This window comes from Amblyomma mixtum, chromosome 5, assembly GCF_055824585.1.
Source record: "Amblyomma mixtum isolate Tamu chromosome 5, ASM5582458v1, whole genome shotgun sequence".
NCBI lineage: Eukaryota > Metazoa > Arthropoda > Arachnida > Ixodida > Ixodidae > Amblyomma > Amblyomma mixtum.
Window position 1 is genome coordinate 49,550,970 of NC_143016.1, and position 135,977 is coordinate 49,686,946.

Consider the following 135,977-nt stretch of genomic DNA (forward strand, 5'->3'; position numbering starts at 1 on the left):
CGGGTCAACACGCTTGCAAAGGTCAACTACATCCTCAATGTAGCTCGTGAAAGTCTCATTGGTGTGCTGAGCTCGGACACGCAGGCTTTGCTCAGCGCGTAGTTTCCGCACGGCGGGACGACCGAAAACCTCCGCGAGTGTGGTCTTTAGAACGGCCCAGGTGGGAATGTCGGCCTCGTGGTTCCGGAACCACAGGTTTGCGACGTCGCTCAGGTAGAATATCACATTTGTGAGTTTGACGCGGTCGTCCCAGTTGTTATGGAGGCTCACCCGTTCATACGACTCCAGCCAGTCTTCCACATCTTGATCGCTGTGGCCGCTGAAAACAGCGGGGTCCCGCTGGCGGACGGCACCGGAGCAGATGACTGGCTCCGGCGGAGGGGCGGCTGACCGGCCTTGGACATCGGGATGGTGCGACTGCGATGTTCCACGATGAGGGGGAACGGTGGTGACCGCAGCAACCTCCACCAAATGTAGAGCGGTTTATTGGCACCTTCAAGCGCCGGCGACGAAGACCGTGGCGCAAGAAGTCTAGGAACGAGCGAGGCGAGGGCCCGGCACACAAGCGGCAGTTCTCCAGCACGAGCCTGCTACGGGCGGCGCTAGCGCTTCGTCGTCGTTGGTGGCTGTGCTGGATCATCTTCATTCCACTAGAGATGAAACCTAGATGCTATAAACGGCCACAGTTCTGCACTAATATACATTGTTTGGAGTCCTTCCATTCAACTTGCGATATTGAGCAACACCATAACCGTTCGTCTGCGCTATATACCGTCGCAACTCACCGCTACAGTTGCTTAAATAAAATCAAAAGTGAACACTCATAATTATCCGAAGAATGTTGTGGCTTTACGTATACGCTACATTTAACGAAGTCGATTGACACTCTTTTTCTTTACTGCAGTGTTGTCTGAGAGTTTTTCTGTTCAGAACATCCGTGCAACTCCATATTAGTTATAAACAAGAACTAATTAATCACACTATATCTCAAGGTGAAACAATGCGCGAGAAGGCTGAGTTGAGACATACTTTTCGTGTCCCTTCAAACCCTTGAAAGAAAAAATGTAGGTGGCGCTTAGGGGATCCTCATTGAATTCTGTCCGTTCAACAGTGAGGCAATCGAGGTCTCCATCTTTGTCAAGGTCGTAGAAAGCGACGGCAGATGGAAAGTTCTCGAAGGCCTGCAAAAAACAAAAGTGGGAACTTATTTATCTGGCTTGCTAGGCATCTTTTCTGGTTCGAATGTTTACCACTAACTACTAACTGCAACTTTGCATTCATTACACAGTTTGTTATCATGCTAGTTATCATCTTCATCTTGAAGGCAACCACAGTGACGTTTTCCTCTACATTTTTATTTGAAAAGAGGAAATGAAATTGTCAGTTGCAATCTGAATTATGAGCGCTAGCAGCTTTTGCATTGTGGTTTTAAATACTGCCACATGCCTAGCACCGCGCGACTTTAGCGCTTAGTCAAAGACGACGAAGCGGCGGATGGCTCGAAAGGCTGCTGTGGTAGACCTGGCTCTGGGATTAAAAGGATCAACTTCATTCTTGTGCTCTCCCCTAAGCCTACCTGTACGGCTCGCCTTTGCTCGTGACAATATGTCGTGGCTTGTACTTTGCAACTGCAATGGTGAGGGCACCGCTTCCGTTGGCAGATCGGCTTGAATGTCCTGCCTCGTTCTGTTCAGCGAAGCCGTGCTTGAGAGTAATCTCACCTCTCACTGACGGTTTGATGCTCGCCACTCGTACATTGGAGACCGCCAGCGCCTTACGTTTGCTTTCTTCCCATTGCTACGAGCGTGAATGCTTAGGCAGATGCAGGGCTTTTCTCCGCTTGTGATCCCTGGCCGCCACTAACAGGCCACGTACTTCGCCTGAGGGAGAAGGCACTGGCCCGAGCTTCTGCACGCCATTGTTTCTCCGTGCGATTGACGAATGATTCACCTCACATGCCAACTGAGGGTGTGGCATCGAAACGTCAGCGTTCTCCAGCACCATGGCCGTGAAGTTTCCCAAGCGGACAGCAACGCCCTAACACGTAGCCTAGCGAGTGCAGAAAGTGACTTTGAGGCGGTCCCAGAGCCGTGTTGCGGCGCCAACGTTCTGAGCATATAGCTCTACATACGAGCATACTTGCTGTGCGGAGGATGCGTCGATTTGCCTAAAGCTAAAAAGAACGGTCAAGCTACAGGGTGTGTTTCTTCTCCACGTTATTAGCAGGAAAGAATTTGGAGGCGATCGATGGTTGGGTCTACCATCCTAGAGCACAATCTGTAACGTCCGCGATAGACACATTTAAACAAGCTGGAAGCACATAGGTCACTAACTCCCTCCGCGTACGACTATATAATGGCCAGCCTCCATTGTGATAGCTCAAGGAGTCCATCAAGGCGTAATTGTCACTTCTGGCCTTCCCGTTTTGTGACGGCACATGACATTAAGGGTTTTTGAAGGAACGAAATGGCGCAGTAATTGTCCCACATCTCGGTGGACACCTGAACTGCGCCTGAAAGGAAGGTAGGATGGGGAGAGGAAAAAAAAGCGCTGCCGTAGGAGACGGCTCCGGATTAATTTCGACCTCCCGTGAATCTTTCAGATCCACTGACATCGCAGAGCACGCGAGCGTCTTAGCGTTTCGCCGGCATCGAAAGGCGGCCGCCACGGACGCGTAGGAGAGCGAGCGAATTGCTTTTGAGGAAAGGAAACTGTTCTGTACCCGTCTAATTTCTCAGGAGACATCTCGACCACGCTGTGAGGGAAGGGACAAAGGCGAGAGTAAACTAAAATGGAGACAAAGGTGCCACAAGGCTCCGGAATAATTTTGACCACATGGTGATGTTGAGTTTGCTGAAAAATGCAATATGTGGCTGGGCCAAAATTCGGATGTGTTGTTGTTGAAAAAAGGTTTATAACCAAAGCAGAGTGTTTATCTCGACATTCCAAAGTTGTAGGGAGCGTGGTTCTGGAAACGTGATCGTGAAAGATCGTGGGAACTAATTCTCACAAAAACAAAACAAATAAAATAGGATAGATTACTATCCACCAGTTTGCGACAACGTGTTCAATGAAGGCCGGCTTTTTTTGCCATATGGTCTTAACTTTTGCGATACAGTTGTGGCCCATACTTCGTCTATGGCGTCAGCGACCGCCCGAAACAGAAGCCAGAAGAGACCTGTAAATTGATGCTATCATTCGAAACATACATACACCTATATGGTAGTAAAAGTAGAGTAAGCTGCCCTCTAGCGCGCGGTAGAAGAAAAATCTACTCCTTTTTTACTCCTTCCTGTTTAGAGTGTCGAACACGGATGGAACAGCAAATCAAACCAGTGCAGTTTTCAATTAAGTTTCGCACTCGCAGTGTTTGAAAACTTCGTGGTCTCTCTTTTTGACATATGATTTCTTACATCAGAGTGGTTGCCCTGATGCGCACTCATGTTGATTACTGCGCGTGATACCTAGATGCGCACAAGGAAGCGATTAAATTCATTGGGGTCAATTCAGTTCCTGTCACTTAGCATTCCTTAGGTGGCTCTTCTACATCGTATTTTTTTGATAACTAACAAAAGCAAGCCAGAGTCATAGTCGTTTAGAAACGTTATTTCTATTAGCTTCTTGAGAGTAATAAGCTAAAACAAATGCTACATGCTGCAGTACTGAACGCCGGTCCCATGTCCTAAAAAAATTCTCTCTGTGGATGGATGGATGAAAACAACTTTATTACACAGAAACAAAATCTTCCAGGGTGGTCCCCTACTGGTCTAGGAGTCCACGGGCTTGTGCTTCACGTAAAGCCCAATCAACCAGCCATTTCCGGCCGGCAAGCTAAGCGGTAAGAACATACGCTACTAAAATATCCTCTTTCTGTGTAGAGACGTTTACACCTGTTTTTGTACTAGTCATCTGGCTTCTAGCTGTCATGTGCGGGTTTTGTAGGACACTTCTTCTTCGAAACTGTGCGTGACAACTAGAATCCAGATGGCTCCTATAGAAACTCGTGTAACTTTTATCCACAAAGACGTGACCTTTTCAGTCAGGTAATCATTCAGGCAGGAAGATTCATGCGGATTCCCTTGAGAGAGGTCGGGCAGAGAGCCAGATTTCTTCAGTTAGCTTTAAGAGCCTTTTATACGGAAAACAAGTTTAAATAAGTACGCTCTGAACCTCTTTGCCCCCATACGCGTTAGGAAAGGACCAGCTTAGGCGAGATACATCGAATCATGTTAAGCCGGTCACGAGTGATGGGATTGACAACATAATTATTTGTGTGCTATTGGCTTCGAACACCTGGCATTGCTCCAGAAAGCATGATGCAAGTTACATTCATACATGCGCAGTAATGATTTATTATTGCAATATTTGCACCGAGTGATTTCGGTTTCTTTTTCAAAGCGGCGGGCTGCATTGTGACGACAGAAGCATGAATGGGTAGCAGATCTGCTGAAGTGGGCGCGAAAAATTCCAAAACGATGACTTCTGCGTCTTTTGTTCTTTACCGCACGCTTTACCGCATCACAGCTTCTTTCGGAACTCCGGCAAACCAAACTTGATCGGTACGGCAATAGGCTCAGAAAAGCCAAGCAAGTGAGGGCCAGCCCCGAGTTCTCAAACGAAGCAGTTAGCTTCAGAAGATCTCAGGTGGCAGTGCGCGTATGCAAACTATGTTTATATGTTGCACTTTCCTTTCCTTTATGTTGCACTTTCCGACGTCGATGCTTGGCATACATCAGTTTCGGTGGCCGTTTCAGTGGCGTAGTCAGGCGGCAGTAGACCTTTCCGCTTTTCACATTACGATGCCACGATCTCTCATCATCCCTACTGTCCAACGGCACTCGCCGCATTGACTTCCTTCGACTAGCTGCCGCGTCGCGAGACTGCCCTGGGTCCCGTGGCTGTTGATTTTATTGCGTAAGCAATATTACGTCAGGTTTCAGCCGTTCGCGTTGGGGCGGCCCGAGGCACTTTTGACCTTGAAGGGCGGCGCGAGGCGCGGCGCACTACAGCTGTAGCCGCGCCGCTGCCGAGTGGAGGCAGCCCTCGCCGCGCTCTCGCCAGCTGCGGAGTGTGGAGTGTGGAGAGAAGGCTGGAGAACGGTGGGGGGGTATAAAATGCGTTCGCTCGCTTGTCGGTGAGGTGGATAGTGGAGGTGGTGGAGAGATCGCGGTTTCGGCCGCTGATCTGTTTTTTCAGCCAGCGTCCGCTTCAGCGGACGCGGTTGTTGCTGCGACGCGCGTCTCTTCTTTCCTTTTTCTCTTTCCTCTGATCCTTTAACTCTTCTCTATCTGCACGTGGCAGCGGTGGTGGCTCGGCTGGAGCCAGTTGGCAGGCCCGTGCACTTTCCTTTTCATTCTTCTGTCAGTCACAACAACAACAACAACGGTGAGGTGGTAACGAATCGCGGCTACCTCCGTTTATCTGTTTTTTCAGCCAGCGTCCGCTTCGGCGGCCGCGGTTGTTGCTGCGACGCGCGTCTTTTCTTTTCTTTTCTTTCACTCTTTTCTCTTATCTTTTAACTCTTCTCTATCTGCAAGTGGCAGCGGTGGTGGCTCGGCTGGAGCTAGTTTGCAGGCCCGTGCAATTTCCTTTTCATCCTTCTCTCAGTCGCAACAACAACAACAACGGTGACGAAACGCGGCTACGGCCGCTTATCTTTTTTTCAGCCAGCGTCCGCTTGGGCGGACGCGGTTGTTGCTCCGACGCACGTCTTTTCTTTTTCTCCGTCCTCCGATCCTTTCACTCTCCTCTATCTGCACGTGGCAGCGGTGGTGGAGCCAGTTGGCAGGCCCGTGCAATTTCCTTTTCGTCCTTCTCTCAGTCGCAACAACAACAACAAGGGTGACGAAACGCGGCTACGGCCGCTTATTTCATTTCATTTCATTTTATTTATTTCATCCTTAAAGGCCCAAGGGCATTACATAAGGAGCGGGCTACAATTCATATAAAAGAAGCATAAAAAACACGCACAATGAACACACACAACAAACTTCAAAAGCTAAAGAGAAAAAAAAATAAAGAAAAAAGATAAAGGGTTTACATGTGCAGTGAAAGCATACAAAAGAAAAAAATTCGCTTGCGGCAGCGAGCACAGATGAAAGTCAGTGATCAACACGTGTTAAAAAATGACAAGGAATTCACTTATTCTGAAGATGACGGGCCAGTTCTGTACGAAAAGATTTTGAATCGTTGCATAAAACTATGTCGTTAGGTAGGGCATTCCAGAGTGTTATTGCATTGGGAAAAAATGAACTATTCATTGCTAATGTACGGGTCTTGATACCGGCTATGGGGTGGCTATGGCTGAGGCGACTTGAAGTTCTTATCGGGGATTTTAGAAGTGGGTGTCTTGAAGCTGGATGATGGAAGAAGTTATGAAGCAGGCAAAGACGTGAAATTATGCGGCGTGATTCAAGTGATGGGAGGGAAAGAGAGCGTTTGAGTTCAGTGATACTAACTTCTTTGGAATATTCAGAGGTGATAAACCTGACGGCGCGATTTTGGATGGCCTCGATTTCGGCGGAAAGGTATGCTTGGGATGGATGCCAGATAGATGATGCGAATTCAAGTTTGGGGCGGACGAATGTTTGATAAGCCAGTTTTTTAACGTCTGGAGATGCTGATTTCAGGTTTCGCCGGAGATAACCTAGGACACGAGAGGCATCGGAACATATCGTTTGGACGTGAGTTACCCAAGATAGTGTCGATGTCAGATGCAAACCAAGGTACTTGTAGGATGTTGTTGGAGCAATCGGAACCGTGTTAATGCTGTAAGTGTGCTGGATTACAGTGCGCTTGCGAGAGAATGACAAGAGTTGACATTTTTCAAGGTTTAAGGGCATGAGCCATCGGTTGCACCATGTAGCTATTGCATCAATGTCTTTTTGCAGGAGGTGACTGTCAGTGGGATGACGAATGGGGCTGTATATGACACAGTCGTCTGCAAATAGTCGTAGCTTGGCGTTTATGTTAACTGGAAGATCGTTTATGTAAATTAGGAATAGCAATGGTGATAAGCCTGCGCCCTGGGGGACACCTGATGTAACATTAGTGAGGGGTGAGTGGTAACCATTGCTTGAGGTAAACTGCATGCGTCCGTTAAGAAATGTCTCAATCCAGGAGATAAGATTGTCAGGAATGCCTAGGGAAGAAAGTTTTGTGAGCAGGTGTGAGTGCGGAACACGGTCGAAGGCCTTTGAAAAATCTAAAAAGATGGCGTCGATTTCAAAGTTGCCGTCCATTAAGCGAAATATGTCATGTGTGAATTCAGCCAATTGCGTTTCACAGGAGTAGTGTTTACGGAAACCGTGTTGGTGAGGATAAAAGAAGTAACTGAATCCAGATGGTTCATTAGATTCGACGCTATAACATGTTCAAGTAATTTCGAAGGAATGCTCGTTAAAGAAATAGGGCGATAGTTAGAAGGATTTGTGCGGTCACCTTTCTTAAAGATTGGTATGATTTCGGCTATCTTCCAGTCGTCGGGGATTTCTCCGGATTCTAATGATTGTGTAAACATTAGGTGCAGTATCTGGCTTGAGACTAGACTAGTGTTTTTCAGGGGTTTACTGTTTATGTGGTCACAGCCAGATGATGAAGAAGTCTTAAGAGAACTGATTAGATTTTCTATTCCTGTCGTGGTGACTGTGATTTGAGGCATGGGCATTGTTGAGGTGGGAGGGGAAATATTCGGACTGCAAGCAGCAGGGAAGAAGACTAAACAAAAATATTTATGTAGAATTGTTGCGCACTCTTTACTGTCTATTGGATCGCGATCAGCGTCTAAAAGTTCAATTCGGTTCATTCGTAATTTAGGGGAAAGAATGCGCCAGAATTTATTCGGGTTGGATTTGAGGATAGAATGTAGATCGGTAGAAAAAAAAGCCAGCGTCCGCTTGGGCGGACGCGGTTGTTGCTCCGACGCGCGTCTTTTCTTTTTCTCCGTCCTCCGATCCTTTCACTCTCCTCTATCTGCACGTGGCAGCGGTGGTGGAGCCAGTTGGCAGGCCCGTGCAATTTCCTTCTTATCCTTCCCTCAGTCGCAAAAACAACAACAACAACGGCTGCGTCGTTATGCCACCTGATAAACAGAACGGGAGGCTACGTCGGCTTGACGAAGCCAGGAAACGACAACTGGCTTCGGAGACAGATGAGGAACGCGAACAGCGCCTTGCTAAACGGCGCGCTCAAGACGCTGCTAGACGGGCGCACCGAGCCTCAATCGAAACCGATCGTCTACAACCGGTGATGATCCCGAATGGAACGGTATGGATGCTTACGCAACATACCCTGTTTAACCATGGCTAAACCCCAGCAAATTTTTTGCTCCACGTTTTCCTGCGTTCGTTGAGCAGTGTGCCCGTGTATTCGGTAAACGTGTGCTGCGAGGTAATACACGATTCAGTACTTACCACGCATGTGCGAAATCTCCCAGGAAAGCAAAGATGACGACGACTAGATGCACGAGAGAGCTGGCGTTTTTTTTACACGGTCTACAGGCAGAAACTACGCTTTCTTTTTTTTTTTTATTCGAGCTGTTTGCCATCAGGCATAATGAAAAAGGAAAAAAAAGTTATAAAAAGGAGTGCAAACAAGCCTCGCTTAAAAAGCGTCAAAAGTTCGTGATATAGCGATTATCTAGAGTCCACTTGGTATAGTCGTCTGCAACGTCCCATCGCAGGCCAACCTTTCTTAGTAAACGTCGTCTCACGGAAGCTGTAGCCGGGCAAGTCCACAGCAAGTGTTTTTCATCACACTGGTCGGGCGCAGCACCAAAATGGGGACACTTGTCTGTCACTTCGTAACGTTTGTCACGCCACCGATGACGCACAGAAGGAGTCAGAGCCGCTCCTGCCCGAATCCGGCGCACAGATACCTCCTCCTCCCGAGTGAGACTCCGGGGGAGAGGGTACGAACACGGAGGAATTAGAGCGCGTGTTCGCTGACGCAAAGACTGTTTCTCGGAAATATGGGACAGGAACGGATCTGAGGGAAGAGGGGAAGGTGGCGGGATATCGGATGTGTCAAAGTGTGTCATTGCATCCACATGGATATTATGCGGATCCTGGGCATGCCCGCGAATCCAGTGTATACGCACAGGACAGGGGTATTTTGTGCAAAGTTGGTGAATGAATTGTGTAACTTGGAATGTGCGCCGGACAGCCTTAAGCTGCTTAAGGGCGGCAAGGGAGTCGGTGTAAATGTGTACAATATCGAAAGTAGGTACGAGTGGAAGGGAAGCAATGGCATTGTGTATCGCCTGAAGCTCCAAGGCCAGGGGGGAGCAAGTATCCGTGCTATATGTAGCGCGGGAGTTGAGATGAGGATGTGAGGGACTGTAAACTGCAGTAAACTGCGCTTTCGTTCAGAATGACATGGAAGCTGCGTTCAGTTTGTGTCATATCATCGCTTCTTTTGCACCGATGCGATAACTTAGCGGTGATAAATGCTAGTACCAAAAGGGAAACGCTTGATAGCCAGGTAGCATGTCCACATCTCGTAGGACAGGCGTTTCTATGTACATTCTAAGATGTTCTAGACCATACTAGAACATGCATCCTTTAGTAGTATTTACCATATTTGGCCTCGTTTGCAACAATTATAATGGCCTAAATTTTTGTGCTCAAACGAGGCCGACGACTACGGCCGACCGGCTATAGCATTACTCGGCAGTACGGCTTGTATAGTCCCGCAGCGGTGCTTCCCGTTCTTTGTACCTGCGTTCTCAGATGAAAAAAAAATTTATATTTCGGGCCACTGTTGTCAAAACTATGCCTGGTGTCTATTTTCATTCGATTAAAATTGTGAACTGTCCCTCCTAAACCGTCGACATCGCCCACGTGAACACAATGAACTCCCTATTCATTGAAGTTGATTGAGGCTTCTGCTTCATTGATTAGATAAGAGAACTAACATAGCTGCACTCATTCGGTTAAAAACAAAGATAAAATGTTGAAATTCAATTAAATCTGGTATGCGGTCTGTTCGCCGCTTGCGGCTCAACCATCTGTGTGTCGTGACAGTGCACTATCATTTAATCTTCCATCATTCCACGTGGAGGCTTAGAAAACAGTACGGAGTTGTAGATAGAAAATTCCACCCGTTGCTTAACGTTGAAATAAACGAACTTGCTTCAGATATATAACCAAACTTCGCAGTTCAGATTGCCTTGAATAAATCTGCTCTACATAAGCAGCCAACAATCAAGTGGTAGGGAAATGTGCACAGTGTAACCAGCCACTATCAATAGCCTTCATAGATTACGAGAAAGTATCCGACTCAGCCGAAACCTCAGCTGTCATGCAGACATTATGGAATCAGAGTGTCGAAGACCTTTATGTAGAAATACCGGAAGATACCTATAACGAGTGCACAGCAACCATTCTCCTCCATAAAGACAGCAATGCAATTTCATTAAGAAAGGGTGTCAGGCCTACAGACATGATCTCTCTGATGCAATTGAACGCTCCTATATAGGAGGTATTCGAGACCTGGATTGGGGAAGTTGGAAATAACATTTAATGAAGAACGCCTTTATAATCTGCGATTCGCTGTTTCGCTGTTTTCTGGATGCTGCGCATTTTGCTTTCCTCAAAGTGAACGGTATCTGTCTCCCGAGTGTGCGAGAGGATTTCACAAAGTTGAGTGGCCGCCCATGTATGTATATTGCTGTTCTTATTGAACAACCGCCAAGATTTATTTGGAGCTCGATTCTACATTGAACCGTATTTATAGGTTGCATTCAATACTTAGTTAAATAAATATTAACTTTCAACCCTATACCCTGGAAATGGCTAGCCTCCACATACAGCTTTCGAAATACCCACATGTCCTCTTGCTAAAGTAGCCTTATGTATAAGCCTTAAGAAATCCGCATATTAACGATCATTCTCGTCATACTAGCTCGCTCGTGAAAACAGTCGGTGGCGTGGCAATGTTTGTAATGAGGTATGGCGTTTTAGGGGGCAGAACGTATGCGCCCTTACCTTTGTTTTTCGATCCGGTGCTGCCTCGCGTCCTGTTCTCATGCTCTTCAAAGCACTTTATTGTCAAAGCACTGATGAAAGTGTCTGCGAACGTCGGCTTCACTGCGAAAGTATTGGGGAATGCTAACTAACGAGCTGCTAGGCACAGCCGTACAGTTATGTCCGAGTTAGGTAATATATCTATTGTTCATCTTGCAACAACGAATCCCAGCAGCGTTATCTTTAAGGGGCGGCTGCACATTCGTCAATTTTCCCCCGGCCTTCTGCGGCACAGTATCATACAGGCCGTTCTTTCCGTTTCACTCAAGTTATTTACCATTTTCCTGGTACATGCTGTTGCAGTTCTAATCGCTATGTTATTGTGGCGTCTTTCCCGGGTGACTGATAAGTATGGCCATGGTTTGCTGTGCCACCTGCTACTGTTGCTCTCCGGAGGGGTGGAGACCAATCCTGGCCCCGGTCCTGACACACCGGAGATGGTTTTTGATAGCGGTGCTATTTTTAGTATTTACGCTGCGAAGGACAACTACAACAATTGGCCATTCGACATTCCTTCAGGAACTAGATACAGTTAAACAGCATCAGAACTCTTTGATGGTGTCTTTGCAAGTCTTTCTAGGCAGTAACAGCGTTAGAGAATGACATGTTTTACCTGAATCAGACTGAAGAGTGTGGTGTTTCAAGCGGATCATCGTATTTTGGTGACTATCAATCCTACTGCTGACATTTTATTTTGTTTGGTTTATTGGGGTTTACGTTCCAAAGTGACTAAGGCTGTGTGGGACGCCGCAGTGAAGGGCTCTGGAAATTTCGACCACCTGGGGTTCTTTAACGTGCACTGACATCGCACACTACACGGGCCTCTAGAATTTCGCCTCCATCAAAATTTGACCACCGCGGCCGGGGTCGAACCCGCGTCTTTCGCGTCAGCAGCCCAGCGCCATTACCATTGAGCCACCGCGGTGGTCTGCTGCTGACATTTACTCTTAGGTACACTCTAACAGCCTATTCCTGCCCTGGTTGTTCAAACATTAAAATACTTTCAAAAGTGTTATGAAATCCACATCACGGAATTATATCATTGCGGAATACATGAATCACTCCATTAGGTTCGAGTGCGAAGGATTACTAGTTTTTGGTTTTTAATGCTGGCCTGTAACTAGCCAAAAACTATTGTGCATCAGGATGCATCACTTGGTGAACCTCCGTCTTCGTCACGCCTTTATAATGAAGGTTATTTGGTTTAGTTATGTATTTAGTGACCGCCCTGAAAGAAAAACAAGGCTTTCAGAAAATGCGTTTCGAACCTATTCTATTAACTTCATGGTAATTTTTGTTAGTTGGACCTATACTGAAATACCAACGTAAAAGATTTGCAAGTATGCTAGGACGAAAACTTTAACACCCTGAGGGGGCAAATTTTGGCCCCTTGTTATATTTCCGACACTCTAAACATATACTGTATTCAGTGCAGCTCATAAAGGGGTCCGCAATTTAATGTCCCGCAATGTCCCGCAATTGAATTAATCGGTAGAGATAACGTTGTTACTTGATGCGACTGACGCGAGCTGCACTTGGCAACTCCGCGACTGCCAGCGAAACGTTTCCGATATGCGGTTTAACGGGAAAAATGCTTCCAAAGCCGAGAGCAGCGCCCAAACACGCACCTTAGCCACTGAAGGCGACCCCAGAGAGGTGTTGGGACGCAACTAGTCATAGCGTAGCTCGAGACACGAGCGTACTTCCTCTACAGAAGCTGTGTCCGCCTAAAGCAGCGAATTGCGCTTTTCTTTGTCAAAGGTCGTGTGACTGAAATAGTTGAACAATTAAGAGAGGGTGTTGAGGGTAGTCGGGCTATAGCAACGCAGGTGCAGCCTGCGCTATGCTCAGTAGAGAAGATGGGTGGATGGGGCAGAGAGGTCGAGAGGGACGCTGCAACTGAGAACCGTGAGGTAAGGAAGCTAGACTAATAAAAACAGCGACAGAACCTCATTTACAGGAGAAGGCAATAAATTTATCTGCTCTTTCCGAAACACATCTCAGGAATCCAGAAGACCCACTATTTATCGACACATGTGTCTGGGACGTGCGGAACAGAACAACAAAAAAGAGGAGGAAGGGTTTGGTATGCTGATTCATCAAGAATGAATTCGATAAATACTGAAATCGATTTACAATGTACATGTCAGGATGCCACGAGCGAAGGCGGGCAAAATGACATAGCTAGGTGTAGCCTATTAATGCGCAGCGGACCATAGCAGGCAAGGTAAAAAAGACCTACTAAAATGCTTCAATGTCAATAGAAAGAGTCCGGAGACTGTTGGGGATATGGTCGAAGCAGCTAGGACACGTTGTTAAATGTAATGCAAGCAGAAAAATCAAACAAGAGAATCCCAGGCGCAGGCAACAAAGAACGAATTAGATCTATTAAAGGGAAAATGTCTGCGCATATGAAATCCTTTAGGTCAAGTACAATAATTTCTATTGCATGCACGCTTGGGGTGCAAGCAATGAAATTGAAAATGCAGCTTCCGATAAATAACGTTAAGGCACTAAAGAGAACTTTTGAACGGGTTAACGATTGGTAAGCGCTAAGATAATAGGTTTCTTTTGCTTACTCAGAGTATAAACGCGAAAGGGAAGAACACAGGCTACTGTGCTGAGACTTCCTGGAGATAAACGCAGAACGCGAGACCGTGTATAGGGAGGCTTGTCGAACATACTCAAAGATTAAGGTAGTGGTCATGCGATCGTAGTATTGCTAAAGGAACTACACCAAGATAATAAAGTTGAAATTACATATGAAAGGGTAAGAAGTGGGAAAACAGCTCATGTACACAAATGGTTAAAACAGGGTTTTCTGTTATCACCGCTCCTCTTCGTGATTTTCCTAGGAAGAACAAAAAACTACATCTTGTGCCACCACGTTGGCATTGTACCATCAATCACCTTCTAGGGCAGTCCACTCCAGATTCCTCAACAGGGATCCGCTTGACAGTTAACAATCAAAGAAGTCCTCAACAATGAAGAAAGTTCTTTCTAGAGTTTTCCCAGCCTGTCCACAAAAGTTGATATTCTTTCCGCAGTATTTTAACGGATTAGAGTACAAATAAACAGGATGACTGCTCGGAGAGTACATTCGTCTAGAACGAACTTGTAGCGCTTGAACACCATTGTTGTCCACTTGAAGGTCCATGTTGCCTACGCCGTCTCTCCGTGTTTTGAAGCGCGAAAAGTTTCCTCATGACGAACCAACTCTACCGAACAGCCGCCATGACCAAGTTCATTTGTACTTGGTCGGGCTCGTTGGTAAGTGCTTCGTTCTTCATGTCTTCAAGTACTGCAAGCTTCAGCGCGCTAACCAACACCTACTTCTTTCCATGAGAAAATCGCGCACAATCGCATAAACTGGTGCCACTCTTAACTGTACCTAATTGGTCGAGATTTCCGGAGCCCTACACTAAGGCGTCCCTCATAGCCTGAGTTGCTTTGGGACGTTAAACCCCATAAACCAAACAAAACCTAACTGTACATCCTGCAATGAATTTCTTGGCAAACCTTGTGTTGCCTGAACTACGATAGTAGTTCGCCGTGCGGAATCCAATGGAGTGAACATAGACTCAGTGAAGTTCGCGGTGCTGTATTTTGTTTGCCGCATCCGGTCGCGTTAGTGGAATGCCCATTACATTCTTTTTCTTGGGCCCTCCTCAAAACCGCCGAGAAAGGGGTGCGCTCAACACAGCGGGATACGGGGGGCGCCGTTACGGGAAAGGTCAAACTCCCCTCACGGACGGAGTCGTTAGGTCGCATCCTGTGTGCACGTGTTTACGGCGAAGCGAACCCGCGTCACAGTGCGTGGCTTTTGTGCCATGTCTGCAGCGGCGTGCTTTGACATGTTGTCACGCTAGCTGCAGGCATGAGGAGCGACGTTGAGAAACAGATGGGTTGAAGTGGCTTTCCTTGAACTTGGGGCAACCGGATGTTGGGAAAGCGATTGTTCGCGAAGCTCGAAGCAGGAAAGCATAATTATCCGAGATCGTAATGGTGGAAAGTGTGCATATGTGTACGGTTTCGCGATGAGCTACCTTCTTCCCCAATCATTGATTGGTTGGGTTATTCTTTCCCCAATTGTTGATTCGTGGTGTTTTCCTTTCCCCAATAAGTTATTGGGTGGATGTTTGTACAGTACCTGAATGGTTATTCTCCCCACCGAGGGCGGGGACATAGGGTTTAAAACCAGCTGTTTTGGCAGGACCGAGGGCTGGTTTCGTCACATCGAGTGAGTCAAGTGTAAATATGTTTTCTCCTTGCTTGTATCTTCCTTTGTGCTTTTAATTGCTATAAAAAGTTAACCTCTCCAGAAGTGTCGTCTTGCAATGTAATTGAGCAATTCGAATCTGCAAGACGTCAAGAATCCTACAACAATCATCTTTAACCCAATTTCCATCTACGAGATCTTAAGAGAAGATTTCAACTGGCGCAGCCTTGATGGGACATTTCAACTGACTCCAAAAGAGGGTCGTGAAGGTAAATTACCTAAAATCGTTGGATGACGTCGAAACTGCGGTGCTGTACCGATGCCCGCGCAAGAGGCTAGATGCGTTAAACGAGCGTCGTTTTCAGAATTCATCATTTGCACGTACCAAACGTAAGGAATTTCTGGATGGTTCAAAGCTGTTTTTTGAAAGCAAAGACATAATTTTAATTACAGTGGCACACATTGTTAAAATTTACAGCCATCAACGTCGTTTTTGGCCTGAGCAGCATATCTCGTTTTCATAGGAGGTCATGTTTTTATGCCTGCGCATGTTTAGAGAGCTAGAATCTGTGGTCGTATATATTTTCGACAAAAGGTTTATGTAGGAACTAGAGTTATTTCTGTTTTCCCAGAAAATCACGTTTTTTCTCTTAATACATAGTTCCAGCTCATTTTAACAGTGACCTTTCAGACCATGATAACTATCCTTATAAACAGAGAAATGAATGAAGTTTTACTGGTGACTAGCTACCGATTCTAGACAAGATATTCCAGTTTCTTCCAGGTGCAAGCTCCTGCGCGGTTCCCAAGAGCAACTGCAAGAAAGCTGAATTCTTTCGGGAACAAACGACGTTAACAACGTTCGATGGTGTAATTTAGTTGGTTGGATCGTAATATATGCTTCACCTGCATAATTCGCTTGGCTCAATGTACAGGTCACGGCTGAAGGAAACGTGGCATAAGCCAAGGCCTTAAACCCTCACTATGGGCTTTACAAAGCTGTGTTCGAAGAAATGCTCCTTGGCGTTTTGAAGAAGATAACATGCGCTTTTGGCTTCTTATCGACATTCCATTTTTGCCTAATTACTGTGCAGCTAGGCATGATTGACGGCGACGCTGTTAATTTATCTTCTGATGATCATTTTGTTTTGTTACCTGCATTCATTTTCGATAGGTAAAAAAAATTTAAGTTGATTTGGTCCCAAAATTGAGAAGACATTTTACTACCCTGTTGAAATACTTCGAAATACATTACCTCTATGCTGATAACTACATTCTTTACCCACGTTACTACCCACGTTAAAATATTACTGTAAACTTACCTCGAAAGCATTGGGAATATCAGGTTTCAGCTGGCTCTTCGCTTTGCTGTAGGGAAGCTGAAAAAATAGCAAAGTACAGGTGACCGCTAGCGTGAATTCCAGAAAAACTGGCATGGCGCACTTAGGCTGAGACGAGCCGCACATGCAACCGTAGGCTCATGGAACGCTTCACATTTCGTTCGCTGCCTTTATGTACAACTTCTATTCTCTTCGCGCTCTTCACTTCTAAAAGCCTGTCATTTTGCTTCATTCTTCCGGTTTCCTGTGACATGTCTCATGGTGGCCTGAGTGGTAGTAATTAGCGTGGTGCAAAAACGAGGGCAGGAAAAGCAAAATATCATAACTCTAAAAGGATTTGCTTCAACTACAATGTCCGGGTGAGCTATAATTAAGGGATCTTTATGACTGACGCTATTACAAGAAGACAAAGAGCGCGCCCAGAAAGAGGTTGTTTGCGCGCCTGTACGTTGCAGGCCTATCCATGATGGTATGCCATGAAGAAATGAGCTATATTGTAACATTATATATCTCATGTGTTTGCTTTTTTAGTTTTTTTTGACCGCTAGATAAAACAGGCAGTTATAACAAGCCTTATGTGATGTGACATCCCGTGGGCCACTTCCATTTGCCACTGCTGATAGGTCCGCTGCATTTTCCCTGCTGTTAAGGCCTTACAGGCAGAGAGGAGTATATGGGTCTTAATATGTACCATCTGGCAGGCAGATAGGTCTGTACAGATTTTTTTCAAAGCTATGGGGACGACAAACATGCTTTTACAGGACCAGCGTCAGCCTGTCCGCCCTCATAAGGGTTTTGATGCGCATGACCTGTGTTCCCGCCGCTTCTCGTCCGCGTTATTCGCGCCGTTTATCCCTAAGAAATGTACCACCAAATCGCCCGTTTGGCCACAGTGTTTAAGAGGACTACCTTGAACTACTTGTACAGGTTCAAGTTAGGCCAGTTACGAAAAAAATGAAGTTCAAGTGGGCGCCAAAAGTTGTTATGCCCGGATTATAGCGTCGTCTACTGTCGTATTGACGCTGTAGATGTCAGCGTTTTCCGAAATTCTGGCAAACTTGTACGGTGCAGCAATATGTTGAGAAAAGGCAAGCAGGCTAGGATGGATGGAAACAACTTTATTACACACACACAAAAAAAAATCTTCCAGCGTGGTCCCCTACTGGTCCAGGAGTCCACGGTCTTGTGCTTCACGTAAAGCCCGATTCACCAGCCATATTAAAGCGGAAACAGATATTTTAGGACTAAATTTCCGGAACCTGAAGGCGTTGTTTTATTAATTTGCATGTCCCTAATACACACCACACATTTCATAAACAAAACACCTTGTACAGATATTTAGCCACTGTTTCATTATAACTGCATGTCTTTATTTCCCGACCGTTCCATGAGCTTGTCGCCATATCTTTCATAAAAATGCCATGTTATAATTTTGTTTGTTTCTGTATATATCTGTACATTTTGTTCTGTACATTTGTTTCTGGATTGTGTTGCTTCGTTGCTGTCAATGCCAGGGGGGACCAAGATTTTTTTTTTCAAGCCGTAAAGGAACGGCTTTTCTTCTTGGCCCCTTTCACAATGTGTTCGTCATGTTGTGAAAAACAAATAAAATGAATGAATGAATGAATGAATGAATGAATGAATGAATGAATGAATGAATGAATGAATGAATGAATGAATGAATGAATGAATGAATGAATGAATGAATGAATTTCTGGCCGGGGAGCTGAGCGGTCCGTAAAGCAGCCTCCCAGGAAGAATGAGTGGGATTGGGGTGGGGGATACTGCCTTTAGGGAAGGACATTCCCAAAGGTAGTGGAAAAGTGTGGATTTGGGCACTCCACAGGTGTTACAGTTAGGGGGAAAGGTGGGGTGAAAGCATGAGAAAAGCTGGGGTGAAATAAAGCAGCCTGTCTGTAATTGTCGCCAGGTGGCGCTGGATAGGGGCGACATTGTACTGTGGGGTGGTGGCAGCGTCATGCGGCTGAATTTGTAAAATGTGGTGATTTGGTGATATGTAGAAAGGACCGATGGGGCTTCTTGTGCAGGGTTGGGTGCCTGATCATCCGAGGTCCGGGAGGAGAGTTCTCGGGCCAGCGCATGAACGCGCTCATTACAGGGGATCGAGGCATGCCAGGGACCCACGACAGAGTAACCGTTCGGTCGAGAGAGGTGGCCATGGTAAGAGTACGGTGTGCTGCCGGCGTCGCCACGCCCTTTAGGTAGTGGCGGTATGCGGCCTGGGAATCTGTGCAAATTTCAGTTATGTTTTTGTCAATTATGGAGTGGGCCAGAGCAAGTGCGATGGTGGCTCATTTTGCCTCTGCAGGCGAATTAGTCCGGATAGTGGCGGCGGCCCCCACTGTGGCGTCTTCATAGGCTGCCACAGCCGTGAAATATCCTGCTTTAGAATTTTGTGCCGCGTCGACATGAAGGATATCGGTTCGGTTGCTTTATGTTTTGGTGTAATAGTTCGCTCGTGCCTGCTGCCTACCGTGATGGAGACTAGCACTCATATTGCGGGGTAGGGGCTTCTGACATATGTGATCCTGCGTGCACAGAGAAATCATTTAAGGTGTAGGACTTGTTGGTGTGGGAATTGGTAGATTGAGACGTAGCTGTCGCAGTAGGCATTGTCCTGTTTCCGTGCGACTCAGGCGGAATAATTGGTTGGTGCGTTGAGCCTCTATTAATTCGATCACTGTATTGTGGGTACCAGTGGCCAGGAGACGTTTCATGCTAACCGTCCGTGGAAGACGTAGGGCAGAGGTGACAGCCGTGCGTATTAGGATGTCTGCCTGTTGTCTTTGCCGCTGAGTGAGTATGTGGTAAGGAAGGTGGTATGTAATGCGGCTAATGATTAGTGCATTTGTCATATTTAGGGTCTCGCGTTCAGACAGCCCATGATTGCGTGCGGCCACCCGCCTGATAAGTGCAGCGACCTGTTTGGTCTGTATCTGCAAGATCTGAAGGGTGGCGGTTGCATCGAGTGTACTGTTAATAAGAAGGCTGAGCATCTTCACCTGAGGCACAATGGGCACTGGATTCCCGTACATGTGCAGTTCAATCGGGGAGTCACTGGGGAGGGGTTTCAGCTGCAGGATTTCCGATTTATTTGGAGAGTAACGGAGGCCTGTGTTTGCTACATGAGCGGTGGTGATGTCTATGGAAGATTGCAGGATATCCTGGGCTGTTGCAAGGGATCCTCCCGTTGTCCAGAGGGTTATATCATCTGCGTATATGGCAGTGTGGAGCCCTGGGATTACAGCAAGGGCCTTTGCCAGTGGCGCTAGAGCAATGTTAAAGAGTAAAGGTGATAGAACCGCCCCTTGTGGGGTTCTCCGGTTAGGAAGGGGGAAAGGCTGGGAGGCAATATCCCCAAGGTGGAGGTCTGCCGTGCGGCCCTGAAGGAAGGCCAGCAAACGGGCTAGCGCCCGCACCACGTTCTCAAACCAAGCGGCTCGCTTGGGCCGATCTTAGTCGGCAGACTGTGCATGCCAACGTGGTTTTTACGTTGTATTTTGTTTCTTCGTTGTACGCCGACTTCGATGTGTGGCGAACGTTTGCGTTGGTGGCCCGTAATCGAGAGCTGAGTGGTCACGCGGCAGTAGGCCGGTGGCGGCGCAGCCCAGCGGGAGTGCTCTCTATACCGTGGGCTTCGCTTTCAATTTTTGCTGCCATAATTTTTCTGCGGCTTGTTTAGGAAGCGGTCCGCATATTCCTAAATGGGTGCTTCAATGTAATATTGCAGGATTCAGAATTACAGCACGAGCGCGAATTTCCCGTCACTGCTAAATTCACCTTAGCGCTATTCTTTCTTATTTTAGTGAACTACCTCGGAAGACCTTTGCCGGGCTCCTGTGTCACGGCGAAAGAGTATATATATTTCTCTGCGGTCATGTAAACCAATTTAGTAGACTGCACTGGAGCGATACAGGCCATGGGTGTTCCATCCTCGGGGAAAGCCGCTGCTTTGGCTCAGTGGTTACGGCGCTCGGCTACTGACCCGAATGACGCTGGTTCGATCTCGGTCGCGTCGGTTGAAATTCTGTGGATGCGAAATTCTACAGGCCTGCATGCTGTGCGATGTAATTGAAAGATTACAGAACCCCTGATGGACGAAATTTCTGGAGTCTTCACAATGGCGTTCCTAATAGCCTGACTCACTTTGGGACGTTAAACCCCCATAAACCACAAAATGAACTATCATCTCGAAATAAAAACGGGGTTACTGCCCAGCACTGCAAAGCAGCAACTCCGCTTTCGCTCGGAGTGAAATACAAGTTACATTCTGGTTATTATCGCAATCCCTTCACTTCTATATCAGTGGCGCGTTTACTTGGTTGCGGTCTACGATTACTGTGCAACAAGCGGCGATTAATGCAAGGGCCAGCCAGCGCAACACCAGATTGCCGGCGTTTCTGGTTTAAATTATCAGCTTTCTCTGGTGTGGCCAATGCTTATATTTAAGCTGCTTTATCCAGAAACAGGTTCATTTCCAATGCACAAGAATTAAAAGGGTGAACTGCACCGTCGACACGAGGTGCGGACGACTGCTGCCTCGTGCCTAGAGCTGTCTCCGTAAACTGGTTAACACTGCTCATCATCATCTGTTGCGACAAATGATGACCACTGTTTTGAGTATCCTGTCACACAATTCTTACCAGATGTCGCATCAGATGATAAGCGCATGTTAGAACACCTTAAGGAATAACTGAGCGGCAATGAGTTTTGATTGGTCCAAGAATTAAACCAAGCGATGCGTCGCTGGTTGCTCAGTGCACCCTACACAATTTTTTGCGCATTTGTTCTGGCAAAATGTAAGCTTTGGAGAACGTGTATGATGCGTGTAGGTTATTTTTAGTAAAATGACGCTGGCGTGTCCCGCATTTGCGTGATAACTTATTTTTAAAACCTTTTATGCTGTTTATACTATGTTTCGCCTCTTTCTCTATCGCTGTCGATCGGACCCTTCCTGTCCCAAATACCCCTGTATCTATGCGGACCAGGCCTATTGCCTCTTCTATTGCCCGGCTGCTCAGCAGTCGGGTTCCTACCCCCAGCGTTCTCTATCCATCACTACCTGGCTCGTCTGGATGGCGCTGATGGGAGGAAGAAAAGCGACTTCTGGTTGCCGAAGCGGTCGTCATGCTCGGACTATAAATTACGGCCGAATAAAGGTCTACTACTACTACTGTTGTTTTCAACTGACCCTGAAATTTTCAGTGTGTAACATCGGGCGTTTCGACGTCACCTTTGCGTTCATGAGTTTAGGATGTGTTCCTGAGCCTCTGCCTGCGGAAGACCTGCCTCAGCATTCGAATTCTATCGTGAGTTCTTATAAATAATCATGAAATCAGAGCTATAGCATTCGACACCCTTTTTTACCTAAATTTTTGTCTACATTTAACAGAAAAAAACGTGGTAAAACATTTAACTGCGTATCCATTAGATTAACTTATGTTCGGATGTGTTAGTAGTACAATTAGACCACTTTATATGTGTAATCCGGTAATGGTGTGGTATCTTGTGTTAATGTCAAGCTTCGTAGCTTGTTCAGATTTATTACGATGCTTTGTAACAGCTCATTATGCTAAACACGTGCTATATTTTTCTGCTAATGTCTTTTTATTCGGAAGAAATTCCACGGACGTCCCTTCCTGCCGGACAGTCTTTAATAGCCGAATACGCGACCGTTCTTGAGCACCTTATACGCCACACCGGCAAAGAGATACGAAACCTAGGCTTATTACTCCAACAGTGCTCCTACTCGTTTGATATGGTTCTGGTCTTAGATATTGTGCACAGGTTTCAGTATCGAATATTTGGTTATAGGGAGCCGGAAACTATTTGCACCGCAGGCTGCACCAAAGGCGAGCAGCTACTGGTGGCCGAGGCCTATTTGCTACAGCTATGTATGACGAGTGGCTGACTACTATGCCAAGATGGCAGAGTCGTGTCGGGGTGAGGGAGTGGCTTTCCTGAGAGCAAGACAGCCTTGCTCGCGTTGTTATGCCTAGAAAGGATAGGCTTGCTGGGCATTGAAGTTGCTGGCCAGATTACGCAGCACCTGAGGTCTGAATTGTTCATTTTTTGCCGATGCTCTGCCACAATGCGCACTCGTGCAGAATGTAGACATCAGATAGAATGACGTGATCGCTAACTTCATATATTTTATGCAAACCAATATTTCTACAGCATTTGGCCACACTTCAAACTACATGTCTTTCCTCTGCTCTTTCAGGATCATTTGCTAACTTTTGATACTGAGTGAGTAAATTCTGAGGATCGGTTTTCATTGATGTCTTGGTGCGCTAGTTGACTAAAGAAGATGGAGACTTGAGAGAGACGTCGACAGATATTGTATTCAAACTGTATACACAACATATTTACATTCAGGAGCTGGATAAAGCTATCCGCGGCCACCTAAAATTAAAGCGTAGCATGCAACGCCCCAATTAAGGACTCTGGCATGGCCTGTAACTGCTCTAAAAAAATACTTGTCGCACTCGGCTCACTCGGGCACGTAAAAGTAACGAAGGGAGCCAGTAGACTAGCCCTGGGACGGAGGACGCGAAAATATTTTTACAGCCTCAGAACACTTACGAGGAAAAAAACCAAAAACGCAAACGAAGTCGTGAACCAGGACAGCAGCTTGGGCATGTTGGTTATTCATTTGTGATGGAACAGCGCAAAACACCGGGACAAGAGACAAGCGCTGACCTATAACTGGTTTTTATTTCGAAGAAACACTGCTTCTTATACCTTCTTCACCACCTCAAAAAACACATGTGTCACAACCATATCGTTCAATCGTCCAAAAAAAAACATAAGACAAATAATCACAGAGATTTATAATCACATTTTTAACATGTCAAATTCTTTCTTTGTCACAGCAACAGACGGCGTGCTGACACAATCGTCGCGCAGACTCGCTATCGAAGCTGCCTCGATTATTTCCCGGACTAACTGGTCTTTGTGATTAGCCAAGGCTTTACATTTTTGGAAAACCGGTGCACAACTAGTTGAATAGCAATCTCCGCAATGGATTCCCAGGTTCCTGCAAGCTTGCTCAAAATTATTTTTGTGTTCTAGTAGCCTTTCATTCATGCAGCTCGTGAGCCACGAAGTCTTGCTAGTGCGGTTCCACGGCCAAAGTAGCGCTATCCTTAATCTAAGAGCGCATCGCTAGCCCTCGGACTACCCAAAGCCTGTATTTCTTTCAAAATCTGTCATAGACATCTTTGACAGTGTGTACTGAAGATAGATATAAATTTTATATATATAAAATACAAATCAATAATGCCAGTTCTGGAGGTGCTCACAGACTGGACGACAAATGCAAGACTTCCGAACCAAATTTATTGTCTCTCCTGCCTGGCCTAAGTGGAAGCACCTGCCTGTGAGGTTACCTGCCTTCGCGGCAAGGCTTCTATAGGTCAAACTGTGCACAGGTTTCTTTGTCGTAGGCCATCACACCTTCACCGCAATACTCCTGGTACTGGTCGATGCAGATTTGAGGGACATCATCTTTTACTTCAGGTGATACCCACAAAGTGCATTCTGTGCAAGGAGCAAAAGGATAAAATTAATGATTTGAAGAAAAAGTGGCAGAAGCAATAGCAAACTTTACAAAGTAATAAATGCGACACTGTGGTTTTAATTCGTTCCGTGAAGAAAACGCAGCTCGCAACAAAGACGCACTGTAAGTTAAACTAAAAGAATTTGTAATTAAGCACGCAAACTTTTTTTAACAACCAGGAATGGCGAGAAAAAAATTGGCAACCGTAATGCTGCAATTTATGCGACCATCATTGAAGGGGAGCTAAAATACTTTTTATAAATGATGCGCTCCCACCTAACAAACCGTTATTGTCGACAGGATCATTTTATTGTTTTTTATTCGACTAACGCTTTTAACGCCTTCGTTTTCACCTCTCTTTATCTGGAGATTAGCGTTCTTCCGTCCTTCCAAACCTTGACAAAACTCCAGAAAGCAATTAAATCACACGCGGCAAGCTATAATTTTTAGTTGAATTCAAAACCATGCTGTCTGAGTGCCAGTATGGGCAGTGGCCACACAGTGGGCTGATTTCGGTTTTGCCGACGCGTGCTGACTGTGCTGTGCTCCCTTGAACTGGCATGCAAGAGGTAGGAACTTGTGCAAAAAGGGCTTGCTCCCGTGATAGTTAACGTAAAACTCATGGCACAAGAACAATAGCGTTGATAAAAGTGGAGTTAATTTCACATAAGCAGCAAAGCGTGAGGGGTAAAGAAAAGATCTGCATAGAAGACACCGCGCAAAAGCTCAATTTTCTCCGCTTATGAATGCCAATATTGTCCCGAGATGCCCACAGTGAGACTGCTCGAAAACGTCTCAACTTTTAGCCCGTTGCATGGACGGAATTAGGACTACTTACGTACTTTGAATCAAAAGCGTTGTCTTGTCATGAGCTCTGTTGCGAGGTTCATTAAAGATCCCTTCCTTTTTACTCAGACGTCTACTTATTCGCATACGGTAGTAAGGAAATGCATTCACTAGGTTCACTTTTTGTCGCGAAGAATTCACGCGGTTTTATGGTCTATGGGTTGCATGTTCGCCTTGTAATCTGAAGGTCCTTGGTTCAAATTCCCGCACTGTGGGAAGAAAATTAATTTCGCTTAGCTGCAGACGTCACAATCTTATGGTGTGGTCCCGACGTCATGCGAGACTTGGTGACGTCACTGCTGCTGGTCAACGCCGCAGCATTTCGTTGGCAACGAGCCGTATAATGGTTACGCATTCAAAAATGATGAGCACCAAACCGTGCATGCAGCCCATGCCTCGTGCAATGTGCCCCCATCTACGTCGTCTAATGTGGGCGGGCGTTCGCTAGACGCAGGCGAACACTTCGAAGTACGCTGAATTTGCAACGGCTTTCGAGGAAAGTATAGTTTAAAGGTGCAACACGGCCGCTTAGATCGTGGGCAAAGCTGGATCAGCTGAGAAATGTCGAAATGTTGGGAACACTTGGTCGCCGTCCGGGTGACGGCGCGCAAACACAAGTGCGACGAAATGTGCGAATAATGGTGTGTTCACTGAGGACGCTCGGTTTCAATACAGTTGTGAACAAAACGTGTTCCATTATTCATGTGCGGCCAAATATTAAAGGGAAGCTGAAACGGTTTTTTGAGAATTCGAGGTTATTGAAGAATTCGAATCAAGCTTCTAGATAAAGCATGTAAAGTATTTTTGCACTAGCATTTAAAATGGCGACATAATCGTCGATTAAAACCGCGACGATGTTTAGGCTTGGCCTCGCTACGTTGGAGGAGTGCGAGAAAACTCGGCATTGACGTCATTGTCGCCGGAATTTCGGATGTTCGCTGTTTGCGCCAGCATGCTGCTGTGCGTCGTCAGGTGGCGTCAAACAATGCATCGTGAGCTTCAACTTCGATGGCATCGGTTTTCTTCCATAGAATAACCGTTTCTTTGCTAGAAACGTAGTGCCGTCATACGTGACGTCATTATCGGGGCCTCTGCCCGTCGCTGTGCACTTCAGAGAAGCTGAACGCCGACGACGACTTTATTCAGCGATTACGCCACCATTTCAAATGCTAGAGCAAAACGATTTCGCAGGCTATACGTGCACATTTTGCACATTCGGCAACCTTAAACTCACCGAATTCTAAAACCGCTTCAGTTGCCCTTTAAGGAGCGGACTTCAGCGTTTGAAATTTTCTTATGTGTTCCGTAGAAAAGATAGTTTCCTTGGCCCGTGGCCAAGCGCACCAGTACTATGTGCTAAGATATGCAAAATGTTTTCTAATCTCGTTCAGGTAGGCTTGAGTATAGTTTAATAGGTAAGCGGGCTGCGTAATCGTATGGCACAGACAGACTCGTGCATTCATACAGGAGGGTGGACCTAAGCGTAGTACGGCCTGGACCATACTTTTTCCTTTTATTGACATTATCGTGACGTAACTTGTTCCATTTATAACACATTTATACTGGCGAGTTGTTAATGCTACAAAAGCGCGATTTGTGTGCTCGTTACTGTATATTTCATTTTGGTGTAGCTGAAACGTGAAGTTAATGCGACGCCTCGTGATAACTGACGAATCGAATACACACAGACGCGTTACACAAGCAGGAATGTGACTTTGAAGTTGGGAGAAAGAGCACGCTGGAATCCGAGTGTGATTCTGAACATTATCGTTTCAATCAGAAGTTATATTTTCCTCAATGCTCATAAAAACAATCTAATTCTGCGTATGTTCAATTAAAATGTTCAAAGTTTTACGAGGCAACATAAAAGTCAAATAAAGAAAAAGTCAAATATAGTCATAAAAGACAAATTATATTGTGCAAAAACTTCGCTACGCCGCACGCGGGAGCCATCCACATCGCATTGAAATGAAATAGCTTCTCCTTGCTATACGCAGATAGTTTCTCGATCGTGCGTCTGAAGTTTTTAGCATGCGAATTGTATGTAACCTGAGTAAATAATTACAAGTGAACTGATTCCAAGCGTCAGATCGGTCAAGCTCACCTTGCCTGTTGTCGAATGGAAACTCCATGACAGCGCAGTTCTTATAGTCGGAATAGATGAAATGGTTCGTGAGCTTATTGTCATAATCTGCAAAGGGTCAAAACAAGCAGAATAATTTATTTTTCTATCTCTTAAATAACCAACGCTCTAAGCTGACTTCTATCATTTAAGGCTGCCGCTTTCAGCTGTGTTTTGTTCGCGTAAAAAGAGTATAAGGGGCGATTTTTGCGGAACCCGGTAAGCGTTCGTGAAGAACGGCTCTCTTATAAGCTTTGCTTTCACCTTCAAACTCAGTGAGTGAGTGAAACTTTTTTTAAGTGATTAAACATCCCCTAGGCATTTCTGGATAAATTAAATGTGGAAACAAGGTCTGAATTGCTAGTGTAACCTGTTACTTTTATTCATTTTGAATCAAGTATATGGCGTGAAATTTGTGCATTATATTAAGCTTTGTGAGCAGCGTGTTTTGAGATTAAAGTTAGGAAAATGTTCTGGAACTGTCCCTTATTTTACAGACCACTGCACTACATCCGCCGGTATCAAAGTGGCTTCATGTGTACTGAGTGAATATTGATGCACAATGTTGTAGTACTACTACTGAGTCTCATTGGTAGCTGATTTCTAAGCGTTTGCTGAAACAGGTACAAGAGCCGAATAAACATGACTATCGAAAATATTCGGGATATCATGAGGGGCTTGCGGAGGCAGACGTCTGCTAAATGGTATGCCGAGGTACAAGCAACCCTCCAAACTTGTGTTGACAATTTCGCAAAATGGGTCAGTGTTTGTAAACAACAATAGTCAAAATTCAGGCACAACTTTCAGGGCATCGGAAGTTACCAGGAAACAACATTTTTTTTGTGATTTACGTCGAAATCCTGCTGAGTATAATTGCCGTCTCTACTGGATTAATTATCTGTGCATAAAACAGGCAACTGAAAATGCAGTTACTTTGGCACACATCTTTCAGTTTAGATCCATAGTTTCAAAAGAAGCGTTTGCTGCAGCCGCAGAAGGATAATAAATGTTTATAGTTCAATCTCATAACTTACAAGGGGTGCAGGAAAAGCATATGTGATTCGCGTATTTCCAGCAAGGTAACAACGGCGGAAAACTGCAATTGTAAACTGCAACTGTGTAGGTGGAACAATTGCGTCAGCAACGTACGTTCTACTACAAGTTTAGTCATAAGGCAACAGCCCGACGTAAATTACACTGAAGGTTAGCATTTTTGCACTTTAAACGCTTTACCTGCTGAGGTTTAAGATAGGCTTTAGCATTTTCTAATTCTCTATGATGTTTCGAAGATTAGGCCCGTTTATTTAGTCTTTTTTATTGGTGCATATGGTTAAAATTACTAAAAAATGTTTTGCTTTATTCTCGGCTGGCATTGCGTCTGCAAGGCACAATAAAGGAATTATGCATAACGGATTGATATTTACCGTCATTCATCGTGAACACGTTGGTGTCAGGAGTCGTCCCAGGATACACACGGAAAATTATGTCTCGTCTGGAGTAGAAGCCATAAGTGGTCAGTAATTTGGTGCTCGTCGTTGTCTAAAGGCTCACATTTAATTAAATATAGTGTCCTTTTAAAGAGGACACAGTCTCATGGAATAGGCCAGTCTTCACTCTCAATACCTGTAATTATCTTGTCGGCTAAAGCAATAAGATGAATAGCAAATCTCATCGAACAATAAGCATGCGCCGAACACAACGGAAACAATTACGAAAAATCCTTTGATATGTGCCGCGCGATAAGGATATAAGCTAATTTCGTGCCGTGGTCGCAAGAACAGGAGCAAGCGAAAACAACTGTCAAAAGTAAGCTGACCAAATCTTTACTCGGCCCCATTACCCCGTGAGCTGGCGAGTCCTTGTGTGTGCAGCAAACAAGTTCTGCTTCACACCCTGCATCTTGCAGTAGGATGCGTTTTTAAGTACATGATTCCTTTCATTGCCTTTTTCTAGCTTAATAGCATCGATCCCCCGTTTGTTTATAAGAAGCATATGAGACGACGACTCTTCATTGGTCCCTTCAGCCACTCAGCGCATTCTCTTTAACAAAAGTTTATTATAATAAATGTATTTTTAATATAACTTCCTGGAGAGGAAACCTAGGTGCAATAAACGGCCAATAAGCTGCACTGATATACACAATTTGGAGCCCTTTCATTCCGCTTCCGATATTCAGCAACAACATTACTGTTAGTCTGCGCCGTATAACTTCGCTATTCGGCACTACAATTTTTTAAATGAAGTGAAAAGTGAACTCTCTTCATTATCAGCAGAATTTTAAAGCTGTACGGAAGAGACACATTTAACGAATTCGAGCGGCACTGTTTTTTCTTTACGGCAGTGTTTAACAGTTTTTCTGGTCATAAAATCCGTGCAATTCCACAATAGCTATTAACAAGAACTGATTGATCACACTCTATCTCAAGGTGAAACAATGCGCGAGAAGTCTCAGTTGACACATACTTTTCGTGTCCCTTCAAACCCTTGAAAGAGAAAATGTAGGTGGCGCTTAGGGGATTCTTTTTGAATTCCGTCCGTTCAGCAGTGAGGCAATCGAGGTCACCATCCTTGTCAAGGTCGTAGAAAGCGACGGCAGATGGAAAGTTCACGAAGGCCTGCAGCGAAGGAGAGTGCGAACTTATTTATCTGGCTTACTAAGCATCTTTTCTGGTTCAAACGTTTACCCTTAACTATTAACGGCAACTTTGCAAGGATTACACAACTTACTATCATATTAGCTATTATCTTCATCTTGAAGAGAAGTGCAGCGGCATTTTTCTCGACATTTTAGTTTGAAAACAGGGGAAGAAATTTTTTGTTGCAATGAAAATCATGCGCGCTAGCAGCTTTTTCATTGTGGGCTTTAAATATGTCGCACCCTCTACTTTGTATATTTATGATTTAGCTAGTGAATCGTTCACCATGATGACGGCACCGCTACCGAGCACCGCTACCGGGCCCTACTATGGGTCCTTCCGCTTTCCGTTCGGAGAGGATGTGCTTGAAATGGTGTTACCTTTCACTCGCATTTAGGTGTTCGTCACCGCTTAACGTTTGCTCTCGACCCATTGCTACGAGCGCGAACGCTTACGCAGAGGCAGGGATTTTCTCCGCTTGTGATTCCTGGCCGCTCCTTAACACGCCGCGCCCTTCGACGGAGGAAGGAGGCACTGGCCCGAGCTTCTGCACGTCATTGTTCCTCCGTGCGATTCACGACAGCTTCACCTAACATGTCAACTGAAGGCCTGGCAGCGAAACGTCAGAGCTCCCGGCGCCCCAGCCCCGGTTTCCCAAGCCGACAGCAACACCCTAAAAGGTAGCCCAGCGGCTGAAGGCCGTAATTATAAGGCGGCCCCGGAGCGGTGTTGCGACGCCATATAGCTCAACACACGATCGTACTTGCTCTGCGGAGCTTGTGCCGGTTTGCCGAAAGCTACGAATAACGGTCAAGCTGCAGGCTGTCTTCACCATCTTATTAGCAGGAAAAAAACTGGAAGCGATTGATAGTTCGATCCACACTTCTTGCTCACATTCCATAACCTACGTCCGCGATAGACACATTTAAACACGCTGGAAGAATATAGGTCACTAACTCTCACCGCGGACGCCTAGAAAATGCCCAGCCTCCCTTGCGATAGCACAAGCAGTCCGTCGAGTCCGTAATATTCACTTCTGGTAACCATATCCTGGTTTGTGACGTCCCATGGTATTAATCGTTTTTGACGAAAGGAAATAAAGCAGTAATTGTCTCACATCTCGGTGGATACCTCAGCTGCGCCTTAAGCGAGGAGAGGAAGGTAGGAGTGAAAGAAGAAAGAGAGAAAGCGCTGCCGTAGTGGAGGTCTCCGGAATAATTTCGACCGCCTGGGGATCTTTAACGTGCACTGACATCGCACAGCACACGGGCGCCTATGCGCTTCGCCTCCGTCGAAAGGCGGCCGCCGCGGCCGGGCAGGAGAGCGTGCGAATTGCTTTAGAGGAACGGAAAATGTTCAGCACCTGTCTCGCTTCTCAGTAGACACATCAACCACGCTGTGAGAGAAGGAAGAAAGGCAGCAGTAAACTAAATAGCGAGAAAGGTGCCGGAAAGCTCCGGAATAAATTTGACCACCTGGTGATGTAGAGGGTTGAAAAGTGCAATACATGGCTGAGAAGAAATTCGGACAGCTTGTTTGTTGTCGACAAAAGGTTTACAACTTAAGCAGATTCTGTTTAACTCGACGTTATGCTTTTCACTCAACCAAAATTGACAGGGAGCGTGATTCTGAGAAATTCTTTTAAAACTGTGAGAACTAATTTCCATAAAAAGACAAAAATTAAATAGGATAGGTTACTAGCCATCAGTTACCGGCAACGTGTTCAATGAAGGCCGACGTTTTTCTGCGCGAATTGTCTTAACTTCTGCGCCACCGTTACGGCCACTTGTTCGTCTATCGCGTCAGAGGTACCCCGAAACAAAAGCCAGAACTGTAAATTTATGCTAGAACCAGGATATAACTGCAAATCGAACAGCCATCAGTAGTTTTCATTTTACAGTTTCGCACTCACGATGTTGGAATGCTTTGCAGTCCCTCTTTGTAACAAATAGTTTCTTGCATCAGACTGCTTGCCCAGAGCGCACTCATGTTGTTACTGGGCAAAATATGCGGATGTCCACAAAGGAAGCGATTAAATTCTTTGCGTGTCAGTTCATTTCCTGTCACTTCCACCTCGTTGTTTTTATAAGTAAGCAAGATTTATAGTCGTTTAGAAATGTCATCTCTATTAGCCATTTGAGAGAAATGGTTTTGGTTTGGTCTGGTTTTATTGGTGTTTAACGTCCCAAAGCAGCTCAGGCTATGAGAGGCGCCGTAGTGAAGGGCTCCGGAAATTTCGACCACCTGGGGTTCTTTAACGTGCACTGACATCGCACAGCACACGAGCCTCTAGAATTTCGCACTCATCGAAATTCAGCCGCCGCGGCCGGGATCGCACCCGTGTCTTTCGGGTTAGCAGCCGAGCGCCGTAACCACTGAGCCACCGCGGGGGGGCTAAATGGGCTAAAACAAATGCTGCATAGTGCACTACTGCACGCCGGTCCCAAGTCCTAAAAAAATTCTCCCTGTACTATCGCAGTGAAAAGAAACGCGAACAACGCGGCGCCTACGTGCTTCGCTGTTCAAATTACTTTTCATCAAGTTTTCCTTGGATGGTGAGAAAGAGATGTTAGAATCATTTTAGAATGCATCACAGACGACTCTAGTGTCTTTTTGTCACCATGGAAGTAAAAGCGTGATGAAAAAAATACGAACACAGGAGCGTCTAGGCTCCGCTCTAATTGCGTTTCTTTCCATCGCCCCTGTACATGTCTTTCGTTCATGTTCGCACCATGATATTGCCGCAAAACTTTCTAATAATTATTTCGTCATGCTCACTGCCGCTGGCACGCGGCTTCATGCCTTTGTCGGTGACGCAAGATGTGACCAGATTTATCTCGAATGATCTCAGCCAGGAGGAACCAATTCAACTTTGTTCCAGAATGTTGTGGTTAATTACAACGCTATTTCTGGAAAGCTTGTGAGCTTTGAACTGGACGCGGCCGAGAGCGTCAGGCATTCTGTTCGACGACCGCCGCTGAGTCATTCACCTCTTTCTAGGCGCGAGACAGCCCGAATAAAGAGTTCCTTTTGGAAGTCTTTTCGCTGTCTTCCTGACTGCCGAACTGCCGTCATCACTACCTGATAATATGTACACACATTTTTTTCGAGAAATAGTAGCACACGCGTCATAAGCCTAGAGGTTTTGGTTTGCCCTGTTCAGTTTTTTCCTAGTGCACTTCAAGCGGCGGAAATGCATATCACTTCATACTCACCTTGAAAGCATTCGGCATATCGCGTTTCAGTTGGTGGTCTGCTTTACTAGAGGCAAGCGGTAAAAATAGCAGCAAAGTGCATACACTGCCTAACGTCAACGGAGCAAGGCATCCCATGGTACGCCTCTGCAAGAGCACGCAGTTCATGCAACACACAAGCCTTCGAAATCGTTTAAAATAAATGTGTCGTCTGTTAGATCCCTCGTATTTTTTTCATGCTGTTTACTTCTTAAAGCCTGTCACTTTTTATCGGTACGCTTGTATCCGCGGCGCAGTTCAAGCATGCCTAACTGCGGCCAACGATCTCGGTGCAAAAATACCGGTAACAGAAACAAAACAAAGCAATGAAAATGACCTATTTGCACTGCCGATGTCCGGGCCCACATTATAGCAGTGACTGTTATTGCTTGGTCTCCATCACGTGGAGACACGGGTAAAAGAGAGCGCTCAGAGAGAAGTTTTTATGCTCTCGTGTGCTTCCCTAGTCTATTACGCTGGTACTTGGCAGGAAAATAACAATATAAAAAAGGTACATCTGTCGTTTTTTTTTAACAACGTCATTCACGATGCAGAGAACACGGTTATCAAATTGTGGCTTCCCAGAAATCTCATGAGCTGCGACAGAATCCGGTTCTTTTGCATTTGGCATTCTTCCTAGATCCGCTTAGTTTGCATGTTTCATTTTATTCTGTTTGGCTGTGGTAGGCCAATAGCAGCTTTTTGTCCAGTTAGGTTTATCCAGAAGGATTATAGAGCGAGGCTACTAAGTGAGAACATACCACTACTAAAATATCCTTTTTCTGTGGACAGACGTTTGCACGTGTTTTTGTACTAGTCATCTGGGTTCTAGCTGTCACGTAAGGGGTTTGTATAGGGCACCTTCTATTCGAACCTGTACATGACAACTAGAATCCAAATGGCTCCAATAGAAACTCATGTACATTTGTCCACAAAAACATGACTTTTTCAATCAGGTAGTCAGTCAGCCATGTTCGTACGGATTCCCTTGGGAGCCGTCGGGCAGAGAGCCAGATTTCTTCAGTTTGCTTTAAGAGCCGTTTATAGGGAAAACAAGGTTAAATAAGCACGCTGTGAGCCTTTTTTGCCCTCATAAGGATTTGGACACGACAAGCTTAAGCGACATTACATCGAATGAAGTGAAGCCGGTCACGAGTAATGGAATTGCTAACATAAGTATTTATTTTTGTGTTATTTGCTTCAAACACCTGGCATTGCTTCAGAAAGCATAATGCAAATTGCATTCATATACGAGCAGTAAATATTTATTATCGCAATTTTACACTGAGTGATTTCGCTTTCTCTGTCAAAGCGCCGGGCTGCATTGTGATGATAGAACAATGAATGAGCAGCAAATCTGCTTAAGTGGGCTCGAAAAATTGCAAAACGAAGGCTGCTGCGTCTTTTGTTGATTTACGCACGCTGAACATCACAGCTCCTTTCGGAACTCCGGCAAACTTGATACGTACGGCAATCGGCTCGGAAAAGCCAAGCATGCGGGGGCCAGCACCGAGTTCTCAAACGAAGCAGTTAGCTTGAGAAGATTTCAATTGGAAGTGCGCGTATGCAAACTATGTTTACACGTTGCACTTTGCTTTACTATAGTACGCCGACGTCGATGCTTGGTGTACATCAGTTTCGCTGGCCGTTTTAGTGGCGTAGTCAGGCGGCAGTAGACATTTCCGTTTTTCGCATTACGATGCCACGATTTCTCATCGTCCCTACCGACCGACGGCACTCGCCGCATTCACTTCGTTTGACCGGCTGCCATGCCGCGAGACTTCCCCTGGTCCCGTGGCTGTTGATTTTTCCTCCACGTTTTCCTGCATATCGCTGAGCAATCAGCCCGTGTATTCGACAAGCGTGTCCTGCGAGATAATACACGATACACGAAGTGCGAAATCTCCAGGCGCTTTCGTTCAGAATGAAATGGAAGCTGCGTTGAGTTGGTGTCATATCAGCGCTTCTTTTGAGCCGGTGCGATCACTTAGCGGTGATGAGTGCTAGAACCAAAATGTGAAATGCTTGATAGCCAGGTAACATGTCGACATCTCGTAGAACAGGGCTTAGTATGTACAGTCTTTGTCCAAAATAACCAGGCTGCATGGTTTGCTTCTCAGTCGTATAGTAAAGCTATTATGCCAGCCCTCAAGCTCTAAATCTCTGTATGGTAAGGAGAACCCCTGTTCTCAGCCTTGAGGAACTTTTTCATCTATAGGGAAGCCGTGAGGGCTCTACTATACGAATGAGAAGCAGACCATGCAGCCTGGTTACTTTTGTCAAAGACTGTACGTTCTATTATGTTCTAGAACGTACTAGAACATACACATTCTAGTAGTATTTAGTATGTTTGGCCTTGTCTGCAATAATTAAATTGGCCTGATTTGTTGTGCACAAGCGACGCCGACGACTGCTGCCGGGCGGCTATAGCTTTACTCGACAATACGGCTTGCATCGTCAAGCAACGGTGTTTCCCGTTCATTGTACCTGCGTTCTGAGATGTAAGGTATTGCCCGTTCATTGTACCTGCGTTCTGAGATGTAAGAAATTGTATATTTCGGGCCGCTGTTGTCAGAACTATGCTGGATGTCTATTTTCATTCGCTTAAAATTGTGAACTGCCTCTCTAAAACTGCCGACATCGTCCACGCGAACACAATGAATCCCTATTGATTGAGGTTGATTCAGGCTTCTGCTTCAGGGAATAGATCAGAGAACAAATATAGCTGCCGTCATTCGGTTAAAACAAAGATGAAAATGCTGAAATTCAATTAAAACTGGTATACAGCCTCTTCGCTGCTTGCAGCTTAAAAACCTGTGTGTTGTGACAGTGCACGATCATTTAATCTTCCATCATACCACGTGGAGGCTTACGAAACAGTAAGGAGTTGTACATAGAAAATTCCCGCGTTCCTTAACGTTGAATTAAATGAACATGCTTCGTAAATATAACCTGACTTCGCAGTTCAGATCGTCCTTCAATAAACCTGCTCTACATAAGCAGCCAACAATTAAGTGATAGAGAAATGTGCACAATGTAACCAGCCACTATCTATCTGGTGTTGCGGAAATAAACGCACGCCGTAGAGTGCTTCTCCCAGCTAAACGAGCGCTTTGTTCGAGCTCAAATTTCGCACAGAAATGGCATTTGGTCGGAAGAATTGTTTCATGCTACATCTGTTTGGGTTACTTGCCTGAATAGATAAAAAAAGTCGTATATTCGCATCGTCTGCTCCGACGGCGAAGGAAATCAGGATTTGCTCTCCGGGATCGCACTGGTGGCGCCATCTCGTTTGTTGGCCGTGAAGATTCAGCATAGGATAGGAGTTCGGGAGCTTTGAAGACACTCTTTCAACTGGTTTTTAATGGTCACAGAAAAATTACTTTGGCCAAACTAAGTTTTCAGGAAACTAACTTTTCTGTGACCATTAAAAAACCATTTGAAACAGTGTCTGCAAACCTTCCGAACCCCTCTCCTTTGCAGAATCTTCCCGGCCAACAAACGAATGGCGCCACCGGTGCGATCGCTGAGAGAACAGCTTGATTTCCTTCGCCGTTCCAGAAGACGATGCGAATATACGACTTTTTTTTGATCGATTCAGGCATGTAAATCAAAGAGATGTAGCACGAAACAATTCTGCCGACCAAATTCCATTTTTGTGCGAAATTTGAGCTCGAACAATGCGCCCGTTTAGCTGGGAGAAGCATTCTACAACGTGCGTTTGTTTGCGCAACACGCGTATAGCCTTTATAGATTACGAGAAAGTATTTGACTCAGTACCCCACTGCCGTGCCTCAGTGGTTGCGGCGCTCAGCTGCCGGCCCGAAAGACGCGGGTTCGAACCCGGCCACAGCAGCTGAATTCCGATTCGATGGAGGTGGAATCCTAGAGGCCCGTGTACTGTGCGATGTCAGTGCACGTTAAAGAACCCCAGATGGTCGAAATTTCCCTAGCCCTTCACTGTGCCGTCCCCCATAGCCTGAGTCGCTTTGGGACGTTAAACCCCAATTAAGCAAACCAAACCATTTGATTCAGTCGAAACCTCAGCTGTCATGCAGACATTCTGGAATGAGAGTGTAGAAGAGCTTTATGTAGAAACACCAGAAGATACCTATACCGACTGCACAGCTTCGATTGTTCCATAAAGCCAGCAATGAAATTCCATTCAGGAAGTCTGTCAGGCCTGCAAACAAGATCTCTCTAATGCAATTGAACGCCCTTATATAGGAGGTATTCGAGACCTGGATTAGGAAAGTTGGAAATAACATTTAATGGGAAACACCTCAGTAATCTGCGATTCGCTGATTCGCTGTTTTCTGGTTGTTGCACATCTTCTTTTCCATAAAGTGGACGGTATGTCTCCCGAGCGTGCATGAGGATTTCACAAATTTGAGCGGCCGGCCATGAACGTAAATTGTTGTTCATATTGAACAACCACCAGGAGTTATTTGAAGCTTTATTCTACACTGAACCTTATTTATAGGTCGCATTATATTCTTAGTTAAATAAATATAAGCTTTTAACCAAACGCTGGAAATGGCTAGCCTCCATATACAGCTTGCCAAATGTTCACAAGTCCTCTCGCTAAAGCAGCCTTATGTCCAAGCCTTAAGACATCCGAATATTAACGATTATTCTCGTCCTACTAGCGCGCTCATGAAAACAGTCGGTGGCGGCGATGTTTGTAATGAAGTATGCCGCTTTAGGATCCGGTCTGGTGCTGCCCGGAGTCCTGTTCGTTTGCTCTTCCGTGAAGGCATTGTTAAAGCACTGATGAAAGTGCCTGTGAACGTCGGCGTCACTGCAAAAAGTCTTGGGGAATGCTAACTAACGTGCTGCTAGGCACTGCCCGTGGAGTTATGTCCGAGTTTGGTTATATCTCCACTGCTTATCTTGCAAAATCGAATCTCAGCAGATTTATCTTCAAGGGGTGGCTGCGCATTAGTCAATTTTCCCCGGGCCTTCAGCGGCACATCATCATACAGGCCATTCTTTCCGTTTCACTCAAGTTATTTACCAATTTCCTGGTACACTATTGCAGTTCTAATTTCTATATTATTGTGGTGTCATTACTTGGTGACTGATAAGTATGGGCATGGTTTGCTCTGCCACTTGTTGCTGTTACTATCGGGAGATGTTCTTAGCAATCCCGGCCCCGGTCCTGATACACCGGAGATGGTTTTTGATAGCGGTGCTATTTGTAGTACTTACGCTGCGAAAGGCAAATACAACAATTTGCCATTCGACATTCTTTCAGGAACTAGACACAGTTAAACAGCAGCAGAACTCTTTGATCGCGTCTTTGCAAGTCTTTCTAGGCAGCAGCGGCGTGAGAGAATGACATACTTTCCCTGAGTCAGACTGCAGAGGGTGGTGTTTCAAGTGGATCATCGTATTTTGTGGATTATAAATCCTACTGCTCACATTTGATTTGGTTTGGTTTATTGCGGTTTAACGTCCCAAAGCGACTAAGGCTATGAGGGACGCCGTACTGTAGGGCTCCGGAAATTTTGACCACCTGGGTTCTTTAACGTGCACTGACATCACACTGTACACGGGCCTCTAGAATTTTGCCTCCATCGAAATTCGACCGCCGCGGTCGGGATCGAACCCGCGTCTTCCGGGTCAGCAGCCGAGCGCCATAACTACTTAGCCACCGCGGCGGTCTGCTGCTGACATTTACTCTTCGGTACACTCTAACAGCATATTCCAGCCTGGGTTTTCCACACATTAAAATACTTTTAAGAGTCGTATGAAATCCACATTACGGCATACTGGAATCAGTCGATTACGCTCGAGTGCGTAAGGTTACCAGTTTTCGGTTTTTAATGCTGACCTGTAACTAGCCAAAAGCTGTTGTACATAAGGCTGCATCACTTGCTAAACCTCCGTCTTCGTCACGCCTTTCTAATTGCGAAGGTTGTTTGGTTTAGTTATGTATGATTTAGTGACCGCCCTTAAATGAAAAAAAAAAGCTGTCAAAAATTGCATTTCCTATCTGTTCTAATAATTTCAGGTTAATTTTTGTTATTTTGAACCTATACTCAAATACCAAAATAAAATATTTGTAAGTATGCTAGGATTAAAACTTTGAACATTGTCACGGATGTGTGGAAAGGGAAATTTTTCCCCTTGTTATATTTCTCACACTCTAAACATATCCTGTATTCAGTACCGCTTAAAAATGGCCGCATGCTCAATTTACCGCAAGAGACAAGTTTATGAAGTTCAATGCTGGAAGAAATCACTGAGCAGCCGATGCAGCTGGTCGTTGCAATAACATTTCAATGGGATCAACCTTAGGAGCCTCATCCCTAATAAAAGCTGTCGTTGTTATAAATCATTAGGTCGATGACGTCACAAGGCCGTGTCCCTCAATTTAATTAACAGATAGAGAAGTCGCCAAGCCGCAAGTGACATCGGCAAACTGGAAGTGTTCCGACACGTGTAGTACTGGCTTGCCTTATATACTATGACACCCGAGACAGAGCACATCCTCTTGCCCGGTGAGGCACTGGTATTCTAAAGAGGAAAAATTGGCACCCGGGGAATGAGTGTGTTGGCTGGGAGCCAGGAAGCCTTCGTAGTGTGGGTCCACCTACAAAGAACTGCAGTGCTGAGCCTTGGAGCGCATCGCTTGCTCGACAGTGCTTACATTAAAAATATAGAGGCATCGGATTGAAAGAGATGAATGAATTTTGTAGACAATATAGAAATTATTACTTCCAGGGCTTGTGTTCAGACTACAGACTTAACAACCCTTTCCATGCGCTACGACTGATTGACTAAAGTATAATCTGGTAACAAGTTTTATTGACTTTATTCTTTCCGCTGGTGGAAGCAGCTCCCTGACAGGTTCCCTGCATTTGCCGCTCGGCTTCTACAGGACAAGGCCTGCACACGTTTCTTTGTCGTAGGCCATCACTGCGTCCCCGCAATATTCATGGTACTCCTCTATGCATCTTTCAGGGACGTCGTCTTTTACTTCAGGTGACACCCACATTATGCATTCTGCATAAGGAGCACACAGTTAAGCACTAACGACATGAAAAAAAAGCAGTATAGGCTGCAAAAAGAAGTAAAATTTAATAAATTTAATATTGGGGTGTTTTTGCATTCAGTGTCGAAAACGCACCTAACAACAAAGAGAATGCTGTAAGCACAAATAATAAGAATTTGTCGTCGAGCAGGGTAGTTTCTTTAAGAGCTAGTAAACCGAATGACTAAGTTATTGTTGTAATTCTTGCGATGTTCTTTGAGAGGCATGTCGAACAGATATCAGAAACCATGCGGTCCTTCCTAATGAAACGTCATTCTTTATGTATACTTTTAAGGTGAAAACCTTTCTTGGCTCATGAGGAGCGTGGGCGGAAGTTGTAGACACAGGCTGCCCGCAAAAGTGCCCGCACGAACTGTCAATCATCTATTGTATGGTAATTAAAATGTTAAGACAAAATTCCGGTCTAAGTACGAATCGTGCGTGGGCCACCGGCGTGCGAGACGGGTGCACTGCCACTTCGCCAGAACGCTTTTTTTTTTCAACATGATACTTACTACACGAGGTCATGTATGTACGGAATGAGGGATATATACAGATAATTTATTTACTCTGACACTACGTATCTACGTTCTAAGCTGAATTAACGCACGTCAAGTGAATGCGCAGTTCTTAAAAAGTATTCTTGAGATATATATTAAGGCGGAAGAATTTAATGCCTCATCGTTCTAAGCAGCAGTTGTCGACAGAAATGTCACGCTTTTCAATTGGTCGAAACGGTCGTTATGCCACAGTGCGCGAATTTCAAACGGGGCCAATTGTACTTTGGCTACTAACCATGCAACCAATTAAAGGGACCGTATAGTGATGCTCCAAGTAAGTGGGACTGAGTTTAGTTAATTTCTTACTTAATCAATTAGCCTAATTAACCTTTCTAATTAACCTTTCCAGATAAATAAATAAAACCGAGAAAGAAATTGGCCGAGCTCGGGAATCGAACCCCGGTCTCCGGAGTGCGAGACGAGCACGCTACCACTCCGCCATGCCAGCCCGATGGTTTGGAATGAACAAAGGCGCGTCTAGTGAATACGGTGTCTTCGTTCACTCCCACCTTCCTCCCTTCCCGTTACGGCGAGGTTTAGGTGTCCACCGAGATATGAGAGACAGATACATTTCCTTCCCTCAAAAACCAATTTACCGACGAGCAAGGCGTAGCACCGAATGGGCTATGGCGTTCTATGGACTCCTGGCAGCGTTGCAAGAAGCTGTCGCGTTCCGCTCTTAGAGGCGGGTTGGTTGGTTGGTTGGTTGTTTGCGACTGAGAGAAGGACGAAAAGGAAAGTGCACGGGGCCTGCCTGCCGACTGGCTCCAGCCGAGCCACCACCGCTGCTACGTGCAGAAAGAGAGTTGAAAGATAAGAAGAAAGAGAAAAACAGAGAGAATAAAGACGCGCGTCGCAACAATCACGTCTGCCGAAGCGGACGCTGGCTGAAAAAACAGATAAGCGGCCGTAGCCGGAAGGCTGCAACCCACACTTAGAGGCGAAGCTTAACATCTTAACCACACATCAGTGACACAAGCAGCAACACCACGCTTAAGTCTTTCGCCTCACGGCACTTTAGGTCAACAAAGTGCCCCCCTGAATTTTATACTTAGGCCTAAACGAGAAATTATGAGCATGTTTTACAGATGTGGCAATCCAACGTGTACCAAATTTCCTCCGTTTCCGGTAAATTTCCTCCGTGCTTTCCGTCTAGTCGTAGCGTCATTATGCGGCGCCCACTGAAAACCCCCCTCGCAATGTGCGACGCAAGAGGCAATGTGCGACGCAAGAGATAGCGCAAGAGACACACCTGCACAGCTTTCGCATTTAAGCACGTAAAGAGACCTAAGTGCACATCTGAATTTTTTTTAGTGCAGCATACCTTTAATGGCTCGATTTCCATCTCTCTTGGTCCCCAGATGTTTGTCCGTTCGTATACACTACGTCCGAACTTAAAAAATAAAACGCCGTTGGAAAGGTATCGGGTTCTCTGTTACTGGGATCCACGCTTTATAGCTGTACTTTGGGTAATGGCAGCGAGGCACGCTCAATCTGATTGCGGCTTCGCGAGCCTACAGCTCAGCTGCGCCTTTCAACTGGCATGCTGAACGTACATGCTTAAGCAAGGAGTACTTACTGATGTAAAAGTTGGTTTGAAATTATTGAGACATGAACAGTAGCGTCGCTAAAAAGTGGCGCTAATTTCGTACGAAGCGAAGCACTTGGAGGAAAACAAAAATTTTCATAAAAGACGAACTGTGAAAGATAAATTTAATCCACTTATGGATGCATATTATCCTCACGAAATGGCCAATGAGTGAATCCTCGAATTTTTTGCAACTTCTTCATACACAGAGCCGTATCTGCAGAAAAGTCGTGAGCGCACCCCTTGCACATCGACCGTGTCTCGCGCTATGCCCACCTTCGATCTCGTAGATTGGGACACACGGTCTTAAGACACCGCGGACCCTTCCAAACACTTTCTGCGTATTCCGCTGTTTGATGAAGTACCAAATGAAAGGCGCATGCGCGACAATCTGGATCCGACGCATGTACGTTTACGCCGGCTGCGAGGCGCAGCTGCTCTACTCAGCAGAAATTTTGCAAAAATTCGTCGTAGAGTTGGGCGATGGCGGCATAGCAATCAGAACGAAACCGGTGCATAATAGTTTTCACAGGATGAGGTTAAGAAGCTCATGTGGCAGAAGCTGCGGCGTCGACGCCGTCGTGTTATGCGCGAAAAATACACGAAAAATACAAAGAGAAGCTACCTAGGAGGCAGGTGAGCCACCTAAGTCAGGTAATCTTGTAGCATCATCCCAATCTTCCCACCGCATTGTGAGCAATTAGTGCATTGTGGCAGGAGACAGTTAAATGTATGATTAGACGCGAGCAGTTGCTTCGGAAAGAGCAACTTGGACCGCACAAGCCCCACCTGATGCAGTCCCTGCCATCTCAGGGCAGAGGAGCATCGCTTAACCACTGCACCACTGCGCCAGGAGTAATATGAGGACTCTCGGGGAGTTATGACTGTTAAGCAGAGAATGACGAATTCTGCATATATTTGGAAGTTCACTCAATAATGCTATCGCTTGATACCCTTAGATAGCATATTAAGTGTCCCCTCCCATTTTCTTTACGCATTCCGCTCGGACTCTAAGCATGACAACAAAGCACGGCGTAGTGTGTAGCCATGCATTCCTACATTGACGCAGTCTAGGCGTAGGACAGAGTAGACAGCAGTCTTTTTTTACTTCTTAATTTTGTAGTGAGCCAGGTGCTTTCTATATGACACATACGTGACTAGGACAAGCTAACCATATCTTCTAATGCGTTTCGTAAGATCCTTATTCTACTTTACCTTTTGTTGCAGAAACCATTGGAAGTTCATGCGATGTCTGATGGTATCTGACGAATAGTCGTTTAGAAATGTATACATGTAGGCGTGTTATGCGAAGATTAGATGACTTAAATATCGACAAAGAAAGCGGGCAAGCTTTCGCGCGTGATTTTGAGCACTCTGCTGCCTCTGGCGAAGGTATATTTTCCTTAATGCTCACAAATACATGACCTGCCTACTAGCCCTGTTCATTGCAGGTATTAAAAAAGTTTTACAGGGTCACCTAAGTAAAACATGAATACCCTGTGTAAGAACTTTGCGGCGCCGCTGTTCGAAACACCTCACATCGCGAGGAAAGAGCACCTTTAGACTATCTATAGAATAGACTTATGTCTAAAAAGTCTATAGACTCTCTGTAGACAAATCCTAGAGTCTATAGGCAATACAAGTCTATAGGCTATTGACAGTCTTTAGGCAATCTATATATTTATGGCCAAACACTTTAGTAGACTTTTCTCTATAGACAGTCTATAGACTATGAATAGACAAAAAGAACTATCTATAGGAAAGAAATAGAGTCTATAAGAAGCTTATGGTGTCTATAAGCCATTTTTGTAAGCGCAGTCCGGAAGACAGGTTCCCCCATCATGTGTGCGTGTGCATGTGTGTTTTAGCATGTGAAAGACCTTAACGCGACCAAGTTATTCCACACATCAGGCCGTTCAAGCTTACCTTGCCTGTCATCGAATGGAAAGAGCGTTATAGTACAGTTCTTGTAGTCGGAATATAAGAAAATATTCTGGAATTCATGGTCATAATCTGTAAACAGTTTGAAAATTCATACTGTGTTATTGGATGCTAACGTGGCAGAGGAGCAATGGTGCAGATTGACCTGTATCAGCGAAAGTTGCAGCCTTCAACACCCTTTCGTGAGGTAACCACTCGTGAAGCAACAGTCCTGTTTATAAATCTTACGTTTGCGACCAAAATAAATGCGGAAATGAAACGTTTCTTCAAGAGAGCAGACGTCTCGTGGCTATTACTGGGTATATGAAAATTCGAAAACAGTTCTCAATGCCAAGTCTGACATAGTATTTAATTGCATGCTAAATGAAGTAACTTTTTCAGTCCTTTCAGCGTGTTTCGAGATAACAGTTATGAAGATCTTCTACAACCGCCCTTCATTTGTCACATCACCCTACTATATGCCCTGGTGTTCATGCGGGTTATGATGTGGTTGACGGATATTGTTGCAGGACGGCATAGCACAGCTCAATTCACCTGGCGTCTGGTTTCCACCCGTTTACTAACACAACGGAACAACAGACGAATAAGCAGGCATGTCGGAAAACGCCCATGATATTAACGAGAAGCTTGTGGCGGTATGTGCTTTCTTAATGACATACTGTAGCGGATTCAAGCGCAATTCCTTATCTCCCTGCTAGAAATTTATTGAAAATTTTATTCTGTGTAGCAATGAATCCTCAAGATTAAGCCATAACCTTGGACGGCCGTAGGTTTATCGTAACAAACATTTTCGGAGTCATACGCGTAGGAATCCTCCTGTTTATATTTATTACTGCATATTAGACGAGATATTTATGTCTTAATTGCACAACTGAAAATAGAGTTCATGTTGCATATATCATTTCATTCAGATCCTCAAGTAGAAATGAAAATGGCACTGCGCCCGCTGAGCATATATAGAAAATCTCTAACTTCCAATTTTGAAACTTACAAGGTACGCCACGCAAGGGATGTGATCGGCGTAGTTGCACTTCTTACAACGTTACATAGTGAGGAAACTGTCATATTTATTAGCGCTGTAGACGCGGTAGCTGTGTCAGCAGCATCAGTGAAACTAGCCTTAGACGCCACGCGTTGGCCCCACGTAAAGTACAATTAAGGTAAGCATTTTTTTAGATTTGTAAAGTATATCTTGATTAAGTTACGGAATACTTACATCTGTCTCAGTCACTCCTTATTCTGTTAGAGGATTAAGCCTTTTTTCAGATGTTTTAAAAATATTTTGTGCAAAATATTAAAAAAATATGGCTCCTTCATCTCTGCTGCCACCACGTCGGCAAAGTACACTACTAACGCATTTATACAAGTGTTATGTAGTTCTAAAGCGTTCCTAATTACCGTCGTTAATTGTGAACACGTTGGTATCAGGTGTCGTCCAGGGTAGATATGGAATGTAACGTTTCTCCTGCAATAAAAACCAAAACTGGTTAGTGATGACGGTGCACGTGGTCTAAAGGACGGAGTACTCAAGAGGCAAACTTTTAATAAGCCGTATTAACTTTCTCAAGAAGAAGTGTAAACACGGAATGTGCCGCTCTTCAACGGCAATATCTGTCATAATGATGCTTCTGGAGCAGTCAGATCAATAGCTGTTCTCAGCGAATAAATCCAATAATAAAAAAGGAGTTACGTAACTGTCATTTACATTTTTCTCACATGGGAGGATATCAGCAAATTTTTATTGCCTTTTTTATAACAACAAAAGCAGACCAAACAACTATCAAAAGCAAGATGGTCAGGTCATGTGCTCAGCCTGCGTGCCTCGTCTGCTGTCGCGTCCTCTAGTGTCTGCCGCCTTTCACAACGGATTTTCCATTACACACTACGACGCGTTTTTGTAGTGTAGCTAATGCCTCTCGGTCTCATTCGTCTGGTAACTGTGTTAACAAAAAAAAAATTACCCCTGCGGTTTTTCTGTTGTAAAATAGGTCATGGTGACAATACGACCAGCAAAAAAAAAACAATCAGAACTTTGTTACATATGGGCACCTAAATGCCTTGGCCTCCTCCTTCCTGTGGTCCAAACTACTCAAGTGGACGAATTGGAAACCAAATTCAAAACCGGTCTTTAGATTGCGTAACTGGAGTAGAAGTGAATGTATAGGAAACATTAGGAGGAGAATATTAAGGCGGGAGTAAGAGATCTGCTGGTGTCCACAATGCACCTTCATCCTAACTCTGTAATTAATCATGTGCTCAGTCAATACAAAATCAGGCTGCTAAGTTACAAGAATTCTATACATGTTCATTTTGCGCAGAGTTCGCAATAAAAAAATAGCGAATAAGGAGGTTCCCGTAAAAGCCATATTCAGATTCTCAGACTAATATTTTTTATGATATGATTCTGGCATTGAAATTGATAATCACTTGTGAGCCACGTTCTTCCAGAGGAAAAGTTAAACATTGCAGAAAGTGGCCTTCTAATTCAACATTATATAATAATCTGCTTGAATGCTCGCAGCGCGTTTGTTTTTATGTAGTCGGTAAACGTACTTTTCCCAGGTTTATGGCTCACTTAAATCGCACGAATATTCTACCTGCGAAACCTGTTCTTAGCGTTGTTTACCACTTGCTGAAACAATTTTTGAGTAAGGGACCATATATTTCGCAAATAGAGCGAATAATATCTGCGGTTTTTGTTTCGATCGGCTTGTTCGTATACTATGAAGGCAAGAATAGGAAACTGACAAAAATAACCAAGCCAAAGAAGACAGAACCAAAGCCATGGCAGTGTACTCGCCTTCGTATGCAGTTAGCACTTCTTAACCTGACACAACTAACCAGCAATCACATGCTATCAAGACAGCCTAAATAAAGCAGAGAATGATGTAATCTCGTAGCAGTGCAGCTGTTTCTTTTTGTTTGATTTTTTTTTCAGGCTAAGTAGCGAAAAGTCTCCTTCCTGTCTCACTGCCGTAGGCGGAAACCCAGGTGGTATAAGTAGTCAAAGAATTCTTTGGGATTTTTTGTTGCAGGTCCGATAATGAGCAAAAGCTACATAGTAAGCTACACCTTGTAACGTTGCCATTTATTTCTGCCTATATTTCAAGTACAGGTACGAACTGTCGCATTTATCGGACGAATTTCGTGGCTTCATGGAAGAGCCAAGTTTAAGAATGTGCAGTGACTTTTGTTGCTTTTTTTATAGCAATGTTGTTGAGCGGTTTTTCTAAAAAACCAGACTAAATTCACAACAGTTGTTAACGCCAACTAAGCAAACTGACTAATAGCGATGGCGAAAATATGTGGTAGAAGGCTCAAATGACACATGCCCTCCGCGCCCGTTCAGCCCTTTGAGGTAAAAAACGTAAGCTGTGCTCAGGGGATCCGTGTTGAATTCCCTCTGTACCACGGTCATGCAATCGAGGTCTCCATCATTGTCAAGGTCGTAGAATGCGATGCCATATGGAAAGCTTTCGAAGGTCTGCAACAAAAAAGAGAGTGAATTTTGTTATCTGGCTTCCCAAGTGTGTTGTCAGGTTCTAGCTTCTCGAACATGTTAGAAACGTCACTTCCGATTGATTAGACAAATCGCTGCCATACTAGGTAGGGTCTTGAATGCAAAAGCACTGGCGGCTCCCACGCCGACATTTTCATTTCATGAGAGGGATAAAAATGGTTCGTTTAAATGAGGACAGTGAGCGCTAGCAGCTTCTTAATTTCTACTTTGTACTTTATACTTTGCGGTTTATGAACTAGATAATAAATCTAGCGCGGATGTAAAGTACCTACTACCATAGGCAGATAAAGCTGAAATTAAAAGTTTATTATCTAAGACACATTACAGCGAGAAGAGGGGGCAACGGACAAAAAGCTGCCATAAGGCAGCATGAAATAGTCCCCAGTGCCCCAGGTATACATCGACTGCAGTGTGTTCGCGTATAAGAAGCTTGAATACAACGTAATACCCCCCTGAAAAGAAAAAAAGAGAGAAAAAATACAGTATAAAGCTCACCGGGTACACAACAAAGGAAAGTGCACGTACGGAAAAATAAAAAAAAACAATGTACATTACACTACACCACACTTATCTGCAATGATACCACAATAGATTATAAAATGCACATGATGGACAAATAAATAGCAGCGCAAGGAGAGGAGGACTAGACGAGACAACAAGGACGTCCTTGTTTTCTCGTCTAGTCCTCGTCTCTCTGCGCAGCTATTTATTTGTTCAAGACATGTACCAATACGCCCAATTTTCCACGTTAGTCACATGATGGACAGTAGCTGACTGCACGGGATTTCATCTATACATATGTTATTTTCTGCCAGATTATAAAAGTAACGTGCGATGTTATAGGCAAAAAGGTTGCTCACCATATGAGGTCCGCCAAAAAGGTAGAAGCCGTGATAAGTGACATCGTGTGGTGTACATTGGTGTGTACTGATGAAAATTAAAGGTTGCCAGCATGAGTTCGTTATCTGTTTTAACTGCGTTTCTGTGCTGTCACAATAACTTGAAGGAGTGCAAAATATCAATACATAAAATACCATATTTCTTAAAATACGGGAAAACATGGGAATGCCGAAGTATGTTTGAAATCAATCTAGTTGCGCCTTTCTGATTGCCCTCAAACATGATTGAAGTTGATTGCCCTGGCGTCGTAAATGGGGGCGTTTTATTCGGCGGCCGTGCTTGAGAATCTTTCCGTTTCTCACTGGCGGATTGTAGCCAGCACGCCTGAACCATAGGCGCTTAACATTTGATCTCGCCCCATTGCTGTAGGCGCGCGCGGATGCTTTGGCAGACGAGCTGACAGCGTCATGAGCCTCCATGACATGAACGTTTCAGTGCAGTTGGCCCGTGAGGAGGCCCAAGGACCTGCATGTCCCAAAGTCCCCTGTTTCAAATATTTTTCACCACAACCGCGAACTATTGCTGTGCTTGCAATCTTTGGTCGCTCGCTGACGCGTCGCGTCGTCTTCCCTAGCTTCTGCACAACGTTCTTACTTTATGCGACTGATGCGAGCTTCACTTACTTGGCAACTCTGCGACTGCCAGCGAAACGTCATCGATCTGCGGTTCCCCGGAAAATACGCTTCCCAAGCCGAGAGCAACGCCCGAACACGCACCTTAGCCACTGAAGGCGACCCCAGAGCGGTGCTGGGACGCGACTAGGCATAGCGTAGCTCAAGACACGAGCGTACTTCCTCTTCAGGAGCTGTGTCCGCCTAAAGCAGCGAATTACGCTTTTCTTTGTCAAAGGTCATGTTGCTGAAGTCGCTGAACGATTAAGAGATGGTGTTGAGGGTAGTGTGTTAAGGTAGTCGGGCTTTAGCACCGCAGGTGCAGCCTGCAGTATGCTCAGTACTGAATATTGGTTAATGGGGCAGAGAGATCGAGAGGGACGTTGCAATTGAGAACCGTGAGATCAGGAATTAGGCGAATAAATTGGCTTAGAAAAGGTGAAAATAAACAGCGACAGAAACTCATTTACACGAGACAGCAACAAGATTATCTGCTCTTTCCAAAACACATCTCAGGAATCCAGAATACCCACTGTTTATCGACACATGTGTCTGGGAGTTGCGGAACAGAACAACAAAAAAGAGGAGGGAGAGATTGGTAGGCTGATTTATCAAGAATCAATTCGATAAATACTGAAATCAATTGACAATGTATATGTCAGGATGCCACGAGCGGATGCCAGTAAAATGACATAGCTAGGTGTAGCCTATTAATGCGCAGCGGACCATAGCAGGCAAGGTAATAAAGATCTACTAAAATGCTTCAATGGCAATAAAAACAGTATGGAGACTATTGGGGATATGTTCGAAGCAGCAAGGACACCTTGTTAAATGTATTGCAAGCAGAAAAATCAAACAAGCGAATCCCAGGCGCAGGCAACAGAGAAGAACGAATTATATCTATTAAAGGAGAAATGTCTGCGCACTTGAAATCCTTCAGGTCATGTGCAATAATTTCTGTTGCATGCACGCTTGCAGTGCAAGCAGTGAAATTAAAAATGAAGCTTTGGATAAATAACGTTAAGGCACTGGGAGAACTTCAGAACGGGTTCACAACGGGTAAGCGCTCAGATAATAGGTTCCTCTTGCTTACTCAGAGTATAAACACAGAGGGCAGAACACAGGCTACTCTGCTGAGCCTTCCTGCAGATAAACGGTGAATGCGAGACCGTATATAGGGAGGCTCCGTCGAACATACTCAAAGATTAAGGTACTGGTCGTGAGGTGGTAGTATTGCCAAACGAACTACACCAAGATAATGAAGTAGAAATTGCGTATGGATGGGTAAGAAGTGGGAAAACAGCTGATGTACACAAATGGTTAAAGCAGGGTTGTCTGTTATCACCGCTCCTCTTCGTGATTTTCCTAGGAAGGGCAAAAAACTGCATATTATGCCACCACGTTGGCCATGTGCCATCAATCACCTTCTAGGGCAGTCCACTCCAGATTCCGCAACAGAAATCCCCTTAACGGTTAACAGTCAAAGATGTCCTCAACAGTGAAGAAAGTCCCTTCATGAGCTTGCCGAGCCTGTCCATAAAAGCTGATATACTCTCCGAAGTATTTAAAGGAATCAGAGTGCAAATAAACAGGATGATTGCCCGGAGAGTACATTCGTCTAGAACGAACTTGTAGCGCTTGAACACCATTGTTGTCCACTTGAAGGTTCATGTTGCCACCGCCGTCTCTCCGTGTTTTGAAGCGCGGGAAGTTTCCTCATGACGAACCAACTCGCCAGAACAGCTGCGCTGATCAAGTTCATTTCTACTTCATCGGGCTCGTTGTTAAGTGCTTCGTTGTTCGTGCCATCAAGCACTTCAAGCTTCATCATGCTAATCAACACCTACTTCTTTCGATGAGAAAATGGCGGACAATGGCATAAACTGGTGCATCTCTTAAATTTACTTAGTTGGTCAAAATTTCCGGAGCCCTAAACTACGGCGTCCCTCATAGCCTGAGTTGCTTTGGGACGTTAAACCCCATAAACCTAACCAAACCTAACTGTACCTCCGGCAATGAATTTCTTGGCAAAGCTTGTGTTGCCTGAACTAGGAGAGTAGTTCGCCGTGCGGAATCCAATTGAGTGAACATAGACTGCAATCACACCGTAAAACAGCGCGCTTACACGGGACGAAGAAAGAAGACACGCACACACACGCTGTGTGTGTGCGTGTCTTCTTTCTTCGTCCCGTGTAAGCGCGCTGTTTTACGGTGTGATCATGTACCAACTGGCCCGGCAACTATCCTTAATAGACTGCAAAACAGGGTCGTCAAGGTAAGGTACCTATAATCCTTGGATGACGTCGAAAGTGCGGTGTTATAGCGAGGCCCGCGCCAGAGGCTAGAAGCGTTAAACGAGCGTCGTTTTCAGAATTGATCATTTCCACGTACCAAGCGTATGGTTACATGGTTATATGCTGTTTCTTGAAAGCAAAGACAATTTTTAATTACGGTGGCACACATTGTTAAAATATACAGCCATATACTTCGTTTTCGGCCTGAGCAATAGGGCTCGTTCTCAAGGGAGGTCATGTTTTTATGCATTGGCATGTTTAGAGAGCTAGAATCTATTGTCTTATGTATTGTCGACAAAAGGTTGATATGGGAACTAGAGTTATTTCGGTTTTCCCTGAAAATTAAGTTTTTCTCTTGATACATAGTTCCAGGTCGTTTTTACAGTGACTTTTAAGACCGTGATAAGTATCCTCACAAAAAGAGAAATGAATGAAGTTTTACTGGTGACTAGCTACCGATTGAAGACACGCTATTCCAGTTTCGTCCAGGTGCAAGCTCCTGCGCGGTTCCCAAGAGCAACTGCAAGAAAGCTGACTTCTTTCGGGAACAAACGACGTCAGCAACGTTCGGGGTGTAATTTAGTTGGTTGGTTCGTAATATATGCTTCATCTGTATAATTCGCTTGGCTCCATGTATAGGTCTCTGCCGAATGAGATGTGGCGTATGCCAAGGCCTTAAAACCTCACTATGCGCTTTACAGAGCTGTGTTTAAAGAAATGCTCCTTTGCGTTTTCATAAATATAGCATGCGCTTGTGGCTTCTTATCGACATTCAATTTTAGCCTACTTTCTGTGCAGGCAGGCATGATTGACAGCGACACTGTTAATTTATCTTCTGATGATTTTTTTGTTTTGTTACCTACATTCATTTTCGATAGACAAAAATATATATTTAGGTTGCTTTGGTCCCAAAATTGAGAAAACTTTATTCTACCCTGTTGAAATACGTAGAAACACATCGCGTCTATGTTGATAGCTAGATTCTCTACCCGTGTTTCCTTGCTATCTGGACGACAAACATGCTTTTATAGCAGCGACCCACGATTGCGACCCACGATTGATAAGCCTAGAGAGCGTGCTGTGCCTAACCGAGTGGTTTCCTAGTGGGCTTGGAGCAAGCTGGCCAGAGAAAATGTTGCTGTAAACTTACCTTGAAAGCATTGGGAATATCAGGTTTCAGCTGGCTCTTCGCTTTGCTGTAGGGAAGCGGGAAAAATAACAAAGTACAGGTGGCCGCTAGCGTGAATTCCAGAAAAACTGTCATGGCGCACTTAGGCTGAGACAAGCCGCACATCCAACAGTAGGCTCATGGAATGCTTCACATTTCGTGCGCTGCCTTTATGTAGAACTCCTATTCTTTTCGCGCTCTTCATTTCTAAAGTCTGTCACTTTTCTTCATTCTTCCGGTTTCCTGTGACATGTCTCATGGTGGCCTGAGTGGTAGTAATTAGCGTGGTGCAAGAACCACGGCAGGAAAAGCAAAAGATCATAACTCTAAAAGAATTTTCTTCAACTACAATGTCCCGGTCAGCTATAATTAAATGATTTTCTATGACTGCCGCTAATACAAAAAGAAAAAGAGCACGCCCAGAAACAGGTTGTTTGCGCACCTGTACACCGCAGGCCTATCCATTATGGTATGCCATGAGGAAATTAGCTATGTTGTAACTTTATATATCTCATGTGTGTGTTTTTTTATTTTTTTTTAACCGCTAGATGAAGCAGGCGGTTATAACAAGCCTTATGTGATGTGACATCGCGTGGGCCACTTCCATTTGCCACTGCTGCTAGATCCGCTTCATTTTCCCTGCTGATAAGGCCTTACAGGCAGAGAGGACTGTATGGGTCTTAATATGTGCCATCTGGCAGGCAGATAGGTTTCTACAGATTCTTTTCGAAGCTATGTGGACGACAAACATGCATTTACAGGACCAGCGTTAGCCTTTCTGCCCTCATACGTGTTTTGATGCGCATGACGCGTGTTTCCCCTACTTTCCGTCTACGTTATTCGCGCTGTTTACCCTCAAGAAATGTACCACCAAATCACCCGTTTGGCCATAGTGTTGAACAGGACTACCTTGAACTACTTGTGCAGGTTCAAGTTAGGCCAGTTACGGAAACAAATTGATGAAAAAAAAACAGATTTTTCTTTGCACTTTATTTGTTTCAAAAGATAAGTATTGCTCTACTGCGTATTATGCAAACGCTGGGATTATAATAAAACCATAGGGTCACTGACCAAGTCAAAATTTTAATGAAACGTATTGACGTTTCATTAGTTGAGTTTGTGAACAAGGAAGCCGTAGGGCTTCCGAAACGTCAATACGTTTCATTAAAATTTTGACTTGGTCAGTGACCCTATGTTTTTATTATGCCTCTACCTGACCAGACGACGTTTCGTCAAACTCTTGACTACATAAACGCTGGGATTCATTACGAGCAGAAAATAATGAAGTGAAGTGGGCGCCAAAAGTTGTAATGCGCGGAATATTGCGTCGTCGTCGTCCTGGGGTATACAAGCTGTAGATGTCAGCATTTTTGAAATTCTGGCAAACTTGTCCGGTGCAGCATAATGTTGAGAAAAGGCAAGTGGGCACCAGGTTCTCAAACCAAGCGGCTCGCTTGGGTCGATCTTAGTAGGCAGACTCTGCATGCCAATATGGTTTTTACATTGTACTTTGTTTCTTTGTTGTACGCCGACAGCGATGCGTGGCGAACGTTTGCGTTGGTGGCCCGTAATCGAGAGCTGTGTAGTCCGGTGGCAGCAGGCCGACAGCGGCGCAGCGCAGCGGGACTGCTCTCGATCCCGTGGGTTTTGCTTTTAATATTTTGCTGCCATCATTTTTCTCCTGGTTCTTTCCTAAATTCCTATATTCCTAAATGGGTGCTTCGAGATAATATTGCAGGATTCAGTATTACAGCATGAGCGCGAATTTCCCGTCACTGCTAAATACATCTTAGAGCTATTGTTTCTTATTTTAGTGAACTACCTCGGAAGACTTTTGCCGGGCTCCTGTTTCACGGAGAAAGAGTATATATATTTATGTGCAGTCGTGTAAACCAATTTAGTAGACTGCACTCCCTTATTACAAATTACAATTACTCCCTTATTACAAATCTACTCCACCTTGGGGGATTCCCCTAAATATTTGGTCGATACAGGACATGGTTGCTCCATCCTCGGGAAAAGCCGCTACTTTGGCGCAGTGGTTACGGCGCTCGGCTGGTGACCGAATGACGCTGGTTCGATCTCGCCCGTGTCGGTCTAAATTTTATGAATGCGAAACTCTACAGGCCCGTATACTGTGCGATGTAAGTGCAGATTATAGAACCCCTACTGGAGGAAATTTCTGCAGTCTTTCACTATGGCGTCCCTCATAGCCTGAGTCACTTTGGGACGTTAAACACTGCCCAGAAATGCAAAGCAGCAAATACAAGTCGCTCGGAGTCAAATACAAGTTACATTCTGGTTACGATCGCAATCCTTTCACTTCTATATCGGATGTGCGTTTACTTGGTTACGGAATGCGATTACTCTGCAGCAAGCGGCGATGAATGCAAGCGCCAGCCAGCGCAATGCCTGATTGCCGGCGTTTCTGGTTTAATGTATCAGCTTTTTGTGGTGTGATTAATGCTTATTTTAAGCTGCTTTATCCAGGAACAGGTCCATTGCCAATGCACAAAAAATTAAAAGGGCGAACTGCACCGTCGACAAGGGGTGCGGACGACTGCTGCCACGTGCCTAGAGCATGCCTTGGTAAACTGGTTAACACTGCCCATCAGCGGCTGGTGCGACAAATGATGACCAGTTTTGAGTATCCGGTCCCACAATTCTTACTAGATGCCGCTTCAGCTGATTAGCGCAGGTTAGAATGTCTTAAGGAAGAACTGATTGGCAAGAAGTTTGGATTTCTTGAAGAAGTAAACCAAGCGATGCTTGGCTGGTTGCTCAGTGCACCCAACATAGTTTTTTGCGCATTTGTTCTGGCAACATGTAATCTTTGGAGAACGTGTGCGAAGCGTGTAGGTGTTTTTAGTAAAATGACGCAGGCATGTTCCACATTTGAGTAATAACTTAGTTTTAAAAACGTTTATACTGTCTATACTGTGTCCCACCTCTTTCTCTATCGCTGTCGATCGGAGCCTTCCTGTCCCAGCTACCCCTGTATCTATGCGGACCAGGCCCATTGCCTCTTCTATTGCCCGGCTGCTCAGGAGTCGGGTTCCTAGCCCCAACTTTCTCTATCCATCACTACCTGGCTCGTCTGGCTTGGCGCTGATGGGAGGAAGAAAGGCGAGTTCTGGTCGCCGAGGCGGTCGTCATGCTCGGACTATAAATTACGGCCAAATAAAGGTCTACTACTACTAGTCCTGTTTTCAACTGATGCTGAAATTTTCAGTGTGTAACATCGAGCGTTTCGACGTTACCTTTGGATTCATGAGTCCTTAGCCTCTGCCATCGGAAGACCGGCCTCAGCATGCGTATTCTATCGAGAGTTCTTAAATAATCATGAAGTCAGAGCTATATTTATTATTTATTTATTTACAAATACTGCTATCCCATGAATTGGGACATTGCAGGAGTGGTACAGAGGATGGAACATGTAGATAAAATAGTAGGAGATTGCATAATTACAAGTGTGAATCACGAATTTTACATAAACAGTAGTGTGGTATTAATAAGAAAATACATGATTAGGCAATTCTCGCGCAAAGCGGTCAACAGACATCTGACGTAATGTGACATCCAGATCATTCCATAGTTCGACTGTCGAAGGAGAAAATGAATATTAGAAGCAGTCTAAAAATGGCATAAACGGCACCTTCTTAAGCGGGTTGGTACGGCGAGTGACACGTGCTGAAGAACTGGCGAAAGAAAAGAAAAGCGGGACATCAACATAAATGCATTTGTTGATGATCTTGTGAAGAGTGATAAGGCGGTTACATGTGCGTCTGTGTTGAAGTGTGTCAAGTGATAAGCTGCGGGCATGAGCTGTGGGGCCCCACAGGAAAAAAACGTGGTAAAACATTCAACTGCGTATCCATTTTATTTACTTATATTCGGATGTGTTAACAGCATATTTACCACTTTATTTGTGTAATCCGATGTTGGTGTGGTATCTTTCTTGTATTAACTTTAAGTTTCGTAGCTTGTTCAGATTTATTACAATTCTTTGTAAAAGCTCATTATGCTCAACGCATGTTATATTTTTCTGCTAGTGTCTTTTTATTCGCAAGAAATTCTATCGGCGTCCCTTGCTATCGGGCAGTCTTTAATAGCCGAGTACAGAGGGAAAAACGCATGCCTAGAACAACCAAACCGTGTGTTCCGGAGCTCCCAAAGCCGCTGCGACCAAGAAAGCAAAAAATGACGATGAAATTCTATGCGTTTAAGAGCGCATGTTTACATCCAGACCACTTTTAACCAAATCTTATGGCTAGTTATCGTGTGTTACGCCCGAAACACGCTCAGAGCGTGTTCTAGACATGCGTTTTGCCCTCTGTACGCTACCATTCTTGAACACCTTATACGCCACACCGGTAAACCGATACGAAACCCAGGCTTATTATTCCAACAGTGCTGCTACTCGCTTGATATGGTTCTGGTCTTAGATATTGTGGGTTTCTGTATCGAATATTTACTTACAGGATTTGCACCGCAGGCTGCACCAAAGGCCACCAGCGACTGGTGGCCGAGGCCTATTTGCTACAACTATGTATGACGAGTGGTTGACTACTATTGCAAGGTGGCAGAGTCGTGTCGGGGTGAGGGAGGGGCTTTCCTGAGAGCAAGCGAGCCCTGATCTCGTTGTTATACCTATAAAGAATAGTCTTGCTGGGCATTGAAGTTGCTGGCCAGATTGCGCAGCACCTGAAGTCTGAATTGTTCATTTTTACCGACGCTTTGCCACAATGCGCACTTATATAGAATGTAGACATCAGATAGAACGACATGATCGTTAACTGCATATATTTTCTGCAAACCAATATTTCTACAGGTTTTGGTCATACTTCAAGTTACATTTCTTTCCCCTGCTCTTTGAGGATCATTTGCTAACTTTTGATACTGAGCGAGCAAAGTCTTGAGGATCGGTGGTCATCGGTGTATTGGTGCGCTAGTTCACTGAAGAAGATGGAGACTTGAGAGAGACGTCCACAGATATTGTATTCAAACTGTATACACAACATATTTGCATCTAGGAGCTGGATAAAGCTATCCACGGCCCCCTAACATTAAAGCATAGGATGTAACGCCCCAATTAAGGGCTCTGGCATGGCCTGCAACTGCAAAAGAAAAAATACTCGTCGCACCCGGCTTGCTCGAGCACGTAAAAGTAACGAAGGGAGCCAGTAGACTAGCCCTGGGACGGAGGAGGCGAAGATATTTTTATAGCTTCAGCGCACTTACGAGGGAAAAAATAACCAAAAATGCAAACGAAGTCGTGGAGCGACTTTTCTTTATACTTGTATTATTAGTTAAAATGACATGCGACTTTGAGGTGGCGCTGGATGCCTAGAAGAACGAATAAAGATCGCCTCATGTGACCCTTCATACCTTTCTCCTCGATTTTCAGTAGAAACACGGGGATAAGAAGGGGTCGCGAGATCGGAGCGTAGTTGTCACAGGAAATAAGGGGTGAGCAGCGAAGTAACTGTCCCATTTTGGGGGACCTGTCCCAGTGGCTCACCGCTCGTGCTTGTGAGCGCAGAAGCGAAATGGATAAACGCAGCCACTCATTTAAACATGCGCCACACCTGTACGCTTCTATCCTTGCTGGGCGTATTCTCAAGGTTTCGTGATTATTACAGATCGATAATTGAAAAAATAGAACCTCCTTAAAATTGAATACGAACTTTGCAACCGAACTTTGCAGCGTTTACGTTGTTGGCTCTCTGTGCAGATGTAATATTTAGCAACATGATCTAAGGTCTTCATGAGTTCGTTTACAGTGTTTATAAAGTACTGCACGGCAGTTTTAAAATAAAACATGTCGATATGATGTTCAAATACTGCCACGTAGTGCATATAAACAACTGTTAGCTGGAGGAAAAATCTTCTGATAGGCTGTACGGAAGGTTGTTTACTCACCGTGTGTATGTTTTCCAGAATGCAAAAGACTGCACCATAAGTTAGTTTAATTCACACAACAGGTTTGTCACGGCTCACCTTGCCTGTCGTCGAATGGAAGCTCCATAACACAACAGTTGATGTTATCCGAGTATAAGAAATGATTCTGGAACTCATGGTCATAATCTGGAATGGTTTCCAACTGAACAATGTATTATTTGTTGTCATTATGATAAAGTGTAATCGTGTGCAATGCCGTATAAAGTTCCCGCAGTGACTTCTGTAGGTTATGGCAGCAACTTTTACCAATGTATTGCTGGCGCAAAAGGTATGACAATCCATTCTTTTAGCTTTAAGATGAATCAGTAGCGTTCGCCTGTTGCTAAAAGCTTAGTGGATGAGAGAACATTTTCTGAAGAGGTCAGACATCATATGGGTATTCCCACTTTCCAGCCCCGCCGCAGCCAATGTGGGGCATAGCGATTTTGATTTCGCAGCCCCGTTTGGCCTTGCCGCGGTTTTTTCAGCATACAGCTCGTATCATTGTTAGCCCTGCCGCCTGGTGCCAACGGTGGTCCGACGTTGGTTCGATGTAGGATTGCGCGCTTATATAGCCCTAGAAAACGCCGATATGGGACCCACTTAGGATCAACATGGAGAAACCTAATTTGGGCTTCCCCACTTATTCACCCGAAAAGTCCAAAGTAAGTGTTAGACAGGTTGACCCAGCCCCACCTTCTCTTGTCGGACACAAACAGGCTTAGAATCCTGTGCTACTAGGGAAGATAATAAAGCTCTAACGCAGTGCTTACCTTCGTTAATAGTGAACAAACTAGTGTCAGGCGTCGGCCCAGGGCGCAGGTGGTAAGTAATGTTTCGCCTGAATTTGAAATGAAAACCGGTTAGTCATGATGTTACACGTGGTCTAAAGGTTTCTGTTTTGGAAGAATTACAACGCGTGCTTTATTGCGTGAAAAATGTGTTGGCATGGGCAGAGGGTTTGCTAGAAGCGTCCCGAGAGCTTTCGTCCTCTGTTCGACCTGCCGAAGCTATTTAGCTGGGGCCTCTCACATAGGTAACGTGTTCAGAGCGCAACTCTCCATTAAGGCTACAGCTTTGGCCTTCCCTCAATACAATTGATGTTCCACGGTGCCATTGGCGGTTTTATCATAGGTGTGACGGCAGCTGCTGCGCAGAAAGGCAAGATGCCGCCCCATGCAATCATAGCACGATGTTTTCATGAGATGCATTTTATGCCCTTTGGAGCTGACATATTTCTATCCCGTGAGCCACTTAACGATGACGACGAAGTTAATTCGAAGGGCAAGACATGGGCTATCTTCACAGGGCGATCAAATGATTGGGGACGCTTCGGCGTAGCAGCCTCCACTTCCAGCGTTTAGCACAATGAAGGTGGGGGAATGGCGCCGCTTTAGAAGCAAGCGCTGCAACGTGGTGCATGCTCACTGCAACCGGGTGGTGGAGAGTACCGTCGCGGTCATTTGCTGGTCTGCGCTTCCACCTACTTGCGTGTCTTCGATGTACGGCCTCCGCATTCCAAACGGCTTGATACAAAGTAATAACCCTGTGCATTTTGGAATGAACATCATCCCAGCCGACCCCACCCGCAAGCACGTGCTATGAATACAGCTATGACAGTAGACAACGAGCTAATCTCCAACTAGTAGAGAAAAGTTTATATAATTAATTTTTGTAGCGCGGAAAACAATGAAACGAAAATTTTCCTTAGTATTTCACTGACATGAGCGAAAACGGAGGTGCTACAAATGGACCGCAGATTTCATCGCTAAACCTCATCGGGGTTAGAAATTCAGGGTTCCCAAATCGGGCAACTAAGTTAGCTTTTGCCATGGCGGCGTATCGTGTGCAATTAACGTCTGCCTCTGTTTTTTGTTTGAGTGAAAAATAAACAGTCCCCTTCGTCGAGAGATTTTTATTAGTGCATGGAAAGACAACTGTTAATGAGTAGACTTTCTTTCTAGTTCTTCATTTACCTGCAATCTTGTTTGCCACCAGTTCCGAACAAACACCGCCTAATTAATATATGTAGGTATGACCAATAAGTAATCCGTCAGAATGTTCCGCATTGTGAAAATGAGTGTGAAAAGCTTCACCGTGAACATACGCTTCCTGTCCGTGCAGGCCCTTGAGGAAAAAAAAAATGTAAGTTGCGCTTAAAGGCTCCTTGATGAATTCCGTCCGTACCGCGGTCAGACAGTCGAGGTCTCCATCCTTGTCAAGGTCGAAGATAGCGACGGCGTATGGAACGTTCTCATAGCTCTAGAAAAGAAGGGCGTTATTTTATTTACCTTTTCGCCCAAAGATCCTTTCACGTTATAGCTTCCCCACTCTCTACTTCAGCCAGTTTTCATGTATTTGAAGAACCCTTAGCGCACCCCTCATGTATTTTGTTTTCAAATCACCTGATTTCTTTACAATATCTTCATTTCAAGCGCAAAAAAAGCATCGAATCGGAGGAAAAATTTAAAACTAACGGGTGGAAGCATAAAAAAAATTAAGGCTATGGCTCTTAATGTGGAATTTTTGTGCACTACAGCTCCGATTTTCCCCATTCAAGCTTTCTTATTTCACATTAAGACTGAAGGCAGGACTCAGTGCTCTCTGTCACTTGAATAAGCCTATACTGACGTCGCAAGAAAAGAGTAGATGCTAACAATGAAAGTGTTACGAACTGCCTAGTTTTGCATCCCTTGAAACTTGCAAGCGCCTCGTAGAAGAAAAAGGCCGCTTATACTAACTCCTCGTGCATGTATTCTGAAGAAGGTGCATCATTTGTAACTCACGCAGTTTGCTGACCTTGATATCGCTTTACAACGTAAGTAGTCTCCGGGATACACCGCATAAGTTCCCTTCCTCCAGGATGCCACCCGCGTGTGTTAAAAACATTGGTGCCAACGAACCAGCCAGAATCATTTCTGGAATCATTTAACAGCTGAATGATTTGAGCATGCATTGCATTTTTACTGTTAAACGTAGTAGGATGGATGCCGTGCTTGGTGGTTACAACTATGGACCGAGTTACGTTTTTACCAAAAAATGCGTGACTCAGGCTTCTCTGTAACTGGTGAATTCAGTGCCCCATTCGTTGCGCAAGATTGCTAGGTTGTAATACACAAGCTTTCATTGCGCTGGACGTCAGTCGCGTCAAACGATGCAGAGCATGCCAGCTGACGTGTACAGCCACCATGCTGTGACCACGACGAAACGGCATCTGCACGGACTCATCCCTCGTGCTATAAGCTGTTCTCAGTCCGCTTTTCAAGGACTCGACACTGGTCTTCACACTAATGAACCCATATTGTAATGCGTCATGTTTATAGTAACATAGAAGGACATGGCATACTTTTAAACGGAGCGCTTTGAGTGACTACGGTTTCAGCAACGCCAGTGTAACAGCATAAAGCTTTCGGCATTGATCAAATACGCTCGCTAATAATATAACAGAATATGAATACCAGCGAGCTCATGGCTTTTGGGGGGCTTTGCGTAGGTTCTGTATTTATGGTGACATAATTTCGGAACATAAAACCCTGAGTGATGTTTCAAAACGGGGTGAAGTTTAAAACCGTCACTGTAACTTAATTCCATGATTAAAGCTTACAAAATGGCAGCACGAGTTTACTGAACGTGATCATTTTTTGATACTAACGTGGTTTGCTTAAGCAGAAGCAGTATGGCAGTATGTGCACACAACCTCACGAATACAAAGTAAGGATAGAAATCTAGATCTGCTTGTAAATGGACCTAAAGATCTGATTATATGTATATGAACGACATAGATAAAACTGTAAATCACATAAATCGCCTGTAACTTTCAAGTTAGTTGCCACCCTCGGAAGCGTGCAAACATTTGGAATCAGTTTCCAGCGCAGAAACACAGCACAGGAAGGAATGAGACTGGCAGGACAGAGCGCTAGTCCTGTCAAGTCCTGAATAGCGATCTGTCCTTTCAAGTTCGTTCCTGTGCTGTCTTTCTGCGCTAAATACCAATACCAGTAACGCACCAAGTAGCCTGTAAAAATGTTCGCGCAAACATCTCAGCAGCTCTTTTCAAAAACTAATATGTCAACGCTTATTATCGTTAACAGTATTGTGTCACATACAGCTCTGCGGTAATTTCTTATTCAACAAACATAAAACACTGAGTTCTATAGCGAAAATGCACACTTTCTCTTCATTCGTGCAAGTGTACGCGGGTGCGTGCAGGAACGAGCAAGTATGTTGCTGTCAGTGCATGTTCTCAATTTTACCTTAGCCCGCTCGAATATATTATATAGTCTCTTTAGTGAAAGAGGAGCACGAAAGATCCATCGTAGTTAGGCACGTTTTAGCTAGAGAAGCCTAAAGAAATAAAGCAAATATAACTCGCCAATCAAACATTCACGCCAAACTTTAAAGGCACATAAATTTATTTCATGAACGCATCATGATATCTACCCATATTTTCTTCAGTGAAAACGGTCACGTTTCTAAGCCTGAAGGTTTTCGTGCCACCAACCGCTATAATTTATGTTGCACAGTGGGTGTATTAAATAAACATGTAATAAAACTTACCTTAAAAGCATCAGCAATATTCTCTTTAGACTGGTGATTCGCTTTGCATGAGACAAGAGGGAAAACTACCAGCAATGTGCAGGTGATGGCCAGTTTCGGTTGCAGCAAGCGCCCCATCGTAGTCCTGAAAAATCAGTGATCTCAGTTATACACCTTGAGACCTTATAATGCGGCAGGACCAGCCAAGCGTCCCTGATGTGCGTGCATGCTCATGGAATGCACATGCCCTTTTTCATTCGTTTCTCGTTATCTTGTTCTGCTCGCATCCACAGCATTACTCATGAAGGCCTGACAGCGAGTATCCGTGCATCGCCGCAGAAACATGAGCAAGAGAAGTAAAAATTGTACACTTATATCTCGTCTGTGCTTCTTATCTTCCTTTGTGCACAGCGTCATTTAGACACCAGTAAACAGCGAGTTAAAACTTACTGTAACTATCAGTCCTATAGACCGTGACACCTTCGAGTACATTTTCATTGGCGTTGGTCCTAGGTCTCTTTTTTCAGCTATTCCATTCGTTTCGTTTTGCAACGGTCAGATTAATGTACAATTTTTTTTCCCAGGGAAACAGCTTTAGGCGCTTAGTGCAGCGTGCTTAACCAGGAACTAAGTGTCCTGCGGATCGAGAAAACTTTAACCAAGGCAGAATGAAAAGTGAGGCTAAGCAGCGAGGGAAAGTAGCCGCTTCGTGCATGGCCATGTCTTAGGAGCGAGTACGTGGGAACTGGAAACCGCAGGGATTAGCATGGAGCCTATTGCTGATAGCCTTGGGCATCCTCTTTGTGGAGCGTATGCTGGTGCGTTCAGGCACGTGCTACCATGGGTTAGCCAGTTTTTTTTTATTTGAAAGCTGACGAGGACAAGGAGGTATAAACTTCGATTGATTTCAAAGGTTTTCGTCGTCATCATCAGCCTGACTACGCCCACTGCAGGGCGAAGGCCTCTCCCATGTCTCTCCAATTAAACCTGTCCTTCGCCAGTTGCGGCCACCGTATTCCTGCAAATTTCTTAATCTAATCCGGTCATCTAACTTTCTGCCGGCCCCTGCTATGCTTGCTTTCTCTTGGAATCCACTCCGTTACCCTTAAGGACCAGCGATTATCTTCCCTTCGCATTACATGCCCTGCCCAAGCCCACTTCTTCGTCTTGATTTCAACTAGGATATCATTAACGCGCGTTTGATCTCTCACCCACTCCGACCGCTTCCGATCTCTTAACGTTACACCTATTATTTTTCTTTCCATAGCTGGCTGCCTTGTCTTTAACTTGAGTTGAACCCTCTTTGTTAACCTCCACGTTTCTGTTACATAGGTGAGTACCGGTAAGATACAGCTGTTGTATACTTTTCTCTTGAGAGATATTGGTAAACTGCCATTCTTGATCTGAGATAACCTGCCATATCCGCTCCACCCCATTCTTATACATCTAGTTATTTCCCTCCCATGATCCGGATATGCTGTCACTACCTGCCCTAAATAGACATATTCTCTTCCAGCACCTGGCTACCAATTGTGAACTGCTGTTCCCTTACTAGGCTGTTGAACATTAATTTGGATTTCTGCATGTTAATTTTAGCCCCACCATTCTGCTCTGCGTGTGTAATTAATTGATCATGCTTTGCAGTTCATGTCCTGAGTGACTTAGCAAGGCAATATCATTAGCGAATCGCAAATTACTTAGGTATTCTCCATGAACTCTTATCTCCAACTGTTCCCATTTCAGGGCCCGGAATACCTCCTGTAAACAAGCAGTGAATAGCATAGGCGAGATCGTGTCTCCCTGCCTTACACCTTTCCCTATTTGAATTTTATTGCTGACTTTATGGAGAACTATGGTAGCTGTGCAATCCTTATAAATATCTTCCATTATTTTCACATAGCACACTTCTACATCCCTATTCCGCAATGCCTGCATGACTTCTGAGGTTTCTACTGAGTCAAATGCTTTCTCGTAATCAATAAACGCTATATATAGGGACCGGTTACATCCTGCGCATTTGTCTATCACCTGACTGATTGCGTGAATATGGTCTATTGTTGAGTATCCTTTACGATAGCCTGCCTGATCATTTGGTTGATGGAAGTGTAAGGTTGTCCTGACCCTCTTAGCGATTACCTTAGTAAATACCTTGTAGGCAACAGACAATAAGCTGATCGGTCTGTAATTCTTCAAGTTCTTGACGTCTCCTTTCTTATGAATTAAGATAACGTTAGTGTTTTTTCCAATTTCTAGGTACGCTCGAGGTCGCAAGGCATTGCGTATACCGGGTGGCTAGTTTTTCGAGCACAATGTCTTCTCCATCCTTCAAAAAACCTACGGTTATCCGATCCTCACCAGCTGCTTTCCCCTTCTGCATTGCTCCTAAGGCTTTTTTTACTTCCTCCTTCTTTAATGGCGGGATGTCCCATTGCTGTGATCTGTTGCTTCTCTTGGTAACATTCTGATTGCAATCGCTACTGTATAGATTTGTGTAAAACTCTTCGGCTACTTTAACTATCTTATCCATATTGCTAATGGCGTTACCCACTTTGTCTCTTATCGCATACATCTGGTTTTTACCTATGCCTTGTGCTCTCTTCACTGCTTTTAGGCTACCTCCGCTCTTTAGAGCATGCTCGATTTCCTCCCTGTTAAATTTCCTGATGTCGGCTACCTTGCTACCTCCAGACGAGGACTCTGGAATCTTACTGTCTCCATGGCTGTAGATATCAGCTGTCACTGCGTTTCCAGTTCAGGGCTGCTCAGCGTGAGGTCCCGCTGTTCAGGTCTATCTTGGCGATGTTCGGGTTTTCTTAGCGCCAAATTGTGTGGTATAGGTCACGATGTTACATGTCACGATGTCACGATATGGATTGATATTGCTGCGGGTTGATTCCGCTTCTTATGCTAGGGTTCTTACGTCGTGTTTGTTTTTCACTGCTGAGTTATTTGCTTCCTAGGGATATCCTCTTCCCAGTCTCAAATGCTCCACGGTGCTTTTATATGTGGTTAGGGCACCGATAATGATTTTGCAAGCTTCCGCACCGCCCCCCCCCCCCCCCCCCCCCCCCGCCCTCGCTTCCTAACAAATCCCCTTGTACACGGAACACTTTGTCTCTGATCGGCCGGAGGGCCTGTTGGGGGTCGACGGAAATAGACATGTACCTCGGCAGGCCTCTGGAACCGCCAAACACGTGCCTTTCGCGTGCGCGCAGCACGCACCTGTTATCTTTGTTTTCAATTTCTCGTGCAGCTCGCAGCCAGGAATAAAGCTGACGGGCACATCAGCTCGCCCCAACAGCTTTGAGCGTTCTCCACGGTAGACGTAGAGTGGTTGCATAGCTTGCATAGCTTGCATAGATGCCCTTGCGTTAAATACACGGCGATGTTTGTACGGAGCCAGCGCCATATTCGAAATGAGGGTACAACTAAAAAATGATAGAAGTGCTCACTAAAACGCGACGTCATAGTCATGCTCTTTCTGGAGAGAAAATATATCCTGGAACGTCTCGAGGTTCAACGCAACACATGAGACTAGGACGAAGGAAATAAAACGCGACGAGTGGCGACTTCTGAAGTGAGATTTTCTTTTTTCATCGTTCTTCTTCGGCTTCACCTCGTGTGTGGATATGAAATTCAGTGTGTTACCATACCAGCAGGCACAACCATTGGCCTTAATGCCGGAGCGGTGCCGGCATAGGTACAATTCTGGCTCCTTATTTTGGAGGTGCTCTTCAGCATTCGCAATTGCGAACATGGGTTGCGACAGAATGATGCCGATCCTGTTTGCGTGCGCAAATAGCGAAAATAGTTGAAATGTTTCGTAAAAATCAAAATATACTAATTCAAAGCTACAACACACAAGACTCGTACTAGTTACACAATTTACAAGTTACACTATCCCAAGAGAATTGTTTAAAATTTGGTTCGTTTAATGGGGTTTAACGTTCCAAGTCGATCGGGCTATGAGGGCCGCTTTAGTGAACGGCTGCGGAAATTTCGACTACCTTGGGCTCTTTAACGTGCATCGCACAGTACAGGGGCCTCTAGAATGTCGTCTCCATCGAAATTCAGCTACCGCGCCCGGAATCGAACCCACGTCTTTGGAGTCAGCAGCCGAGCGCCATAACCACTTAGTCACCGCGGCAGCGATTAACATTAGCACGCGCAGGGAACGCTCTAGTTACCTGCTGTGCATTATGTAATAGGAGTGCTTAAAATAGCGCTGCCTTTTACCAGCGAAATTACGGCTCTCTTTTCGTACACATAAAGGGCGGCATTTTCGTGAACAGAAAGAAAAGCTGTGCAAACCAAATTAAACACAAAATTAAGCGCTCACAGATCAAGAAAACAAGAGAAAGTACGGAAAAATGAGCGAATACGAAGAGTGAGCGTGCAGTCATGGGATACGTTCAAGCAAGCACTTGCGCTTGGAGTTAACCTAGCAAGATTTCAATAAAAGCTGAGACTCTTAAGCAGCACTCTGAAGCAATCTTTTCTGGTGTTTCCCCAGGAAGATTTTAATGAAAGATGGCCTGATTAAACAGCGCTCTGAGCCTTACACACAAATAGAGATATCATGTGAGCATGCCAGATTTTGCAAAGGAAGCAGACCGTGACATGTGACATTCAGCACCATATTCTGGGATATATTCGAATAAGACGGCATTATGACGTCATTATAGCTTCTAGAAAATTCAGTGTGCACTACATCCTTTCCATTCGCAGTTTTAATGCACAGTTACATGTAAGCCGCTCAACCATTCAAAACAATATTCCTTTCTTAATTGAAAGAAATTGTGCTCTAGGCATTTCTGATCTTCTTCACCACGAAAACAAGTAATTCTCATGAATTGTTTGGCTCAGTACATTGAACAAAAAGAACAATAATTTAGTCTTCTGCAGGTGCCAAGAAATCAACAGCATACACCACGGAACATGTGCTTTCGTTAAAGAACCCCAGGTGGTCGAAATTTCCGGAGCCCTCCACTACGGCGTCTCTCATAGCCTTAGTCGCTTTGGGACGTTAAACTCCATAAACCAACCAACCAACCAACCATCTCAAGCAGACATCCGAGAGTCGCATCTGATAACTCCCATACATACATACTCCCATACTCCCATACATGTTCTAGGGGCTTTCCGGCTGGTATATGCACTCAGAGATAAGGGCATACTAGTGAACCAAAGAATATAAAACACCCTACCGTTGCTATGTGATGCCAGTGGAGCGGTTTTAAAGTTGATACTTGCTTACGGAGCAGCAGATATTCGCGCGCTGCACGATCTTCGTCTTGAACCATATGTCGCCTTTCGGAGTCTAAAGCGCGAAAACCTAACTACTGGAAATGTGACTGCCATAACAAAAAATAAGAGCTTCCACGTAATCCACGAAACCGTGCCACAAAGACAAAAAGTTTAGTTTCATTTGGTTTATTGGGGTTTAACGTCCCTAAGCGACTCAGGCTATGAGGGACGCCGTAGTGAAGGGCTCCGGAAATTTCGACCACCTGGGGCTCTTTAACCTGCACTTACATCGCACATTACACGGACCTCTAGGATTTCGCCTTCATCGAAATTCAGCCGCAGCGGCCGGGATCGAACCTCTCGTTGTCCTGTGATGTGCATTCGTGAAGCGCATATTTTAGCGGCCCGAAACGACGAAAATCATACGTTGCTGGCAAGCGCCCAGAGCGCGTCTGGTCGTGCAGATCTATTTCAGAACTTTCTGAAGTTCTGATTCGCTTCCCGAGTTTCCAACGGTGCTTCTGTCCAGTATCGGGCTTCCACAGACAGCACACAAGATTTCTTGAATAAGGCGAACACTTTTCAATCAAATCTCGCTGTTTAAATGGGGCGTCAGACACCAAGAACATTTTCTTGGACCGGTATAGTGGTGTCATCTGTGTGATGGAGCTAAAAGTGAGCATATAAACGCCAAAGTATGTTGTTGGTAGCCTGTGAAATTTTCGACCGTTAATTTGTTCTGAAACGACGAAGAAAAATGAGGCGCATTATTTTTTTTAAACCCGTATTTTCCAACTAAATATGCCAACTAAAACATTTCGAAGCCTGTAACCATATTACTGTTTTAAGTGCTTATAATTCATAATAAGCAACCCTTATATTTCTCCTAACTTTATTTGATGTTCTGTTTGCCTAGCTCTTGCTGACGCCCATTTGTGTGGTGTAGGGAACTCATTTTGAACGCTTGCATATCTGGCCTTGTTTTATCAGCGGTTTTGCGTCGTAGTAAAACTCAAGACCCCAAAAAGGGGTTCGCGTACTCAACACTACCGTTCACATGGGATTTACCCTTTAGAGAAGAAAAAAAGTTTGGTTTGGTTTGGTTTATTCTGGTTTAACGTCCCAAAGCAACTGAGGCTATGAGAGACGCCGTAGTGAAGGGCTCCGGAAATTTCGACCAACTGGGGTTCTTTAACGTGCACTGACATCGCACAGCACACGGGCCTCTAGAATTTTGCCTTCAAGAAATTCAGCCGCAGCGGCCGGGATCGAACCCGCGTCTTTCGGGTCAGCAGCCGAGCGCCGTAACCACTGAGCCACCGCGGCGGGGCAAGGAAAAAAAGTATTTTTATCAGGCCATGTTTGCTTTCTGATTCCCAATAATTCTGCCAATGTTCAGATGACTTTCATCAACCTCGAATTAGCAAGTACGCTTTCCGAATGACGACCACTGGCGACCCTAAATATATTACCAACCCTGTTCCCACTTCGAGATTTTAATGAATCCACTCCCACCCTGCCATAAGCTGGCCGTCCCGGTTAGCTCAGTTGATAGAGCGGCTGCTGTGGTGAAGCGTTGGTACCGGGCTCAAACCCCAGACTAGGACGAATTTTCTTTAACTATGAAATTTCCGAGGAAGTTGTATAGCTTTCGTTTGTACCCGTGTGGCTGAAGTTGGATGGATACCAGTGAGTAATTACTGCCTTACTACAGATCTGATCCACCTTGGGGGACTCTCCTAAACATTTGAGAAACTTCCTCTCTTGAAACATAATGAACACCTCTCAATCCTTTCAAGTGGTAAGGAATTGTTTTACCCTTTGTGAAGACTTACCGAAAACAGTAATGTGACTTGAGCGCCGTTAAGGGATAGCGGCTTATTTTAGCAGCACCAAGGTGAGTAAGGTATATTTGAGATAAGAGGCATAATCGCATGTTTGAAACAAGACACCGTCCAAATTTAAAGGAACAGTAGTGTTGACGCAAGCTAGCAGCGACAAACTCAAGGTGGTGTTCAGACCACGGACGGGAACGCGGGAAGGGCTAGATGGGGAGCAGTAATGCTTTCTTTTAAGGGCGGTGGGACGCACATGTCCCCAATGGTTCAAACGCCCGCCAACGGAAAACGGCGAACCTACGTATTATATTTTTGCGAGCTAAATACCACAGAATGATCAAACAAATGATTGAGTGCATTTGTATCTTTCGTTAATAGGCCTCGTCACTGTTAATGTGCTTTTAGAAGCGCATGTGTACAGTCCCACGAGACCCATCTCGGCGGTAAACAAGATATTTGAAACTTTATTGACCTTCTGAGCATTTTAGATGGGTCAAGGGCACACTAACACTTCTTGAAGCCATTCTAAAATTTAATAGAAGCCTTATACATCCAAATTACACAGGTGCGGGAACGCACTACATTTCAGGTCTTCTTATGAAGCTATTATTACAACTTTGTATTCTTTTTTTATACAAAATAAGCGATAGAAATGGCATGAAAGTGATGATACTGATTTCATAAAGACATGCTGAGGGGAATTTAACCATTTCTAGGCACGTGAGACATACATTCAAAATGTACCCTGTAGAGGGTTAAAAGTAACACGATGGTGAAAGGACAGCTGAGAGATCATACTGGGAAATTTTCGCTGGCAGTAATTAAGGACTACGAATTTAACACTCGGTAGTCTTTGGAAAAGGAGCAGAGCTTAAATTGTGGGAATGTATGTTTATAGCGCTGACTGCCACTCTTAAGAGGAACCTTTCATATCTTTTCTTTGCCCTTCCGACACTGTTTTCGACCATTGAGGGTGTCAAGAGGGCGATAGTCGCCGTGAAGAGGCTGTTCGGCCATAGTAAACATATTCAGCTTCCAATGAACGAATGCAAAAAAACTTCCGATGTCCGAATAAAATTTAATATCTAATTTTTATTGACATTCCTGATGGGCTCTTCGCACTGCGTCCAAGCTTCTATAGTAGCATTTCTGCACAAGATTCTTCGTCGTAGGCCATCACACCATCGTAGCAGTAGTCCTGGTATTGGTCAGTGCAGCTTTGAGGCACATCGTGTTTTGCTTCCCTTGAAACCCACATCACGCATTCTGCAAATGTTGTAGACATGTGCAGGATGATGAACGGAAACAGATGCAAGCCGCAGCAACAGAAATCCTCAAGATATATTGGATACAACAGAGCATAGTGACTTTCGTTATGTGTAGAGAGGGAGCTAGCCGCAAACTAATATAACCCAGTACTGCATGCTAAAGAGGATTTTCGCTGGCAAACGCACACCTGGTTGTTTAGAAACCAGCAATTCGAACGAAACATCTAAGCTTTCCTTTCTTAGTGACGGCAATGGCTGTACGACTAACATCATCATTTCCTTGTGCAGCGGTACATCGGATTGCTGGACAGCTCTTTGAAGAATATACTACTAAAAAAAGGCGGAAGATTTCAATATTTAGACGAACACAAGCGCTAGTACTGTGTGGTCATCGTTTTGCCTTGTTTATTGTGGTTTATGGTTGTAAATCGTGATATTTCTCTCAAACTAAAGTGGTGTATCAAGTATATTCTGTGTTTTGTGCGTATTTTCATGGCATGGATGAAGCCCAGTTTTTGCGCCGCAATGTTTATTACAGTCGTTTCATGTATGCACTTCAGTGACGGCTCACGTTGTGTAGATAGTGTGGCGACGTCGGCGGTACCGTTGTGAACGGAAAAGCAGGTGGTACACGTGCCACGTTCCCTTGACCTTGTGTCATCATTGCAACCCGCCGACGGGGCAGGTTGCAAACACCTGTTAACTGGGTAGTAACCAGAGCCCCAGGTGTTGAAGGAAATGAACAGCACAAGTAAAAAAAATGTCATATGCTTCTTGGTTCCTTCTTCGGTCGTGCAGTTATTACTGCTTTGGATGCAATGTTGTCCGTCGACCCTCAGTGTGATTGAGAGCCTGATCATTACGTCACTGCTTTCCTTCAGCGGGCTGAAGAAGCACGTCAACTGGCCAGGCAGCGATTCCGCCGTCAACATAACGTAGACTCTGACCGCTACAATCTCGGACGGCAATTTGTTACGTATCAGCCAGGCAGCAATGTGTGGATTTTGAAGACCAGTTCGTCGCCGTGGGTTATCTGAAAAATTACTGCGCCGATACTTCGGTCCTTACAGTGTTCTCCGCCGCATTAGGGACGTGACGTACGCAGTTTCACCGGCAACCCCAGCCCGTTCATCGCGCAGACCACCGCGTCTGGATGTTGTGCACGTCGTTTGTATGAAGGCGTACTACGACTCTCCTGCCGATTGTGGCTGAGTGGCACCGGTTCTGTGCCGTGAAACCCGCGTTTCAACTCTGCGCGTTTAACACTGTTTTTCCCACTTTCAAAGCAGGCCGCATCGAGCCGATGCTGCAGAGGGGGTAGCAATGATACTGCTCAGAAGTAGATGAAGTAGAAGTGCGTCGCCACCGTGCTTGCGGCTGCTCGGCAGCCTACAGGTGATCTGTCCCCAATTGTGTGGAACTTAATATTCGTTGCAATATATATATAGGCTGCGAAAGCATGAAGAACTTCACTGCTTACAAGAGTATATAGCGAAGTATACGCTTCGTTAAAGGAAACATATTTATTCGACTATATATATATATATATATATATATATATATATATATATATATATATATATATATATATATATATATATAATATGGCGGCCAGCCAAAGCATGAGGCGAGATGGCTGACGCGGCGTCTCGGGTCGGTGAGTTCGTTAGATCGGGACCTCGCGTGTGGTGGAGTTTGTTGTGGGGGAAGCAATGGCGACGTCGGTTCCTGTCTGAAAGGCTGAGGCACAGCTGGGCGACGCATGCCACGGACTAAGGGTCGACGACCGCAGGACACCGAATCACAAGGACTAGAATGCTGGTGATTCCCCAGCAACTCCCACCAAAAGTTACGTGGCGGTGAGCCGAATTATAAGAAAAGATGATTGATGGCAATGAGATTTAATGGCCGCCGTCCCAGCCAAGCGCTCCGTCCCGCCATTGCCAGCTTCGTCTTCTTTGTCACAATATATATATATATATATATATATATATATATATATATATATATATATATATATATATGGTTTGGTTTATGGGGTTTAACGTCCCAAAGCGACTAAGGCTATGAGAGACGCCGTAGTGGAGGGCTCCGGAAATTTCGACCACCTGGGGTTCTTTAACTTGCACTGACATCGCACAGTGCACGGGCCTCTAGAATTTCTCCTCCAAAGAAATTCTAGCCGCCGCGGCTGGGATCGAACCCGCGTCTTTTGGGTCAGCAGCCGAGCACCATAGCCGCTGAGCCACCGCGGCGGCGCATATATATATATATATATATATATATATATATATATATATATATATATATATATATATATATATATATATATATATATATATATATATATATATATATATATATATATATATATATATATATAGCGAAGTATACGCTTCGTTAAAGGAAACATATTTATTAAACTCGACGTTTCGATCGGAAGACCGATCTTCTTCAGGAAGGGGAATGAGGGGCTCGTTATAAATAACGTTATAAATAAGGGGCTCGTTTCCTTCGACAATAATAATCTTACTTGATCAACACCACAAAAAAAAATAATTAAAAAATCCCCTGTGCTTCTTGGTTTCGGTGGCTGTTGGCTTCTCTCATATTTATAACGAGCCCCTCAATTCCCCTTCCCTTGTTTGCTTAATTGCTTAGCGAGGGCCTCGGTTCTGGCAGCCTTGATGCCATAGGAAGCATAAGAGGGTCCTCACACAGCTACCACCCTCGCCGTTCGATGGCGTACTACGTCACACCAGCGGTAACTCAGGACGTTCCACGTCCGCCGCTTACGAACGTGGGTGGCGCTGATCAACACTCTCAAGGTTATGTAATTTGTAAACATAAATACCCCCAAAGCAGAAGGTTTGACAGCCGTCGCCGTAGCTCAGAGGTAGAACACCGGACGCGTAATTCGGAGGTCGTGGGTTCGGATCCCACCGGCGGCATGTGGTTGTTTTTTCTTCTGCTTTTCTAATCAATTAGCTTTAAGGGACAATAATAATCTTACTTGATCAACACCGAAAAAAAAAATAATTAAAAAAATTCCCTGTGCTTCTTGGTTTCTGTGGCTGTTGGCTTCTCTCATATTTATAACGAGCCCCTCATTCCCCTTCCCTTGTTTGCTTAATTGCTTAGCGAGGGCCTCGGTTCTGGCAGCCTTGATGCCATAGGAAGCATAAGAGGGTCCTCACACAGCTACCACCCTCGCCGTTCGATGGCGTACTACGTCACACCAGGGGTAACTCAGGACGTGCCACGTCCGCCGCTTACGAACGTGGGTGGCGTTGATCAACACTCTCAAGGTTATGTTATTTGTAAACATAAATACCCCTGAAAGCAGAAGGTTTGACAGCCGTCGTCGTAGCTCAGAGGTAGAGCACCGGACGCGTAATTCGGAGGTCGTGGGTTCGGATCCCACCGGCGGCATGTGGTTGTTTTTTCTTCTGCTTTTCTAATCAATTAGCTTTAAGGGACAATAATATTCTTACTTGATCAACACCGCAAAAAAAATAATTAAAAAAATCCCCTGTGCTTCTTGGTTTCTGTGGCTGTTGGCTTCTCTCATATTTATAACGAGCCCCTCATTCCCCTTCCCTTGTTTGCTTAATTGCTTAGCGAGGGCCTCGGTTCTGGCAGCCTTGATGCCATAGGAAGCATAAGAGGGTCCTCACACAGCTATCACCCTCGCCGTTCGATGGCGTACTACGTCACACCAGCGGTAACTCAGGACGTTCCACGTCCGCCGCTTACGAACGTGGGTAGCGCTGATCAACACTCTCAAGGTTATGTTATTTGTAAACATAAATACCCCCGAAAGCAGAAGGTTTGACAACCGTCGCCGTAGCTCAGAGGTAGAGCACCGGACGCGTAATTCGGAGGTCGCGGGTTCGGATCCCACCGGCGGCATGTGGTTGTTTTTTCTTCTGCTTTTCTAATCAATTAGCTTTAAGCGACAATAATAATCTTACTTGATCAACACCACAAAACAAATAATTTAAAAAAATCCCCTGTGCTTCTTGGTTTCTGTGGCTGTTGGCTTCTCTCATATTTATAACGAGCCCCTCATACCCCTTCATATATATATATATATATATATATATATATATATATATATATATATATATATATATATATATATATATAAGCGATAACAAAATCTCCAAGGCAACTGATTAAAAATATAACAAGTTGGGGAAGTCACATTGAAAAACTTAACAGATTTATACAACGTTTCGACCAGGGACTGGTCTTTTTGAATAAATCTGTTAAGTTTTTCAATGTGACTTCCCCAACTTATTATATATATATATATATATATATATATATATATATATATATATATATATATATAATTGTGACGAAGCTGGCAGTGGCGCGGAACGGAGCGCTCGCGCTAAGCCAGCGGCCATTAGATCATCTCTTGTTCATGGTTCATCACGCCTCATTCTTCGGCTGGCCGCCACGTTACATTTGGTGTGAGGTGCTGGGGTCCCTTCATCGCCATCCTGGTCCCGGAGCTTCGGTGTCCTGCGCCTGCCGTGGGCGTCGGCTGTGAGTGTCTGGTCCGCGCCGCCCGGCCATGCCCCAGTCCGCCCGACCTGAACCGACCTCGCCGCTCACCCCAGCCACGTCCCCCACCCAGACCAGAAGACACGACGACCCAGGACCCGACCGACCCGAGACCCGACCGACCCGAGACCCGACCGACCCAAGACCCACACGTGAAGACACCGCCCCCCTGCCCCTGCCGTCCGGTGCGTCCAACGACATCGGCCGTCAGCTCCTGGCACCCTCCGGCCCGGATGCTTCGTGGACCGGGACTCATCCTTCGATCATCTCATCCACTGTGGTGGCCAGCACTGCACCATCTTGTATATATTGTTCAACCCTCCACTCAAGACCATCGCCATTTCGCGCGTCTCTTCGGCACCGATCGGGACGATCGCTCGGAGGCCCCGAGTAGTGTGACGAAGACGAAGCTGGCAGTGGCGCGGGACGGAGCGCTCGCGCTAAGCCAGCGGCCATTAGATCATCTCTTGTTCATGGTTCATCACGCCTCATTCTTCGGCTGGCCGCCACGTTACATTTTATATATATATATATATATATATATATATATATATATATATATATATATATATATATATATATATATATATATATATATATATGTATGGGACAAGCGACTGTTTCCTTGAATGTGAGCTTGAGTGTTAGCGCACTAAAACCGGTACGGTGGTTAGCTGCCTTAAATTTTTACGCGTTGATTGCTTGTTTTTTTGAATGTCAGAAAACTATATCAGTATTTTGCTTCTGACACATACTCTCGATTATGGCTCACCTTGACCATCGATGAACGGAAATTCCATCACAATACAGTCTTTATAGTCCGTGTATATGAAACGACATGTTAGTACATCCTCTTCATCTGGAAATAGTTGGAGCAGGTGTTTAGGTTATCCAGTTTGAACGCACCAGAGGGCAATATGGTTTTTAAGACTGTCGTAGCAGAGAGCACAAGGTCTGTTTCGACTACTTTAGCATACCAGTTTCGCAATCAGTCTGTTTTAACTAATGAAGGGTATTTATAAGTTAAAGAAATTTGGAAAGAAAAGATTGGCCAACCTGTTTATAACTTGTCGCTCTTTCGTGATGCATACTTGCTTTAGACATAGCTCTTAGCATAAGTGTCACTCAGAAAAATACGGATTCAACACCATAGGAGCTGCTAGTTTGCTCTAACTGTCCTCTTTCATAATTCAGGCAGAAATATGCCTTAAAGAACGAGTCTTACTGAAGAGCGCGAGGTGCGGGAAAGCAGCCTGTCAAGTTAACTAATAGCGCCTCTCTCTCCGAAGATAATTTTTGGCATTTATCAGCATAGATGTTACTTGCGATCGACACAAGACAATGTAATCGCACGCGGAATAATTACCGTGACTAAGCTGAAGTCTGATTATTTGCCAGTTTTGTCGAGCAATTTTGAAGCAGGCTATTAAGTGCTACTGGTGAAGAACCATAGTGAAATTCAGGAAGGGCAACTAGCAGGAAGTTTTCTGCCATAATGAATTCGACGACAGGCGCCTCCATTGATATCTCGAAGCTTTGGTTGGCGGTTTGAAAAAATAGACCTCTTTTGTAAACTATGCAACTCATCTTTACGCGGAAATTCTCGGGTTAATTGAAGGGTGTTGTCAATCAAACAAACTTTTCACATTTAAAGAGGCGATCTGAGCATCGTTTCCGCTGCATGAAATTGGTGGCAACTCTGAACTGAAAACGAAAATGTCGCATTTCCAATTAACTAACTTTTCGATTCATTCCTCAGAATTTTATCGCAGAAAATACGATTCCCAACAGGGGTGTTCATAACTCTCTTGCATCTGCTTTATTCTCCATGGAGCTACCACTTCTTAAACTCAAGCCTCTAGAATAAACTTCAGAATATTTCATTCCTAAAACATTCTGAAAAATACAGCGATCATAATTGTTTATTCCTCGTTTCAAAAGTTCTCAGACTTTGCAGTTTTTGCGAGTCAGCAAGCATCAACGAAACAGAAAAAGCTGTTTTTGAAGAATATTCATACGAGGAATCGGTGTCTAATACATTTATCAGGTAATATACTGATACCAATACCGTTTATTGGAAATATTGCTTTCTAATACTTCAAATACACACGTAGCATTTGACAGCTATATTTGTTAGCGATGTGTATTATACTGCAACCTTCCTTTAAACTTTTGATCCCCATGAAATATTATTCAATTCAACTTGGTCATAGCGTCTGTGGGGGGAGAAACTTCCAACTTAAGCCAGCATACCCGAGCAAAGATATCTCAAGCACAGAATCCGTTTACTAGACATCTCCCGCATAAGAACTGCGTGTTCGCCAGAAATCAGTAACATGTCTTATTGAATGACTCAAAATGTGAACAAGGTGAGAAATACCTTCGCGCTGCTAGTAAATGCATGTAATGTCTATCAAAGTCGATGGACATTATCTTGGTCGTGCTCGTGCTGGAAATTTTTGTAGTTATTAATTTTATATTCTTATGGCTGTTCTGATTTCACTTGATAAATATTTTAAATAATTTAGTTTGTCGCTATGAAGAAAAAACTCCCATAACAAGTGGGAATGGTTTAATTTAGTTTAGGGAGGTTTTACCGTCCCAAAGAGACTCAGGCTATGAGCGACGCCTTAGTGAAGGGCTCTAGAAATTTCGACCACCTGGGGGTTCTTCGATGTGCACTACTATCGCAGAGTACACGGGCCTCTAAAATTGCGCCTCCATTTAAATACCGACCGCCACGGCCGAGATCGAACCGATGTCTTTCGGATGAGCAGCCCAGCGCCATAACGACTGAGCGACCTCGGTTTCCCGATGTGTGGTAATGTCTTTGTCACTTCTTTTCAAGTGACACTCCAAAATGATATTTCGTTAGTGCGCTTTGTGTAATATTTTCACCAATATACCATTTGCAGCGGCGCCATGGCTTTGGCGTTCCGCTGGTGATCACAGTGTCACGAAATGTATCCCGACCACGCAGTTCTTATTTCGAGAGACGGAAAATAGAAAAGGCCTTTGTGCTGTGTGATTTAAGCGCACATTAATAGCTACAGGCGGCCTTAATTAATACAGAACCCTCCACTGGACGTCTCTCATGGTCCATGTGTCGCTACACTATGTCAAGCCCCGTGTTTGATAAATCGTTCAGCAATAATCAGGCTCTTTGAATACTGAAGCTCTAAAATTTGGAAACTTACCGCCTTCACTCCAGAACACAGTCGTATCAGGTGTCGTTCCAGGCAGTATGTGGTGAGTGATATTTCGACTGCAATGAAAAGCAATTGCCGTCAGTAAATATCATGCCCAGTGGTTTAAGGATAGAGGCCAAATTTCCATTTGTCTAACGTTATTAAGAAGCATATCATCTTCATAAATTGGGTAATAATTCGGGAATGACTTCTGAAATAGCGACTAAAGGTGCGGAAAAGGTGTACAAAAGGTGAGGAAACATGAGGAAAACAGTATGAGCTGAATGAGTCCCTGTCCAGATGCTTTTACATTGTCCGTTTCCTGAAATCTACTTTCGCATCGCGACAAAGAAAAACTACTGACATGAAGGCTACTAGATGGTATGGTGCGGTAGTGCATGGTGTGGTATGGCTTAATATAGGAGGGACAGAGTAGATTGAGACCCTAGGTTGGGACTCTCCAGCACCATATGGTAGTATTGTATTTTAAGTTTATTCTCCTTGTCCCTGATCGCGAGTTACGCCGTAGTTAAGGGATTCTGATTATGTTGACCGCCTCAGACTCTTTAACCTTCGTTAACAGTTTAGTTTGAAAGACAATTCAATTTTTTTACTCAGAGTTGGGAAACTGTCGCAATAACGTTTTAATCGAGAGGGTGACATAATGTCTTGTTTATGCCTATGTCGGTTTGAGTGAAGAAGCCAAAGATGATCGGTCGAGTGTCCCAATCTTTTAACGGACTACATGAAAGACAGTCTCAAAAAGTAGACAGCATACAAATAACTAAGCGCTGTTATCATGTGAATGGGTTGCTTCGGACAGTGAAGTGTTGTGATATTACCCGACTTTAGTAGAATATAGCATGTAAACGAATACAAATGCCCCGTTCGAAGAAATATTCGTTGAAATTGACAAAATATATCAGAACCTTTAACAATAAGTAAACAAATTATCTTGAGGGCATTTTTTTTTCAGCGCATTTAAAGTGGAGGCAAGACAAAATGACGGACACATATACGCAAAACGAATGCTGCTTCGCGTCCTCCTGACATTTTCTTGCGTCTTTCGTAATGCCATGAAAAACTGCACCCAAGCTTCGGCAGCCACTAAGGCTGTCTTTCTGAGTTTAAAGTAATTAATTGTTAAAAAATCTGTGCCAATATTGAGTTAAAACGTACGCCGTATGCCCCTTGAGGTCCTGGAAAGAAAGAACGTATGTCGCTTTTCGTGGATCCATACTGAATTCCTTTCGTTCCGCAGTCAGGCAGTCAAGGTCTCCATCTTTGTCCAGGTCGTAAAGAGCAACGGCAAACGGAAACTGTTCAAAAGCCTGCAGTACAAAAAGGAAGGTGCAATTGCTTGCTACCACAAAACGATTACTTGCTATGACGCACGCATGCGCAAATCTCAGTGCCCAGCTAAACGGGTGGACAAAAACTTGTTCACTCACAATCATCGGTATCTATGCAAGCGTGAAAAGCCGGCATAGTAGGCATTCATTCTTATAGTGGGCGACTTCTTGTGTTGAGGGAAGTGGACCTGCAATTTCTGCGTTTTCTAGCAGCGTGTAGTGGCTGGCTATTTGTTCTGATGCACGATATGAAATACACACAATGTCCTTTTTCAGTAAGCTTTTGACGTGAAACAAACTAAAGACCTGGCTATCAATAAAAACTAGTCGGTTACTTATTTTATTCCCTTTTCAGTAAGCTTTTGACTTGAAACAAACTAAAGACCTGCTTATCAATAAAAACTAGTCGGTTACTTATTTCCACCCTTAAAACTTTTAAGCGTCTCTTGTGTAGAAACAATGTCCCTGCTTCTACTGCGCCCGAAGATCCCTTTCAAATGCATACACGCTAAGCTGGTTTGTGTTATTTGTCATTCCAGATTATTAAAAGGGAAAGTGCCTCTTCGGCCCATTTGTTAAGGTCGGCCCATTTGACCTCTGAACAGGTTTTCGCTATCCAACACGCAAATTGTTTTCTCAAGAATACGCGTGTTTTGCAACCACCATCTAGTTACATAATTACCACTGAGGAAATGGTCAATACCATGCAACTTCATTCTTAACGCCATCGTATGGCAGCCTTGATTCGAGACTTCAGCTGCGCATGCAGGAGAAATCCGTGGTGTTGGGCTCGTTACCCAAGATGGACGTTCCTCTCACTTTGGACGTAAATCTTCGAGTTCACAGTATAAAGCGAGTGTCAAAATTTTTCTTACGTGATAATCAGTAATGTATGCTCTCTTTATCTCCGGATAAAGTCGGTTATTTGCAGGAGGAAAACTTGATTCTGTGACATTGTTAAAAGCTCTAGGAAAACGTAGACTGCAAAGTAAACATGCCATATTATTTACCTGAGCTCCTTGAACAGACAACGCCTCAATGGAAGCGCAGAGCTTCTCTGCAATAATAGCCTTTAAGCTGAACGAAAATGGGCTTCCAGAATGTATCCATTATGTAATAAATATTAATCACAAGAATATTTCAGTGGACACGGAGCTCCTTGCTGTTTTGCGTAAAAAAGAACCCTTCTAACCGACATGGGCCAGAGACCCAAGAGTTCACATCGGTGTCTCATCAGCGCTATCTTTAACAATTTTCTCAATAGCGTAAACCTCCCGAAACAGACAGGTGGTTAATCTGCCCATAGTGTTATGTTCATATCAATTACTACGTCCTGAGCTGCATAATGCCGCTAAGCTCTGATGCTAGCTAATAACGAGAAATATGAAAGCAGCCATCAATTTTATAGCATAAACGCTTAATTTATACCAGTATAGCATATACGAGGTCTGTTAGAAAAGTATCCGACTTTATTTTTTTTTTGCGAACACCTGTAGGATATGAAACAAGCGCGCTTGCATCAGCCGATCTTGAACCTCTGTGCGTATGCACAAAGTTTTTCCCGCCTGCCGATCGCGTCAGTCGCTGAGACGCAGAGTTTGAGTGAGGCAGTGCGCAGTGCTCTCGTCGGTTTTTTATTCCAAGGAAAATGGCGCAGCGACAAGAGCAGCGCTACTGCATCAAATTTTGCCAGAAGCTGGACGACAGCGAAACAGAAACCATTCGGAATACTTAGTACGGCTTTCGATGAAGATGCTATGAGCAGCACAAAAATTAAACAGTGGTACAATTGGTTTAAAAACGGCCGCACATCGGTGGAGAGCGAGCCACGCTCGCGTCGGCCATCAACATGTCGAAATGACCAGGTCATTGCCGAAGTGAACGCTGAGGTGATGCGGGACCGTCGTGTGACTACCCGAGAAATTGCGGAAAAGTTGGACATCAGCAATTTTTGTGCACATTCCATTATCACCGAAGATTTGGCCATGGAGAGAGTTGCGGCGAAATTCGTGCCGAAGTTGCTCACGGTGGACCAAAAGCAGCTTCGTGTTGAAGTCTCACAGAATATGCGAATTCCACCAACAATGAGCCCGACTTCATCAACGCCATATTCACTGGTGACGAGTCTTGGTTGTACGGGTACGACCCGGAAACCAAATCCCAGTCGTCGCAGTGGAAGCATTCCACGTTGCCAAGACCAAAGAAGTCCCGCCAAGAGCGCAGCAATCTCAGTGATGCTGACTGCTTTCTTTGACTCCTTCTGTGTGGCACACCACGAGTACGCACCCTACAGGGTCAAACAATGACCAAAGAGTACTACAGGGATGTCCTCCGTCACCAACATGGTGCTGTGTGGCGCAAGAGATGGGAGTTGAGGTCAACAGAAAATTGACGCATTCATCACGTCAATGCTCCTGCACATTTCTCGCACTTGATTCGGACTTTTTGGCGAAAAACCAGACTCCTGTAGTTCAACAGACTCCTTGCTCTCCTGATATGGCCCCCTGCGGCCTTTGGCTGTTTGCCAAAATCAAGAGGCCATTGAAAGGAGCGTGATTTCAGACAAGAGAGGACATTATGGCTGCAACAACAGCTGAGCTAAACTCCATTCCGAAAAGGGCCTTCTCGGAATACTTCCAACAATGGCAGCACCGCTGGGAGAAGTATGTGGAGTCCCAAGGAGACTGCTTTGTAGGTGATTAGGTTTCCAACGCTCAAGTTATGCCAGTTTTTTTTCTTCGGCCAAAGGTCGGATACTTTTCTAACAGACCTCGTACATACTCACCTAGGCATGTACCAGACGTCCCAGCTGAATGTAACCAAGCTTTTAAAAATCACGGTATATCTTAACCGCCTGAAACCAACTGAGGGTTGTTTAGGGTCGCGTGACCTAGCCTGCAATATTTTTTTTTGTTTTTCAAGGTTAACTAATTAGTTAAGCCCAATTAGCTAGCTTTGTAATTATTGATTTGAGAGACAAAGTGTCTAAGGAAAAAATGTAGATCGCTTTGAAAAACAGCTTGCTGAAACATTTGCAGCCAGGTACTGTTTACGTGAAGTAGCTTTTTTATCGGCCTTTCATCATAACTCGCACAATAACAAAAAGCTTCCACGTGACAACGGTGCCACTTCAACGTCCCAAGACGCGCCTTAGAGAATAAAACGCGTTTTTTTTTCTGAAGTGCTCTCTCTGATGAGACATTTCATGCACGTTGGGGCAGAGATGTGAGCCAGCAGCTCGTCACGTGATAAATTTCTTTTCAAGCCAATAAATAAAGCTACGTAAATAGCACCTTGATAGAGAAAGTGCTGCCACTAGCGGTTTTATCAAGGCGATCTAAAATTTTTCCCCTGGCACTTTGTTCTTAATGTCAATAAATAAGAAGTTAGCTAATTAATCTGAACTAATTAACTTTGAAAAACGAAAAAAAAAAACACTTAAGACTAGGCCACGCGACTCTGAACAACCTTCAGTTAGTTTCACTGGACTAGTACGCATCTTTTTTAAAAGGTTGATTACATTTAGCTGGGACACCTGGGATAATGTGTTTTGTATTGTCTGGCGTAAACTCTCAGTAGCAGCTAGTCAGCCGCGTGGGCCCCGCACTTGCCAGTGCGTATGAGCAGCAGGCAGCTAGTAATGCTTCTGGCCTTTTCTGCTTAGCTAAAACTATCTCCAGGACGCGGTGTATGCACCAAACATTCAAACCCAATTTCCAATCCGCAGCATGCAGTGTGCAGTCATTTTGGGTCATACTCGCACGACATTTTACGCGCTCACTTAGCCTGGTTGATTTCCAAAGTTTCGAATGTCCGACACATAGATGAATAACAGTGAGCCATTAGAACTGAGATGTTAGATTACGCCTGCAATGCAGCTCGTTGTCCTGCCCTTGCGACAAACATTACAAAAGCGTGGTACTGCGTAAGTTAGTTCAGGTAGCGACACTATTAAAGGGAATGGTATCGATCAGAAAACATATTAAACAACACTGAAGAAGTAATAACATGATTCATTATGGTGTGCAAACTGATATATACGGCGACATATACTTTCACTTATTGATATATCGATGCGGGTTAGTCGGTGATTCATCTTTGAAAGTGGCAGCGGAAAAGAAACCGGGGCTGAGATGTAGCACCGTTGACGACAGGACAAGCGCTGATTACCGACTGTCACCCTTAGCAGCCTTTGTCCGATGACCTCCACAGCATACAGCACAGTCTCGTCAAAACGAATACGCGCAGGTAATACAGACGGCACGACCACCTTACATCTTTGATCCTCTTGCAGCGTCACGAAACTTCCGCTCTCGATTTCGGCTGCAGCATATGGAATGCTTAGGGCCCCTTAACTTGCTCTCCAGTTGTCCCGCCTCCCAGACCAGTGCGTTGTACGGAGCCGCAACCCCTGGAATAACCCTTTTCATGCGATCCTGCTTGCCTGTCAGACTACCACCTCGACACGGACTTCGCTTCGACATATGTTCACAGCTGATTGTTCCTAGTTTTCTAGTTCATTGCCGTTATGCTTAGAGCCAGAGTTTCTTCCTTTCTTTCTTTTCTTTTTTGAGATGTTCTTAGGGTGGGGAGGCTTGTTGCGCCAGCACATAGACTGGCGCTTGAAGATAAGAGGAGATGTTGGACGTGCGCAGTGTGGAGGCTTAAGGCACTCGTGCAGAGGGAAAGTGTTGTTCGCTGGCCGCAGCCGGTCATCGCGTCTCAAGCCATCTGCATTAAATGCGGGGCCGCGTCTACCGTCCACATAACCATACCTGTAATTTAAACATTTCTTTAACACCCGCAAGCCAGCAGCATGTAATCACTACTCAGCTTAATATCACCAGCAGCGTATGTGATGCCTAAAACTTCAAAATAATGCCATTAATGCACGTCATTTCCTTAACACGACGACATCTCACACATATAGAAACAAACGAACCTCGTTATAACCAAGCAGAGGGGGCCTCGCGATTTCTTTGTTGCAGCCGTTGCTACGTTACAGCCGTAGATGGCTTTGGCAGCAAATGTCGCATGCGAACTCACTGACGTGCCACCGGGGAGTCCAAAAACAACCTAGTTTGCGTTTAGTATATCGACAGGTGTATTGAGGTTGCCGTGCACAGGCGGAGATAGCGCCGCCGACGAGACCAAATTTATTTGGTAAACCGAACATGTCAGCCGGGTAAACTCGCGTGTATTTGTTTTTTTCCCGGCCCGCACAGCTTTGAGGGCCGAGAAACTGGTGGCATGGAAGAATGGTATCCCAGCTGACAGGGACGGGCCTATTGAAAATATTTAGCCCGTTTTCTAAGTGATTAAGTTGATACGAGGTGCTGTGAAACTGGCAACGCTTTAACGGCTGAGGTGTTTTTGTCATCCGCTTTTTGTGTATGTACATGTTCAAAATCAAATTAACTAAAATTGAAATTGAATTGATTTCACCTCGAATACCGGTTTTGACTGGCCTCCGAGCATAACGCACAAACGCGGTGGCGATTACATTTCACTGACAGGAGTGTTTTGTAGAGAATGCGCAAGTCGGGCCGAACGTTAACGAAATACGATTAGAAAATGGCTCACAGTTGCTGCGCGAATTATGGATCTTTCTGCGTTCCTCCAATTGAAACGCGGTCACCGCGGCCGAAATTGCACCCGGGCAATCATGAAGTTTGACCTTCCGGAGCAGTTAACCAAATGCAATTCTCTCAGGTGGCAACACTTACAATACTAATTTGTCCCCTCTATAGACTGTTGAAAATTGGACAATTAGAATATTAACCTTCATTGTATGTAATACTAATGCAACACTGTTATTGAATCACAATCATATTTTAACGGTTACTGGACTTCAAAAATAAAATCTTGGCCTTTTTCTGGTTAGGGAGAAAAAAATCAGATTCCTGTGGGTCCAGTTTCTAATGAATTTCTTATCAATGCGAAGAGAACGAGGTTTGCGACAAATCAAACCTAATTTTAACAAAAAGTATGAACTAATTACGGAAAACAGCTCATTCTTGTCGTTTTCTTTATCGAAGTCGCAGCCACCTGCCTTTAAACAGCAGAAAATACACAGGTTTAACTCGTGCCTCAAGAATTTTCTAATATCGAGGTATAAGGTCAGATAATTACTCCTGAGTTCTCATCTGCTGCTATCGCGACTGAGGATTTCGTGATTTCTTTATATTTTTCAGCCAGTTTGTTGGTCTCGTTTTTAATGTTTCTTTTCTTTTAGTTTTTTTTTTGTGTGCACTGTCACTTCCTCTCTCAGTGTTCTCATGACAGCTGTGCGTAAGGAATGTGAGGATTGTGCTTTCTATGACTGACATCTAAAATGCGTTGTGTTATTTGTTATCATTTCATGAATGCTCCATTTTGTTTTGTACATTTTCTTGTCCATCATGAACCTGAGGCTACATTCAGTCTCGGACTACGGGACCTCCTCCTGAATACTTCTTACACGTATTCATGTTAATGGCCTAAATGAAAACAATCCTCATTCTGAATGATTACCCAAGTTTCATCCATGTCGCCGTGCAATCATTGAATTCATTACTGCGGTGCTGTTAAACAAGTTTTATAACCTTAAAATGAGTGTTTGCGCCTTTCTCAAAGAAACCTTGATCAGTCCATGCAATTTTTTGGCGATGTTAACATACTTACTGCTTCCAAATCCTTCCTTCTACGTTACACTTTCACGTGAGTAAAATGCACTGAAAATTTCTATGATTTTTCTGTTTTTTTTTATTTTTAATTTTACACTTTCCTTGTTGTCCCTTATCATTGTTGCCTTGTTACTTATTCTTCGCTTACATAATATGTTCGTGCTATTTTACACTTAATAGTACAGTAATACCGGTAATTATCTTGAATTCAGGATTTTTTAAGCTAAGTGTTTTTTTGTTTCGATCGCCTAAACCTACTGCTATTCTCTTGCTGTGATGCCAGCTGTTGTCACAAGTGGAGGAAAAGAAACGCCGTCAATTTGCTGCAGTCCCACTTTTTGCGACTGTCCCATCCCTATCCTGTTGAAGAACAAAGATTGCATTAAATATCAAGCAGTACAAGGTGCCACCAAAATTCGCCCTTTTTTGTCATTGCCAGGCAAACCAATCGCTTTAAATGCTTTGCAATATGAGCGGAGGGCCCTGCTCCACTCACTGCCGCCATTAGGAGCTGCAGTGTGGGAAGGCAGCACTGCAATCAATTTTCGCACATACGCACTCGTGAAGTTTGCCTGGGAACTGTGCATGCGTCATTATGTGCCGAACGTGAACTTCGTTGGGCACTTCACAGAAGAGCAGCCTTATGCCAAAATCAACAACTTTATTTTCCTGCTCAGGTTGAAAAACACGACAGAGAAACAATTGCGGGTATATCCTGAGCAATTTTCACACCCCTATTAGTATGCAAACATCTCGTTGCATCCCATTCAAGGATAGCGTGTCAGCCGCATCGTACAGCAGACAGATTTTTCCTAAATGACGAGAGTAAAACTAACACAGTAAAAGAAACAGATTACCGTGAACTTACCATAAAGGCATTCGGGATATCGTGCTTCACCTTCTGCTCAGCTTTGCAGAAGACAGTCGGAAGAGCTAGCAGCAAACAGCTGACCTTGAACAGCATAGCTGCAAAAAAAAAAAAATGAAAACGTGCCAACGTACTTCTGATAAGTGCACATCAACGTTCATTGAACTCCTACGCTCGTCCTGTCTGCATCTTTTCTGTGTCCTGTCTCCTGCGTAGTTTTATTTCTTCAGAATGTCGTAATAATACCCTTGACCAAAGAGATAATTATTCACGTGACTAGTACTTACAAGGTAAAAGGTTTGTCAAAAGTTTCCAGCCCACACGGTATGCTTTTCATCGGTATATTCTGGCACTTAAGATGCCAAGCTATCAAGGTTCTCATATTTACAACGATACTTCACTCTCTACAGACATTTTGAGCTTCGGAGGTGTCGTAACTTTCTCACTCTACTGCTCAAATGCAGACACTATGGACTGGAAACTTTTGACCGACCCTGTACAGGGTCAATCACACTTAGAGGGAACACGGCTCCGCGTGGCCATGTACCTGCTGAGCGCCATATCATCTAACCCGTTCATGAATCAATGCAGAGTGACGCACGAAAAGAAGGACCTCGACATGGTGCTTCGTGTCACATGTACAGTACATCTGCACGGGTTTGCCACTGGCTTGGAGCAATAGTGCCCCGCATGTGAGCCGCCACGCGGAGCCGTGTTCCCTCTAAGTGTGATTGACCCTGTGCATCGGTTCAATAAAGCGGAAGAACAGAAAGACGGCATGCCGTGGGCGTGCGCAAAGCATGTACCGCTAGAAACGATGTGGTAGCAATATTGTTTTTCGGTATTTTCCGGCAAACTCATGGTGTCCTTGGCTGACGGCACTCGTCGAGTTTTCTACGCACTTGTGCGGTGCTCCACGTTTGGCTGGACGCCACTCGTGCAGTGCCGTACATTCGGCTGGGACGAGAACGACACGCGTGCGCGCCACCGCGCCACCGTGGAGACCGACGGTGGAGCGCGGTGCAATCCGGTCGTGCAGCGCGCGTTAGCAGACGACGCAGTGCACGTTGGTTGACGCAGCATTGACGAAGAGGAAAAACGGACGAAGCATTACAAGTGGGAATATTTTAAAGAAATGTTGGTTATTATAGCAGCAGCAATGCATTTATTCGCTCTGCAATCAGGCAGATACGTGCCGGCGAGCCATGTGCCTTCCCGTATCAAAAAATTAAAGATTTGTCAATATATTTAGTCCTGCTTTTTTGCCTTAGCTCATGCAGTGAACAGCATCTGTTGTTCATCTGACATGCCTGCACTTCATAACATTGTACTTTTTGCCAAAGTGTGCACAGGTTAAATGATATCAATAAAGCGGCAATGTGGGGTGCTTATAGTGGATTGAGAATCGCCAGCAGATATTTTCGGAAGTTACTCTAGGTGCAGCTCAAATGGCGTATGCATCGAAACTGGCTAGCATAACGCCTTGGTGTGGTGACTGACAAACCTGTGGCAGCATATTTAATTGCAGTATCTCACGAACAGGCTCGTGCGTCCCGCGTTTCCCTCCGTTTCTATCAACGCCTGTTACACAAGCGCGAACCTGAGCGCTGTTCTGAAGAGGTTGCTGCTAATTGCACAAATTGCTGACAGCGCTCGTTGGCGTCGGCCGCTCGTGAGAATAGCCTCTGAGATTATCGAGAGTCTCGGAGGCCTTTTTGAACAGATGGCAGATAGAGCAACGACACTCTGCGAGTGTTCCGCACATTCGGTTGACGTGCAACAGGACGTGCCACTCGTGTAGTGTTCGATGTCCCTTCCTGCGCTCCAGCACGGAGGCAGTGCGCCTCAGCCGAAGACACCATCAGTGGAACAGTGTATATATGTATATATGTATGTATGTATTTATATATCAAAAATGATTTCTTGTCAGCAGATTGATCAATATAAGATGAATTGATTAGAAATTGAAAAACATAACAGGATTTAATTCACGACGTTTCCGCTGGAGGACCAGCCTTTTTCAAGTGCCTCGAAAAAGGCTGGTCCTCCAGCCGAAACGTCGTGGATTAAATCTTGTTATGTTTTTCAATTTCAGGTGACTTTATCTTATATATTGTCACGTTGTAGTAACGGCAGTCCAGTGGTCAGGAAGACACCAACCAGTCTTGGAAACGAAGCTCATTATTTGGGCTGACTTGCTCCCGCAAAAGAACTGACTCACTCGGCGGCGGCGTAAGCAACAAGCGTGCTCGTCGGTCGTCGAACTACGAATGCCCGCTGCTCGCGGCATCGTTCAATTTAAAGCCGGCAAGGAAACTTCGAGATAACAGGTCGAGATCATCTAGAGTAATCTAGAAACAAGTAGATGCAGCTGTTCATGGCTGTGAACATCGAGATTAGTCCGGTCGCCTCTCGCGCCACGAACAAAAGTGATAACAACCCTTTCCTGCAGCCTTCAGCGTGAACGAACAAACACTACAATGATACGTGGCATTACCCCCCTTCCAAAGAAGCGTCGCCTCGACGCTTAAAAAATGAAAAATACGGACAATGTAAACATCGAGTCCATTAGCGTTCATAGTAAGGTTTAAGGCGTACGAGATGTATGACTTCCGGGCGTGTGCGTCGTCGTTGAGATGCTGTAGTGCCGTCGGGGATGACTTCATAGTCAAGGTCACCGATGCGACGGAGAATCATGTACGGGCCAAAGTAGCGTCGAAGCAACTTTTCACTCAATCCACGGCGGCGAATTGGCGTCCATATCCAAACACGATCACCTGGCTTGTAATTCGTGTCTCGTCGGCGCAGATTGTAGCGTCGGGCGTCGGCGTGCTGCTGGTCTTTAATGCGAAGCCGCGCAAGTCTTCGGGCTTCCTCGGCGCGATCAAGGTAGGCGGCGACGTCGAGGTTGTCTTCGTCGGACACGTGCGGGAGCATTGCGTCGAGTGTTGTCGTGGGCTTCCTGCCGTATACCAGCTGGAATGGGGTAAACCTGGTTGTCTCCTGGACGGCAGTATTATAAGCAAAGATCACGTAGGGCAGAATGGAGTCCCACGTCTTGTGTTCGGCGTCGATGTACATGGAGAGCATGTCTGCGATGGTCTTGTTCAGACGCTCTGTGAGTCCGTTGGTTTGTGGATGATAGGCAGTGGTCCTCCGATGGCTTGTCTGGCTGTAGTTTAAAATGGCTTGCGTCAGCTCCGCTGTAAACGCCGTTCCTCTGTCTGTGATGAGCACTTCCGGGGCGCCGTGTCGCAGGAGAATTTGTTCGACAAAAAATTTTGCGACTTCTGTTGCGGTACCACTAGGCAACGCTTTTGCTTCGGCGTAGCGGGTCATGTAGTCGGTGGCCACGATGATCCACTTGTTTCCTGATGAAGAGGTCGGAAAGGGGCCGAGGAGGTCCATCCCTATTTGCTCAAAGGGCTTAGTTGGCGGTGGTATGGGGTTCAGGAGTCCGGCTGGTCTAGTCGGAGGCGTTTTGCGTCGCTGACACTCACGGCACGTTTTCACGTAATGGGAAACGTCGGTAGCTAGCCGTGGCCAATAGTACTTCTCCTGGATGCGGTGCAACGTGCGAGCAATCCCGAGATGTCCTGCAGTCGGCTCATCATGACATGCCTGCATAATTTCTTACCTGAGATTTTTGGGCACGACAAGAAGATGCACTGTCCTGTTCGGCGCGAAGTTCTTCTTCAGGAGGACATTATTGTGAAGGACGAAGGACGACAGTTGCCGCTTGAACCCTTGGGGAGGCGATGCGGTCTTGCCTTTCAGATAATCAACTAGGTTTTGCAAGTCAGGATCCGAGCGCTGCTGCTCCGCGAAACTGCTGGCTTTTACCGGTCCTAAGAGAGCGTCGTCGTCTTCTTCGCTTGCTGCGTCGACGGGAGCTCGCGACAAGCAGTCTGCGTCGGAATGCTTGCGGCCAGATTTGTAGACTACAGTTATGTCGAATTCTTGAAGACGCAGGCTCCAACGGGCAAGGCGGCCGGAGGGATCTTTCAAACTGGCTAGCCAGCACAGAGCATGGTGATCGCTCTCAACCTTGAATGGTCGTCCGTAAAGGTAGGGGTGAAATTTCGACGTGGCCCAAATAATGGCGAGACATTCTTTCTCGGTCGTCGAATAGTTGGCTTCGGCTTTCGACAGTGAACGGCTAGCGTACGCAATACCTTTTCCTCTCCACCATTTTTCTGAACGAGCACCGCTCCTAAGCCCGCACTGCTTGCATCGGTATGGATTTCGGTTTGGGCGTTTTCATCAAAGTGCCCGAGCACAGGAGGGGACTGTAATCGGCGCTTTAGCTCTTTGAAAGCCTCCTTTTGCGGCGTTTCCCATTTAAAAGGCACGTCCGCCTTGGTAAGCTGGGTCAAAGGCTCAGCGATGCGCGAAAAGTTCTTGACGAATCGCCGGTAATAAGCGCACAATCCAAGAAATCTGCGTATAGCTTTCTTGTCATTAGGCTGTGGAAACTGTGCGATCGCAGCCGTCTTCTGAGGGTCTGGGTGAACTCCATCCTTGCTTACGACGTGACCAAGGAACAGCAGCTCCTCGTAGGCGAAGTGGCACTTCTCTGGTTTCAGTGTTAGGCCCGAAGACTTGATTGTTTCCAGCACTGTCCGAAGCCTTCTGAGGTGGTCTTCAAAGCTTGTGGAGAAGACAACAACGTCATCTAAGTAGACTAGACAAATTTGCCACTTCAAGCCTGCGAGCACTGTATCCATTACTCGCTGGAACGTCGCTGGGGCAGAGCAGAGGCCGAATGGCATCACCCTGAACTCGAAGAGTCCGTCTGGCATGATGAACGCAGTCTTCTCGCGATCTCTTTCCTCGACTTCAATTTGCCAGTAGCCGCTCTTCAGGTCCATCGATGAGAAGTACTTAGCGTTGCATAGCCGATCCAGTGTGTCGTCGATGCGGGGGAGGGGGTAGACATCCTTCTTCGTAATGCTGTTCAGGCGGCGGTAATCGACGCAGAAGAGAAGGGTGCCGTCTTTCTTTTTCACTAGGACAACTGGGGCTGCCCAGGGGCTCCTTGATGGCTGGATGACGTCGTCACGTAGCATTTCCTCTACTTGCTTGCGGATAGCTTGGCGTTCTATCGGCGATACGCGGTAGGGGCTCTGCCGCAGTGGTCGGGCGTGTTCGTCTGTGACAATGCGGTGCTTGGCAAGCCGGGTTCGTCGCACATTCGATGCTGATGAGAAACAATCGCTGTACCTTTGAAGAAGACTGCGTATTTGGTCTTGTCTGCTCCGGGGTAATGCCGGGTTGATGTCGAACGTGGGTTGACGGCCTTGGTCTGATGGTTCTGCGGGTTGGTCAGGTAGGGCAAATACGTCTCTGATGTCTGCCAGCTCGTCGAGGAAAGCGATCGTCGTGCCTTTGTTTAGATGCCGGTATTCTTCGGTGAAGTTGGTTAGCAACACCTGGCCTTGGCCATTTCGGATTTGGGCGACTCCCCTTGCGATGGCCAGTCCTCGATCCAGGAGTAGCTGGGTGTTCCCCTCGATGACGCCTTCGGCAGTTTCGACGTCTCTAGTACCTATGCAGGCGAGGACACTCGATCGGGGCGGCACGCTCAATGCTTCGTCGAGGACGTTTAAGGCAACGTGATGAGTTGCGTTCGTCGCAGCAGGTATGGCATTCTCCGTGGAAAGCTTGATCGACTTAGATCGAAGGTCGATGATCGCCCGATGTTCATTCAGGAAGTCCATTCCCAAAATCACGTCTCGCGAGCATTGCTGTAGGACCAGGAAGGTTGTAGCATAGGTTCTCCCATTTACAGTAACTCTCGCGGTGCAGCGTCCTGAGGGCGTAATCAAGTTACCACCTGCGGTGCGGATCAACGGGCCATCCCAAATTGTTGTCACTTTCCTGAGTCGAACAGCGAATGGCCCGCTCATGACTGAGTAGTCAGCTCCCGTGTCGACCAAGGCAGTAACCGCGTGACCGTCGACCGTAACTTCAAGGTCACTTGTTCGCGTTCTCGTATTGTACGTTGTCTTCGGTGTCCGATCTCGGCTTCGTCGAGAAGTGAGGCTGCGGTGGGCGTACTGCGACGTTACTTCACTGGGCAGCGGTAAAAGGTTCAAGTCTGGCCGCGTCGTCGTCGTCGGTGTCGTCGTCGTCGGTGTTGTCGTCGTCGGTGTTGTCGTCGTCGGTGTTGTCGTCGTCGGTGTTGTCGTCGTAGTTGAGGCATCGTCTTGAGTACTCGTCGATGGAGGATCTTTGTCATTGCGCTTAGAAGCAACCTCACCTCCAGAGGCTGCTTTATTTAGTTTAACCTTCGGGGGCTGGGGGAGCGTCCACGCAAAGCGTAACCTCGGCTAGGAGATACAAAGCGCGGGGACGATGGCGACGGGGAACGTGATAGGCAGCTAGGCGATGAGTATTCTTCTCGACGTAAAAACTCCTCGATTTCGGCTGGTCGCTGGCCGGGTCGGGGTCGTGGAGCGTCGTAAGAGAACCCTCGGATGCCCAGTCTTCTGCATGGGCAGTGCCGGAGGACGTGACCGGCTTCGCCACAGTGGAAGCATAGTGGGCGGCGCTGGTCGGGAGTTCTCCACTCGTCGCATTTCCTCGGCTGCGCGCGTCGCTCGTAGGACGGGCGGGTTGGGGCGAGTGGGCGGCGGTCCAACGCAGCTGGCTGAGGGCGATAGGGGCTTGGGTCCCGTCGTCGAGGGGCAGGACGGCGCACAGCTGCGGCGTAAGTCATGGCTTGGGGCTGCAGAGGCTGCGTGGGTGTCGGCGTCACACCCAAGGCCTGTTGAACCTCGTCCCGGATGACGTCAGTGAGCGATGAAATTTGCGGCTGCGTTCCCGTTGGCAGAAATCGTCGGAGTTCCTCTCGCACAACTTGACGTATAACATCCCGCAGGTCATTGCTGTTAGCGGTGTCCAGGCAGCTTGCTGAGAAAATGCGCTGCTGGCGGTCATACTGGCGGGCTCGGGCATCCAGAGTTTTTTCCATCGTGGATGCCTCTTCTACAAATTCCGCGACAGTTTTCGGTGGGTTGCGGACGAGGCCGGCAAAGAGTTGCTCTTTAACTCCTGGCATGAGCAACCTTACTTTTTCTTCTTCCTTCATATTTGCGTCGGCACGCCGGAAGAGACGCTTCATTTCCTCAGTGTACACAGCAACGGTCTCGTTTGGGTGTTGTATGCGAGACTGTAGCAGCTGCTGGGCTCTCTCCTTTCGCACAACGTTCGTGAAGGTTTTTAGAAGCTGCTCCTTGAAGGTTTCCCAGTTCGTGAGGTTAGCTTCCTCATTCTCAAACCAGACTTTTGCTGGTCCCTCCAAGGCGAAGAAGACGTACCTAAGCTTCGTAGCATCATCCCAGTTGTTGAAGGCAGCCACACGGTCGAACTGTTCCAGCCATTCTTCGGGGTCGGCGCCAGGCGAAGCGTCGAAGGTTGGTGGCACCCGGGGCTGGTGAAGAATGATTGGAGCCGTCGGCTGGGGCACGCTCATGATGGACGTTCCTGCTGGCTTTCGTTTCCGGGTAGGGTCAGGCAGAATCCCGAACTCAGGTGCGTCTCCTAGCAGACGTCGGCTTGCGCGGTGGACTGGACTCAGGTCCTGAGGTGAATGACTCGAAGCGCTGGCGTCGCGACATGCTGGGGGTGTCCGGTACATGGAAGGTTACCCAGCACCTCCACCAGATGTCACGTTGTAGTGACGGCAGTCCAGCGGTCAGGAAGACACCAACCAGTCTTGGAAACGAAGCTCTATATTTGGGCTGACTTGCGCCCGAAACAGAACTGACTCACTCGGCGGCGGCGTAAGCAACAAGCGTGCTCGTCGGTCGTCGAACTACGAATGCCCGCTGCTCGCGGCATCGTTCAATTTAAAGCCGGCAAGGAAACTTCGAGATAACAGGTCGAGATAATCTAGAGTAATCTAGAAACAAGTAGATGCAGCTGTTCATGGCTGTGAACAATCGAGATTAGTCCGGTCGCTTCTCGCGCCACGAACAAAAGTGATAACAACCCTTTCCTGCAGCCTTCAGCGTGAACGAACAAACACTACAATGATACGTGGCAATATATATATATATAGGTTTGGATCCCACCGGCGGCATGTGGTTGTTTTTTCTTCTGCTTTTCTAATCAATTAGCTTTAAGCGATAACATATTCAGTAATATTCTAAATTGATCAACGCCACAAAATAAATAAATTAATTAAAAAAAAATACCGTGTGCCCCTTGGTTTCTGTGGCTGTTGGCTTCTTTCATGTTTATAACGAGCCCCTCATTCCCCTTCCCTTGTTTGCTTAATTGCTTACCGAGGGCCTCGGTTCTGGCACCCCTGACGCCATAGGAAGCATAAGAGGGTTCTCACGCAGCTTCCACCCTATCCGTTCGATGACGTTCTACGTCACACCTGCGGTAACTCAGGACGTTCTACGTCCGCCGCTGATGAACGTGGGTGGCGCTGATGAACACTCTCAAGGTTAGGTTACTTGTAAACATAAATACCCCCGAAAGCAGAAGATTTGACAGCCGTCGCCGTAGCTCAGAGGTAGAGCACCGGACGCGTAATTCGGAGGTCGTGGGTTCGGATCCTACCGGCGGCATGTGGTTGTTTTTTCTTCTGCTTTTCTAATCAATTAGCTTTAAGCGATAACATATTCAGTAATATTCTAAATTGATCAACACCACAAAATAAATAAATTAATTAAAAAATATACCCTGTGCCCCTTGGTTTCTGTGGCTGTTGGCTTCTTTCATATATATATATATATATATATATATATATATATATATATATATATATATATATGTAACTGTGAATTCTGAACTTATACGCCAAGTCACTGCTGTGTTTTTGGCCCGCAGTAATCTAACCGTTCCTTAATAAAATCTACCCCAGATACATTCGATATACCGTCTTTAATTATAAACCCTACGGGCTCAGGCATAGAGGATGTCTCTGCTCTACTTTGGGATAAATGTTGCCACTATCTAGCAAAATAACCAGGGCTGTTTGTTCAGAATTACCATACACTATACATGTGTTATCATCATGGGTATATTTTGTTTTGTAGTTGCCCATTCTAAGCTGCCCTGACCTCTACCCTCCTGAATTATATTCTTTGCTGCCTTCTCTAAAAGTCGAGAGTCTGGTTACTTTAATCTAATTATTGGCGGTTATAATCTTTGCCTATTTGACACTTCGTTTAAGGTTCCGTATTTCCCCATTATCACTCCTGCATATTATCTTGCGAGTTTTATCATCACTTTTCGTCACTCTGAGTGAAGGCTCATTCTTTGAAATTATTGAATACCTAATCGCTCCATTGGTTTTTGTCACTGCTTCTCAGTGGTTTTGTACACTCTGTACTACTCAGCCAATGTGTGGCCGTACTGTCTGAAATATGCGATATTATTCTATATCACTAGTTTTATTTCTAGCCCTGATTTAACTTCTGATGTCAGGCACAGAAGTGAATTCGCAAAAGTAAGCCCTGGAGGCTAGTATTGCTTTCAAGATGACTCTCAATACTGCTTACCTACGGTATCACCCTGATATCGGTTCGTGCTTTTTGAATGATATCTCGTTTTATCTTTCATGCATACTGCTATAGTTTAACCATATTCCGAGATATGCAAATTTTTCCGGGCGGCCACGACATAGCGAAATGAAGCACTGAGTCCGTGAAGAACCAGCTCGTTATGCCAGACATTGTGAGGAAAAGCTAGTAATTTACGGATATCTGGCATGCAGGCAAAGAAATATCAATGCGTACAGTCAGCAGAGCGGCACTCCGGAGCAGATGCAACCCGGATCCGGTGGCTAGACCTTACAGTAGGTTCCGCGGCAACCAGTGTACTAAAACATAGGCTTGAATATGCAGTACTATTTGCCATCTATGCGGTAGCAAGGAGAGGTTGGAGGGAATAAAGCCGCAGGATCAATAAAAGCCTTCAAAAGGAAAATTAGAGAGTGCCCATTTACTGCGCGACCGTAACTGCACGACCGTAACAGTCCAGCAAGTTTTATTTTTCCTAGTGACGAAGAGTAAGCCTTGGTGAACTTAAAGGACTTGTGACATATTGATAAGGGGCAAACGCTTCATATCTATGAACTTGGGTTTTTCCCGCTTAAAACGCTTAGAACGCACACAAAGTGCATAAATAGGATTGCGAACTGTCCGCGCTCTTCATGAAGTTCCCGCCGGTACTAAGAAGTGCGACCGTTGTGCGACTGGACAAACCGTACATACGGACTCCTCCATAATAACGTTGCAATGTAGACTGAAGAACAAAGTGATTAACTGCCTAGAGCCAGTGGTCGGTCAGCTCAGCCACAGCACTCAGAAACAGCCTTACCTGCAGCAGAAAAGTTGGAATGGTCTGCGGGAACAGTTTGGGGCAAGCAGGCTTATGGTCTGCTCTCGCGAATAAAAAAATTATCACAGTGCCGCGTATGATCCTTTCACAACTCAACCGGCCATCTGTTCCATGTCGTGGCAGTGTCCAGATTGACCTCATCGAAATTAACATTTCATTTGCTGTAAAATGCATTTGAAACATTTCTTTCATTACAGCGCATGCTGTCAGCTGGACATTGTGGAAATTGATACAGTATGAAGTCAATGAACTTTCATGAGTACAGGATTTCCCGGCGCGTGGCTTGGGCTGCCATCGGAAAACACTCGCTAACTTCTTTGGCCGGGCCGGGAAACAGGTCGTCCGAAGCAGCACTTGCAAGAAGGACGTCCACGACAAAATAAAGATGACGTTCGCGTTCCTGTGCAGCGGAGTCGAAGAGTTAGCGACCAGATGATCACAGTGAGAAAGGTCACGATGTCAGCAAGAAACAACGCCATCAGAATCAAACATGTGGGCCCGTGAAGCCGAAGGCGCTGGCCGCAAGATCCAGGCGAAAAATAACGGTGTCTCTTTGGAGGTTGACCGTTCTTTCAATGTATACCGGTTCGTATTTTTACAGCATTCGCTGAAAAAATTTCAGTCTTAAATGTACGCTGAACTGCATCCATTAACAGTAATATCGTTGACAGGGTGATTTAATCGGCCCAGGTAGAGTTGAAAATCCCTATCATTGATGGTTGAAGGCGTTTTGTTGCAAGGGAAGAGACAGCGTTGCTAAGCCAACAGGGACAGCATTACTAAGCAAAAAAGAGTAACTCTTACAGTGTTTCGAGGAAAAGAAACCTGCCCTTGGCGTTTTTATAGATTTTTCGCAGGCTTTCGACTACATCAGCCACAACATACTTTTGACAAAACTGTTCGACTACGGTTTCAGGGGTCGTGTTCACGCGCTTCTTACGTCATATCTTGCACATCGCTTTCAGTTTGTTGATATTAATAGCTGTCGATCCTCAGTAAAAAAAGTACCTGCTGGCGTACCTCAGGGAAGTATCCTTGGACCGCTTCTTTTTAACCTATATATCAATGATATCGTTAATCAATGCCTGCATGTCAAGTGCGTTATGTATGCAGATGACGTCTCACTGTTTTTCTCATCAAGCGCATGTGAAGATGTAATAAACGAGGCCAATAGGACACTAAGTACACTCCATCAGTGGTCCCTTAATAATCTGTTGAAAATTAATGTAACTAAAACTAAGGCAATTATGTTAAAACCAAAAAATAAAAACGTTATTCTACCATGCGATCTTAAGCTAGGTTTGGAAACGATAGAGGTTGTAGATAATATTAAGATATTAGGGGTTCATTTCAACAGCCAGCTAAGCTGGGACAATCATGTTAATGCTGTCATCAGTAAGCCTTCTCGTGTCACAGGTATCATTAACCGGCATCGTCACTTACTTCCATGCAAAGTTAAACTTCTCCTATATAATTCGCTCTTTATGTCCCAAGCGAACTATGCGCCTATAGTTTGGGGAACAACTACAGGTACCAATAAAAATAAGATTTATGTTTTAGAGAAGAAGGCTCTGCGTGCAGTACTTAATGTCGGTTCTCATATAAACACATGCGATTTATTCCACCAGTTCAATGCCATAAAAGTATCTGAAATGTCGGTTCTACGTCCGCCGCTTGTGAACGTGGGTGGCGCTCATGAACACTCTCAAGGTTAGGTTACTTGTAAACATAAAAACCCCCGAAAGCAGAAGAATTGACAGCCGTCGCCGCAGCTCAGAGGTAGAGCACCGGACGCGTAATTCGGAGGTCGTGGGTTGGGATCCCACCGGCGTCAGGTGGTTGTTTTTTCTTCTGCTTTTCTAATCAGTTATCTTTAAACGATAACATATTCAGTAATATTCTAAATTGATCAACACCACAAAATAAATAACTGAAAAAAAAAACCCCTGTGCCCCTTGGTTTCTGTGGCTGTTGGCTTCTGTCATATTTATAACGAGCCCCTCATTCCCCTTCCCTTGTTTGCTTAATTGCTTACCGAGGGCCTCGGTTCTGGCACCCCTGACGCCATAGGAAGCATAAGAGGGCTCTCACGCAGCTTCCACCCTCTCCGTTCGATGAAGTTCTACGTCACACCTGCGGTAACTCAGGACGTTCTACGTCCGCCGCTTATGAACGTGGGTGGCGCTGATGAACACTCTCAAGGTTAGGTTACTTGTAAACATAAATACCCCCGAAAGCAGAAGATTTGACAGCCGTCGCCGTAGCTCAGAGGTAGAGCACCGGACGCGTAATTCGGAGGTCGTGGGTTCGGATGCTACCGGCGGCATGTGGTTGTTTTTTATTCTGCTTTTCTAATCAATTAGCTTTAAGCGACAGCATATTCAGTAATATTCTAAATTGATCAACACCACAAAATAAATAAATTAATTAAAAAAAATACCCTGTGCCCCTTCGTTTCTGTGCCTGTTGGCTTCTTTCATGTTTATAACGAGCCCCTCATTCCCCTTCCCTTGTTTGCTTAATTGCTTACCGAGGGCCTCGGTTCTGGCACCCCTGACGCCATAGGAAGCATAAGAGGGTTCTCACGCAGCTTCCACCCTCTCCGTTCGATGACGTTCTACGTCACACCTGCGGTAACACAGGACGTTCTACGTCCGCCGCTGATGAACGTGGGTGGCGCTGATGAAAACTGTCAAGGTTAGGTTACTTGTAAACATAAATATCCCCGAAAGCAGAAGATTTGACAGCCGTCGCCGTAGCTCAGAGGTAGAGCACCGGACGCGTAATTCGGAGGTCGTGGGTTCGGATCCCACCAGCGGCATGTGGTTGTTTTTTCTTCTGCTTTTCTAATCAATTAGCTTTAAGCAATAACATATTCAGTAATATTCTAAATTGATCAACACCACAAAATAAATAAATTAATTAAAAAATATACCCTGTGCCCCTTGGTTTCTGTGGCTGTTGGCTTCTTTCATATATATATATATATATATATATATATATATATATATATATATATATATATATATATATATATATATATATATATATATATATATATATATATATATATATATATATATGTAACTGTGAATTCTGAACTTATACGCCAAGTCACTGCTGTGTTTTTGGGCCCGCAGTAATCTAACCGTTCCTTAATAAAATCTACCCCAGATACATTCGATATACCGTCTTTAATTTTGAACCCTACGGGCTCAGGCATAGAGGATGTCTCTGCTCTACTTTGGGATAAATGTTGCCACTATCTAGCAAAATAACCAGGGCTGTTTGTTCAGAATTACCATACACTATACATGTGTTATCATCATGGGTATATTTTGTTTTGTAGTTGCCCATTCTAAGCTGCCCTGACCTCTACCCTCCTGAATTATATTCTTTGCTGCCTTCTCTAAAAGTCGAGAGTCTGGTTACTTTAATCTAATTATTGGCGGTTATAATCTTTGCCTATTCGACACTTCGTTTAAGGTTCCGTATTTCCCCATTATCACTCCTGCATATTATCTTGCGAGTTTTATCATCACTTTTCGTCACTCTGAGTGAAGGCTCATTCTTTGAAATTATTGAATACCTAATCGCTCCATTGGTTTTTGTCACTGCTTCTCAGTGGTTTTGTACACTCTGTACTACTCAGCCAATGTGTGGCCGTACTGTCTGAAATATGCGATATTATTCTATATCACTAGTTTTATTTCTAGCCCTGATTTAACTTCTGATGTCAGGCACAGAAGTGAATTCGCAAAAGTAAGCCCTGGAGGCTAGTATTGCTTTCAAGATGACTCTCAATACTGCTTACCTACGGTATCACCCTGATATCGGTTCGTGCTTTTTAAATGATATCTCGTTTTATCTTTCATGCATCCTGCTATAGTTTAACCATATTCCGAGATATGCAAATTTTTCCGGGCGGCCACGACATAGCGAAAAGAAGCACTGAGTCCGTGAAGAACCAGCTCGTTATGCCAGACATTGTGAGGAAAAGCCAGTAATTTACGGATATCTGGCATGCAGGCAAAGAAATATCAATGTGTACAGTCAGCAGAGCGGCACTCCGGAGCAGATGCAACCCGGATCCGGTGGCTAGACCTTACAGTAGGTTCCGCGGCAACCAGTGTACTAAAACATAGGCTTGAATATGCAGTACTATTTGCCATCTATGCGGTAGCAAGGAGAGGTTGGAGGCAATAAAGCCGCAGGATCAATAAAAGCCTTCAAAAGGAAAATTAGAGAGTGCCCATTTACTGCGCGACCGTAACTGCACGACCGTAACAGTCCAGCAAGTTTTATTTTTCCTAGTGACGAAGAGTAAGCCTTGGTGAACTTAAAGGACTTGTGACATATTGATAAGGGGCAAACGCTTCATATCTATGAACTTGGGTTTTTCCCGCTTAAAACGCTTAGAACGCACACAAAGTGCATAAATAGGATTGCGAACTGTCCGCGCTCTTCATGACGTTATCGCCGGTGCTAAGAAGTGCGACCGTTGTGCGACTGGACAAACCGTACATACGGACTCCTCCATAATAACGTTGCAATGTAGACTGAAGAACAAAGTGATTTAACTGCCTAGAGCCAGTGGTCGGTCAGCTCAGCCACAGCACTCAGAAACAGCCTTACCTGCAGCAGAAAAGTTGGAATGGTCTGCGGGAACAGTTTGGGGCAAGCAGGCTTATGGTCTGCTCTCGCGAATAAAAAAATTATCACAGTGCCGCGTATGATCCTTTCACAACTCAACCGGCCATCTGTTCCATGTCGTGGCAGTGTCCAGATTGACCTCATCGAAATTAACATTTCATTTGCTGTAAAATGCATATGAAACATTTCTTTCATTACAGCGCATGCTGTCAGCTGGACATTGTGGAAATTGATACAGTATGAAGTCAATGAACTTTCATGAGTACAGGATTTCGCGGCGCGTGGCTTGGGCTGCCATCGGAAAACACTCGCTAACTTCTTTGGCCGGGCCGGGAAACAGGTCGTCCGAAGCAGCACTTGCAAGAAGGACGTCCACGACAAAATAAAGATGACGTTTGCGTTCCTGTGCAGCGGAGTCGAAGAGTTAGCGACCAGATGATCACAGTGAGAAAGGTCACGATGTCAGCAAGAAACAACGCCATCAGAATCAAACATGTGGGCCCGTGAAGCCGAAGGCGCTGGCCGCAAGATCCAGGCGAAAAATAACGGTGTCTCTTTGGAGGTTGACCGTTCTTTCAATGTATACCGGTTCGTATTTTTACAGCATTCGCTGAAAAAATTTCAGTCTTAAATGTACGCTGAACTGCATCCATTAACAGTAATATCGTTGACAGGGTGATTTAATCGGCCCAGGTAGAGTTGAAAATCCCTATCATTGATGGTTGAAGGCGTTTTGTTGCAAGCGAAGAGACAGCGTTACTAAGCCAAGAGAGACAGCATTACTAAGCCAAAAAGAGTACCTCTTACAGTGTTTCGAGGAAAAGAAACCTGCCCTTGGCGTTTTAGAGCGCAGCTCTTTGGCGTCCGTTCCTGGGTTTCGCGTCGGCGTCGGCGTCGGCGTCGGCCTCGTAACCAGCTCCGCCCCCAATGTCACGCTTTTCAATTGGTCGAAATGCTCGTGACGTCACAGTGCGCGGATTTCAAATGGGGCCAATTGTACTTTGGCTAGTAACCATGCAACCAATCAAAGGGATCGTATAGTGATGCTGCAACTAAGTTGGACTGAGTTTAGTTAATTGCTTAATTAATCAATTAGCCTAATTAATATAGAGGAGAATGAAGAGGTCAGAAGAAAAGAAAAGAAAGACGCGCGCCGCAGCGACAACAGCGTCCGCGGAAGGAGACGCTGCTGAAAAAAACAGATAAGTACGAAGCCGCGTTCCCTCCACCACCACGCACTACCCCACTCAGTAAGACGTTGCTCGTTTCATATACGTTGTGTCGAACATCCTAGACAGTTCCAACAATTGACAGGTTAATGACAGAACACGATGGATAGAAATACAATAATATAAATATGAAATAGCCTAATTAACCTTTCTAGTTAGACCGCATAAATCAATAAAACCGAGAACGAAATTGGTCGAGTTGGGGAATCGAACCAGGGTCTCCGGAGTGCGATACGAGCACGCTAGCCACTCCGTAATGCCAGCTGAATGGTTTGGAATGGCGCGTCTAGCTAATACGGCGTCTTCATTCACTCCAATCTTCCCCCTTTCCCTTACGGCGAGGTGCAGGTGTCCACCCACATATGCGAGAGAGATACATTTCCTTTCCTCAAAAAATAAATTTACCGTCCAGCAAGGCGTACAGCAGAATTGGCGATGGCGTTCTGTGGACTCCCTGGCAGCGTTGCAAGACGCTGTCGCGTTCCACTCTTACAGGCGAAGCTTAATATGTTAACCACACATCAGTAACACACGCAGACAGCCGATGGACGCGTCATTCGCTGGCAGCACTTGATTCATCATTCACAACCACATTCTTAACGTACGCTCCCTTGCCGCACATGCCAAGGACGTACACCACGATCACATTCTGCGCCATTCCTCTGTACTTTGCTTTGCTGAAACCTGGATGGATCCCGAAGAGCCTCTCGAAATCATAGATTTCCTATACTGCTGTGGTGCTCGCAGAGACCACAACAGAGCGGCGGGAGTCGCTATCTACTTGCGCACAGGTCTCTCTGCAATACCAGTCGAAATGTCTGGCACGTCACATGAAGTTGGCGAACTGTGCGCCGCAAAGTTGCCCAACGGCTTGCTGGTAGTAGCTGCCTACTTCGCCCCTACCGCACTCACGAAAGACGTCGTGCACTTCCTGCAACTCGCATTAACCGTCCATCGATCCACACCGATGTTAGTAGTGGGGGACTTTAATGTTGACATAAAGACAAACAGCAATTTCCTAACACTTATGCGGGAGAACATCCCGTTCCTCTCGCTCGTAACGCGTCCCACGGCTGTGACAACCTCGCGAGGCACTTGTATAGATCTCGTCTTTGAGAATCAAGCATTGGTGTACCAAGTCGAACATATATCAGTCTATTTCTCCGACCACAAAGCTTCCTTCATGACTGTCAAGAACTGTTAGTGGAGTCTTTGTTAAAGGAATACGTGTGAAAAAAAAAAATTCTGTGATAGCGCATACATGTGTTGCTCGATTTCTTTGCCTCAGTCTATCGAAAAGGTGAAACAGCTTATTTGCTGCGCTCAAATTTCGCATTAGGAAGTAACGTAATCGTCGGTAATTTTTTTCTTCTGCTTTTCTAATCAGTTATCTTTAAACGATAACATATTCAGTAATATTCTAAATTGATCAACACCACAAAATAAATAACTTAAAAAAAATCCCCTGTGCCCCTTGGTTTCTGTGGCTGTTGGCTTCTGTCATATTTATAACGAGCCCCTCATCCCCTTCCCTTGTTTGCTTAATTGCTTAGCGAGGGCCTCGATTCTGGCAGCCTTGACGCCTTAGGAAGCATAAGAGGGTTCTCACGCAGCTTCCACCCTATCCGTTCGATGACGTTCTACGTCACACCTGCGGTAACTCAGGACGTATACGTCCGCCGCTTGTGAACGTGGGTGGCGCTGATGAACACTCTCAAGGTTAGGTTACTTGTAAACATAAAACCCCCCGAAAGCAGAAGAATTGACAGCCGTCGCCGTAGCTCAGAGGTAGAGCACCGGACGCGTAATTCGGAGGTCGTGGGTTCGGATCCCACCGGCGGCAGGTGGTTGTTTTTTCTTCTGCTTTTTTAATCAGTTATCTTTAAACGATAACATATTCAGTAATATTCTAAATTGATCAACACCACAAAATAAATAACTGAAAAAAAAAATCCCCTGTGCCCCTTGGTTTCTGTGGCTGTTGGCTTCTGTCATATTTATAACGAGCCCCTAATCCCCTTCCCTTGTTTGCTTAATTGCTTAGAGAGGGCCTCGATTCTGGCAGCCTTGACGCCTTAGGATGCATAAGAGGGTTCTCACACAGCTTCCACCCTGTCCGTTCGATGACGTTCTACGGCACACCTGCGGTAACTCAGGACGTTCTACGTCCGCCGCTTGTGAACGTGGGTGGCGCTGATGAACACTCTCAAGGTTAGGTTTCTTGTAAACATAAAAACCCCCGAAAGCAGAAGAATTGACAGCCGTCGCCGTAGCCCAGAGGTAGAGCACCGGACGCGTAATTCGGAGGTCGTGGGTTCGGATCCCACCGGCGGCAGGTGGTTGTTTTTTCTTCTGCTTTTCTAATCAGTTATCTTTAAACGATAACATATTCAGTAATATTCTAAATTGATCAACACCACAAAATAAATAACTTTAAAAAAAAATCCCCTGTGCCGCTTGGTTTCTGTGGCTGTTGGCTTCTGTCATATTTATAACGAGCCCCTCATCCCCTTCCCTTGTTTGCTGAAATGTATAATTTTAGGCTAGCTGAAAGATACAAGAAGGACATAAAACAAAATATGAATTACTTGCGTGACACGGCACACCTTTCACTAAATGTACAAGTTTATCCTAGCAGACACAGCGAACTGTGGCTTATTCCAACCTGCCGCACAATATATGGTACACATAGTCTAGCAAACACGTTGCCCCGTCTTCTAAATAAGTTTCAAACTGCACAAGTTGATCTTTCACGTGCATGCCGCCAAGTTATACACGATGTATGTGCCACTTTATAGATTCATTGCTTCTTTATCCTTACACTGCTTCTTTATCTCTCGTTTCCGTGTAGTGTTGACCTAATTTGAGTAACCGAATTCCTGTTGTTCGATGACGTGTATTTTCTGTTTCCTTTTTTTGTTACCATTTTTTGTTGTACACTTCATTCCTTGTCATTTTTCTAATAATACGCAAAACCATGTCTGATAACTATTGTTTGCATTTCGGGATGCTATTTGTTTAAAACATTTATGTTACCTGCTGCCCTGCAATGTAGGGGCCGAGGGGCACGTCAAGCCAAAATTTCTGGCTTTTTCCCCTCGGCCCTCACCATGTGTACATGGGAAAATAAATTGAAATTGAAAATTGGAATGGTACCGATGCGATGTAAGCATACTTTCGAACGGAAAATATTGAATAAAGAAAACCTGTAAGCCGACACCACCCCGCAGTGTCTCAGTAGGTATGCCGTTCGGCATTAGGGCAAGTGGTCATGGATTTGATCCCGGACGCGGCAGCCACACTTTTATAGTGACGAAATTTCAGAAGTAGTATTGGACTAAATCTCTGCCTCGCAGTAAAAGTAGCGAGGCGCAAGATAATATTCTTGAAGAATCTTCTGCGGCATCCCTCAGACCCTGGTACAGCTTTAGGAGGGCAAACTTTTCGTTCTGCGAGTGACTTTCCCACAAGTACGTACTTGTTCGGGGCTACCCCTCCGTGACCAAGGGGCTTAATTAACTCTGGGGCGAACTCTGCGACTTGCGACATCAAACGCGCATTTAATGCCCATTCCTACTTGCAAGTAGTAAATGGCATGCGACCAGCAGTCATTTTCGATCAGGCAGCAGCTCCACGACACCGTTTCACACACCTACAAGGGTGACCTCCGGGTCGCCTGCTCGTTTGATTCTCACGTGAAATGAGAAGTCTAGGGACTGACGTGAGTCGCGCGCCTTAGTCTAGTATCCTTCGCCCTCGCGCTCGGGCTTCTAAAATGTTCCGGTCCCTCTCTATTAACAGTGTCCTTCGACAACCTGAGCGAAGAGGAGATGTCGTGGTGGTTTTGACGTGCACCACAGCCATACAAGCGTAAGGGCGCGCTTCTCGGGGCCTGCCTGCCAGCCTGGATGCCGGCTGCCGGCGTCAGAAAAATCCACTGGTATTGTTTGTTTACGTCCATATACTAAGCTCTGGGATAGAGCATTGTTAGCCAATATCGAGTTGTTGGTAGAAGCGATCACAGCAATAAAAATTTCCTCCCACAGCCGCTTTGCTGCTGCCCCGTTGCAGCTCGCCTGGCCTCTGCTATCTCCACGCCTCAAAGGGCCGCGGAAACCGAGCATATTTCACTATGACGCGGGGTTCACAGTAAAATGGTGCCGAGGGTAGCATGTCATTGCTAGCCAGTTCTGAAGCGCACTCAGCTAAAGCATCGATCTGAAATCGGCTAAGCTTAGCGCGATAAGAGCAACCAGAGAGCAGCGCGATGTTCCTCGGGCGGCGCGCCCGCGAGCGGCGCCGTTGGCGAAAGCTGGGCTCGCTCAATGATTGGCTCAGTAGCTTGCGAACTGAGCACGCAAGCCTGGAAAATCGAGCAGCGAGCGACTGGGCTGCGACTGAGCCCACGTTTGCAGTACAGGTAAACAAATTTTAGCGTACATATGCTTGGGTTACCGGCTTCGTTGCGGCCACGTTAAGGCGATTCTTACGCGCGTCCTTGACGCCATCGTCACCGTTCGTAACGCACTGGCTGAGAACTACAATTCGGGTACGTGCTAAAACAAGCTGCTCGTATTTCTCGGAACAATCTCAACTCGAAAACACAGTTGCTTCTTTTGGTTTCCACGTGGCTTCTGAAAGTAAACGCGAATAGGATGCGGCGAGTGCGAGCCGCTGTTCCGTACGAGCTAAAGTGTGACGCAAGTATCGACGTAGTTTCGTAACGCAGTTGATATCAAAGTAATTCGCTTGTTCGGGTCACAATTAAACTCTCAGTTTCATGTAGATCTCTGCCGAGCATGCCAGTGTAGCGCAAAGTAATGCATCGCAGCAGCTCTCCAACCTAACACTCACGTTCAACATATCCTTGATATGCACCAGCTGGAGATACGGTGCACTTCTACCTTTTTGTCGCAATTGTGTGATTTTAGCTGGCGTCAAGCGAAACTGCATTCCGTCAACAGCGTCGTCTGCGCCGTCGTCTGCTAGGACATCCGGGGCACCCTAAGTGTGGGTGATGGGATCACAGGATCGCAGCTTCTACAAACCTTAGCGTCACACTAACAAATAGCCTAAACTAGAACACTCACATAACTAACGTATGTGACACAGCCTTTCGGAAACTTTGCCTTCTCTGTCATAAATTGAAGCACGCCCCCGCCGAAACTAAACTTTTAGCTTATACATCATTAATAAAACCAAAACTTAAACACGCATGCGTATATGGGACCCTTATACCCAAACTAATACTGACGCTCTCGAAAGAATTGAGCGTAAGGCAGTAAGGTTTATTTTTTCTAAGTACCTTATCACTGATTCTCCGACAGCACTAATGAAACAACATTGAATACCGACACTGGAACTGAGAAGAAAAATTCGGCGCTTCAAATTTATGTTCCTTCTTAAAAATAACCTTCTTGCTCTAACTCCTGATCCGTACACAACACTACTTACGGCACGCCGAACACGACATCGACACGATGACTCTCTAACGCCATACAGCACCAGAACTAATGTTTTTAAATATTCTTTTTTTCCTCGCACGATAACAGATTGGAACAACTTACCAGTGACTCTTCTAACCAGCATTGATTCAATTGAAACCTTGAACTGCTCTTAAATGTTTTTCTTGTCTGCTTTTTGGTTGCCCAAACTGATCGCGTTTTTGCCTTGCTCCATGTTTGACATTTCATTTTTGGATATTTCATTAATTGGCTTACTTCTGTTTATGTTTATGACTTTCCCAGATGAAGAGCTGAGTTTTCATTTCGTTCAGTCCTTGTTTTGCTCATATTCTATTGCCCAAAGAACAAGTGTTTTGAAATTATTATTTGCTATCTTCGTTCTGTACTCTGATGCCATTTGTATGCCCCTCATGCTTGGGCCGTAAAGGCCCGCAGTATTGAATAAATAAATAAAGTAAAAATAAATAAAACCCTACCCGGGAGGACTGGGGGGTGGCCCTGCTCGGCTGCTCTGACCTGGCGAGCCAAAAGGCCCTGGTCGGGCGCGCCCTAGCAGCAGCTACCGCCAATGGGTTTCTGTAACGAGCAGCCCACCTAGCCTTTGTAAGGAACGGCCCCTTAAAGGGCAGCTGCAGCACTTTTTTGAGAATCTCGCGATATTCAAGGATTAAAATCTATATAAGATGTAGGTAAAGCATGCCAAGTGTTTTTGCACTATCATTTAAAATAGTGACGTAATCGACGATTGAAATTTGCGCTTCTCCTCAATGCACTGGAGGAGTGCAGAAAAAACTCAGCGTGACGTCACGGAAGGTATGATTTCAAATTACCGCTGTCATCAGCCACACCCTGCCCTGACGCGTTAGACGCTGCCAAACAACTCTCGGCAGGGTTCGCCTTCGGTGGCGTTGGTTTTTTTCCTTCAAAGCGGGCGTTTGTGGGTTGGAAAAGTACCGATACCTTCGATGACGTCATCACGCGCCTCCCACTTGGCGTTGTGCGCTGCGGAGAAGCTTTAAGGGCTTCCGGATTTTAATCGGCGATTACTTAATTATTTCAAGTGCTAGCCCAAAAAGACTTCGCGTGCTTTACCTCCAAGTTTCACACATTCGACCCTCTTAAGCTCGTTGATTTCTAAAACCTATGCAGTTTCCCTTTAAGGACCGCTCCACTCGCTTCCTGTAAATATTTTCAATATAAAGTTTTCCAGTCAGTCAGTGTGTAACTTTATATTTTTGCCTTGAAGGACGTTCCTTAACTCTTCAAAAACGTTTGGCGACCTCTTAGGGATGAGCGCTGGGGAAATTTTTAGATGCAAAAGGTGATTTCTTTCGAAAATTTATAGCACCACGCAAGAAAAGATCAATGAGAAAAAAATGTTTATTCAAGGTTCCCCAACTTCGTCTTATATTCAATCTTCATATCTCCAACAGACACATCCGTCATGCTCCTGCTTTTACTGGAACAGCCCTGCGCAGGTATCTTCGTCGTAGGCCTTCACTCCATCCTCGCAGTTGTCTTCAAAGTAGTCGAAGCAGCTTTGGGGGACGTTGTCTTTTACTTCACTGTTTACCCACAGTACGCATTCTGTGGATGACGGAAAAATTTTCATATGATCGGCGTGACAGGGAAGCCTGCGGCAATGCCTAAAGTGTAACGACTTCAGCAAAGTGGTCTTAACAACTGACGGAGACAAGTAACTTTCAAAAGAGCAATGCCGCTATACGATGAAAGAGTTTCATCTTTTGTATGCCACTTTTGTTAAAGGTAATACTCCTACTATTAAATGGCAATGACAGCCAGCCGATCGATGTCAGCTATATCTACAGACCTGTTTCTAGGATTTTCTGCAGTAACCTAGCACTGTTAAAATACAAATTTTGCTAAACTGTTTCTTTGGGGTCCTTAGAGGTGTTTCGTTTTTTAATCTGTGTTTCTCTAAAAATGCGACTGTTCCACACTTGTGAGCACGCTCAACGCTCACCTTGACGATTGCCGAAAGGAAACTCGTCGACAGCGCAGTTGGCGTAGTCCGTGTATAGGAAGCGGCCTTGAAGCTCATGGTCGTAATCTACAAAGAGTGCAGGAAGGAGATGACATCTGACCTTTTTACCGAAAAATTCCACAGAAGGGCTGTATGCTCTAAGGTAGGCCAAATTGTCAGGCTTCAGTTTTTGTCTTGGTCACATGGAGTTATTACATAAGTTGAGCAGTCTATAGTAAACAACTCGTGGACTGGTCGACATTTTTTCGCTGCAGTGTCCCATATATATATATATATATATATATATATATATATACATATATATAAGGAATAAGAAAATCTTCAAGGCAACTGACTAAATATATAATAACTTGGGGAAGTCACATTGAAAAACTTAACAGATTTATTCAACGTTTCGACCAGGGACTGGTCTTTTTCAAGAATGAAATGAGGGACTGGTCTTGAAAAATGAGGGAATGAGGAAATGAGGGAATGAGGGACTGGTCTTGAAAAAGACCAGTCTTGAAAAACACCGGTCCCTGGTCGAAACGTTGAATAAATCTGTTAAGTTTTTCAATCTGACTTCCCCAACTTATTATATTGTTACATTACGCGGTGCATGCATAAGGAAGGAAGAAGAAGCTCTTGAGTTTTTGTGAAGAAGACGACGGTCGTGCAGTGTCGGCTGGTGCCTGCAGTAAACGCCTGTGGTTTTAAAGCCCTGTTTTCCGTGTCCGCTCTCTGCAATCCCAAGCGGAACTACCCCGTAACAATATATATATATATATATGTACAGTATTACGACAAACGCGACGGTTCTTTTAACGTTTATTTTGCCAACAGTTTCGGGAATGGTATTCCCTTCGTCAGGGCAGGCTTACAATGAATCCGTTTCGTCAATATAAGGACACAGAACAAGAGAGGAGGTATAATCTCCGCCCTCTAAACAAACTTGAGAATGAGGGCAGGGGACCGTATAATAGGCAGCACGACAAGTGTCACACGGGCCGCGGCTGAACAACAACCAGAAAAACAAACGGGGAGGTGGAAATGGTAAAGTAGTAGCAAAGAACGAGTCTGAACAGCACAGCGATAGAAGGGGCAAAATTACGTTAAACCCGGCTCTCGGCGCACACGGAAACCGTGTGCGCCGAGAGCCGGATTTAACGCTCTTTTGCTCTTTATATATATATATATATATATATATATATATATATATATATATATATATATATATATATATATATATATATATATATATATATTTATATATATTGGAGCCCTCGCTCGAAGAGGAGAGAGAGAACAGCACAGGCCTGTTCCCACTCAGAGAGAGCATTCACACTACGTGGGCAAAAAGTCAAGCACTGCGGCCACCAGTGCCGCTAAAATTGTGATGCGTAAACAGAGTAGAGTTTTAAGAAAGTAAGATGAGAGAAAATATCGAAATATTTACGCGCGTCGCAGACGTCATAGGCATAAAGGTTGGTGATGCTTTCAAAACAACCGGATACAATGTATAAAATGTCGTCCGCACCCGCATACGTGAAGCGAAACGAGCCCGACACTCCACCTCGGTTTTATTTGCGAGCTGCCTCCAGATACGGGCGCTGCGTGTTCCGATTCCTGGATGCTTTTGCTTCTGGCCCGCCGCGGTGGCTCAGTGGTTATGGTGCTCGGCTGGTGACCCGAAAGACGCGGGTTCGATCCCGGCCGCGGCGGTTGAATTTCTTTGGAGGAGAAAGTCTAGAGGCCCGTGTACTGTGCGATGTCAGTGCACGCTAAAGAACCCCAGGTGGTCGAAATTACCGGAACCCTCCACTACGGCGTCTCTCATAGCCTTAGTCGCTTTGCGACGTTAAACCCCCTAAACCAACCAACCAACGCTTTTGCTTCTATTCTGCTCCGCCTTCCCCCTGCTCTCTCCTTCCTCCTCCAGTCTCACTCCCAGGAAGATTTAAGAAAGACAGGAACATATGCGGAGGGAACGGCGCTCACGGCGGACACTAAAATGCAGTCGAAATGGAGTGAGATATTCACTGTAAAAGTTTGATATTTACCTTCGTTTATGGTGAAGAGCTTTATGTCTGGCGTCGGTCCAGGCCTTAAGTGATAAGTAAAGCTCCTCCTGCATTCATGGGCAAAATCTGTCAATCAATAACTGCTACCCGCGTATTAAAAAATGGGCTTGACAACTGCTGTTGTTGCGACTGAAGGAAGGATGATGAGAAAAGTGCACGGGACTGCCCACTGGTTCGGGCTGAGGCGCAATCGCTGCCACATGCAGACAGAGGAGAGCTTGAAAGAACAGACGCGCGTCGCAACAACCGCGTCCACCTAAGCGACGACGCCGGTTAAAGTTTTCTATGGTAAATTATATACTACGGCACCTCTTGTTGTTGTTGTTGTTGTCCTCTAGATAATGGCGCATACCCACTGCGGGGGATTGGCCAAGACACAGGCGGCCAAACCATCTTTCTCCCTTCCCTTACAGTGGGGTTCAGGTGTCCACCGAGATATGCGAGACAGATAATTCGCCATTTTTTTCTTCAAAAATTCTATTTAACAATTTAATATACGAACTTCATCCAAACCTTGAAATTTATAGACACATGACCTCTTAAAGCCTAAACTGTTAGGATTGTTCTTAGACTGTTAGAAATTTCTCCTCTATTGCGCAAAAAATAAAATTGTCGGATACACCCACTTTAGATACCACACTTACTATGCCTAATAGCAAACATATGGAATAAAAAAAAAGATACCACACTTTGTAACCACTCTAGTCACATGTTGGTAGTTATCGTAACCCTACGCTGCTTTTCAGTTATGGCGGAGGTGTATAACAGTTTGCTGCGATGGATTAGTTTTAAGTTAGGATTAGTGTTTCGGAGTACTTGTTCATAAAACGTTGATATAGAAACACAGGAAAGACGTTGGAGCTCAGAAATTTCTCCGAGCAGGGAAGCAGATCAGCTAATTTGTTTTGCGTTTAAATTTTAAAGGGCCATAATTGAACGTTAATGCAATCTGGATATATTTGTGATTCTTCCGTAAAAAAATACCGAGGTATTGTGAATGTCTCGGTATCTGTACTCAGTTAAAGATGCTAAATGAGAAAAGAGCACAAAGGGTACTTAGCATGTTGTGAAACATGCTTGATTCTAAGGAACGTACACACGCTCAGAGGGCGGAATTGCTCCATGTTAAGGCAAGTTTAATAAAAAACCTCCAAATTATTATTCATGATGAGAATGTAAGTACACTAAGTTTGCTTTAAATATACCCTAAATGCTCTTTGATACCTTTCGGGTAAGTACGAGTAAGCAAGTTTGTATCCAAATTATCTCAATTTATTGTAGAATTAAAAGTGCCTCCTATCACATGGAAAATTTATTTCCTCGGGTGTACAGTCAGGACCAATGATGAGATCAGATATAATAGGTTACGGTTGGAAATGTTTTCAATAATAGCAGTGTTGTCTGATAATACGCGTAAACAACGAAACAAGCATGTACACGTTACGTCCTTAGAACGTGCACGCGTTTGTATAATAAAATACTTCTGTAGCCAGTCACACACAGAAGACGAACGATTTTGTTACTTTGAGAAGAATCATTTTTAGATTAATTTATAACATACGGTGCATCCCCGTTCAGGCCCTTGAGAGATACAACGTAAGTTGCTTGTCGGGGATTATGGCTCAATTCCGTCCTTTCCGCTGTCATGCAGTCGAGGTCTCCATCGTGGTCGATGTCGTAGAAAACGACAGCAGAAGGAAAATTCTCGAAGATCTGCAATGTACATACGCGTGGGAGTACATTGCTTCCAAATTAGGCCCCAGTTTTTTTTTATCTATGTTATCTACGACATCTGCAAGCATTATTCAGGACATGAAAACGCAAGAATTTTCAAATGGCAGAGTGGTAGTGTCTTCCCGAACGTGGCTTAAACTTTAATTAGAAACATTCTGAGGGAAGAGGCATAAACGTTGTGGGCCCACTAACAGGTATATATTAAAAACGTACTGTTGCTACTGCTTCTCTTGGTAACGGACAATAAAATAAATATTTTCCACCTTCTTGGAGTTTATAACACCGATTATCAGTAGGGTCGCTCGTTCTTCAACGTCACTTCCTTTATACAAGGACAGCGACATCTTTTAAAGATAAGAAAGAACCTCGCAGGTACGCCAGCAGACTTATATCTAAAAAAGTTGAGTCCCTTAACCATCTTTTTTTATAGTCCAGGGAAAAAGAAATCAGATTTTCATGCTCTCTACGCGCGTACTCCTGTTCTTTATTAGACCTTGCAGCAAATGACAGGACAGAAAATCCGGTCTCCACCGGGTACCTGGAGTGAGCGTGTCACCTTAAGAAAAGATGGGAAGATCTAAAACACAGAGCGGTGACCGACCCTGAAGTACGAACACAATTGCAGCCTTATGGCTACAATGGAAGGTTGCACCAACATGTGTCAAATTTATGGTTGACTGATTGATGAACACTTTATTAGCAGCAATTAAAGGAGGGAGGATAGTGAGTCAGACGGTCGGAATCTCTTGAGCTCCAGTAGTCTCCACAGTTCAGGCGATAGATAAAAAGAAAAATTATTCCTGGTCGACGGCACCCCCATCGCCATTTAAGCAACTAAAGCGGGTAGAGATGGCGCTGCGGTGCTGAGTAAATCAGCGTTGGAACTGAAACAACTGGCAATAGAAGTGGTTCCTATCCATGGTGCTTACAGCATCTCCACAGCAGAAGACTTGAGAACAAAGTTTTATTTGTAGCCATATGGCTGCGTTTAGGTGCACTAATGACTAAATGGTATTAAGTCATTAATCCTTGAAAATTATAGTATTTAAACTCTACTCCACGCTAGTTGAGAACGTGCCGTTCTTTAATAGCGTTGGAGAGGTCTGCCTGCTAATCTGAGAAGCATACTAATCCAAACAAGTGCGATGATGTACATTCGAAGCTCACTGAAACCTAGCTCACATGCGTACAAACAGAGGAATATCATCTGATGTGTAAAAGACCCACTGCGTTAAGAAGGTTGATGTCTATGTTTGTAATACGTTTGGAGTTTCCCGAAACAGACAAACTTTCGGTTTTTATAGCGACCTACTACTGATTTAATGACATTCGGAGATTATGGTGGAATGGAAAAGGTATTGCCTGGTAAAGGCAGAATCAAGCGCTGTACCTGATCATACGAATATCTACAATTTTAATAACGTATTGAAAATCGCATGAAGAAATATGATCGGATATTATGCGGTGAAAGTTGGAGATAGTCACTTTATCCTACAACATGACCACATACAATATGACCTATATGTAGGTAAATGGACAGAGTTCTCAATCTTATCGACCAAATTTTCTTTGCGGTAGTCGAAAGCTACTTGACAAAATACGTGCATATGCGGCTGCGAGAAACACCAGAAAAATTTTAAACAAGAATGTTTCGATATGGCAGTGACTTTTACCCGTGGCAGTCGGGTTCTGCATACCACGACGTTACAGACGTGGCTACCCCGCCACCTACGGAGAGGGAGATGGGAATCCGTACTGTCTTTAATGAGCGCGACAATAACTAAAATTCCTGCATTTTATTTTAAATAGAGTTTTTAAGGATGAGCTAGGTCTTAAAAGAAATGTCAATGAAGCCGAACTGACGATATCTTCTCAGATAGGGGAAATTGTTTTTTGACCCACAGAATGTTCACATATGCCTTTATCTGGCTATGACCTTCGTTTGTCACACCGCTGAAAATGCTGGTTATTCGAAAGCGTTGCCACACATTTCAGCAGGTATAACACATATATACATGGCCTTTGCTTGTTACCATAAGTTGAGACAAAACGTCTTCTAAACAAATAATATTGACTGTTGCAACCCCAAGTGCGCACCGCACCGTAGAATGCTTCGCTCGGTTAAACCGCTCCCTTATCCGCGCTAGAATTTGACGACAGTCTTCCTATTTCAATAGAAGCTTGGATGATGCGTTTTCTTCATTTCATCAGAATTAATTATAAATTCGCGTTATCTGCCGCATTAGCGACCGATAACAAGCAACTTTCACATAGTGAGCGTTTCGCGTTGCAGCAATCTGTATATTGCTGTTTTGATGCGCTAAAACTTACAGTGGCCATTCCCCGCATTCAGCGGTTGTGTGCTTGCCTCTATTCCTGAAGGCTATTTTGTCGTAGGCTGCTCACCTGCCCACCATTCGGTTGGCAGGTGAGCAGTCTCCCCACCATGTCAGGCGACAGTTCAACTGGCCGTGAAAGGCTGCATGGCAAGAGAAACGTGGATTGCAGCCCTTTTACGTTTCCATACGACATGACCATTCTCGTAAAATTAGAGAGTACCGTACCAGGACGAACTTGTTTGGAAATTCTTTTTTGTTTAAACAGTGCAACAGTGGAACCATCTTTCCGAAATGCAAGTGTGCTCTGCAAGTGAAGATGTATTTCTTTCCAATCTGTAACCCCCCCCCCCCTCCCCCTGCTATACCACCTTCGGGCAATGGGGGGTGACTCTTGAATAAAGAATGAACCCTAGAAGGCTAAGTCCCACCGATAGCAGCCCCTGCCATAGAAGGTCAGTGGCGCATTGCTTGACTGCTGCACCACTTGTAAGGACATGCAGGAGATTCCGAGGAATATATGAATGGATAGAATGACCAATTGTGCACATATAGATATTAGCCCATTATCGCGATCCGAACAAATGCTATCCGTGAGCTCTCGGTCACAACATCGGAAACGAAATGGAAACCGAAGTGCTAGCGCGCGTTCTTCGCATTTGGCTTAACTACGCAAACCAACCACGATTTTTTCGTCAAGCGCGATCTGTTTACCTTCTCCTTGCCTCTTTTTTGGCTGCTTCTATTCTTCCAACTCTGTTTGTAGGTCGCTCACTGGATTGCCGTTTGGCTGGTAAGCTAAAGTTACCTGAGTCTTCTGATATCGCGGAGGAGGCGGCAATAGCTTTAGCTATAACTAATACCACCGCTGATATTATCTTCAGCGACTCGAAATTCGCCGTTCGCAATTTCGCGAGGGGCCAAATAGCACCCAACACCCTCAGCATTCTTGCAAAAGCAGCCCAACCTCCCAGAGAGGTTGAACTAATTTGGATGCCGTCCCACTCGGACAATCCGGGGAACGAGGCAGCTCACAACAAAGCCCGAGGTTTCGTCAACCGGGCAGGGAGCTCGCCTCTTCATCCGGGGTTTACGAGAGATGGCATGACCTCTTTTCATGACATTACCAACCATTACACCTTGGGCAGGCGAGTTTATCTCCCTCCGGCTAAAACGCTGTCCAAAGCACAAGAAACCACGTGGAGACGGCTTCAGACGCGCTCCCTGACGAATCCCGCGCTACTGTCGCTCATGTACCTCTCTCAAAACGAACCCCAATGTTTCCGCTGTGGCGAACGCGCAACTTACGACCACATCTTATGGGACTGTAGTAAAGAGCCGCCTGCGGCGGAGCTAGTACAAATCCCTTCTCTCGAGTGGTGGGAGGCTATGCTGGCCAGCTGAGACCCGAAGACGAAAGTCCGGGCCGTCGAGTGGGCCAACAAGGTCGCCAATAGTCGCGGACTAGCGGCCACCTAACACGGCCCTCTGATCCCCAAGCTCTTATTTACGAAATACATGTTTTCCAATCCAGTCCAATGAGTCCAAACCTCTCCTGCTGTCGGCGCGTTTAGATTAAAAGAAGACGTTGGAGAATCCCAGATGGTTGTCTTTAATGCAGAGCCCACCTACAAGGAGGCTTCTTTCCTCTTCATTCTTTCACTCCCTCGTTCATACCTTTGCTCACTGTGCAGTGGAGGTAACAAAAGAGAGTGGAAAAGTTGCTATTTCTTCAACTTAGATTTAGTCACAACAAAGTTATTTTCTAAACCTGGAAAACGAAGCTAGAGCCGCAAGCGCTGTAAAAGCTGAATACTGCTGCGAGGCAGCTCTACAGTAGGCGAACAAGTTTCGCAGTCATTTAACTAATGGTTAGACACATTTACCAACCTTACTCATCAATATGACTCAATTTTCACGTCGACCAGGGCGCCTATTGTTTATCTTCCACAACTTTTAATAAGAACTCTAGCACAGTGCAATGCAAAAACTTGCAAAAAATCGTTGGCGCACGCATTAACCCTGTAGAACTTTTGCCAATTGTTCCATCTTAACCAAGTCTGCATTTTTATACACACCCAGCGTTCCTTTCATAAACTCTCGCGCTGCTCTGAAATCTACTGATCACTGTGGAAGCGACCGGAATTCCTCCGCAGTGATTTGGCCAGGCAGCAGGTTTGAAGAAATCTTACCTTGAAAGCATCCGCAATGTCGTGCTTTAGCTCGTGCTTTGCTTTGCAGGAGGCCAGCGGAGAAGATAGCAGCGCGATGCAGACAGCGGGTATGCAAGCTGCAAGAAACCTTGCCATCTTACCTCACAGAAACTAGCTTACTGCAAGTTCCGTATCTTTCGAGTGTGTAATAGAACAGGCTACAGCGTGAACCTCTCTGTTTTATACAGTTCTACGATAATGGAACGATGGATGGATAGTACAACTGAGTTCTTATTTGTTTCTTCGCAGTTGTGTTCGCAGCGAGATCATTTGTTATTCTTTTCTGTGAAGCTTGATTTGTGAAGCAGCCAACGGGATAAAAAAAAATCGAATACGGCACGGAAATGACAGACAGATGAGGAAACTTCATGAAATCAAATCTTCCCTTGATCAATTTTTGTCTTCTCATTGTCGGTTGTGCTCATAACAGATCTGTGCGGGTGGGTCAATGAGCTCTGCGAACCCGCCGTCATAAACGTCAGCCAAGTCGAGCACAATTCCGCACAAGTGCCACTCCTACTGATTTCCAATTAACTCTGTCCGGTGCCAGATGAGGCCACCATATCTTCTCCAACTTCACTGTGTCATCCATCCACCTGTCTCTCTGCGACCCCCCGCTGCGTTAGGTTTGCCATGGGGTCCCTTCCAATGCTCTAAAGGACAATCGATTATCAGCTGTGTGTTCGACATATCTAGCACGTACCCATTTCCTATTATTCTCACTTGACTCGCTTTTGTTCCCTAACTCATTGAGCTCTCTTTCATTTTCTTAACGTCGTAGCTATCACCTTCCCTTCAATTGCGTGATCCGCTGTCCTCAACCTAATTACGAGGGTCTTTTGAGCCTACCAGTTTCTGCGCCTTCAGTACTTGCTGTCAAGGTGCCACTGTTATATATTTTTCTTTTTAGGAATGCTGTTTATTTGCTATGCACGATCATGTGGCACTTGTCACATGAACTCAATCTCAGTGTTAATCTCACAATTTTTCCTCTCCTGTTCCCCATCTGCGGCTACTACCTGCCTTTGGACCTGTGCTTTTCTTGCATCATATTGTAACGTGGCGGCCAGCCGAAGAATGAGACGTGATGAACCATGAACAAGAGATGATTTATTGGCCGCTGGCTTAGCGCGAGCGCTCCGTCCCGCGCCACTGCCAGCGTCGTCTTCTTCGTAACATTACCCGGGGCCGCCGAGCGATCGTCCCGATCGTAAACAGAAGAAAACGTCGATGAAGGGACCGGCGAAATGGTGATGGGCTTCCAGGCTAGAAAATGGCAAGGTGGTGAAGTGATGGCCGCCACGGTGGATGAAATGATAGGCAGATGAGTCCCGGTCCACGAAGCATCCGGGCCGGAGGGTGCCAGGAGCTGACGGCCGAGGTCCGTGGACGTACCGGACGGCAGGGGAAGGGGGGCGGTGTCTTCACGTGTGGGTCTTGGGTCTTGGGTCGGTCGGGTCTTGGGTCGGTCGGGTCTCGGGTCGGTCGGGTCTTGGGTCGTCGTGTCTTGTGGTCCGGGCGGGGGACGGGACTGGGGTGATCGGCGAGGTCGGTTCAGGTCGGGCGGGCTGGGGCATGGCCGGGCGGCGCGGACCAGGCACTCATGGCCGACGTCCACGGCAGGCGCAGGACACCGAAGCTCCGGGACCAGGGTAGCGATGAAGGGACCCCAGCACCTCACACCAAATGTAACGTGGCGGCCAGCCGAAGAATGAGACGTGATGAACCATGAACAAGAGATGATTTAATGGCCGCTGGCCTAGCGCGAGCGCTCCGTCTCGCGCCACTGCCAGCGTCGTCTTCTTCGTAACAATATTTCTCCCATCCTATGGTAAACATTTGGTACTTTAGCAGAGTGGTCAAGAATGGTGCGTTATTTCCATGTTTGTTCTCTGTTCTACCGATCTCCTTCGAATGTTTAAGCCATGGACAATATCCAGCAATTCCTCTCCTGTTTGCTTAGCAGGGCGATGTCCTGCACCAATTGTTTACTTCTCTTCATCTCAATTCTTTGTGCCGCCGTTTGCTTATAAATTTTAAGTCATAAACAATATTATCTGCAGTTGCTCTCCTGAGTTACTTAAAAGGGCAACGACCTAAAAAAAATTATGGATTACTAAGGTGTTTATCAACTTTTTTTTCGAATTGTTCCCAGTCGAGTCGTCTAGATACCGCATGTAATCATGTGGTGAATAGAAGCGGAATGACGGTGCCGCCTTCACCCTCTTACCGATTAGTATTTCATCACATTTCCAGCGAGGACTATGGTTTTTGTGCAGTGCCTCTTGGTGTGTGCTATAACCTCAACATAAGTTTCTTCCACATCGACGTCATGCAATGCTGAAATGACTGCGAATAGCTTCCTTCCGAACTACATAGAAATATACAATGAGTGAGGGCTGAGGCATTGTTGATACGTTTTATTGTTTTGTTCTAGTTGTTTATTAGCCGGCGACTGTGCCGGAGCATTCACTATCCATTCCAGTAATTTGAGCTTTCCCGTAACAACCGCTCCCATTTAAGTGCCTGCTCATCGTAGTGGGCGCGTGAACAGATATGTCCAAAGAGTGATTTGCGAAGGAAATGAAATGATTGGCACGGAAGGTATGCAAGAGGCTCATCAACTTTTATTTTTTTATGTTTTGCTTTCTGCTGGAGTAAATTTGGTAAGCTATTCAATCTAGACTTACGCGCAGGTTTCCTCAGCATCTGGAATCTGCCCGCAATCCTCTCCGAATGCACATCGTGTTCACACGCAGCTTCCGATTCAGCTTAGTTCGAGCGAACGGTCGCCGTTGTAGTAACTGTTGCTTAGCCTAAACAGCGCAGCACATTTTGTGAGAATTTTGAGCTCATAAACAAGAGCATGCGCATGCAACTAGTGCAAAACGGAGACATTCACACAACTGACACTGTCAATAAATTGTGTTCTAGGTTTCTCCGATTGTCCTTTGCAGCAGCGCCATACAACTGCTCTTTTTATTGCCCGTCTGGAGGACATTTCATTCATCAACAAACTTCAAAACCTTCCCCTTTCGCACATATGTGTCTGCGGGACACTAAATGTTTTTGCCTGCCTAACTGGCGGAAATTCTTCAAGCGCCGACCATTCGTTATAGAAAGGACGTTTCGGGGGCCTTCTTCACACATAAGTGAACAAGACTGTACAAGTAAGATCGTGAACAAGGCCCCCGTAGTGTGGCCGAAACGTCATTTTTATAACCAATGGTCGGCGCTTGAAGAATTTCCCCCATGAACATACCTGACCACATGGGCGTCCGTCAAACCGTTGGCTCCTCTGCCTAACTGTATAGCATGGATTTCTCACTCGGTATGAAAACTACTAGCGTTCCCTTTTGAAGTTTTTTTACCTTAATTTATTGACGGCATATTATTATTCTAACCATTTTTCTCCAATTCAACACTTTTATGCACCCGTTTCTCACAAGCTTTCTCTGACAACACCTCTCCCGAAGACTAAGTAGCACGCACGTTAGCATTTTTAAACTGCCAGTAGAAATTTATGTTCATTAAAGGGCCTCTCTCTCTTCCTTAACACTTATAGTTGAGATTTTAATGCAACGCTATGACAATGTGGAATATTTTTTCTGGGCAGAAGGTCTCAGTGACGTAACATATATAGTGTTCTCTTGTTGGAAGCGAAGGTCATTGCTAAAAGCAAAGTCTCCCTGAGGAGTAGGCGCTGCCGACAATATGCCATTTCAGGTAATGCGATACGCGTGAACCAAAAGTAGGCCAGTATGTACGTGTGATATTACCATGGTTGTCGCATTTTTGTATTAATAAATAAAAGGTTTGGAAGTGCCTCATCTTCTAGACTCCACATCCAGAGAAGAGCCTCTTGAGAAACTTGCGCCGAATGAAAATATTTTCTGTGCTGTTTCGGAATGGATTGGGACAGGGTGTATTGCATCTTTACTTTAAGGGCGAAAAACTTTTTTTTTCTGTCGTAAAAGTTGGTTGAAGAACCCCAGGGGGTCCAAATTTGCCGAGAACCCACTAGTGGCGAGTCACATAAGTCAGTCTGAGAACGTTAAACCACGCGAACCAATGGGATCGTAAAACAGTGACAATACATTTGCCAGCAACAATAAGAACAGTATTTACGAGTCTCGTTTCGCATTGATTACGAAGTGTGAGCTTCGGAAAGAGCCCACATGGGTACCTTGCTATGGAACACAATTAAAACACAAATTTTTTATAATAATTTTCTCCCGAGGGCTAGATTTAAGTCCGCTTCTGGCGTTATTTCTGTGTATAAAATAAAAAGGGATCATTGCACTTTTCCTAATTTTGGTTCAGTATGTCCCCACAAACACATATAAAGCACAGACGAAGAACTGGCCTTCTGCCTCATATTGGGTTAAGATAATGGTACCATCGTAACAAAAAAACATGTTTTGAGATAAATTTGTTTTAAAAAAAAGTAACTCCATGATCTAGTTTTTTGCTATGCCAAGTTTTGCTGACCAATTTATTTCATAGGCACGGCCTCCGTAGTCATTATTCAACTCACCTTAGGCTTTTTCTACCAGTTTTTTAGCTTCCTTGACTTCTTTTTTTAGCTTGCTGTGCTGCTCATCCAGCAGAGGAAAGTTGTCACGTCAACTTCTCTCAGCTGGTGGAGACTGTTACTGCTTCAGAATAGCCAAAAAGGACTCCAGTGCCGTTGCTCTTGCTATTTTACCGCTGTCGAATACTATGAGAGCATGTGCTGTGCACACCCTTAGCGCCCCTGTTACTATTGTGGTATTTCTTGGAGCTTTCCCCTAGATGATGCGAGTGAAGGACGAAAATGCTAGCATAGAGCGTAACAGCCTCATGATTTTTCCTAAATATCTTTTTACTCCAACTAAGAATACAAAACATGCAGTTCCCGCCATGGAATGGTATTTCAAACCGCTGGTAAGGCATTTTCTCTACAAAAATGTGGCGTGGCCACTCGCTTGGCGAGTTTAAAAGCTGTTGCTTAAAGGGAAATATACAGTACAAGAACAAGTCAGTGCTGGAAAAGATGCAGAAAAAAATGCACTACCAAAAATTAGGCAAAAGTAACAATTGATTTTTTTTATTTTTGGAACAAAAGATACATCAGAATATAGAATTATGGCCGATGGAATAGCGACGGTTAAGAGAGAGGAAAAGTAGGGTGGCTGCTTGACCTGAATAGTGTTCCGGAATGACACTGGTAAACTGTTGCAGAAACAATTACGTCTGAATTGAAAATGCCAACAGACTATGTTTACAGAATCAGAGACAAAGTGGAGCTAACAGAAACGCCGAAAAAGATGGATAAGCCAAAGTTGACAAAACGAAGCAGGATATACTATCGAAAGAGTTGTCGAAGCGCTAAAGAGGAAAGAAATATGAAAGTGGCAATGTGGTAACTGCAGTTTCCAACCTGTGTGAACAAAATAAAAAAAAAAACAGATTGGTCACTAACGACCTAGAGTTCTTTAAATGTAGCAAATTGACGCAAAAAAAAGATAAGTCGGAAGCGCCAAAGATTTATGAATTCCAATTGCAACTAAGGAGGAAATAAAAAGGAGAATATATAGCCGACCGAATAAGAGCAGCGGGCGAGAATCAAATGTATAGATGTTCAAAAAGAAGACAGCGACAGAGTACTCAGAAATCTTCCGTCCCTTAATAAGAAGGATGTCTGATATTTAAGCGAACGAAAGACTGCTTCAGGTTTTGCTTGCGTAAAAAAAAGCACTAAATTTGCACACGCGTACAGAGATCAGTAATGAATGTGTGATGGCTGGAATCCATTTGATTTATATCTTAAGTGATTTGCTAGAATATAAAATTGTGTTTTCAAGTAACCGGGAAAGTATGCCTATCGTCAAATGTGCGGCCTCTACCAAAGAATAGTTCGTCTACGCAGTTTTCTTGAGATCACATGGGCCAAAGCCCTCAAATCTCAAGCTGTAGCAGCCTCTGAATACGATAAATTGTATTCATTTTAAGTCATGTTTTTCTCCAAATCAAATGACTTGCATATACGAGGGGGTACCCAAAAGAAACCGGACTTATTTTTGTTTGAACTTATTTTTTCACATTTTTAGCACAGACCTTCAATATCCTTCAAAGTACTCTCCACTTACAATGATACGTTTGTCAAATCTTTCATTCCATTTTTCAAAACATTGTTTAAATTCATCTTTTGTGGTCCTTGACAGTCCTTCCGTCGTTTTTTTCTTCACCTCAGCAACATCAGCGAAACGCTTTCCATTCACCTGTCTTTTCATTCTACGAAACAAAGAAAGTAGCACGTGGCAAGGTCGGGTGAGTATGAGGGTTGAGGAACAGAGGTCATGCCATTTTGGTCCGAATTTGTCGTACAGACAGGGCTGTGTGAGCAGGCGCATTGCCGTGGTGGAAAAACCAGTCACCCGTCTGCCACAAATCAGGCCGCTTCCACCGAACACTGTTGCCCAATCTTTTCAAAACATACAAGCAGAAAGCCTGGTTAACTGTGTGACCCTGCGGAAAAAATTCTGAATGGACGACTCTTCTCACGTCGAAAAAACAAATCAGCATTGTTTTGAGGTTTGATTTCACCTGGCGAGCTTTCTTGAGGCGAGGTGAATTTGAAGTTTTGCATTGGTATGACTGTTGCTTTGATTCAGGATTTATTTCAGGAACACTTGAGTTGTCCCCATAGCATCGTCCTTGAACGTCTTTCTGAATATTTCAAGAGTTTCCGTTCCACTTTTGTCGAGAAAAAATCAGAATTTCACCGGCGGACGCTGTTCATGAAAATCAGCTATTACAAAAACGACGCTCACACAAAACAGTCGTCACTCTAAAACTCTGCCTAAACTAGCCTGACCTCCTTCAGCGACGGCACTCGGCTTACTGACTCTAAAATGTTCGTTCTATACACTCCTAGCGGCAAAACGCGGTAAAACAGAAGCTGTGCCGATTCAAAAAATTATTCCGGTTTCTTTTGGGTACCCCCTCGTATATGTTTTGTACGCCAAAGTTTTAGCAGGCGCGTAGAACAAGGTGCGATGTAAGAGCGAACGAATCTGAATTCGCTAAGAGCCCGGCTCAAATACTGGCCATCTTCAGAGTTCGTCGTAGGCTACCAAACCGTCTCATCAATGGCCGCACACCTTCTGCAGTATATAGAGCGGCTCTGTCCACACCCCTGGGCACCACAATCTAAAGAACTATTGCCCAAGCAGTCATTTTGTCAATCGAGCTAATATGGAAGTAATTGGCTCCAGAGCCAATATTTTCACTGCAGTGCACGAATTGGTGCAGCACACGTCGTTGAAGAAGCTAAAGTAGCAAAAATAGGATCATTGTAGAACTGCCACTCACAAGAGGTTGTAAACAACATCGTCACTGCGCTCGAGTCCACGGCTGCTAGGGAAGTGTAATGAACTCAGGCCTTGATGCTTCGGTACGAAAACAAATATCTCTCTTGTAATGTTTCCTCATTTGGAAAAGAGCCCGGCGCTTGAAATCGATCCTTTCATGATGGAAGCTATGAAGCTGTCCCATATTTGTTCCAGTACATGACAAAAATGGCAGTTTTTCATTATAGAGTCATCCCTGCATGGCAGGGCATTAGTGAATAGCCATCTGCCGAAAATGCCTTCTCAGGGACGTTCGCGCAGCGTCCCCATTTTGAGCTTCGATAAACACAATGAAAGCGGAAGACCGAGAGCGGATGCGTTTGCAACCGCCCTATTTCGAACTGGGCACTACTAACTTAACTCCCTGTATGATCACGTCATCCTGGTGGTCACGTGACTGTCAGAGTTGAGGCACCTGTAAAAAGAGAGCCCCAACAGCGGCCTTCCCTCGAGACGTGCCGTTCGTCCTCGATGAGCGTGAACACAAATTTTTAGTTTCCTCCGCCGTGTACATACATGCGAACCACACGAGGAGCGAATTCTTTGGCATGTCTTATCGGCTTTCACTCTTAGGCAGATTTGTTAGAGAAATTATTCTTAGGAATTTGCGGCTCTGAGACGTAATTACAACAAACAATAATCTTGTAAAACTGCTGAGCGCCATTCAGGATGGTGTTCGTTGTTCCTTTTCTTGCGATTGAATGGCACAAGATGCCTGATGGTGTGGTCAAAGACCCATTCTTAAAGGATTTCGCCGTAGAAGGGCCGAGCACCAGGCCAAGTTAAAGATTGTACCTATTGGAAAATCGGCTGTATGCTTGGCAGCTCTGGTAATCAAATTTCGCACATCCCGCATGCGAGGCTTTTGTTAAAACTGCTCTTCTAAGGCGTACAGAGGCTGCCGGAAAGAATAGGCGCCTTCAAGTAACCCTTGCCATTGCTTTAGCAGCATGCAAGTCAAACTCATTGCTGCGCGCAATTTTCAGCAATGCCTTTAGCCTCTTTCACGCGGCAGGGGATCTTGAGAGGTAACTATTATTGCGTGTGAGCAGAGCAACGCAATTTTTTTTTGTACCTTACTTGCTAAGGACTGTATAAAAAGAGGCTTAAACGCAACTGTTTGCTAGAGCGGTGCGAGCAAATGACGCATTCTTACTCGAAAGTAAAAAGTACTAGGCGATTTAATTCTGCGCGACGATATGTAGATTTTTATGCATCCCTGACAGTGCAAGTCTCTTGTCTGTGACAGGAACACTCCTCTCTAGCCTGGCAAAACCCATGACTACCCAAATGCGACCCCTACACGCCTGAAAACTAATCCCTTTGAGCTCTTAGCTTTCGCCGAGACTGTGCATTGCTTCAGTCGCAAGCCGCCTGCAACGAGCCTATTTTGTTGCGGGAAAAAGTATTTTCCGCAATGCCATGCTAAAATTAGCAAAGTTTTCAGTTCACTTTCAAGCAGGCACCAATGAGAACTGTTCTCCTTAAAATGGGATGATGCGGTTATAACGCGCACCCAAATGGCATGCGTTGCAGTGCATGAATAAATTAGAGCTTTTGTCTTTCTTTATCAAAAGCTGATGCTGCCTTTGTCGTTCGTTTACACAACGGCCTGTTTGGACGATGTGAACTTTCCACAGGTCAGGGAAACTACACACAATTCTATGTTTACGAAATTCTCCTCACGTGTGGGAAAGTTTGCATCCGCCAAACGGGCCGATGTATAATTGAACGACTAAGGGAGCACCAGCTTTCGACAGAATTTACCCTTGCGCTTCATGGCTTACCCTTTGGCTACTCACGATAACACGTGCCGGCTTTGCTGGTAAGAACAAAATTGTTGAAGTGAAGTCGTGACAAGAAGCATGTGAGCTTGGTGAGGCTTACTTCTTTAAAAAAAAAAGAGCTGACTGAATCAGTGACAGCTTGATGAAATTGTTAAAAAAAAAGCAGGTTTTTGGCATGTGCGTAGTGAATGATTTGACTGGCATGAAGATATAAATTTTTGCATTGTTCTGAATAAAATCAGTCGGGAGTCTGCTCCTGTCCTCGTATTATTCACGTTCGTGGTTGTGCTGCGCAGATTTCTTGTTTAACGGTGTACGTACGACTTGTCCTGCTACGTGCACAAATCTCAATTAGTTTCAGAGAACGGTATCGTGCGAGAATAATTGTCTTCCAGTTTTGTACCTTTCTAGCTTCTAAAAGTTTCCTTTTCAGTTACAGTAGCCTCCTTCTGATTACAGTTAGGTAACTTATCGATTAGGCCAACATCAACTTTTCCTTTCAATACAACAATCACTTCCTTGGTCGCTATTTCCGTATATAACTGCATGCCACATTGTGCTTCCACTTACCTGCGTTTTCATCTTCGGTCCGCAATAGTTTAAAAGGCATCATGGCACTAACCTACTAATCGAAACTCGAACTCTGGAATTCGTGGGTTATGTACGCGTGCATTCATTTTCTCTCGTCAAAGTACGCTTTGCTGTATCTGTATGACATTTTGTGCTCAGTATTTTTACGATACTTTAAGCATAAAATAACTCGTTAACTTTGTGGGCAATTCCTCTGCGCGGGGACGCACAGGCAGTCACTCGAGGCAGGACTTTGTACAAAACGGTTTATTCTCACATGGCAGGTAGGTCGTCGCAGGGGCAGCGGGGTCAGGTGTCGGGAGAGCTGGTCCAAGAGCAGAGAGAGGGCGCGGGCCTTCCCGGTCGTGCCTTATGAAGGCTTTCTCCTAGCCTCGCTCCCCCCGCCCCACCACTCGGGAAGAAGGGGTCCGAGGCTACCCGTGGTGAGCGGCGCGAGATTTGACCTGCTCGCGAGCAGACCCTACATCTCCCCCCCCCCCTCAAACGTCCGTCCCGGGGTCCGCCAGTAGGCGTTCGATGACCTCCGGGTCCGGGTCCATAGAGTCGTCGCAGGGGGGAGGGGTGCTCGCCGGGAGGCCGCTCACCGCTAGCTGGATGGGCTCCTCACGAGCCGCCTGGGGGAGCGAGGCGCCTGGCTCCACTGGGGGCCCTGCCGGCAGCGCCCTCCAAAGCTCCTCGGCCGCCGGGGACAGCAGGTCTGGGCGGCTGGACTGGAGGATGCGGAGGGCCGCCTCCTCCGGGCTGACCCTCTGCAGTGGCCCAGCGGGGAAAGGTGCTGCAGTCGCCGTTATGCCAGGTATGCAACGCACCGGCCTCATGGCGGAGCCGGTGCACGACAAGTGTGCCGCAGAGCGAGCACAGGCCGGCCCGCTCCTCGTCGTTTTACAAGCGGCCGATGGCTCCTGGACCGCCTGGGTTGCGGCTGCTCGGCGGCCGAAGCGCCGGCTGGGTGCTGAGGGGTGCCCTGCGCTTGATGATCCCTGGCGCCCTTGCGTTGGCCTGCACCACTGGGAGGTGCTCTCCAGTGGTTAGGCACGTGGTTTGGCTGGCGGTGGGGGCCACCGCGGCCGTGAAACCTGCGCCACTCGCGCGGCTCCTGCCGCCAGCCGGGTGGCGCGCCTTGATGGCGGCCACCGTTCGACGGTGGTCTGCCTTGCCTTCTGGAGTCCGAGCCACGGGCGTCGGTCCGCTGGAGCTTCCTAGAAGACATACTGAGAGGGCGAGAGCACTGCGAGTGATTATTAATCGAGAGACACGGGTGCTACCTGGTCCTCAGGTTGTAGCGTCGGTTGCGAACCGCACCGCTACCTGCTCGTCCTCCCGGGGGTGAGATCGTCGCATCGCGCTGATTTTCCACCGCTTCGCAGCCATCGTCCTTGCGAAGGTGGAAAGCCTTCAAATCAGCGACATGCACCGGACCGGCGGTTTCGCCGTTTGTCAACAACCGCAGCTGGTAGGTGAGCGGCGTAGTCCGTGCCGTAACTTCGTACGGCCCAGCCCACTTGTGCGCTAGCGACGCGGCGAAACTGCGCGCTGCGTTACTAAGTGGGTGCGTTCTCTTGAGTACTAAGTCGCCCGTGTTGAAAACGACGTGACGGCGACCTTTGTTGTACTGATCCGCCTGCTCCATGCGCGCGACATCGAGGTTTTCGCGGGCTGCGCGCTGCGCTGCCTCCAGGCGCTCCCGGAGCCTTGCCGCGTACTGCGAAAGCGAAGGGGGCGCAGGCCCCGCCGCGTCGAGTAGGGCATTCTCTAGCGGAAAAGCGATCTCTCTCCCAAAATTCAAGTAAGCGGGTGTAATACCCACTGACCTGTTCACGGTTGTCCTTGTAGCGAACGCCAGTTTGGACAGCCGCGCGTCCCAATCTCTGTGCTGCTCGGTCGTCGCGACCAGCATGCTCTTCAGATTTCGATTCACCCGCTCGGTTATGTTGCTCTGAGCGTGGTAGGGACTCGTTCTCCTGTGGCGGATTTGAAGCGCCCGACAAGAGTCTACAAAGACTTTGCTTGTGAAATAAGAAGCATTGTCTGTAATCAGGTCGGAAGGGAAACCGAAACGAGTGAAAGTCTCCAACAGTTTTTCCCAAATTCGTTCCGACACAAGCTTCCTAAGGGGGAAAACCTCAACCCACTTGGAATAGTGGTCCGTTATTACCAGGATGAATTGGTTTCCGCGCGCGGACCGAGGGAGGGGTCCCATGATATCGCACGCGACCACTTGCCACGGGTAGTTGCTAACTACCGCCTTCATCATGCCAGCGGGCTTGCCCGCCCGAGGCTTGGCTACCTGGCATACCGGGCAGGTACGGGCGTATCCCAGCACATCCTTTCTCATGCCTGGCCAGGTCGGACACGGCATAACTTGTCGTAAGTCTTACTGCCGCTGCCATGGCCTGCCATCGCTGAGTCATGGAAGTACTGCAGGAACCGTTTCCGCAACCTTCTCGGGACCACGACTCGGAAAGGGGATGCTATCGCCTCTTCCTCGTCAAGTTGGGGGATGTAGCGGAGCAGCAAGCCATCATCGCCCAGCAGATACGCGTCGTACTTGCCCTCAGCGTTCCCGGTGCAAGCTGCGCTGCTCGCAAGCTCCTTCAGCACCCGCTGGCAAAGACCGTCTGCTTTCTGGGCCTCGATCAGCTCTTCTCTACTGACCGCTACTCCCCAAGACAGATTTCTTTCTGCCTCGCTCCTAGGCAGGCGAGCGGTCGCCGCCACGAGCTGCTGTGTTTCCCTTCCGTCACAGCACCGTGCGGGACCTTTGTCCGTCTCCTCTCTCTCCAAACCGGGCGCGACACTCTCGTCCGCCCTCTCCTCCTCTCCAACAGCGGTGACACCGCTTTTTACAAAGCTGGGCTGCGCCTCTGAAGCGCTTCCGCCAGCATTCCACGGTGCGCGCGATAAAGCATCGGCCACCCTGTTCAAGCTGCCCCGGCGGTACTCGATGGCGTACGCGTAACGTTGCAACGTCAGCGCCCATCTCGCGAGTCTGCCTGCGGGGTTCTTGAGCCTCTTTAACCAAGACAATGTCTGATGATCTGTCTGCACGGTGAAGACCGCTCCGTCTAGGTACATGTCGAACTTCGATAATGCGAACATGATCGCCAGGCATTCCTTTTCGGTCACGGAGTAATTCCGCTCCGCCGATGTGAGCGTGCGACTAGCGAACGCTACAGGGCGCAGTTTGCCCTCGTGTTCCTGCAACAAAACAGCTCCAACACCGTAGTCACTAGCGTCTGTCTGCAAGACAAACTGCTTGTTCAGGTCGGGGAGGCGCAGACTAGCGGTGTTCGCTATCGCGCGAGCCAAGGCAACAAATGCGTCACTCTGTTCCTTGCCCCAGACCCACTTCGAGCCTTTACGCAACAGCAGGTTCAGCGGCCTTGCAAGCTCCGAACAGCGCGGGATGAATTGCCTGTAGAACGCAACCATCCCCAAAAACCTCTGCAAGCTTTTCACATCCATGGGGCAGGGGTAGTTCAGAATTGCCTGCAGTTTGTCATCATTCGGTTTCAGTGTGCCATCATCCACGACAAAGCCCAAGAGGTTCACTCTCTTCGATGCCAACTGCACTTTCTTTGGATTGATGGTTAGACCGGCACGTCTCATTCTATCTAGTACGGAATTCAGGTGAATGAGGTGCTCCTCGAACGACTGTGAGAATATCACAACGTCGTCGAGGTACGCCATGGCGTAGTTGAACCTTGCATCGCCCAGCACGATGTCCATCAGTCGCATGAACGTGCTCGGGGCGTTAGACAAACCAAACGGGAGTCGAGTAAATTCGAAGAGCCCGCGGTGGCAGGTGAATGCGGTTTTCTCAATGTCACCTTCGGCCACCTCAATCTGCAGGTACCCTCTGCTTGCATCTAGGACTGTGAAGAACCTCGCGTTCCCTAACGCGTACATCACAGCCTCGATCGACTGAAAAGGGTACGCAACCGTAGGCGTCAGTGAGTTGAGGTTACGATAATCAACACACAGCCTGACCGATCCATCTTTCTTCGGCGCTAGAACCACTGGTGACGCCCAGGGACTTTGTGAGGGTCACACCGCACCGGTGTCAATCATTTCGTCAAGGGCACAGTCGAGAAGCTGCCTCTTATGCGCACTTAACGGCCTCGGGTTACACCTGAAAGGGCGCGTATCACCCGTCTAAATCTCGTGCTGAAGCAGGTCGGTTCTGCCCGGTTTCTCCGTGAAGCAATCCGAAAACGGGAGTAAAGTTTCCGCGAGCCTTCGGCGCTGACTACTGGGTCCTGAGAAAGACGCAATAATCGCTTCTAACGGGCCACCGTCTCTCAGCATCTCGAGGGAGCTCCCCTGCCTTTCTGTCGCACAGGTGTGGACACCCACCTTTTGTGCAGGACAGCCGGGCAAGGATGCGCTTTCGAAGGGAATGAGGGGGGCGAGCTGGCTGTAACGATAGCCATTCTCCCCATGTCGAGCACAATGCCTTCGCTCGAGAGAAAATCCCTTCCCAGAATTACTGGTATCGACAAGCCAGGCAGATAGACGAAGCGATGTCTCCGCTTTCTGCCGTCAAAGCGCATCGTAAGACGCACTGCTCCCTTTGCCTTTGCCGCCCCAGCTGCTAAGCTTAACGGGGTTTCGGCCGGTCTGACACGGATGTTACCTATCCGGCAGGCCTCGTACACCTCGTCACCGACCAGTGACAGCGTTGAGCCCGTGTCTACGAGTGCAGAGTAGCATCGACCCGCTAACTGCACTAGCATAAATGGGCTTGAGCACGGAACGACTCCCTGAGCTCTACAGGCGAGCGGGACAAAGGCCTCCCCGTCGCCGGCGCGGGAGTTCTTTTCCTGACTAGCGCCTTGACAACCATGAAATTCTCCTGCTGACGGTGAAAGGCCGGTGCCACCAGACATCACCGCCAGCGCCTGGCGTTTCCCTGCATACGCCTAGCTTGGCACTCGCGTGCCATGTGGTCGGGCTGGTTGCAATTCCAGCAAAGCCGGTCGTTCACCCGCCGCGTGGACGGAGGACCCCTCGTTCCACGAAGTGGTTGGGGACGACTCTCCCCTTTCTCCGCGCCTTCCTGACGCTCGCTCGGCGCGCGGCCTGTGAGGCCGGCACGACGCCGCTGCTCGAATGCGTACGGGTCCAGCGCGCGAGGGACAACAGGGGGTTCCGCCTGCCTTTCCACGGCCATTACCTCGGCGCGCCGAGCCCTCGTCGCGCATTCTCGGCCTCCATCCCATGCGCATCCCGGTTCTAGCGATTCGGCCGGCCTGCGGGGCGGCTGGTAGCGCAGTTCGGCCAGTAAATCCGCCTGCACGGTTTTGGCCTCCTGCGCTAGGGCCTCGAGGTTTGTAAAACTGCGGCCCCGCAGATACGGCTTGAAGCGTGGATGGCACTGCCTGATCACACGCGCAACCTGATCTCGGTCGGTTGCCGTCGGATCTGCCCTCTTGTACAGCTCTTGCATTGCGCGTACGTACTCGAGGAGGCTTTCCTCTGGGTGTTGGGTGCGCAACGCGAGCTCCTCCAGCATCCGGCGCTCATAATCAGGCGGCAAGAACTCGGCGCGGAAACGGTCTTTGAAGTCCGCCATCGACTGGAAAGTCGGCTGGCAGCGCCTCCATCGCGCCGCGCTCTCGACGAGTGCTACAGGCAGGACCTGCCCTAGCATTACGTCATCTGGGGCGCCCAGAGCCGTCTGGTAGTCCTCGAGTTGTAGAAACTCGTGGACTGATTTCGCGTCCGTGTACCCGGAAAAGGAGGGGACCTCCATATTTATCCGCGGGCGCGATGCTGTCGCCGATGCTACCGATTCTGCGGCCTGGTTGGCGCCAGCCACCGAACCGAGCTGACGGGCTAATGCGGCAAACATCTGTCACCTGCCCCATTACGGCCGCCGCGTCGGCCGTCTCACTACCGGCTGCCCCGCCATCCAAAGCCGTGGCTGAAACATCCTTTCTGGGAGGCATAGTTCGCGCCAACTGTCCGGCCGCACCGGCTAACTGCTCATGGCAACAAGAACATTCACATACACAACAATCTATCTACAAACACGCGGAAATACACAAC

At 45.7% G+C, this 135,977-nt stretch overlaps 5 protein-coding genes across 5 annotated transcripts in view; all 5 read right to left on the reverse strand.

Moving 5' to 3' along the window:
* LOC149342082 (uncharacterized) overlaps nt 1-2,004 on the reverse strand; it is a 13,632-nt gene extending 11,628 nt beyond the window's left edge. Inside the window, exons 1-2 of the mRNA XM_089546742.1 lie at nt 1,876-2,004; nt 1,030-1,181 (exon numbers count right to left, since the gene is read on the reverse strand). Coding sequence (XP_089402868.1) covers nt 1,030-1,181; nt 1,876-2,004 — 281 coding nt within the window. The remainder of the gene's footprint in view (nt 1-1,029; nt 1,182-1,875) is intronic.
* Nucleotides 2,005-24,015: 22,011 nt separating this feature from the next.
* Nucleotides 24,016-33,101, reverse strand: LOC149342083 (male-specific histamine-binding salivary protein-like). The gene is made up of 5 exons (XM_089544383.1): nt 32,985-33,101; nt 29,597-29,748; nt 28,558-28,625; nt 27,116-27,202; nt 24,016-24,146 (listed from the first exon to the last, which is right to left on the reverse strand). Exons 1-5 carry the CDS (start codon nt 33,099-33,101, stop codon nt 24,016-24,018), a joined length of 555 nt encoding a protein of 184 aa, XP_089400509.1.
* A 6,781-nt stretch (nt 33,102-39,882) lies between these two features.
* LOC149342084 (uncharacterized) lies at nt 39,883-63,237 on the reverse strand. The gene is made up of 5 exons (XM_089546743.1): nt 63,121-63,237; nt 60,671-60,825; nt 59,337-59,404; nt 58,624-58,710; nt 39,883-40,013 (listed from the first exon to the last, which is right to left on the reverse strand). Exons 1-5 carry the CDS (start codon nt 63,235-63,237, stop codon nt 39,883-39,885), a joined length of 558 nt encoding a protein of 185 aa, XP_089402869.1.
* An 8,082-nt stretch (nt 63,238-71,319) lies between these two features.
* On the reverse strand, nt 71,320-90,831 carry LOC149342085 (uncharacterized). The gene is made up of 6 exons (XM_089546744.1): nt 90,699-90,831; nt 88,101-88,198; nt 80,395-80,546; nt 79,225-79,292; nt 76,800-76,886; nt 71,320-71,450 (listed from the first exon to the last, which is right to left on the reverse strand). The coding sequence occupies exons 2-6, from the start codon at nt 88,194-88,196 to the stop codon at nt 71,320-71,322; spliced, it is 534 nt and encodes a 177-aa protein (XP_089402870.1). The 5' UTR covers nt 88,197-88,198; nt 90,699-90,831.
* Nucleotides 90,832-111,206: 20,375 nt separating this feature from the next.
* On the reverse strand, nt 111,207-120,250 carry LOC149342086 (uncharacterized). Its single transcript, XM_089544386.1, has 5 exons — nt 120,134-120,250; nt 115,433-115,584; nt 113,851-113,918; nt 111,791-111,877; nt 111,207-111,393 (listed from the first exon to the last, which is right to left on the reverse strand). The coding sequence occupies exons 1-5, from the start codon at nt 120,248-120,250 to the stop codon at nt 111,263-111,265; spliced, it is 555 nt and encodes a 184-aa protein (XP_089400512.1). The 3' UTR covers nt 111,207-111,262.
* Between the last annotated feature and the right edge of the window lie 15,727 nt (nt 120,251-135,977).

What these genes read in the sequence shown, in the direction of transcription:
- LOC149342085 (XM_089546744.1), bottom strand. Translation starts at nt 88,196, where the DNA reads ATGCTGTTCAAGGTCAGCTGTTTGCTGCTAGCTCTTCCGACTGTCTTC. An exon ending in TGTGTTCTGGAGTGAAGGCG is followed by an intron (nt 76,887 to 79,224) that starts GTAAGTTTCCAA and finishes AACTATTTCCAG; the next exon opens with ATGAAGAGGATGTACTAACA. An exon ending in TCCGTTCATCGATGGTCAAG is followed by an intron (nt 71,451 to 76,799) that starts GTGAGCCATAAT and finishes CAACATTTGCAG; the next exon opens with AATGCGTGATGTGGGTTTCA.
- LOC149342086 (XM_089544386.1), bottom strand. Translation starts at nt 120,250, where the DNA reads ATGGCAAGGTTTCTTGCAGCTTGCATACCCGCTGTCTGCATCGCGCTG. An exon ending in ACATTGCGGATGCTTTCAAG is followed by an intron (nt 115,585 to 120,133) that starts GTAAGATTTCTT and finishes TGTACATTGCAG; the next exon opens with ATCTTCGAGAATTTTCCTTC. An exon ending in GGCCTGAACGGGGATGCACC is followed by an intron (nt 113,919 to 115,432) that starts GTATGTTATAAA and finishes CCATGAATGCAG; the next exon opens with GAGGAGCTTTACTTATCACT.
- LOC149342083 (XM_089544383.1), bottom strand. Translation starts at nt 33,101, where the DNA reads ATGGGATGCCTTGCTCCGTTGACGTTAGGCAGTGTATGCACTTTGCTG. An exon ending in ATATGCCGAATGCTTTCAAG is followed by an intron (nt 29,749 to 32,984) that starts GTGAGTATGAAG and finishes CCTTCGCTGCAG; the next exon opens with GCCTTCGTGAACTTTCCATC. An exon ending in TCCATTCGACAACAGGCAAG is followed by an intron (nt 24,147 to 27,115) that starts GTGAGCTTGACC and finishes CTCCTTGCACAG; the next exon opens with AATGCACTTTGTGGGTATCA.
- LOC149342084 (XM_089546743.1), bottom strand. Translation starts at nt 63,237, where the DNA reads ATGGGGCGCTTGCTGCAACCGAAACTGGCCATCACCTGCACATTGCTG. An exon ending in GGCCTGCACGGACAGGAAGC is followed by an intron (nt 59,405 to 60,670) that starts GTATGTTCACGG and finishes TTTCAAATTCAG; the next exon opens with GCGAAACATTACTTACCACC. An exon ending in TCCATTCGACGACAGGCAAG is followed by an intron (nt 40,014 to 58,623) that starts GTGAGCCGTGAC and finishes CTCCTTATGCAG; the next exon opens with AATGCATAATGTGGGTGTCA.